The sequence below is a fragment of the Microtus pennsylvanicus genome, chromosome 1 (assembly GCF_037038515.1).
Source record: "Microtus pennsylvanicus isolate mMicPen1 chromosome 1, mMicPen1.hap1, whole genome shotgun sequence".
NCBI classification, from domain to species: domain Eukaryota; kingdom Metazoa; phylum Chordata; class Mammalia; order Rodentia; family Cricetidae; genus Microtus; species Microtus pennsylvanicus.
In genome coordinates this window covers 93945822-94074147 of record NC_134579.1, presented here as the reverse complement: position 1 = coordinate 94074147, position 128326 = coordinate 93945822, and the positions used below count along the sequence as shown (strand labels likewise).

General features: G+C 50.3%; 2 protein-coding genes across 3 annotated transcripts; both read left to right on the top strand.

The window, feature by feature from the left end:
• The first annotated feature begins 40578 nt into the window (after positions 1 to 40578).
• On the top strand, positions 40579 to 110978 carry Foxk1 (forkhead box K1). 2 transcript variants are annotated; one of them, XM_075974271.1, is made up of 9 exons: positions 40579 to 41151; positions 83001 to 83186; positions 96466 to 96622; positions 97866 to 98012; positions 99339 to 99532; positions 101533 to 101699; positions 101784 to 102068; positions 103507 to 103686; positions 104363 to 110978. In XM_075974271.1, exons 1-9 carry the CDS (start codon positions 40613 to 40615, stop codon positions 104641 to 104643), a joined length of 2136 nt encoding a protein of 711 aa, XP_075830386.1. In that variant the 5' UTR covers positions 40579 to 40612; the 3' UTR covers positions 104644 to 110978. The 2 variants fall into 2 exon arrangements, with proteins under 2 accessions (XP_075830386.1, XP_075830376.1); XM_075974261.1 differs by having other exon boundaries at positions 103462 to 103686.
• A 2165-nt stretch (positions 110979 to 113143) lies between these two features.
• Ap5z1 (adaptor related protein complex 5 subunit zeta 1) lies at positions 113144 to 127879 on the top strand. Its single transcript, XM_075974247.1, has 17 exons — positions 113144 to 113279; positions 115724 to 115858; positions 115984 to 116170; positions 116524 to 116668; positions 116899 to 117008; positions 118054 to 118222; positions 118981 to 119121; positions 119852 to 119889; positions 119957 to 120119; positions 120844 to 121025; positions 122920 to 123062; positions 123393 to 123533; positions 123913 to 124024; positions 124794 to 124891; positions 125850 to 125982; positions 126056 to 126270; positions 126376 to 127879. The coding sequence occupies exons 1-17, from the start codon at positions 113239 to 113241 to the stop codon at positions 126644 to 126646; spliced, it is 2424 nt and encodes an 807-aa protein (XP_075830362.1). The 5' UTR covers positions 113144 to 113238; the 3' UTR covers positions 126647 to 127879.
• The last annotated feature ends 447 nt before the right edge of the window (positions 127880 to 128326 follow it).

The window sequence follows — 128326 nt, the reverse complement described above, 5'->3', positions numbered from 1 at the left end:
CTGGGATTACTGGGATTACAGGCATGCACCACCATACCTGGTATATGTGTCCTTGGGGTGCAACACTAAGTAAGCACTCTACATTTTAATGGTTGGTTTCTAAGAACAGTCTTATGACACGAAATACTTTCACACTGTTCTCCACCGCCCACACCCAGAACTTTCGTAACTTCCCGAGAAGGTACTCTGCCGGTATTAAACACTTTCGTTTTCCCCTTCCTAATCCCCCTAAACCACCTTTCTGTTTCCTAGGACTGTTACTATTCCAGGGACTCTAAGTAGACTCATGCAGTCTATGGCTGGTCTCGAACTCGTCATCCTGCCTCAGCATCTCGCCCCCCCCCCGAAGCTGTGTGTCACTTTTTGCACAACGTCCTCAAGGTTCATCATGTAATATTAATTTCCTCCCACTTTTGAGATAAAACATGTAATATGCGCGTGCTCCTTGTGTTGTACTGATCGGATTCTTCGGTGTCTTCGGCTGCCAGGTTGACTGTGTCCACTGGGGACACTATGATCAAGGGGCACAGGCAGGATTTTGACTCATGCGAGGTCAGTATTTAACCTTCCGGGCCCCACTTCCCGGAAAAGACACCCAGCACTACGCAAGGATGTCCTGGGCGGAGACAGTCAACCGCGCTGGGCTTCAGTGCGCAGGCGTGGGTGAACCCGCGGGTGCGCATGTGCGGAGGCTCCGTTCCCCCGGGGTGGAATCCAGCGATCCGGGGTTTCGCTGCCACCGGGAGGTCTGTTTATAAACACACCGCGCGACCGGCTGCGAGGGGTAACCTTAAGGCAGTGAGGTCGGAGGTCAGAGGTCAGTGGACACGGGGGAGCAGACAGGGAGAACGGCTTCCGCCACCCACGCGGGCTGTGGGGTGGCCGACGGGGCGACCCTGCCACGGCCTCCGGACTGCCGGGCGCCACGTGGTGCGCACGTGGTCCCGCGCGGCGGCGCGCCCTTCCCCCCCACCGCGTCCGCAGTGCCCCCTGGCGGCGCCTGCTGCCCTACGCGCACGCGCAGAGCGCCTCTCCTCGCGCCTTCCGGTGTCCGGGCTGTGCATGCCTGCCGTTTCCTGACCCACGCGGGGAAAGGGACCGGTGGTCCGTGATCACGTGGGCGGCGACTGCTGCGGGGTGGGCGGCGCCTCGGAGAAAGATGAATGGATGGAGGAGCGGTCTGTCTGCGGCGATCCCTGCAGGGCGCCGCCTGTGCGGCCAACTGCCTGCAGGTTCCTGAAGGCCCAGTACACACTCAATAAATGAACGGTTCGAAGAGGAAGTTATTAAAATATTACAGGCGCTTTATTATAGCACTTAATCTTCGCGATTGTGTTTATGAGATCCTACTGAAGACTCGGCTGCTGTCGAAACACTCCCTGTGATGGTTAAACAGCTCATTGGTTCTTCGGTTGCTGCTTTTTTAAAGTTTTGCACTTTCCTAATACTTGAACCGTTTATTAGTTATTGTGGAGGTCAGAAGACAGCTTGCTGGACTCTGTTTCCTCCTACCATGTGAGTCCTGGAGACTCAACTCAGATCAGTCGGCACCTTTATCAACTGAGCCTTCTCACCGGCCCTTTGTACCCTGTTATAAAAAGATTTGACGTTTACAGAGTCGGTGAACAAGTATCCCAGGCTTGGTAACACACCCCTAATCCCAGCAGTTGGGAGGCTGAGCTAGGAGGATCTTAAATTCCAAACTGGATTGGACTGTATAGGGGGAACCCCGCTGAAATGAAGCGAAAAGGCCTGGTGGGTACACACCTCTAATCTCAGCACTGGGGAGGCTGAGGCATGGAGGATCAGAAGTACAAGATTATCTTCAGCTACCTGGCAAGAGAGGCCAAGCTGGGATATATGAGACCATGGCTCAAAATAAAATATACAGACACCCAGTTGCAACTTTGTACGACCTATCCTGAAGTGTGGCCATGTGACGACCTTGTAACCAGAGAAGGGCCTGGCAGCTTGACCTTGATTGAATGGCACCAGTGGAATGGGTGGGTGGTGGGAGGCCCACCCTCCCAGGAGGCCCACCCCACCCTCCCACACCTCTAGTTCTAAGTAATCATGAGACTGACCCTTGACTGGCTATCTTCAGGCCTTGGAGGATCCTGAACCACAGAATTTTGCTATGTAGTCCAGGCTGACCTCGAACTCAAAATCCTCCTGCCTCTCTCTCCTGGGTACTGGAATTGCAGGTTTGAGCTGCTGTGCCCAGCTTCCCTTCCTGTCTAACTCCATCTAGCTGTCTCCTCTGTCTCACTTGCTTCACCATTGGTGTGCCATGTTCTACAGCTGCTCCCTCCAGGAGGGAGGGAGAGGCTCCTGACACTCCAGAGGTGGAAGACAGTGGCAGGCCCTTCCCCAGCTCTATAGTAGCAGGAAACAGCCCGCGGGGGAGGGGACTGATCAGCCAAACTGCAAGATTTCTCAGTGGAGCTGCCTGCCAATCATCTTCGAGTAGGTGTGTGCTTTTGAGTCATCCCTGCTCCTGTAAGCGACCCCTCACCCATGCTGCTGTCAGTGACCCCGATAAAATACTCATTGGTCATTGGTTCACCAGGTTGAACTTTGGTATGGTTCTTACTTTGGTCTGTTGTGGGTTCTCTTTCTGGAATGTGGGGTGAGTAGACGCGTGTATGTGGGTGTGTGGGGGTGTATGTTGTATCTCTCCAGAAAAAGTCTGTCATATGTGTAACACTATAAAGACCCTCTGTGGAGCCATCCACCAGCAATCACATGATTCCACATTGGGTCCTCGGTGGACGAGGCACCATGGCTGGCATTTTGCCATGGCTGAAGCCCATGAGATCTCCCCTGCGCTGGCCCCAGTTGCTTTTCAAGTAGTCACTCCTCAGAACCACTTTCAGTGGGCACTGTGGTCCACAGGCACACTGTGACCAATACCACAGACCAGGAGACAGACACCACAGACATTTTCCTCTTCCCTGTTGAGACCGGAAGTCTAGAGTTGAGATTTGGCCCCACTGGAGCCAGTCACTCTAATGCCACCACCTTCCCTGGATCACTTCCGTAGAGACCGTTTCTAAGTGCTCTCATGCAGGAAACTGGGAGTTGGGGCTTCTGCATGCAAAATCTGAGCCTGGGCACACACCAGCTACTCTGGAGGCTGAAGCAGGAGGGCCACCTGAGTCCATGAGTTCTGAGCTGTCCTGATGGGGCACCAACACTAAATTCGGCATCAGTATGGTGACTACTCCCCAGGTGTAGGGGAACCACCCAGTTTTCTAAGGAGGGGGTGACAGAGCAGCTCAAAACTCCCGTACTGATCAGCATACAAAGTTCGGGCTGAGGTGATAGGTCAGTTGATAAAACGCTTACCTTACAAGCTTGAGGACCTCAGTTCAGTCCCCAGAGCCATCTTTAAAAAGCCTCCTGGTGTTGTGAATCATGCTTATAATCCCAGAGCTAGGCACACAGAAACAGGCAGGTCCCTTAGGGCTTCCTGGCTGTTCAACCTAGCATACTAGGTAATTTCCAGGACAATTAGAGACACTGTCCCAAAATGAACACTAGGTGGACAACACCTTAGGAAGGACACTTGAGACTTGGGGTTGTCCTTTCGTCTCTTTACACATGATGCTAGCTAGTTTTATGTCAACTTGGCATATCTAGAATCATCTGAGTGGAGGGGGCCTTCAATTAAGAAAATGCCTCAGGCTATAAGCAAGCCTGTAGGGCATTTTTTAATGATTGATGGGGAAGAGCCCCAGCCATTGTTGGTGATGCTACCCCTGGGTTGGTAGTTCTGGGTTCTATAAGAAAGCAAGCTGAGCAAGCCATGAGGAGCAAGCCAGTTGTTGCAGAATATTTGTTTAGCTGTGTAAAGATGTGATGCATTTGTTTATATTGTGGAATATTTGTTTAACCATGTAAAGATGTGTTGCTGTTTTACCTTGCCTGCCTAAGGCACCATATTAGTCTAATAAAGAACTGAATGGCCAGTAGCCAGGGAGGAGGTATAAGCGGGACTTCCAGGCAGGGAGAATAAGTAGGAAGAGGAATTTAGGCTCAGGGAAGAAAGAAAAAGAGGCACCAGGAAGACACCAGGGGCCAGTCAGACAGACGTAGAGGAAGCAGGAAAGTAGGGCATACAGAATGAAAGGTGAAAAGCCCCGAGGCAAACTGAAGATGAAGAGAAACAGGTTAAATTAAAAGAGCTAGTGGGACAAGCTAAGTTTAGCCAGGCATTCATAGCGATAAGTCTCTGTGTCTTCATTTGGGAGCAGAATGGCTACCCAAAGAAAATCCAACTACAGTCAGTAACTAGCTTCCACACCTTCTACATCAGCCCCTGCCTCCAGGTTCCTGCCCTGTTCTTGTCCTGACTTCCTTCAGTGATAAACAGTGCTGTGGAAATGTGAGTCAAGTAAACCCTTTCCTCCCCAGCTTGCTTTGTCATGGTGCTTTATCCCCACTACAGTATCCTTAACTAGGGCACACACACACACACTTGCAGGCTTGTGTGCACCCCCACGCATGGACACACGCATACAAAGAGGGGGCGGATGCTGATATGTCCAGGAGATGAGTAAAACACACTTCCATGAGGGTGTTCCCAGAGGACACGGGACAGCAGGTGAGGGAGGAGACCCACCCTGGCCACAGACAGGATTCTCTGAGGTTCTACAGGCCAACATAGAACCAAGTCAAAGAAGGAGCTGGGCCTGGTGGTGCAGGTTTAACATCTCGGCTACCCTGGAGGCTGGTGCAAGAGGACAGCAAATTCTAGGTGACAGAGGGAGTTCAAGGCCTGCCCAGGTAGCTTAGTGAGACCTTTTCTCAAAAGAAAAATAAAAAGAAGATAGGGCCGTTACTCAGCAGTAGAGCCCCTACCTAGACTCCCCCAGTGAAGGGGCTGGGGTGTGGCTCAGTGGTAGAGCACCTGCCTGGAATCCCCCAGTGAGGGGCTGGGCTGTGGCTCAGTGGTAGAGCACCTGCGGGGCTTGCTGGAAGCCCTGGGTTCAATCTTCAGCACTATAAAAATGATAATTTTAACATGTTCCATTTGATCCTTGCTTTCATGGGGCCATAATAACCTTCTGATGGCCCCCAAGGGACCCATCCCACCTGCTGATGAATGTCCCCTTCCTGTCTAATGCCATTCAATCTCATTGCTTCCCATGAGCTCCAACGCGCCAAGGTCCCTCTCGCGCCGTATCATTACACTGGCAGCTTCTGCCGTGGACCTCATACCCTGTCTAAGGTTAGCAGCGGTGGAGCCCGGTGTCTTGCGTCCCATTCACATATTCACAGGCCTTAGTCTTTTCTGGCACACTTCCATCACCAGACACCCAGGGAAGAAACCTCCTGTCGCTCTCACCTAAGACTTGCGCAGCGACCAGCTCCACCCTTATGCATGATCTTCCCACTGCAGGGTCTCACAAAAGAAATCAAGGATCTTGGTGCACTGGCTCCAGCCCCGACCTTCGCAAGCTGCTCAGGTCGTGAGACTGGCCTGGCACCGACAGAATGAGGACCTCGGATTGCTAGCAGGCAGCCATCAGGGCTTTATCACAGATTTCTGCGGAACAAAGGCCCTGCTGGCCCCGGGAGCTCGTGCTGGGCCCTATTGAAATCTCGAGGTAGCCCTTCTATTAATCACTCCCTGGTGCCTCAGAGGCCAAAAAATGGGGAGGGGGCAGACACACAAAACCTCTTTTCTAAGCAGGAAGAACTTTGCAGAGATCCAAGCAGAAAGATTTCAGCCCCACAAGTACTCTCTCTTGCCAACAGGGTAGATGCCTGGGCCTCCCAGACTCACACAAACAAACAAGAGAAGTCTGGCTGGAAGGAAGGGAGTGGGGGTGGGGGGTGTGGGACGTGACCAGCAGCCCTGGGAACTCCAGGAAAGCCGTGTGGATGAGTGAGGGCCCTCGCCTGCATACAACCCCTCCCTTGTCCTTTTAGAAATCAAAAAGACCTGGTTGAATGATTTTTTTTAAGGTCCACAATGCGAGCAAAGGCAAAAAAAAGAAAGAGAAAAAAAATTCCCACTTCCCAAAGAATTGGAGAAAAAAATTAGAGAAAGATAAAATTAATGGAAACAAAAATTCCATTCCTTACTTCAGATGTGACCTTAAGTCGCAGCTTGTCTTCGACTCCCTGCATGGTCAGTGTTAACTAATAACTAATATTATATTACTCAGTCATCAACCGATCTCATGTTTGGCTTCTGGAGCGTTATGGGGAAGTGAGGAGGTGACCTCTGTGTGCATGTGAAGACCGAAGGCCAACATCAGTATCCTCTGCTCTTCACCTCCAATTTGTTTTATTCTTAAAGCAAATTTATGCATCTGTGTGTGCGTGCATGTGAGCACAGTATCTGCACAGCCCAGAAGACGGTGTTGACTCCCTACATCTGGAAGGTGGGCTGGAAGCCGCCCAGTGTGGGCGTCGGGACTCAGGTCCTCTGCGAGAACTGCCGAGCCCCTCTCCACCCCATCATTTCCCTTTCAGCAATGGAGCCAAGCTGGGCCCACTCCTTTTGTCTTGCCAAGTAGTTGAGACTGGAAGAAGAGAGGAGAGCTAGGCTCTTACCCTGAACATGTATCAGCTCATGCCGATTCCTGGGCCGAATCCCTTCTTTCTGAGTATGTCTCTCATATACAAGTGGGATTGCTCCAAAGTCTCCAATACCTGGGAAATTCATTTCATGATAGTCTCATGAGCCATGAGGTGGCATTTGCTCAGCCTCCCACAGGCTGGCTGAGCCATGGCTTTCTTGGGAGCCTGCTGCCACTGTCCCCCACCGTGACGTCCTCTTGGACCCCTGGAACTGTAAGACAAATAAGCCCTTCCTTCTGTATGCTGCCTCAGTGATGGTGTTTTATCGCAATAGAAGAGTAGCTAATACACTCCGAGATGAATGCTGCGCTCAGCCCTCGCCAGGAAAGCCCTTCTGCAATGAGCAGCAGTTGATGCAGAGGCTCAGAACTGGTCCGAGCACTGAGAGTCAGCAACTGTTGCATCCTCAGCCCTAAATGGGACGTCCACATCAACCTCCTGAGGGTTTAGGGAGCATCACAGGGGAGGAGGGATAAAGGATGTGGGAGGCAGAGGATGAGGAGGAGAGTGTGAGATGCTGTTTTTCTGGACATGACATGCCTTTTGTGCTCATGAACTCACTTCAGCTATGGTCTCCTTCACAAGCCAGCCAGATCGGTCAGCATTCCAGCTGGCAGCAATAATTAGAGCCAGTGGGTGTCTTCGTCACTGTTCTGTTGCTGTGAAGAGACACCATGACAACAGCACTCGTGTAAAAGAAAGTATTTAATCAGGGCTCGCTTACAGTTCAGAGGTTTATTTTATTATCACTATGGCAGGGAGCATGGTGGGGTATAGGCAGACATGGTGCTGGAGAAGTAGCTAAGAGTTCTATATCTTGATCCACAGGCAGCAGGAAGAGAGAGCCACTGGGCCTGACTTAGGCTTTTGGGTCCTCAAAGCCCTCCCCTAGTGACAGACTTCCTCCAGTAAGACCACACCTCCTCCAACAAGGCCACACCTTCTAATCCTTCTCAAGTAGTCTCTGATGACTAAACATTCAAGTCTATGAGCCTATCAGGGCCATTCACATTCAAACCACAACAGTAAATTATATAAAAAAAAAAATAGGGAAAGGACATGAAGAATGGGAAAGAAGGTGGGAAGGGGTTTGTTGTAGACAAGTGGGGAGTAGTAGGGGAGCCAGAATGGAGAGGACATATTTGATAGATACATGATTCCAGGTGGAGGCCGCTTGTTCATTTCCCAGCTACCCAGATTCCCAAAATAATCACACAGAAACTATATTATTTAAATTCCTGCTTGGCCAATCACTTAAGCATATTGCTAACTAGCTCTTACATCTAGAATTAACCCATTACCATTATTTTATATTTTACCAAGAGGCTCGTGGCTTACTGGCAAGGTTCCAGCTGCTGGCTTGTGTCTTTCCCCTCTGGTGGCTCCATGGCGTCTCCCCAACTCTGCCTTCTTTCTCCCAGTTTAGTTTCCCTGCCTAGCTCTACTCTGCTCTTTCACAGGCCAAGGCAGATTCTTTATTCATTAACCAATAAAAGCAACACATATACAGAAGGACTTCCCACACCATTTTTTGTTTAAATAATAGGAAGTTTTTAACTTTTAAAGTTTTAACTTTAACATAGTAAAATTACATATAACAAAACAGTTATCAAGCAAGAATTATAGTTACAACATTTAGATTTACTTTTTTATCATAACTAAGGAAAACTATAATTATAACTATTTTTTCACTCCCTCAAAGACTCCAGAAGGATATAATATTACTTAAGTAAACAGCAAGTGTATTGTAAGCAACTTTTAAAACTCTGGAATTGATAAAGACATTTTGCTACCTGGACAGTCACCCAGTTTTTCTGTATCATTGCGGGCGTCCAATCTTTAGCCCACAGGCTCATAGTATCTGGCAGACTTTTTCATGAAGCAGGAAATTTGAAGATCTGTTGTGCCTTATAATAACAAAGTCCATCAGTTGTTTTCTTCTGTGTCCTGCAGAATGTCTGGCAGACTCTTTTATGAAGCAGGAAACCTGAAGGATGGTCTCACCCTTAGACAAGTTTAGCAGTCATCTCTCTGTGGGTCCTGCATGTTCAGTTCACACAGCATACCGTTAAACAGTCCAGGCAAGAGCAGTTTCTTGCCCAAATGGCTAACAAACTCTATAAGGAGCCTCTTTGATACCCATCATCCTCTTGAAATAGATTGGTGCTGCCAGGAGAAGATGTGTCTCGTTGTCATGAAAAGTACTAAATTTTGTAAACATTTAAATGCCATCTTCTAAAGGTCTCTGAAATATTTGAATAATACCTTACTAACTGAAATATATCTCTATATATCTAGAAAACCTAACTAACATGACTAGAAGCTTGACTATTATAGATGAGTATCTATTAACCTGTATTTTTTAACTATACATTACATTTTTAAATGATTTGGACAAACACAATATCTTAATCAAGAGCAGAAATATATATATAACAAAATTGATCTTAAATTTGTATCAATAAACCAAGATCCATACCAATGCAAATCTCTATAGCATATCCCCCTTTAAATGGAAACAAACATTTATAAACAATATTTGAGGATGTGGGTATAGTTCTCTCCAAACTGCTTCCTGCTTTTTTGTTGGGCAAAGTAGTTTTTAGGGGTGTTCACGGCAACCATTTGGGGGGTATTTGTCCATAAAACCACATTAGTCTGGAAGCAATCCAGAGGCTTTCATCCTCTGTGGAAACAAAAGAAGAATCTCTTTTCCAAAGCAACATATCCTTAGTCCCAAATTCTGAAGTCATGATACCTTTAAAATGTGTATGTTGTTTTAGCTTAGCAGTGTATAGAATCAAATGTACCGTTTCCATTATTTTATATTTTACCATGAGGCTTGAGGCTTACCAGCAAGGTTCCAACTGGTGATTCGTGTCCTTCCCCTCTGTGGCTCCATGGCATCTCCCCAACTCTGCCTTCTTTCTCCCAGCATTCAGTTTAGTCTTCTCCACCTAGTTGTACTCTACCTATCACAGGCCAAGGCAGATTCTTTATTCATTAACCAATAAAAGCAACACATGTACAGAATGATTTCACATGAAATCATTCACACACCACATGATTTTTTTTTGGCTTTTTTTTTCCGAGACAGGATTTCTCTGTAGCTTTGGTGCCTGTCCCGGAACTAGCTCTTGTAGACCAGACTGGCCTCGAACTCCCAGAGATCCGCCTGCCTCTGCCTCCCAAGTGCTGGGATTAAAGGTGTGCGCCACCACCGCCCGGCCACATGATATTTTTTGAAACAGGGTCTCACTATGTGTCTCTGTCTGGCAGGGCACTCACTATGTAGCCCAAGCTGGCCTTGAACTCACAGAGATCTACTGCCTCTGCCTCCCAAGGACTAGAATTAAAGGCATCAACCATCATCCCTGGAACATGTATACAATACTCAAAGAGCACATAAAAGGTAATCTAAAACATTAATCAGTTCTAGAAAAACACTCAGAAATAGGGTTTTACTAGTTCACAGGGCCGCGGAGTTGGCACACAAATTAAACAACCGAGGTGTGTGAATGGGCTATCCTAGCATGTGCCAGGTCAAACAGCAAGTGAACACCCTGCCACACCCATCCAAAAGTCCCCATGCTGCCACCATGGAGGCTGGAGATTCATTTCTCATTGTGTCTGCGCTCCTGATTCCCTCCAGTGAACTCATGCTGCTTCTCACTGAGAGACACAGTGTTTTAAAGTGAAATTACACAGAAGCCAGAATGGCTCTCAAACATCGTTCCTCCCCATTTAAGCTCTTCTTATCCCGCCCTTGACATCCCAGCTGTTGCTTGGTAACAACCATCTTTAATAAGGCCTTTTCCTCACTGATAGACTTCAGTAAGGCCTCAGAGCAAGCTGGCATCATGTGACTTCAGTCAAAACTCTCAGGCCTTCTGAAGGACTGCACAAGATGTGGGTGTGACTGCCCACTTCCCCAAACACCACATGTAATCAGTGTACCAGAAAGAATAGCAGCTCGAGACTTTGTGTCTCCTTCCCTTCTGCCTGCACAGCCATCTGAAGAAATTCGCCCTCCACTGTGGCCGCACAGCTACTGCTCCTAGCATTCTATACATTGCTCGTCACTCTGTTTGGCGCTCAGCACTCGCTACACAAGCTTGAGGATCTGGATCCCAAGCCCCACACTTAAAAACAACAAAAGGTGGGACCTGGTGGCCAACACTTGCTATCTTAGCACCGGGCAGATGGAAACAGCTGGATCTCTGGGGCTCTCTGGCCAGCCCGCCTAGCCTAAGCAAGTGCACGGCCCAGTGAGAGAGTCTGCCTCAAAAACAGTGGGGGCTGAAGAGATGGTTCAGTAGTTAAGAATATTGACTACTCTTCCAGAGGACCAGGTTCAATCCCCAGCACCCCAATGGCAGCTCACATCTGTCTGTAACTCCAAGATCTAACACCCAACACAGACATACATCCAGGCAAAACCACAGTGTGCATAAAATAAAAATAAATAAACAATTAAAAAAAAACAAGGTGGACAGCTCCTGAGGAAAAATATCTGGAGTGACTCCAGCCTCCATAGGCATGTATATGCACATGCACACACACGCACACATGTGCATATATACATGAACATGTGTAGAGTCATACACACAATAAAAGGAATGATTTTTTAAAAATCTTTCAACAAAAAAACTGAAAATCAAACTCATGGAAGAAGATGGCGGAAGGTCCATTTTAACAGCACGTCGTTACTAACAAGGAGCTGTCTTCAGGTCCTTCGAATCCTGCCACTAAGAAAGCAGCAGGGTACGTGCCTGGCAAGCCCGGGACCCCAGGTTCCATCCTCAGCTCTGCCAGGTGACAACCATAGTAACAGAAAAACAAATAAGCAAACAAACCTAGAAGACCCAGTGGAAAAAAATGGGCCAAATTCTGAAATAAACACTTTATAAAACAGACATCCAAATGCAAAACTATTCAAGAACAATGGACTTGTGTAAGTATTTGTGAGAACCAGAATGTGATGTATGTAGAACCCTCCCGGGGTGGGGGTAGGGGGTGATTCACAGACAACAGGGGGAACTTTGATGGACTACAGGCAGGTGCGGGACAGCACAATGACCTTGAGGATTAGTTTGTCTAAAAAATGAACCCCGCATATTGTATGGCACCGTGGGCCTGCTTCTAGGCGTGCAATTTCCAACAGTGGGCAGCTTGCACCCAAGCCTGACCACCTGAGTTTGATCCCTGGGACCTACATGATGGAAGGAAAAACCAACTCTTGCCACCGCATGCGCAGGCAAAGCGTAAAAGCCAAAATTAAACATCATTTGAGTTGCATGGTAAGAACACTAGGAACCACAAACATTGGCACGAGACTGGGAATCACTCCAGTTAGTAAGTTACAGCCTCGCCCAGCTCCAAACTTGCTGTTCTGTAGCGGCTTCTGCACTCCTGGAGCCGAGCCTATAGTCTTACTCCTTGTTCATCCAATTAATTCTTTGGTCCTTCCAGTGGGTGGTGCTAACGGTAGGAAGACTGGATAGGAAGGAAAGCCTTTCTGTTTCCTGTTTCGTCCCTTTGACTCTCTATTTCCTGTCCCTCAAAATTTGTCATCCTTACAAAACTTACCCTTGCTTCATCAGTTCCTTTATGGCAGCTAAATCTTGCCTGCCATTTTTCTGTACTTTGGGTACACAATCCCTGCCTGTGTGACCCCCACAATCACCCCTCCCCTCTAGGAAATCCAGGTTCCTTAATTCCAGTTTTCCCCACCTTCTTTACTATGCCCCCTCCTGCTATCTATACCCACTGCTTCATCCAATTGCTATGCCCAACATACGGCCAGAAATTTCCCTTTGCAGAACTGGGAATGTGGGTTGGTTTGTAGGACAGGTTCTCTGTGAGAGCAGGAAGTGTTCTTACCTGGTGAGCCATCTCTCCAGCCCTTGTAGTGGTCTTCTGAGCCCTTTTCAACTATGGGTGAAATCAGAGTTCTGCTAACTAGGGAGACAGGAAGGGTGAGTTCTGCCCTTGCCGGTCCAGTCACCACTAGCCACTCCACAACATACCTAAGGTCACTCAGCCATCATCCGAATTCTGACCGAGGGCAGGGTTTCTCAGACACTGGCCTTCCTTAGGACAAGCTTCCCCAAATTTGTCATTTGAACAATGATTCGTGTCTGGGAGGAGCAGCAGATAAACTTCACAGGTAAATGATCTGTGTGCCTGTGGGTCTATTTTCTGATGTTCAGGACTATAAATGGGACTACTGATTTGTCTTGTGTGACATTGGGTGGGGGGACACAATGACAGACCAAAGAAACTGTTTCACCAAAGTCTCATGGGGGAACTGATGAGTTCACAGGGTTCCTGGGGGAGTATGGGAGATTCGGAGGAAAGGCGGCTATATATCTAAAAAAAATCCACTCCCAGCATGGGTGGCTCAAAGGCTGAGCGTCCGGAGCTCCCAGTGCAGCTCGCAGGCAGTCCCACTGCAGAGACTTCTCTCCCTCACGATCTTTACCACTTCTCTAGACTCGGGGCGGAGTCGCATGAGTGATGCTAAGTTTCTTGAGCTTCCTGAGTCATACAAGTTTCCTCTGAGTTTTCCAAGCCTTCTCGCCTCTGCCCCTTCTCTCTACAAGAGAAGGTTTTGATTCAGAGGAAACAGCTACATAATGTTATTGGGGTAGGGGGGAGACTGGGTAGGGAGCTTTCGAGCCAGTGAATCTGTATAACTCTGTCTGGTTTTGCCAACTACAGCTGAGGGAGCAGTTGGTAATGGTTGCTGCGCATGCTCGGAACTCGGAGTTCAAGCCCCGCTACTGCCCCCTCACATCGACAGCTGTTTTAGTTTCATAGCATTAACATACGTTTAAAAAAGAGGTCAGGGGAGATTGGGAGGTGGCTTAGTGGCTAAGAGTGCTGAGAAGCAAAAGGGTGGGCATTTGAATCCCAAGCACCCACATAGAAAAGCCACATGTGCCTGTAACTCCTGTGCTATGGAGGGTGGAGCAGGAGGATCACTGGCCCTTGCTGGTTGTCAGCTGTCCGAGCTGGCTTTCTATTGCTGTGATAAAACTCAATGACCAACCATCATTTGGGGAGGGAAAGGTTTAGTTGACTTACAGCTTATGATCCATTATGGAGAGAACTCAGAGCAAGAACTCGAGGCAGGAACTGAGGCAGAGACCATAGCGGAACACTGCTTAATGGTTTATACCTCATGGCAGGACCACCTCCCTTATCAGTCATTAGTCAAGAAAATGCTAGCAAGGTGCGAGTGCATGCTTTTAATCCCAGCACTTAGGAGGCACAGCAGGTCTCTGAGTCTGTGGTCAGCCTGGTCTATAAGAGAGTTCCATGAAAGCCCAAGCTGGATAGGGTGACCTGGTCTCAAAAAGGAGAGAGGGGGAGAGGGAGAGAGAGAGAGAGAGAGAGAGAGAGAGAGAGAGAGAGAGAGAGAGAGAGAGAGAGAGAGACAGAGACCCACAGGCTTGTATATAGGCCAGTCTAGTGGAGGCATTTTCTCAATTGAGCTTCCCTCTTCCTATATGAAGATTCCGCTCATACCCGTGCACACACTTATGTTCATACCCTCAACCCCCCTCAAAAAAGGGATGCTAATGATGTCATCTAGAGTTAATTTTTAAAATTAAACCTTATAGGACTCTTAGCCAGCTTGTCCTCCCCTCCCTGAAGCATTACTAGGCTACAGAGCAGGGGAAAATATGACCCGTAGGTACAAGACACACTTGGCAAACCCCGCCTGCCTAGCGCGGCTTCCCCACACCACATGATTGTTACAGGCTACTTTTTTTTTTTTTGCAAGAACAGTCAAAGCAAGAGGCCGCACCTCATCTGTTTCTAATTATCCCAGCACTCTGTGTGTTTAGCACAGCTCTGCTCATTCTAAATGGCCAGGAGCCAAGCTGGAGGCTGGGCTGTCATAGATTCCGCTTCCTTCCCGGGGAGACATGCTTCTTCCCAGAAGTGGGCAACTCTGTGGGCTTTCAGCTCACTCCAAAACAGGGCTAAATGTGTGGTGTTTACATCCGTAATCCCAACATCCCCAGGTAGAGGAGGGAACTGAGGCTTCAGGTTCAAGGCCAGCCTGGGCTACGTGGTAGGAGCCTCTCTCAAAACTACAAAAGGAAATGGTAAGGAAAAAGATGTTGCTGCCCTCCGTGTGGAATCTACTCGCCTCTGACACCATCTTCCCACTGCCTGTAGAGCCTTCATTCCTGTTCCCGGTTCTGAAGGTTTGTCATCGAGCTCCTCTCCTTAGGTACTGTTCTTTTTTTAGGTTTAATTTATTTTACATTTTTATTGTATTTTGTTTATTTATTTTATGTGGTGATGGTAGGACACTGGCAGAAGTCTGAGGAATTGGTTCTCTCCTTCTCCCCTGTGAGTCCCAGGAATCAAACTCAAGATGTCAGGTTTGGCGACAAGCTTCTTTAACCACTCAGCCATGTGGCCGACCCTCCCATTTTTCTAAAATTAAGTTTTGGTTGTAATTTTATGTTAAGTCATTAAAACTGATATTGGATAACTACATTTGGCCACTGTTGTTGTTGTTGTTGTTATTGTTGTTGTTGTTTGGATAGAGGATCTTTCTGGATAACTCAGGCCGACCTCAGTTTCACTATTACTCAGTAATGGTCTTGAGCTCGCAATCCTCCTGCCTCAGCCTCCCAAGTGCTGGGATCTCAGGCACATGCATTCATTCCTGGAGAGTTGTTCATAGTTGAACAGTTGTTTCTGTTTTAAATAAACGATGTGTATATTGTGAACTTACAGACACTGGGAGTACTTCTGCTTCCTGGTCACATGGCATCCTTACATGAAACTGAGAATCTGGGAGACGCAGGAGGACCAAGTCACTTATAAATGGCCACGTAAGGACTAGAGAGATGCCTCAGAGGTTAACAGCATTGCCTGCTCTTCCAAAGGTACTGAGTTCAATTCCCAGCAACCACATGGTGGCTCACAACCAGCTGTAATGGGGTCTGGTGCCCTCTTCTGGCCTGCAGACATACACACCGACAGAATATTGTATACATAATGAATAAATATAAAAAAAAAGAAGTCTGCCTTTTTTAAAAAAAATAAAAATAAATGGCCATGTAGGAAGGGAAGCCTCTGAAACCCCAGGTGTCTGTTCCCAGTCTCTGACTTGTACCCCTACAAGCACACGAGCAGCCCACACTTACCTAGAGAGACCTCAGTGATTCTGTGTGTATCACAAAGCATCAAGCCAAAAATGCCATGACCAGAGACTTGTGATCCCAGAAATGCAGGATGCTGAGGCAGGAGGATCGGTCACAAGTTTAAGACCTGTCTAGGCCACAGATCAATTTCAAGATCAGGCTAGATAATTTAGTGAGACCCTCTATCAAAATAAAAAATAACAAAAGGGTTGAGGATGTAGTTCACTGGTAGAGCAGCTGCCTAGAATCCCCCAGTGAGGGGCTGGGGTGCGGCTCAGTGGCAAATGTTTGCGCTGTGGGTTCCATCTCCAGTACTGAAAACAGCTAGTTTTTGCAGGACTTGTTCACATATAAATGATTCTCTCTCTCTCTCTCTCTCTCTCTCTCTCTCTCTCTCTCTCTCTCTCTCTCTGTGTGTGTGTGTGTGTGTGTGTGTGTGTGTGTGTGTGCGCGCGCGCGCGCGCTTCTGGAAATAGCCTGAGCCCCTTTTTTCTGTTGTGTTGGGGGAGCCTAGGATGCAGTCCTGAAAGACCAAGTTTTAACTGAATCATTCAGATAAGGAAAGGTTCCCAGGGACAGTGATTTCCAGCCCCAGGGAAAAGGTCACAGACAGGGACTTATGTTCTGGGTTTTTTTTTAATATTTATTTTAGGAAACTGGAGAGATGGCTCCGTGGTTACGAGGACTGGTTGTTCTCACGGAGGATGCGAGTCGGATTCCTAACACCCACATGGTGGGTCACAGCTATCAGTAACTCCATCTCAGGGTGTCTGGTGCCCTCTTCTGCCCTCTGCAGACACCTCACACACATAGAGCATACACTTAAATGCAGGTAAAACATCCACTTAAAAGTTGGAAAACTGCATAGGGTATGTATATATTTATATGAGTGCAGTACCCATGGAGGCCAGAAGAGGGCATTGGATCCCCTGGAGCTGGAACTTAAGGCAGCTGGGATTCACCCCATGTGGTTGCTAGTAACTACACTTGGGTCTTCTGAAAAAGCAGTAAGAGCTCTTAAGCACTGAGCCATCCTGGATCCCGGCACTCATGTAAGAAGCCAGGCCTGTAACCCAGCACCAAAGGTAGGCAGAGACACCATCTACCTTTGAGTAGCACTGGGCTTTCTCGATTCCCAGCCCTGATGCAGACCATAAGCTCCAGGTTCCAGGAGAGACGTGCCTCAAAAGGTTAAGGTGGAGAACAATAGAAGAAAACAGTGATGTTCTCATCTTCATGTTCAGGAACAGGTGTGTGCGCTTACGCGCACACACACACACGTACGTGCATACTCCACACTCACAAATACACACAAAAGAGCCTCTCAAAACAGGGCAGGCAAGGCTGATGAGATGGGGAGTGAAGGCAATATTGCCAAGCCTGATGACCCACGGTCAATCCCTGATAACATGGTGGAAGGAGAGAAATGTCTCCAGCAAGCTGTGCTCTGACCTACCTCTACATTTGCACTGAGACACACGTACACGCGCACGCGCGCACACACACACGCACACACACACACACACACACACACACACACACACAACTATAAATAAGTGTACAAAAGGGGAAAGGAAGGAGGGAAGGATGGAGGGAAGGAAGGAAGAAAGGAAGAGGAAGTCCTACATTTCACGTAAATACTGAAATTCTTCTTCAAGCACCCATCCAACAGAGCTTTCTGAGTGTCCACTGTAAGGCCAAGGTCACAGTTCAGGGGCTCTGGAACTAGAGTGCTGTGTGATGCTTTATTTATTTATTTATCTATCTATCTATTTATTTATTTTTGGCTTTTTGAGAGGCCCGCCACCCAGCTCCCAAATATATCATACATACAGAGGCTTATTATTACTTATGAATGCCTGGCCTTAGCTTGGCTTATTTCTTGCCAACTTTTCTTAACTTATGTTAACCCGTCTACCTTTTTCCTCTGGGTTCTTATCTTTCTCTATTTCTGCATACCTTTCTTTCCTTCTGCCCTGTGGGTGGCCAGTCCCTGATATCCTCTTCTCCTTGCTCTCTTGCTCCTCCTCTTCTCCCAGAGTTCTCCTTCTATTTATACTCTCTGCCTGCCAGCCCCACCTATTCCTGCTCCTGCCTTGCTATTGACTGTTCGTCTCTTTATTAGGACCATCAGGTGTTTTAGACCGGCACAGTAACACAGCTTCACAGAGTTAAAAAAAATGCAGCGTAAACAAAAGTCACACACCTGAAAATAATATTCCCCAACACTATAGAGAGCCAGAATGGATCTGCCCTCCTGGGCCTCTTAGTCTAATGAACTCTGCAGCTCTTACAGATTATTATGTATATGTAGAATATCACAGTCATTCAGCTTCTGGTGGGAAATGTGGACTTTGAATCAGCAGTATATTTTAAGTGAGCAAGAACCTCTACTGTTTGAAGGTTTTTTTGTTTTTTTTTTTTAAACAGGTTCAGGCTAAAAAGGTAACTCAGTTATCTTTACTGCTCTTACAGTTTACCTAAGAGGGCAGCTCACAAAGCTCTAAAACTTTAGTAGAGCCATCGCCCTCTTCTGGCCTCTATGGGCACTGCACTCATGTGCATAGACACATACATACACACAAACAGAAAACCTTTGTTTTTCCTTTTTTTTTTTTTTTTTGAGACTGGATTCCTCTATGTAGCAGCTCTGACTGTCCTGGAACTTGCTCTGTAGACCAGGCTGGCCTCAAACTCACAGAGATCCCCCTGCCTCTACTTCCTTAGTGCAGGAATTACAGGTGTGTGCCACCTCTACCTGGCAAGAAAATAAATCTTAAATAAAGAGAAAGAAACAAGGTTTCCTTATGAAGCCAGGGCTGGCCTCAAATTTACTTTGTAGCCCAGGCTGGTCCAGAACTTACTCTGTATCTCAAACTGGCCTTGACCTTGGGTCCTCCTGCTGTGGCCTTCCAAGTGCTGGGAGTCCAGGTGTCCAGCACACCTGGGATGAGACAAATGTTTGCTCTTTTTAGATTGTCTTTATTTTATTCCATTTGTTTGTTTATGGAGGCTTTATGATGTATTTCACACTTGGAGGTCAGAGGACAACTTTTGGTTGTCTCCACGTCTGCAGCATAAGAGTTCAGGGGAGTCAAACTCAGTGCCCTTCCTCAGCACAGAAATAAAGACATGGTGGATATAAGAAAAGAAAGATGTTGACAGCCAGGCAGTGGTGGCGCACACCTTTAATACCAACTCTCAGGAGGTAGAAGCAGGTGGATCTCTGAGTTTGAGGCCAGCCTGGTCTACAGAGATAGCTCCAGGATAGCCAAGGCTACACACACACACACACACACACACACACACACACACCCTTGTCTCAAAAAGGAAAAACAGTTGAAATGGAAACCCAAGTATTAATAACCTGTGGGACAAATACTGGGCACAAAAGGTGTGGCTCCAGCTCATCCAGTGCTGCTTGGGTTTGTTTCTGCTGGGGAAAGACCTGGCTATGTAGTCCAGGCTATGTAGACCTGGCTATGTAGTCCAGGCTATGTAGACCTGGCTATGTAGTCCAGGCTATGTAGACCTGGCTATGTAGTCCAGGCTATGTAGACCTGGCTATGTAGTCCAGGCTATGTAGACCTGGCTATGTAGTCCAGGCTGGTCTGGAAGTCAGCATGTAGTAGAGGATGACTTTGAACCCCTGATCTTCCCGCATCTGTCTCCCCAGCAGTGAGAATTCCAGGCTCGCACTAATAGACAGAGCTCGTCTTGTTTTTATATTACAGACAATGCATATGATCATGGAGGCTCTCCCTTCTTTGTTTGGGCTCAGAACTGTAACAGCTAGATTTGTCCGGAGACATTGGGGGTTATGCTTTGTGCTGATTGTATCCATAGATTAATTCTAATGTTTCCGGTCATTATTTACAAGTTATCCAATTTCCTTCTACTAAATCTACTTTTATTTTGTTGTGTGTCTAGGTCTGAGTAAGTTACCAGAAACCTTCTGTGTGTGTGTGTGTGTGTGTGTGTGTGTGTGTGTGTGTAGCTTAGCTGAACTCAGACATAACATCAAAGTCAGACTGTGGGAACCTCTTAATGAACAAATGACCCAGTTTCTTAAATAAATTGAAACAGGGGGAATGGAAAATGGAAGATAAATAGACTCAAAGGGATTAAGAGAATGTTGGTCCTCCGTAGCTGGGAATGTCACAGCTTGCCGCCAGCGGGGAGAACAGTCCAGTTATTTCTTTAATGCTAAGCATATACTTTGCATGTAACCTAGCCATCCCACCCCTGAGGAGTCTGCTAGAGAGAAACAAAAACACATGTGGAAGGCTCCACAGCGTGACTCACGAAGCCAGTGTTGGAAAGCAATCCATGTGTCTGTCTATCAGCGGTGGGTGGATGGTTTAGAAATCTGTGGGAAGTCAGGGAGATGGTTCAAGGGCTAAGAGCACTTGTGTAAGCTGGCGGGGTCTACGCCTGATGCTTGGAACCTAGCTAACAAGCCCAGTGAGGCAGTGTGCAACCCCAGCACTCCTGAGCTGAGCCGAGGGGCAGAGACAGGAGAATCACAGGAAGCTCCTGGGCCGGATAACCTGGAGCATCCCTTGCAGCAGCAGGGGGAAGCTGTGGAAGCACCATCTTCTGGACATGCCTGCTGCGCTCGCAAACTCAAAACCAGCTGTGGTTTCTTGCACAAGATCTGAGCAAGGCGGGAGAAGGGCTCACGAGGTTCATTCTTCCCTCAGGGGCTATTGGCAGTTAGTGGTGGTTGGGGCTGGGTTGGGGTGCTGGTGGTGGTGGCCATGATAAGTTGTCCTTGCTGAAGCGACTACCCGCCCCCCCCCCCGCCCCTGCTTATGTCAGCGATCCTACTTAAATGCAATGAGCCAAGATGAAAATCATCAAGTAGAAACAGAAGAAGAGAGATCTGGGGAGATGGAAGTGTTTACTGGGGGTGGGGGCGGTCAATGAGAGGTGAGGTTAAAGTGCATTCTATATGTCAGAAACTGTGAAGAAGACCAATTTTTAAATGTGTGGACTATTAGCCCAGTAGTCTCAGGTAATGATGGATTAATTGCTAACACGTGCAACATGAAGGAGTCCCAAAACGTGTTCTTAGAAAGCAGCCAATAGGGAGTGGGGAAATGGCTCAGTGGGCAAAGTGCTGCCCCACAAACGTGAGGACCTGAGTTTGATCCCCAGCACCCATGTCAAAGCCAGGCAAGATGGCACACATCTGTAACCCAGTGTTGGGGTGGGGATGGAGGCAGGTGCTTCCCAGGGACTCTCTGGCCGGCAGGTCTAGATGATTAGTGAGCTCCAGGTTCAGCCAGAGAGAGAGACATTGTTTCAAATGAAATGGGACGGGGACTGGGGAGATGGCTGGGCCTCTAAGAACATGTACTGCTCTTGCAGAGGATACCTGTCTTTCTCCGTTATGTGGGTTGTGGGGAAGGAATTCAGGTCATGAGGCTTGCACAGCAAGTGCCTGTACCCACTGAGCCATCTTGGTGGCCCTCTTGCATACATGTGTGTTTCTGACAGGTGTGAAGACCACAGATTAGTATGGAGTATCTTCCTCGCCTCCTCACTCTGCCTCGCTGTTTGTTTGTTGATACACAGTTGTTCTCTGAGCCCCCATCTGACAAGGATGCTGGCCAGTGAACTCCAGGAATCCGCCAGCCCCTTCCTCTGAGTGCTGGGTACAGACACACATCACACATACCTGGCTTTCCTGTGAATGTCGGGAGTCTGAACTCTGGTCCTTAGGGGTGCATGGCAAGCTCTTATCCGACGGAGCCGTCCTAGTCCCTACTCCTTTGGTTTGTTATTTGTTCGAGACAAGGTCTCATGGAGCACAGGCTGGCCTCGGATTGGCTGTGTAGCTAAAGGAAACCTCTAATTCTGGATACCCCTGCCTTCCCATCTTCAGTGTTAACATTACAGGCTTGAGCCGCCTCACCCAGCTCTTTTGTGTCTTCTAAATGTTCCCACCACTAAAGGCTTTAAGAGATGAAGTTGAAAGTCTTAGAAACGAAGACAAAAGACACACTGACGGAGCTCCCCACAGGTCACCAAGGGAATCGAGTCAGAACAAGGCTGTAGCAGCCTTTACTTTTGCCTGCTCAGCAGCCCCTCCTCCTTCAGCTAACAGCAACCAGACTTTGCTTTGAGGTCCGGCCAGCCCTCTGCGTGTAGCCCGGAGGAGCTGCGTGCCAAGGCGCCCGTCCACTTTCTACCTTTGTAGGGGTCTGGGCCCGGAACCTCCACTGAGACAAGCGGCCTCTTTCCCCTAGAGACTGATGCAAGGGACGGAAACCTCGGAACTGATTAATCCCAGAAGGGCCTCGGCCGCCGCCAGCTCTGGGAATTGCTGCTCCAAATCTCACAGCAACCCTGGCTCCTGCCTCTTCCAGAGCCTGGATGTGGGCTCTTCTGTTCTGTGACTATCCAGTAACAGGCCAATGAATTCCCTTTTTGTTTAGGTTGGCTGCTTTTGATTTCCATGGCTCGAAACCAAAGTGTCCTTCAGCCGCCCGCAGTTCCCTGTTCCCTTCCCTGTCTAGGACTCCCTGAGCCGGTAGGAACTCAGACCCCCTGGGAGGCTGGGGGTGCGGCTTGGTTGGTAGAGCATCCCTGAGTTCAGTCCTCAGCACCTACCCATCAGGCATGCCGACAGAGGCAGAGGCTTGCAAGCCCAGCACTCGGGGAGGTGGAGACAGGAAGATCATCCTCAAACTCAAAGCCCGGGGCTACACAAAACCCTGCCAAAAAAAAAAAAAAGAAGGTGGCTGGAGAGAGGGCTCAGAGGAATAGAACACTAATAAGATCTGGTGTCCTCTTCTGTACTGCAGGATACATGAAGGAAGAAACCTATATACATAATAAATAAAAATCTTTAAAAAAAGAAAAAGAAAAGAAAAGAGTATAGTAGAATAGAATAGAAAGAAAAAAATCAAAACACAGAATAAAATGGTCACAGATCAATCTGATTCTCCCAAAAGTGGTGGGAACATATACCAGGGAGGAAGCAGTGGTCGCCTCTTAGGCCCCACTGTGATAAAACACAAACCAAGAGCAAACAAGACAGACACATGGATCAGCGCAGAGAACTCTCATTGACTTATACCAGGACTGTTCATTTCAGAGAAAGGTTGGACTGCAGAGATGGCTCAGTGGTTAAGAACACTGGCTGCTCTTCTGGAAGCCCTGAGTTCAATTCCCAGCACCCACAGGGTGGCTCACAACCATCTGTAACTACAGTTCCAGGGGGTCCAGTGCCCTCTTCTGGCCTCAGCAGGCACTGCACACACATAGTATAGACACACATGCAGGTAAAACATCCATAGATGCTTAAAGGGGGCAGGGGGGGCAGTTTAAAAGAAATAGGTCGACAGGCTGAGATGGTGAGATGGGTAAAGGACATTGTTGCCAAGCTTGATGGTCTGAGTTTGAGCCTTGGGATCCACGTGGCGGAAGTTGTCTTCTGCTCTCCACATGTGATGCCATGGCACATGGATGCTCATATAAAAATAAACAAATGAATAAATGTATATTTAAAAACAAACAGCAGAACTTTCTCACTTAAAACAGTAGGATTCTACTGCATGGTAGTGGCCCATGCCCTCTGCAAGCGGATCTCTGTGAGTTCGAGGCCAGCCTGATCTACAGAGTGAGTTCCAGGACAGGATCCACAGCTACACAGAGAAACCCTGTCCCAGACAAAAACAAGCAAACAAGAATATAGGGTCTCAAGAGATGGCTCGGTTCAGCAGTTAAGAGCACTGCCTGCTCTTCTAGAGGACCTGGGTTCAAGTCTCAGCACCCACATGGCAGTTCACACCTGTCTGTAACTCCAGTTCCAGAGAATCCGACCCCCTCACACAGACATACATTCAGGCAAAACATCAATGCACATAGAAATAAATAGATCTTAGGACAGCAATCACAGTGGGATGCCACTGACATTTTCATTTTGTTATTTCTTTACTTTTTTCTTAGTTTAATTTTTTGTTTGGTTATTTTTGGGGTTTGTGTGTGTGTGTGCGTGTGGTATGAGTTTATACACCCACATACATACTGGCATCCACAAAGGCCCATAAAGGCTTCAGATCTCCTGGAACTGCGGATGGGCTTCTAGTCCTTGCTCCCCAAATTTCCAGCCCTGGGAGCCACTGCACCACTGCACTTATGGGACTTGCACCAACCCATGCAACACAGTGTTCTTCACTTCTCCATCTAAGCTGAGTACGGGCTTACTCGGGTTGCTTTCACTGTTGCCACCAGTAGCATGAGTCTGGGTGCTGAGCAAATGCTTGGAACATGGACCCTGCATGGATTGACTTCCCTCCTGACATCCATGTCCTCCCGTAATGAGCTGGGCTAGCCTCCAGAACCACTATGGTACCAGAATGCATGGCAGAGTCCAATTTCCACATGTCCCTCCCTTCCCCGAGACAGGGTCTCTCTCTTTAGCCCAAGCTAGCCTGAAACTTACTATGTATCTCGTGGGCGACCTTCCGGCTTCAGCATCTCAAGTGCATTTTAAGATGACAAGCGCAAACCACTATGCTCAGTACAGAATCTGACTTCTGAGGCTATGTCATAAAAGACCTGTACCCCTTTCTTTCTCTGTCTCTCTCTCCACATGCACACACACATGTATGCATGTATGTATATATGAACATATGTGTGAGTGTGTATTATATGTATATAGGTATATGTTTCTATAAAAGGGTGGGCACACATGTGGCAAGGCATAGTTGTGGGGGTTAGGGGACAACCTAGGGTGCTGGCCCTCACCTGTCACCTTGTTTTTTTGTTTGTATGTTTTTGTTTGTTTTGGGGAGTTTGTTTTTGGTTTTAGTTTTTTGAGACAAGGTTTCTCTGTAGCTTTGGAGCCTGTCCTGGAACTCGCTCTTGTAGACCAGGCTGGTCTCGAACTCACAGAGATCCGCCTGCCTCTGCCTCCCGAGTGCTGGTATTAAAGGCGTGCGCCACCACCACCCAGCCCCTTTCACCTTGTCTGAGACAAAGTCTCTCTGTTGTTCACTGGTCGTCAAACATCTTGGGAGGCTCCTGTCTCACCTCCTATCTTGCTGTATCAGCACTGGGGTTACAGATGCACCCTACCAGATCCGGCATTTGAACTCAGGTCCTCACGCTTTTTTTTTAAAGATATATTTATTTATTATGTACACAGTGTTCAGCCTCCATGTATGCCTGCAGGCCAGAAGAGGGCACCAGACCTCTTTACAGATGGTTGTAAGCCACCATGTGGTTGCCGGGAACTGAACTCAGGACCTCCAGAAGAGCAGTCAGTGCTCCTAACATCTGAGCCACCTCTCCAGCCCAGGTCCTCACACTTGTGTGGCAAACACTTTACCCACTGAGCCATTTTCTGCAGTCTCCCCCTCCACTCTTGCTTGCATCTCTCACTCTGGAGTCAGCAGCTGGCTGCCACAGCGAAGCTCAATAGGGCATGTGGAGAGATCACATGCCCCCTGCAAAAAATAACACAGCCTGCAGACAGCGCCTCCAGGTTCAGGCAAACTTCAGAAGTGAAGTGCCCTGGCCAACATGTTAATTCAACTCATTTCCAGACCCACCTAACGAGGTCATTCCTGAATCCCTGACCCCAGGGACAGTGAAATAAGAAATGTTTACTGCTTAAGAATTTTGGAGCTAGCCGGGTGGTGGTGGTGGCACATGCCTTTAATCCCAGCACTAGGGAGGCAGAGGAAGGAAGATCTCTGTGAATTAAGGGCCAGCCTGGTCTACAGAGCAAGTTCCATGGCCAGAGCTGTAACACAGAAAAATCCTGCCTTGAAAACAAAACAACAACAAAAAATTGTGGGGTAGCTGAATGGGGTGGCTCATGCTTATAATCCTAGCACTTGGGAGGTGGAGGCAGGAAGAGTGGACTTAAGGACAGTCATGGCTCCATGAGACATGAAGAAAGGGAAGGAAAGGGAAGAGGAGGATGGGAAGGGAAGGAAAAAAGTATTATTGTTCATTTGTTTTTTCTTAGACCCACTGTGTAGCCTTGACTGGCCTGAGCTAACTATGTAGATCAAGTTGACGTCAAACGTACAGAGATCCACCTGCCTCTGCCTCCTGAGTGCTGGGATTAAAGACGTGTGTTACCATGCCTGGCAAGCTCGGTGTGGTGACCCGTACCTACTCCCCCACCACAACAAGCATAGGCAGGTGTCTTGAGAGTTTCAGGCTAGCCTAGGCTACAGATCAAGACCCAAACTCAAAAAGAAAAGAGGGCTGGGCTGGAGAAATGCCTTGCCTCAGTGGTTAAGAACAGGAACTGCTCTTGGCAGGGGACGCAAGTTCAAGTCCTAACACCCATATCAGATGGCTCACAACAACCTGTAACTACAGCTCCAGGATATCCAGTGCCAAGGACACATGCACACACACACACATACACACACACAGGCTGGGAGAGGGAAAAGGAGAGGAAGATTCTGAAGCCTTGCATGGTATGGAGGGGTTGAGGCAGGAAGATTGAGATTTTGAAACCAAAAAAGCAGAAGAAAGGGAAAAAATAATTTTGACGATAACTGTCACACAAAAACATTGGCACACCGTTCTCTCATCCTCTGAGTCCCAAAGTATTCCAGCAAGGGTGTTTTCCCCTCACGCCTCAGTTTGAACACACACCCCGAGCTGCTGGAGTTAGACATTGCTTCTCTTAAGTCAGTGTTCAGGAATTCACTTGCCTTCCGCATTCAGGGTAACTTTAAAGGAAAACAAGTGAGCCACAATGTGGAAGCAAGCCGAGTAGAAGGATTTCCAGGTTGTTTGCTTGGGTAAAGTGTGTTTTTGTGTGGGGTTATTCTGTGTCTCACACACACAGGGGAGTTGCCCATACACTCAGGGCACACATGCACACACACTTGGGGGGGACACATGTACCATACACACAGGGTCGCACATGCACACACACAGGGGACACATGCACACACACTCAGGGAGATACGTGCACACACACACACTTGGGGGCACACATGCACACACGGGACACATGCACACACACAGGGCACACATGCACACACACTCAGGGGGATATGTGCACACACATGGGGCACACATGTGCACACACACACACTTGGGGGCACACATGCACACACACAGGGCACACATGCACACACAGGGGCACACACAAGGGGGCACATACACGCACACAGGGGCACACAAGGGGGCACATGCACACACGCAGGGGCACACACAAGGGGGGGCACATGCACACACAGGGGCACACATGCACACACTTTGGCCTCTGCTTTTTGCAGTTAACTCACTATTCAGTCCTTTACAGAAATGATAACCTTCTGGTTTTTGCGTGATGTGACTTCCTAGGGTCTCCCTGAACAGTCAGGAAATAATACCGTGCATACCAGAAGGTTCTGAAAAGGGCCTAATAACAGCAGGACATGACATCTAGCAGACGGGAAAAGGAGGGGGTCAACAAGAAGGCTGAAGCATTGGCCTCAGCTCCCCATGCCTTCTAGGGTGAGAGTATTGAGTGGCAGATAAACATGGAGGATTCAAGCAGAGGGTGCAGCTCATTGGCAGGATGTTTTGTCCAGCATGCACAAGGCTCTGAGTCCCATCCCTAGCAACACACACATACATACACACACATGTAGACAGAGATTGCTCACTCATTTTCTGGCTGTTCAGATCAGAATAATCACACAGAAACTATGTTAATTACAACACTACTTGGCATATTAGCTCAGGCTTCTTGTTAACTAACTCTTACATCTTAAATTAACCCATTTCTATTGATCTGTATATCAGCACAAGGCTGTGGCTTACTGGTAAAGACCGGGCATCTGTCACCTTCAACAGCTATATGGCATCTCTCTGACTCTGCCTACTTTCTCTCTATATCTCTGCTCAGATTTCCCACCTGACTTTACTAAGCCATTGACCAAAACAACTTCTTTAATAACCAATGGTAATAAAACACATTCATAGAATACAGAGGGGAATCCCACATCCCATGCACACATGGAAAATTGATAAAGCTGGGTATGGTGGCACATGCATGTAATTCTAGCACTTAGAGGCCGAGGCAAGAGGATGGTAAACTCCAGGCCATGCAGGGCTACCTTCAAAGAGGCAACAATTGAGGCTGGGAAGATGGTTCTGTGGATAAAAGTCTGCCTCACAAGTGTGAGGACCAGAGTTCAGATCCTCAGAAGCCGTATCTGTAATCCCAGCACTCAGGAGGTATCGCATCACACTGAGTGTCTTTCCCCAGGAAGTCTTGAACAGATCACTAATCACACCAGACAGGGTACTGACAACAGATCAGAGAAACCCTTTCACCCAAGTCTACTTTAGTGAGACAATGAGTTCATTGGGGTTCCTCGCAGGAGTGTGGATGAGAGATGGGTCCTTCATGGGAACCTGGGTGAGGGGGTTCTCATAGAAACATGGGTCCTCAATAGTGTCTGGGTGGCTCAGGCAGCTGCATCACAGAAGGCCCACCCAAGCCCACCCCTGGGCTCCCAATGCCAGCTGCAGGTAGCTACACCACAGAAGTGTGTCCTCTTTCCCAGGGAATACTCATTGCTTATGTAACCTCTGTCAAGGAAGGGTGGTGCTGGGGAGTCCGGGACCACTCCTGTGAGTTTTGTGAGTCTCCCCACTGCCCTTCACAAGGAAATGCCTCATTCTGAAGAAAACAGCTTTGCAATCCAGAGACGGGAGGGCCCTGAGCTCCAGGCCAACCTACTGGAGATGCAGACAAAAAGTAAGGAAGAGAAGCAGTTGTGGTGGCACACACCTTTAAACCCAGCACTCAGAAGGCAGAAGCAGAGGCAAGCAGATCTCTGTGAGCTCAGAGCCAGCCGGATCTACATAGTGAGCTCCAGACCAGCCAGGGCTACACAGTAAGACCCTGTCTCAAAAGAAGGGGCGGGGGAGATGGCTGTGATTCAGTGTGTAGCATGCTTGCCATCACACACAAACTACTGATTTGATCCCCAGCACCATGTAAGTTGTATGGCGGGCATGCTTGCCAGCTCAGCACTTAGGAGGCAAGAGGATCAGAGCTTCAGGGCTATCCTTGACTACACAGCAAGCCGGAGCCTAGCTTGGGCTATACAAGATTTTACCTCAAAAATAAAATAAAGAGGCCGGGCGATGGTGACCCACGCCTTTAATCCCAGCACTTGGGAGGTGGAGGCAGGCGGATCTCTGTGAGTTCGAGACCAGCCTGGTTTACAGAGTGAGTTCCAGGACAGGCTCCCAAGCCACAGAGAAACCCTGTCTCGAAAAACCAAAAAAAAATAAAATAAAAAAAATAAAATAAAATAAAGAAAAGGAATAAAAGAGGAGTATAGAGAGTAAAGGAGGAAAAAGGGACACATGGAAGGAGGGAGGGTCGCACAGTCCTAGGGGACTCTCTGCAATGACAGACGCCTCTTGTGTCCTGACCACGAGGTCACTAGTCCCAGGTGTCTACTGGGCCTTTGAAGTGGGGCTCAGGCCGTGGAAAAATGGAATTGTAAATTGTATTCTGTTTTAATTACAATGGCGTTTTAAGCTGTGCTTTGTGGCTAGCGAAATCTGAACTTGATAGCATAGCTAAGCCTTGTCAATACAAATACTCCAGATCCTTAAAAAAATATGTTAAGTGAAGGTGAGATGTAAGTAAAGTTGTTTGTGTGTGTGAGAGAGAGAGGTTTTGTCTTTGTTTGCTGTTCCTCTTTCTTATTTTCTCCCAACCCCTCTCTCTTCTTTCTTCCAGACAGGATTTCATGTGGCTAAAACTGTCCTTCAGCTCCTGATCCTCCTGCCTCCACTTCCCCCGCTCACCACCACACCCGGTTTATGTTATTCTGGGGGAGGAACTCAGGATTTCACATGTCTGGCATGATCTCTCTACCCACTGAGTCACATCCTCAGCCCCAGGAAAATTCCTTGTTGTGCAAAGCTCTGTGGGGGAGGGAGGAGGAGAGGTAGTGCTGGGAATTGAACTCCGGACCTTGTGCATGCCTGGCAAATGCTCTACCACAAAGCTACATCTCCAACCCAGTTCTCTTCTTAATGACTATCCAAAGGCATATAATTGCCATCATGATGTCTCTCTACCCCACCTGCCAGCTCCTAAGTCACTTTGTGGTCAGCTTGTTCCCAGGCCTCCAGCTGCTCCCCATCACTCCTTTATGGCCCTATTGTTTTGCTTCTACCAGGAGGTTACAGAACCACATGGGGTGCCCGCGTAATTCATCCATGTAGTTCTGTGAGCCCATATTTGCCAAAGAATATTCCATTGCATAATATGGTGTTATACTTTGGTAATTCACTCCCCTGTTCAGATGCGGTTGGGTTCTTCCTGTTTGGGGTGATTATGAATTAATAGTAATTGTAATTATAAATTAATAGTAATTGCAATTTGCCTTCAGCTTGTTGTGTTAACTTTAGTTTTCTTCCTTTTTCTTTTCTTTTCTTTTCTTTTCATACTGTGACAGAACCCAGACAGAGCAAGTAATCCACCATGAAGCCACGCCCTCAGCCCCTCGCTAGGGGATTCTAGGCATGTGCTCTACCACCAACCCACATTTTTTACCTTTTTCGCTTATTTGCTTGAGGCAAGGTTTTCCTGTGTCACTCTGGCTGCCTGAAACTCACACTGTAGACCAGGCTGGCCTTGAACTAGGAGATCTTCCCGCCTCTGCCTCCCAAGGGCTGAGAGGCCACTACCATCGGGCTACCTCTTTTAATTTTGTAAGACAGATTTTGGCTACTTCCCTTAGCCAAGAGGATAACTATATGTTTTTCCTTGGGTTCCCCTTCTTACTTAGCTTCTTTAGATTCACCTATTGTAGACTCCGTGACCCTTATTTATGGCTAGAAACCAATTATGAGTGAGTACATCCCATATTCATCTTTTTGGGTCTGGGATACCTCACTCAGGATAGTGTTTTCTATTTCCATCCATTTGCCTGCAAAATTCGAGAAGTCATTGTTTTTTACCGCAGCGTAGTACTCTAATGTGCATATATTCCATACTTTCTTCATCCATTCTTCCATTGAAGGGCATCTAGGTTGTTTCCAGGTTCTGGCTATTACAAATAATACTGCTATGAACATAAGAAAATTGGGATCTTGGGGGTGGGGTGGGATGGGGGTAAGGGGAAATGGGGAGAGAAAAGTTAGAAGGGAAGGAGGTGGTGCCTTGGGGAAACAGGAGGATTGGGATAAAGAAAGGTTGGACAGGGGAGCATGGAACCACAATTCTTAGTTAAGGGAGCCACTTTAGGGTTGGCAAGAGACCTGACCCTAGAGGGGCTCCCAGGTGCCCAAGCCGAGGTCCCCAGTTAGTTCCTTGGGCAGCTGAGGATAGGGAACCTGAAATGACCCTATCCTAGAGCAATACTGACGAATATCTTGCATATCATCATAGAACCTTCATCTGGAGATGGATGGAGATAGAGACAGAGACCCACACTGGAGCACTGGACTGAGCTCCCAAGGTCCCAATGAGGAGCAGAAGGAGGGAGAACATGAGCAAAGAAGTCGGGACCACGAGGGGTGCACCCACCCCCTGAGACAGTGGAGCTGATCTATTGGGAGCTCACCAAGGCCAGCTGGACTGTGACTGAAAAAGCATGGGATAAAACTGGACTCTCTGAACATGGCGAACAATGAGGGCTGATGAGACGCAAAGGACAATGGCATGGGGTTTTGATCCTACGTAATGTGCTGGCTTTGTGGGAGCCTAGCCAGTTTGGATGTTCACCTTTCTAGATATGGACGGAGGGGGGAGGACCTAGGACTTACCACAGGGCAGAAAACCCTGACTGCTCTTTGGACTGGAGAGGGAGGGGGAAAGGAGTGGGGGGGAGGGGGAGAAGGGTGGGAGGAGGGGGAGAAGGGTGGGAGGAGGGGGAGGGAAATGGGAGGCTGGGAGGAGGTGGAAACTTGTTTTTTTTTTCCTTTTCTCAATAAAAAAATAAATAAATAAAATATTTAAAAAAATAAAAAAAAGAAATTAAAAAAAAAAAGACAGATTTTGGCTAAGTTATTGAGGGTGTCCTTGAGTTTGCTATCCTGCTTCAGCCTCCTACACGACTCCAGGCCTCCCTCACCAGACCTGGCTTCAGTACACATTTTGTTTGAATGCTGTTTGTGTGGGGGGGGGGTGGGGGGGTATATGGCCACATGTGTGAAAGAATGTGCGTCTGTAAACACAAAGAGGCCAGAGACGGATGCTGGGCATCCTGCTCTGTCCCTCTCCGCCTTATCCCCCGAGACAGGGTCTCTCAATGAACCTGGGGCTGCATTGGAGCATCCATCCCCTCACACCTTCCTACTACCTCTGCCCTGGCAGCACTGGGGTTATGGGTGTAAGCAGGGCCACACCCCAATTTTTTGCTGAGTACTTGGGATTTAAACTCAGGTCTTCGGGATTGCACAGAAAACATTCTTATTCATTATTTCCTCACTCTTCGGCTGTAGTTATAAGAAACTGCCAAGAAGCTCACAACTGTCTGTGTAACTCCAGTTCCGGGGGATCTGGCACCCTCACACAGAAACACAGGCAGGCGAGACACCAGTGCACATAAAACAAATATAAATCTTTAAAAAAAATAAAATAAAACCTGCCAAGCTGTTTTCAAAGCGGTACTGCCCCTGTGCATGGCATCAGCAACGTGGGAGAGTTCCAGTTACTCCACATTCTCATCATCTATGAGTGATGTCGGTTTTGTGGGCTTGAAAAGCAGTGTGGAGAGATGTGGAGTAATAGCCATTGTGGTTTTAATTAACCTCCTAATGACCTTTAATAATTTTGTATAGATTTTACTTATTTTTAAATTTTATGTATATGAGCCATTTGTCTCTTACGTATATCTGTGCACCATGTGCGTGCAATGTCTGTGGAGGCCAGAAGATGGCGTCAGATCCTCCGGGACTGGAGTTACACATGGTTGTAAGCCCCCTTGTGGATGCTGGAAATTGAATCCAGGTCTTTTGGAGAAACAGCCAGTGCCCTTAATCACTGAACCAGCCGTAGAACCTTTTCAGATGATTGAATTTTGTTATTATACTTATTTCTTTTGAAAATGTGTGTGTGTGTGTTTCCTGTGTGCATGCAGGTGCACATGCCATAGCACACATGTGGACCTCAGAGGACAATTTTTCAGGAGTCTGTTCTCACCTTCCAGCCTGGGAAGGAAATTTTTCTATTGTTTCTTCTGCTTCCTGGCTAGTCTGAGAGCTGCTAGCCAGCTTTCCTGTCTCTGCCTCCCATCTCACTAGGAATGCCTGGGTTAAAGGCACACACTCCCACACCAGGTTTTTTTAATGTGGCCCCTAGGGGTCACACCCAGGTGGCCAGCCTTGCACAGCAAGTGCTTTTACCTGCTCCCTCCTGGCCTGCTGGCTACCCAAATATCTTCCTCAAAGACAAGCCTGCTCATATTCTTTGCCTTTTTTTTTATTTTTTATTTTTTTGGATGATTTCTCTAGTTGTTTTTACTACCTCTGACCCAGTCTCAAACAACTCCCTGGGCTGGGGGAGCATGGGACAGTTGGTAGAGTCCTTGTTTAGCACCCACAAAATCCTGGATTCCAGTCCTTGCACCTCATGAACTGGGTGTGGCACTTGCGTGCTTGCAATCCAAGCACTGAGGAGGTGGATGTGAGGTGGGGGGGGGGGTGCTGGGGAATCAAGAGTTCAGGGTCCTTCTTGGCTACATACTGGGTTTGAAGCCAGCCTGGGCTACACGATATCCTATCTCAAAGAAGTGTAAGTAAACTAACTAATAATATCTGCCAATTCACTACAGATTTCTTGTGGCTGGCTCTGTGGCTGGAGTTAGGTCCACTTCTTCCAGCTCCTGCTGTGACCTCTGAAGGTAAGGTGCTGGGTATTGTGGGGGCTCTTTTGTTGGCAGCAGGCTTTTTCTCTTTTCTTTATAGAGTACACGCTTTGTCTGACAGCTTAAGCAGGTCCTCTAGACCCAAAGGGATCCAGAGAAGAATTCAGCTTCCCACATTTTCATTGTTCAAGGGCCCTTTTTAAAAATGGGCTCTTTTCTTGCCCTCTCTATGGTAGCTGTCAATATAGCCAGTGAATCACTGTTTAAGGAAAAAGGAATCACAGACACTTAAATAGATGTCTAGACTTGCCAAGGTCAGGGTGAGCTGGCTCTGCATGCTCTTGATATCATTGCTATACTGTTTCTTCCTTCCCCGCATAGGAGACAGAAGAAGAGAAAGGAAGAAAGAGAGAGAGAGATGGAGGGAGGGAGGGAGAAATTATCTTTTATTTTTTTCCTGCTTCAGCCCCTTCTGTGTTCAGACTCAGCTCCTGTGATTTGTCTTGTGTGCCAGACCATACTGACCTTGAATTTTTGGCTATCCTTTCGCCTCTGCCTCCTGAACGCTAGGATGGCTGGCTTACACCACTACATCCAGTTCCCAGATCCTTAAAGGACCCAACACACTCCTCCCGTCCTCTTTAGCCTTGCCTGCAGCTCTATTGATGTAAAATATACAGGCATACATCAAATTAGCCTCTTCTAAGTGTGTGGTTCAGTGGCGTTAAAATATTCACATTCGAACTAAGGAGATGGCTTGGTGGGTAAGAGCATTTGCTGTACAAACATGAGGACCTGAGTTCAAATCCCCTGCACCAAATCTAGGTATGTCTGGACACACACTTGCCACCCCAGTACTATGGGGGCTGGGCAGGAGATGGCTGGGGCTTGCTAGTCACCAATACAGTTCCAGGTCCAGTGTCTCAAGGAACAAAAGCAGACGGTAATAGAGCAGGACTCCTAGTGTCCCACGAACAGGTTGGGTGGGGGTGGGGTGGGGTGCATGCCTGCATACACGGGTGTACCTACATCACACACACACACACACTAAAATTTTTAAATTCACACTGTGGTACAACCATCAGGCACAGTGGCAAGTAATTCCAGCACTGGGGAGGCTGAGTCAAAAGGATTACCCTGAATTCAAGGCCAGCCTGAGCTACAAGAAGAATTCCAAATAGATTAGCCTGGGCTACCAATGTGAGACTCTGTCTTAAGGAAAGTCGGATAGCAAAGGACCACTGTGCTGTCCACCAACACTGTCTATCTCAACTCTCCAGCCTACACTGAAGTTCTGTCCCCACCGAAACACTAGCCCCCGTTCCACACCCTTGCCTCCCACCATTCTATTTTTAGCCTCTGTGAACGTGACCAGTCTTTGGGCCTCATATAAGTGGAACTGTAGGAGCTGGGGGTGGAGGGATGTGGCTCAGTTGGTAGAGTGCTTGCCTAGCATGCATGAAGCTCTGGGTTCGATCCCCAGCACTGCCCAAACTGGGTGTGGTGACACATGCCTGCAATCTTAGCACTCAGAGGTAGAGGCAGGGGGACCAGAAGTTTTTAGAGTCATCCTCAGCTATATAGTGAGTTCCAGGCCAGCCTAGGCTACATTAGACCCTGTGTTCTTTCAGGTCTGGCTTATTTCCCTTGATGTTGTATCATCAAGATTCATCCATGTTGCAGCTGGTATCACATTTTCCTTCCCTTTCAGGCTAATATTCCCTTAAATGTATGTACAGTGTGTGTGTGTGTGTGTGTGTGTGTGTGTGTGTGTGTATTCTTTTGTTTGTTTTTTCAAGACAGGGTTTCTCTGTGTAGTTCCACTGGTTCTGAAGCTCACTCTGTAGACCAGGCTGACCACTCCCAGAGATTTGCCTGCCTCTGCCTCCTGGATGCTGAGATTAAAGGTGTGCACCACCACCAGCTGGCTTGAATTCTTGACTTCATTTCACATTCTAGCTATTGTGAGTAGAGCTGTCATGAACACAGCTTTCCTGTATGTAAATATCTCCCTCACACCTTGCGTTCAGTTCTTGGGGATATGCCCAGAAATGGGATTCTGTGTCTGATGGTAAAAGTTGTCTGTGAGCGCAGTTGCACTATGTACACATGGGTGTTTGTGTGTGCTCATGTACACCGAGTCAGGAAGAGCTCAGGTGTCACCCTCCGAAATGACATCCGCCCCCTATAAGACAGGGTCTCCCCAGGCATCTCCCTATCTCCACCATCCTCGTGGTGGGATGACAAGCATGTGGCACCATGCGGGCTTTTCTCTCTCTCTCCTGGGTTCTAGGAATTAAACTCTGGCCTCCATGCTTTCACAGCAAGCAGTTTAGTAACTGAGCCACCGCCCCAGCCCTCTGTGGTTGTTCGTGGCAGACTCTCACTATGGAACTTGGGTTGACCTAGTACTCTTAGGAGATTCCCCTGCCTCTGGTTACTGATCAACGGGATTACAAGTGTGTGCCACCAACCAGTCTTATGCTGAACTTTAAAAACTGTGTGTGTGCCTATGAACACCTGATTTTTGATGAAGAAGCTAAAATTATAAAATGGAAAAAAGAAAGCATCTTCAACAAATGATGCTGGCATAACTGGATGTCAACATGTAGAAGAATGCAAATAGATCCATGTCTATTGCCATGCACAAAACTCAAGTCCAAACAAATCAAAGACCTCAACATAAAAACAACCATGCTAGGGCTGGAGAGATGGCTCAGCAGTTTGGAGCACTGGTTAAGACCTCTTCCAGAGGTCCTGAGTTCAATTCCCAGTACCCAAATTGTGGTTCACACCCATCTGTAATGAAATCTGGTGCCCTCTTCTGGCATGTAGGTATACATACAGCCAGAACACTGTATACATAATAAATAAATAAATCTTTTAAAAAAAAACAACACACTGAACCTCATAGAAGAGAAAGTGGGAAGTACGCTTGAACACATTGGCACAAGACCACTTCCTAAATATAACCCCAGTAGCACAGACACTGAGAGAAACAATTAATAAATGGGACCTCCTGAAACTGAGAAGCTTCTGTAAAGAAAAAGTAGTTTCTACTCAAGAAATTAGACATCAAAAGAACAAATAATCCAGTTTTTAAAAAAATGGAGTACAGACCTAAACAGAGAACTCTCAACAGAGGAATCTAAAATGGTTGAAAGACACTTAAGGAAATGCTCAACATCCTTAGCTATCAGAGAAATGCAATTCAAAACAACTCTGAGATTCCATCTTATACCTGTCAGAATGGCCAAGATCAAAAACACTGATGACAACTTATGCTGGAGAGGATGTGGAGTGAAAACTTGTACAGCCACTTTGAAAATCAGTATGAAGATTTCTCAGAAAATTAGGAATCAATCTACCTTAAGGCCCATCACTACCACTCTTGGGCATATACTCAAAGGATGCTCAATCATACCACAAGGACATGTGCTCAACTTTGTTCATACCCGCATTATTTACAAGAGCCAGAACCTGGAAACAGCCTAAATGCCCCTCAACTGAAGAATAGATAAGGACAATGTGGTACATTTACACAATGGAGTACTACTCAGCGGTAAAAAACAAAACAAAACAATGACATCTTGAAATTTGCAGGCAAATGGACAGACCTAGAAAAAGCCACACTGAATGAGGTAACCTGTACCTAGAAAGACAAATATCATATGCACTCACTCATAAGTGGTGGCTTTTAGACATAAAGTAAAGAATAACCAGCCTACAGTGCACAACTCGAGAGCCTAGATAACCAAGACGACCCTAAGAAAGACATACATTGGTCTACATAGGAAGGAGAAAAAGATAAGATCTGAGAAAACTGGGAGTATGGGGGGCATGGAGAGGGGTAGATGGGGAGTGGGGAGGAAGGAAGGGGAGTGGGAAAACATGTATAGCTCAATTAAAAACAGTAAATTATTGAAAAAAAGTATGAGTGTGTGTGTGTTCAATATTTCTGGGACTGATGGCTTTCCCCCATCTTTCTCCTTAAACCTGTCTTATTTAGGCTGGCAGTTTCTTAACCAGCATCCCACAGCCACTTTGACCACTGTTTTAGTCCAACTCCACGGCATCCAGGGTGACTCTTTTACAAGCACATGGGTGTGCTTCTCATGGCTCTTGGGGTCCTACACAGCCCTTCATTCATCTTGTTCAGATGAATTGGTTGCTCTTTCATGGCCACGGTGACCTTCTGTCCATCCCTCCTGAGTACAGACTTCCAGGGGTTAGCACGCGCACTCTTTGGCTGTAAGCTCTCCTCCCACACTTCGCCTCCAGCCCCAGCCAGTGTCAGCGCATCCTCTGGACTCCGGTTCAAGAATCCTCACTTGGGGAAGAGGCTCCTCAGCCTGCTCTCACTGTCCTCCCCTCAATCAGGTTCCTTTGCCACAGTTTCCCAGGTCTGGTGACTTGGGCATGTAATCCTGCCTAGCTGCTGTAAAGGCTGAGGCAGGAGCATCTCAGGTTCAAGATCTACCTGGGTCACAGCGTGAGAATAAAGTCAGTCTGGAGAACTAGGTGGAACCTGACTGAAAATGGAAAATACAAGAAGTTCACGGTGGGAGGCTGGCAAGATGGCTTGGCAGGTAAGGGGGCTTGCCACCAAGGCTGAGGACCCAAGTGTTATTCCCCAGGTCCCACGTGGTGGAAGGAGAGTTTCTCTCTGACCTGCACACACATAATAAATAAAATATTATGTTAAAGGTGTGGGGCATAGCTCAGTGCCAAAGCACTTGCTGCACGAGGCCCTGGATTTAACGCTCGTACTGAAAAACGTGAAAATGAGAACCCGAGAAGGGTGTGCTAATGCATGCCTGTCTAGCTTTTGAAGGTGGAGACAGGTGGACCAGGAATTCAACTTCAGCTACAGAGCCCAAGGCCAAACAAACAAACAAACAAACAAACCTAAACCAAAACCAAGAAACTTCTGTCCCCTGCCTCTCAAATACTCTTCTCTCTCATTGTAACCCCCCTGAGAGTGGTTCTCAATCTGTGGGTCGCGACAACCCCCATCCTCCCACCCCTTCCCCCCGATTTGCATTACAATTCATAACAGTAGCAAGGTTACAGCTATGAAGTCTGAGTATTAGGAAGGTTGAGAAGCTTTATAACAGGATAAGCTCCCCTGTTTGGGTTAAGAATGGGAGCTCAGTAGGCAGGAACGTTTCTCCTACTCTCCCTTCTACCTGCCCTTGACCCGCCCCCTCCCGCATCCTTCTGGCCCTGGCCCCAACACTCTGCAGTGCTCGCTGTCAACGTACACCCTGTGTGGACTGTGAGCATGACATTGATTTCTATGGATCCTTAATTCATATCAGTCTCTTCATTAGTCCTGAAGTTCACTGAGGGCAGGACCTACGTCTCTCTTCTCATGATCATTATTTTAAAAAATTCTTGTGTGCGTGTGCTTGCACTTGAATGCACAAGTGTGTACATCTCTCTCTGTCTCTCTCTCTCTGTGTCTCTGCTTCTCTCTGTGTCTCTCTCTCTCTCTCTCTCTCTCTCTCTCTCTCTCTCTCTCTCTCTCTCTCTCTCTCTCTCTCTCTCTCTCTCTGTTTCGGGTTTTCAAGACAGTATTGACTGTCCTGGATCTGGCTCTGTAGACCAGGCTGGCCTGGAACTCACAGAGATCCGCCTGCCTCTGCTTCTCAAGTGCTGGGATCAAAGTGGTCCACCACCACAGCCTGTCTCTATCTTTTTTTGTTGTTGTTTTCTCAGTTTTGTTTTTGTTTTTGTTTTGAGACAGTGGCTCCCATGAACGTGGAGCTCATTGATTGGCTAGGCAGGCTGGCCAATGAACTTTAGCGATCTGTCTGGCTCCACCCTAAAGAGCTGGAATTACAGAAGCTCTCAATGGGTTTTGAAGTTGGTACTAGGGAACGAACTCCAGTCCTGGAGTGTGAATGAATCGGGCACTTTACCAAGCAACTGTGTCAGCTCCTTCATAGTCATTAAGTGTGAGAAAACCCGCGCGTGCGTGCGTGCGTGTATGTGCGCCGGGGTGTGTGTGTGTGTGTTCCTGAACGAAGCATTGACTGAATTAGCATCCCAGTGCAGAACCTTTAAGTTCTCAAGGGATGCAGATGCTGCCAAATTCACCATTTACCACCGTCCATCTCCAGGGTGTCCATAGTCTCTAGGAAGCAGCAGAGCTGTTCGCCTTAAAGGAACAAGGGAAATCAGGCGTGGCAGTGTACACCTGTGACTCCAGCAAGACTCTGGGAGCCTAAGCCAGAAGGGTCACCAGTTGGAAGCCAGTCTGAGCTACATAGCAAGAGACCATGTATGAAATATTAGTTGATTAATTACTTAATTAAAAGGGCTAGGCTTGGTGGCACACACCTGTAATGCTTGAGCAGGAAAATCATGAATTTGCGGCCAGCTTGGTCTAGGTAGCCAAACCAGGCCAGCCTGGGTATGAGATAGCGTCTCAAACAACAAAAACAAGGACCAACAAGATATCTCAGTAGGTAAAAGTTCTTGTCACCAAGCTCGACCTAAATTCCATCCTCAGAACCCACAGGGTAAGAGAGAATAGACCTGAAAGGTGTCCCCCTAACCTGCACACACACACACACACACACACACACACACACACACACACACACAGGTATGGTGAGCTACAAGTAAATACATGAATGAATAAAATGTAATTTGCAACATTATAAAAGAAAAAAGCGAAACTACAAAGAACAGCCATGCAGAAGCGATCGGCGATTAGCTGAGACCATCGTCACAAGCATCCAAGGGCAACTTTGACCTGCAATCTCAGTAGGACACCCCTAAAAACGTGGTGAGTCAAACACTACCACGCGCACTTCGGAGCGGGAGGAGGGGGCTCTTTGACTCTCAGCCTCTCTGTACCCGCCCTCCCCGAGGTGGAAGCTGCGCGCGCAGCGTCAGGGGTCCTGCGGCACCCCAGCTCCGCTCCGCGCTGTGATCCAGTCCGGGTTTCCGCGTGCGCCGCCCCGCCCCGCCCCGCCCCGCGCCGCCTCGGCCGCCGCCGGAGCCGCTCGGAGCTGCGCGAACATGGCCGAAGTCGGCGAGGACAGCGGCGCCCGCGCCCTTCTGGCGCTGCGCTCCGCTCCCTGCAGCCCTGTGCTGTGCGCCGCGGCCGCGGCCGCCGCCTTCCCGGCCACCGCATCCCCGCCGCCGCCGGCGCAGCCTCCGCCCGGGCCGCCCGCGGCGCCCGCAGTGCCCGCGGTGCCCGGTCCCGGCCCCAGCCCCGGCCCGGTGCCCTCCACCGCCGCCACTGCCACCACCGCCGCTCCTGCCTTGGTGGCCGCCGCCGCCGCCTCAGTGCGCCAGAGCCCAGGGCCGGCCCTAGCGCGCCTGGAGGGCCGGGAGTTCGAGTTTCTGATGCGACAGCCCAGCGTCACCATCGGCCGCAACTCGTCGCAGGGATCGGTGGACCTGAGCATGGGCCTGTCGAGCTTCATCTCCCGGCGCCACCTGCAGCTCAGCTTCCAGGAACCTCACTTCTATCTGCGTTGCCTCGGCAAGAACGGTGTCTTCGTGGACGGGGCCTTCCAGAGGCGGGGAGCGCCAGCCCTTCAGCTGCCCCAACAGTGAGTGCGGCGCCACCCCCCGGGTCACCCCTCTACGGATCTGGCCTGGACCTCCTGGCCACCCGCTGATCTCGACCCCACCCGGCTTGGTCCCTTGTCACCCCCTGATCTTGACCCTATCCGTCCTGAACCCCTGGTCAACCCCCTCAACTCGCCTCCTCCTGGCCTGGCCACTGGGTCTCTCCTCCTCCCCATCCCATCTCGTTTTTTTTTGTTGGGTCCTAGCCCCTGGTCACTCCCTCCCCCATCTCGACCCTGCCAGGTACTGGCCTCTCCAATCTCGACTCCACCCGGCTCTGATTACCTAGACATCTCCCATTCTTGACCCCACCTAGCTCTGAACCTCTGCTTACACTGATTGATCTTGGTCCCACCTGGTCCGACCACCTGGCTACCACGTTTCTCCACCCAGCTAAGCCTGAACCCTAAGATCCCGGTGATCCCGACCTTCACCTGGCTCTGACCCTGTGATGTTAATCACCACCCAACTAAGCCTGACCCCCTGTTAGCTCACTGAGCCCTTATCCCTGGGTGGGCCCTGACTGACTGGTAGGACCAAACTCAGACCCCACTCATCCTGAAACCCCCTGTCACTCCAACCCTGGACAGGCCTAAACACTTGGGTTCATGCTAAGCCCCCTTTCTTCACTCCCCCTCTCTCTCTTACACACACACACACACACACACACACACACACACCTCTACTCCATCTGGCCTCCACCCCTCCCATGCTGGTCCCTTACTTTCTGAACCCAGGTTGCCCCTGATCCCACCTGCCCCCAATACCTGGGGTCACTCTTGACCCTTACCAGCCAGGAACAGTTACTCCTGACTCTACTTAACCTGGGAGCCCTAGGGCCACCCCTAACCCCTATAATCTCACCCTGCCTAAACCTCCAGACAGAAGTCATCTCTGACCCCTGTTGACTTGAGAATGTTAAATCACCCTGATCTCCATCTAACCTAGTCTGGACTCTCTGGGTCTTCTGGCCCCAAAACACTCCTCTCTTCTAGGGTCACTCCCTGACCCTTAGCTTTCCCCTGGCAGCATGAGACCCCACTCAGCCTGAACTCTGCCATAGATAGCCCCCCGCCCCATGGCCCTCAACTCTGATTCCATTTAGGCAGAGCGACCAAGGCCGCTTCTGACCCTCGTGGTCTGAGTAATCTAGGTACACTCCTTGTCCTTGACTCCCATAGGTCAAGCCCCCAGTGTTCACTTCCTTGACCTGGACCTGGAAGGACTGATGAGCTGCCCTACCCCTGCCAGGGAGGGTGTTCTCTGGGAGGTGTATGGTCCAGGGAGCTGCCTTCGTTGGGAGACAGTCCATGCCTTAAGAGCAAGTCTGGAGGCAGTGGCTTTACATCTAGTATCTGGGCAGGAAGTGCTGTGCCTCTATTTACCCCCAGAACATGGTGGGAAGTACAGATCCCTCGCTTGTCCCAGGTCCCAGGCTCACTGTTCCTGTGACATTCGACACCATGCCTACTTTACCTTCTTCCAAACTCCCATTAAGGTCCAGGACCTAAAGATCTTATGTACTAGGGGAAAACCATGTTAATTGCTTCCTTCCCAGCACTTTCTTTTTCTATTCAGTAATTGCTTCTAACTCTCACTGGTGTTCCTTTGATCAGGTTCACGGCCAGGTGTGAGTGTCTGTCTTGTTACTCACGTTTATGAGCTCCCTGAGTGTGGAGTTTTTGCCGGGGTCGTTCCCAGGTCTGGAGTACTTGCCGTTGTATGTCCACCTTCCCAGGGTCCAGATATGTTATATATTCTGACTGAATAACTCTGAACACTAACAGTGACTCATCTTACTAAGGTGTGAGAAGGAATGCCACCTTCTTTTTCCAAACCGGAAAGCTGTGTCCCTGTTGAATGTACAAGGGCTGGACTGTTGCTGGGTGGTAGACCGCTTGCTTCCCTAGCTCACGCGAGACCCTGGGTTCCATCCCCACCACCGAAAGAAAATAAAGCCAGATTGCCGGGAGGAACAATCGTTCACTCAATGGGTCATTAACTGCATTCCTGGGCCTGAGAACTTGACAGATGATCTTTCTCTCCATCTTCCTCGGGCTTCTTCCTGTAACTCAGGTTCTGGAAACACCTCAACCCATTGTCTTCTTAGGGTTCTTATCCCAACCACCCCTGCCAGAGTCTAGCTTACTGTATTGTGAGGGATGGGGCTGCACACACACAAGTCAAAGGAAGAGGCCACTGGGCGTCCTGCTCTGTCACTCTACCTTATTCCCCCGAGGAAGAGTCTCAGATGGAACCTGGAGCTAGGTTGGCAGCCAGCAAGCCCCAGTCATCCTCCTGTCTCCACCCCCACAGCACTGGGGTTGCAGCTTCACAGGAAACCACACCTGGCTTTTTATATGGGTGTTGGGGATCCAGACTCACGCCCTGCTGCTTGTGCAGCAAGCACACTCACTCCCCGACTTCTCCCCAGCCCCACTCCCTGCCTTTGGAATAGAAGACTTTCTTTCGCGTGGGATTGTCTCCCCATGGTGGGCAAAGTTTCAGACCACAGGGTCCTGCTCATCTACTGATCATCGCCAAGGCTGCTATTTTTGAAATGATGTTGGGTGCAGTGCCTGGAAATCTGTCTCTCAGGAGCTGGCATGTGCAGTGGGTACGTGTCTGAGCATGGTGGCTTAGCTGGCAGGGAAAGGATTTACCATTGAGCCCTGCAGCCCTTGCAGAGTGTGTGCGTGTGCACACAACCCATTCTCCTGACTGTATGTTCATGTGTGGAGACTAGAAGTCAACTTTGAACGTCTTCTTCGTTTAGCCTTTCCGTTATTTTGCGGGGCAGGTTGTTTCACCAAATCTGGATGTCAAGGTTGGCTAGCTAGCAAGTCCCAGGGCTATCTCTTTCTGCCTCCTGAGCACTGGGATTGTGATCCCTCCTCACCAGCATGTCTAGCTTCTTTATGTGACTTCTCAGAATTGAACTTGGGTCTTATGCCTGTGTGGCAAACCCCAGTGGAGCCGTCTCCCCAGGCCAGCTGCGTGTGTCTGACTTGGGGAGTGTTTCTGAGCACAGTCCATGCCCGCAGAGTCATAGCCAGTGTGTGGAAGGAAAACCAGCAATGGATGACGTATCTGTCCCACTTCAGAAAAGCATGCCAGCAGGCCAGCTGAGCAGTTCTGGAGGTCTCCCGTGGTTTTTGACCTAGGGAGCTCCAAAAGAAATGGTCTCATGGATAGGACGGGATGTTGTCAAGTTTGGGGTTAGAGTGCTGTTTCAGCATGTTGACATTGAAAATAATCCAGATACTCCAGTGAGTTCAGAGCAAGGCAGTTGTAGGTATACTGTGTGTATGAATGTGTGTGTGTGTGTGTGTGTGTGTGTGCGCGCGCGCGCGCGCGCGCGCGCGTGCGCGCCTGTGTACCCATCCTTTGCTTGGGTGCTGGGGATCTGAAGTCCTCATGCTGGCACTTCACCACCAGAGAGACCACTCTCCAACACCAAAGCTTGCTTTTTTATTTACCCCCCCCCCCAATTTTTATCTTGAAATGAAAAGTTCATTAATGATCTGGAAATATTGGCAATTTTTTTCTGTGCCTATCTCTTGTTTTGTTAGCCTGTTTTGCATTAGAATTTTGTTGACTTAACCATTGCCTGCCTTCAGCAAGCCCCAGTAGCTCCAGGCTTGGCAGTTTTGTCCCTTGTGGACGCCCACACTGATTCCCAAAGCAGCGCCATCCTTAGCTGCCTTCTACTCCACCCTCAGGATAGATGACAGTGACAGCCATATGGGTGACATTTGCACACACCACACATTCTCCTAGGCATCTCCCACACAGGAGAGAAACCAGAATCCAGCCCCAATGGTTGCTAGAAGTTTATCTTCAAACCTTCAGTACTTTCAGTTACTGTTGTCGGGGAAAGTGTCTCCTCACATAGCTGGTGTTTGATCCTTGGGTGGAGAACCACCCACAGCTGCCGGCTACAGGCAGAGGTGTACTGGGGAGCAAACCTAGGGCTTTGTACTTGCTAAGTAGGTACTCTACCACTGAGCCACACCCCAGCCCCTCACTGATGATTCTAGGCAGGTGCTCTACCACTGAGCCACACCCCAGCCCCTCACTAGGGGATTCTAGCAATTGCTCTACCACTGAATCACACCCTCCAGCTCTCTTTTCATTTTTTATTTTGAGACAAGTTCTTACTAAGTAGTCCAAGGTTCCCTTGAACTCTGTCTGCAGAATAGCTGGGATAACAGGCCTATATCACCAGGTCGTATTTGTGTCTCGAGTTTGATTCACCCTCTTCTTGAGTGGGCTTCCGTACTTTTGCTCTCAAGTGTATGTGTGTCTGTGTTGGTGATGGTGTCTATATGTTTCTTTTTTCTGTTTGCTTTGGAATTGGTTGTTGAACTTGAAAGATGCATTTACCCCTTCTTAGCTCTTTGTGCTCCAGTGCCACAGCAGAGTGCTTGCTTCAAGTTCCCTGGTTCCACTCGGCAAGGGATCAAGTTTGATTCCCACTGCTGAAGAAAAAATAAAAACACTGAGTACTGAACTTCCATGTGCCCAGCACCAGCATCCACAGTGACTATCTTACAGCTACTCCGCTACTCCCTATCTTCCTCCCCAGTTATGCTTAATCTAGAAGCAAATTGTAGGTGTCGCGTTGCCCTGAGAAAGATAAGGATCCTTTAAAAGGAGAGAAAGGTCACCATGGCGGCTCATCTCACCTACAAAAGAAATAGTAAGCTGTCCTGTGGGCAGTACTCACTCAGAACCCCACTGCTTCTCAATGTTCTGATTTCTCCCCCAGGATTTGCTAGAAGCAAAGTCCAAATAAGGTCCAGGCATGGGGCTGTCTGTCTGTCTTCTAGCTCTTTGTGCACGTGTGCCTGCGTAACTATGTATGGGGCACATGCGCACATGTGCTGAGAAGTACGGCGCTCAGAGACCAACTTTGGTGTCATTTCTCAGGAGCTTCCTTCCTTCCTCCCTCCCTCCCTCCCTCCCTCCCTCCCTCTCTCTCTTTCTTTCTTTCTTTCTTTCTTTATTGTTTGTTTTAAGATAGGATCTCTCACAGAACCCGGAGCTCGTCAATTAGGCTAGCTGGCTGCTGTCGGATCCCAGGGATCTTCCTCTCTGCTATCTCCTTAGCTCTGAGATCACAAGTCCACCTGATTTTTTTTTCTTCTGTGAGACAGGGTTTCTCTGTAGTTTTGGAGCCTCTCCTGGAATTCCCTCTGTAAACCAGACTGGTCTCAAACTCAGAGAGTTTATCCACCTATCTCTGCCTCCCGAGTGCTGGGATTAAAGGTGTGCGTCACCACCACCCGGTGCCCACCCTGATTTTTGCCAGTGTCTTGGATGGCGCGCTCAAGCCCTCGTGCTCCTCAGTGCACTTTCCCGTTCACCACCTCCCCAGCCCGGAAGGACGTGTGTCACTCTTGCTGAGGGGACCTGGAAGGACCAGGGTCATTTGTACCTCGCAGGTCCCACAGCTCCTCTTCAAATTGAATTTGAGAGATAGGAGCAGACCTTCTCTTTTTTGTACACAAATGGGTGTTGGATCAAACCCAGAGATTGGATCAAATTCCAGTTTGATCTTTATCTTTTCTTTTTTGTCAAAACTGCCACTTAGCTGGTTTTTGGTGCAGCAGTCAGGAGACAAACTGTCTTCTTGATTAGATTTTGTGTTGTGTGTGTGTGTCAGAGGACAGCCTCCTGCATTGTTTTTCAGGAGCTATCCACCTTGTGTTTAGAGGCAGGGTCTCTCACTGAACCTAGTTCTTAACAGGTAGGCTAGGCCAGCTGGCCATGGAGCCCTGGGGACTGTCCCTTCTCTGCCTCCCTACTGCTGCAATCATGAGTATGTACCATGAAGCCTGGCTTTTATACATGGGTTCTGGGGATCAGCCTCAGCTCGTCATGCTTGTTTGGTTCTACTGGCTGAGTTCTTCGCCCACACCCCTTTATGTTGGGCAGCTGTGAACTCACCATGTGACTCAGGCTGGCCTCCTGCCTCCCCAAGTGCTGGGGTGACAGGCTGTGGCACTGTGTTAGCAGCTTTTGCCAGTCGCTGCCCGAGCTCCCTGAGTCGTCACTAGGACTCTTCATGGTTTATTTGGATGTCAGCATCTGGTAGTCAGAGGGACTGAGGGGCTGTGCCTCAGGGTGCAGGACTGATGGTGTATGTTATAGATCACAGTCATCAGATTTGCATCCTGATAAAACTATAACCAATTGTAATGACCACCTTGCTACCCAAGGAATTGCTTCAGACCTAGCGAAAAGAAACATGACAGTTCTTTGCTGTTTACAGCTGGTCAGTTGGCAGTAGCCAATTAGTTTTAAGTCATTGAGCAGCTCGCTAGCAGCTAAACGATATGCTGAAGTCCATTTGAAGATGCCTGACTTAGTGAAGATGGACAGTTCCTCTGACTTCTTTCGTTGCTGAACTTCTCCAGGGCTGGTCCCAGCATTCCTCTTCTTCTGGAGTCCTCCACCCTGGTGCCCCCTCACCCCCCAGGGAGCAGCTGGATTGGGCAGGTTAGGCAGGAATGGGTGTTGGTGCTCAGCTTCTCTTGCCCATTAGTATGGGAGAGGGTATCAGGTCAGCCTGTCCAAGGGTCACAGCTGGAGAGCGTGGGACTGGGGTTTTACTTATCCAGTGTCTGCATGAAGGGACCCTGGCACAACACAGAAGGAAGGAGATTAGAGGTTCAGACTCTTATAGCTGAAAGGGCAGCAGATGCTACCTGGAAGAGGAGACAGCAACACTGGTCCTGGGACCTTGGAGTGGGGAAGATCCAAATGAAAGGCCTGAGAACAGGTGTTGGGTGGGGTGGGATGATTGTTGGGTTCTGGGGAGGAGGGCTGGAGTGGAGCATTCTGGAAGGTGGGGAGGGAGAGCTATTGCCTGAGCACTTACAAGGTCAGGACTGATGACCAGCCCTTCTACAGGAAGGCTTGCTTCTGTCTGTTGGGAACCACCTGCTGTTGCTTGTCAGGGTTGTCAGCCCACTGTACTGTGGTCTGGTTACAGAGTTGCTTCCAGGTCCACAGGGGCCTGGGGCTGCAACTCAGTGAGTGTGTTCTTGTCTGGTGTGTGCACACCCAGTGTTCTGTTCCAGGGCTGCACACCTGTAATTCCAGCATCTAGTGGATGGAAGCAGGAGGATCAGAAAGAAGTTCACAGCCAGCATTGGCTACATAGTAAGTTCAAGGCCAGCTAAAGCTACAGAAGACTAAAACAAGAAAGTATGTGGGGATGTAGTGAATTAGGTACTGGCACAACAATTCTGCATTAAAAATGTAATCTGTTCAGTTTGCACTGAGGGCTCAGGGTTTATTACTTAAGGAATGAGACTTTTGCAGATTCTCTTTTGTTGAGGATGGAGTCTTATGGAACCCAGGCTGGCCTTCAGTGTCCTCTGTAGTTAAGGATGACTGACTGCTGGGATCACAGATGTGCACCACCACAGCCAGTGTTTCATGTCTGTCTGTCTGTCTCATCCATCCATCTAACATATATAGTCATTATATAATATATAATTTTGAAGAGCAGTCTGTGGGAAAGATGTTGGTCACGTAGTGCATCCTCACTGAGTTTGTACCGAGCTTACGGAAGCCGTTTCAAGCTGACACAGACCATGTAGAGATGTCATGGGAGTTCTTTCTTGATGCTTTGGAAGAAGACCCAGCTCTGCTTTAAAAAGTGGAAATGAAAGCAAAGGAGCCGGGTTTGGAGACCGAGTGATTTGCTGTTTGCTGTTTTTGCATCTTGTGAATGTCGGGGGATAAACTTGCTAAATTAATGACAACTCAAATTGCATCCATGCCTCATTTCCATAATTACCCTACATTTAAGGCATTTCATATTAAAATGAGAGGATTATAGAAAAAAAATGCTTTAACTTTGATTTCTGGAAATGGGCCCTGTTATAACTGGTTTAGAGATTCTGTAATTGGTTTTCAAAGTGTCATTTCTCCCAAGTTTCTAGCTTTCCTGGTAAAATGTTGCTGGTTAATGAGAGAGAGAAAGAGAGAAAAAGAGAGAGAGAAAGCTCACGTGCGCAAGGGAGCAGGGAGTGGCCGGAGCCTGAGTCCCAGCACTGGAGAGGTGGAGTTGGGAGGAATAGAAGCTCTAGGACATCTAGGACATCCCTGGCTACATAGCAAGTTTGAGGCTGAAACAAGCTATACCGAGACCTTGTCTCAAAGAACAAAACAGACAAGCAAAAACCAAAAGGACGTTTTCTATGAAGAAGAAGAAGAAAAAACCCTGTATTTGGCCAGATGTGGTGGAACACGGCAGTTGCCTCATCATTTGAATAGTTGGAGGAGGTTTTGAGTTGTGGGCCAGTCTGGGCTTCATAGAAGAGCCTGTCTCAATGAAGCGTCCCATTTAGAACAAGGTGCATTGTATGGTTGTATTGTCACTTTTGAATCTTTTGGGTTTTTTTAAAATTTATTTTATTACTATTGTGTGTGTGTGTGTGTGTGTGTGTGTCTGTGTGAGTGCATGTGTTTGTACACATATGTAGGGCAGAGGACAGTTTTCAGGCATTGCTTCTCTCCTTCCCCGGGTCCTGGCAGTAGAACTCTGGTCAAGAGGCTTCTGAGTGAGCGTTTTACCTGCAGAGCCATCTCAGCAGCCAGTTATTTAGTTTATTGTAAGCCTCTTGAGCGGCTGACGGAACACGCCGGCTGAACTCCGAGCTGCTTCTGCTCTCCGTCTGCTGCGTTATGTTATTTTGGCTGGAGGACATGGGGAAGATTTGGCCACACAGCACCGTAGCCGGAAACCAGAGGAGCATTTGAGTGACTTGCCAGATACGTGTGCCTGCCTGGCTTTTATCTCTCCAGAAATTGTGAGAGTGGCTTCTTTAGGGTTCATTGCAGTGCAGAACCTGAGCCGCATCCATGACCTGGTGTTCAGTGCTCGCTCTAAGTTCAAACCCTCACTGTGTCTCATGCTGGGGCTCACTCCTTCACTGGCACTCGTGGGTTTATGACACCATACCTTGGCGGTGGGAGAAATCTTGGAGTGAGTCATGCAGTTTCTCTACACCTTACTGAATAAAGAAAGGCCATTTTAGCCTTAAGTTCCTTGTGTAAATTTGGTTGCAGACAGGTGTGAGCTGCCATGTGGGTGCTGGGCTAAACCTGGGTCCTCTGAAAGAGCAGTGCTCTTAACTACTGAGCCATCTCTCCAGTCCCAACGATTTTTTTTTAAATGTAGATCTTAATAGGAACAAGCTCTTTGATGCAGCAGAGTTTTGTTGTTCTTCTTTCTGAGACAGGGTCTCATGTTGCCTGACCTGGCTGAGGGTGTGCCTCAGTAGTGGAGCACCTACCTAGAATCCCACAGTGAGTGGCGGGGGGTGTGGCCCAGTGGTAGTGTATGTGCCTACCACATAGAAGATGCTGGATTTAGTCTTTAGCACTGAAATTATTTTTTAAGAAAATATCTAACATCCTTGTGTATAGTTGAAATTGTACAGCTGTGTAGGAGGCTGTATGTTCCTGCATGGTGATTGTGGTGGGCAGCAGATAAACCAGACGCACAGGCAATACAGGGTGCTGGGACCAGAAAGCCCTCTCACAAGTGCTGCTCTGCCTTGTGATTGGCAATGCGTGTGACACGTGAGGAGCCTCCTGTGTTACTAAGGGGCCTTGACTGTAAGGCACAGATTGAAAGTGACTTGTGAACTGGGACCACGTGGGACTGGCGTAGAAGGAGTCAGGCTGGTCGCCATCTGCCAGCCACCTTGGCCCTAGGTTGCAGAAAAGGGGACCCTGTGGAGATGAGGGGCTCCTTGTTCTGTCCTTGGGAAGCGCAGATCCAGTCTGCCTCCTAGGTCGGGCCCTGCTCTGGGAATGAAGCTGGAGGAAAACATCCTTCCCCCAGGAATACCCAGGAATATCCAGCTGCCTCTGGTTTCAGCCACATCAGCCAAGAAATGCTGGCTCCTTGGTTTAGTCCCAGCACATAGAACACTGCTCAATGCTCAGCTCCCTTTCCTGGGCGTTTTTTGTCTATAAATCACAGCGTGGGCACATTTCCCATTCCCTTACCCTAGATTGACTGGCAAGGGATGCCCTGGAGAATCTAGAACCTTCTCCAGCTGCATTGAGCACTGACACTGGTGTTTTTGTTTGCTTGCTTTTTATTTTTTCTGTTCAGCTTTTCATTTACACTTGAGCAGCCATAGGTACAGGCTGGCCCCCGGAGTCCTTGGTGCAGCTTCAGGGCCACAGGTCTCCCGGCTGCTGAGCACTGCGATGTACCAGTTTGTCCCTGTCACAGCGGAGGATTCTTCTGTTTAGATCTCCCACCTCCCTACAGGAGCTCTGGAATTAGAGATGCCTCCTGTCCATGCCTGGTCTTATGTGGGTTCTGGGGATTCGAACTCAGATCCTCACACTTGTATGGCAGTCCCTTTCCTACTGAGCTGTCTCTCGAGCCAGGAGATGTTTTTCGCGGTGGTGTCACTGTTCATCCTGGGCATCTTAACTCCATTGGAGTCCACCTCCTCAGCATCTCATCCCTGTCCTTGCAGATGGTAGGACTGACAGGTAGGTGGCTATAGTGTGTCTGCCTGTCTCTTTCAGCCTGCCGTGCCAGGTGCATTTACCTAACAAGCAGTTGTTGCTACTGTTGTGTGTGTTTCCTTTTTAGATAGGTTTTCTTGTTGTAGATCAGGCTGACCTTGAACTTAGGATTCTCCTTTATCAGTCTTCCAAGTGCTGGGTTATAGGTGTGTACCACCGTGCCCAGGTGCCTGACAAGCTCTCACATTGCCCTTGCCCTGCCACGGCAGGTGAGTAGGTGGTGGGATGAGTATTGGTTGTTGCTTAAGAGTCTCTTGAGATCAGAGCTTGCTGCATCTGGTGGTTGCACCAGCCCCAGCTTGCCCTGTGCAGTTCAGCGAAATCTGCATGGCTGGTGGCTGATAGAGGGAAGAGAGCAACCAATCTCACTTCCACTCATGACTGTGAGCAGGGCTCTGTTCCTGGCCTCTCCAGGAAAGGGCAGCATGCCCAGACAGAAGGAAACAGCAGCTCACTGACTGAGCAACTGGCCCGTCTATCTGAGAAGAGGGTGGCCAGCTGCAGCCTGGGACCAAAGCCTTGGCAGCTGCTTATGTTTGTGAGTAAAGTTTTAAAGGCAGGCAGGGTAGCACCTGCAGGATAGCACCTGCCTGTAACCCCCATACTCGGAAAGCCGAAGGAGGAGGATGTGAATTTGAGGCTAGCCTGAGCTACAAAGTGAGACCCTATTTAAAACAGAGAGACAATATTATCAGTGCACACTGCCTGTGGGTTTCTGAACTGGCTGAGGTTGCTTAGCTGAGGGCCCTGTGGCCTTGGAGACACAGCCCTTTAGGCTCTGCTTCTGGCTCCACCCCCAGCTGCTCCTGACTCCACCCCATCACCATTCATTCCCTTCAGGGCAGGACGTTAATTAAACTGGGACTCAAAAGCCTTAAGTACCAGCTTTCTTTATGCAGAGCTCCCAACTTTCTTGTCACACTTAAACCCAGGTATTTCATGTATTTGGTTTGGGGATACAAATGAATCTTTTTCCCCTTTTGTTTTCTTTTTGTTGTTGTTGTTTTATTAAAAATATACTTTTCTTATGATTACGTTTAGTTTAGTGTGTGTCAGCAGAGAAACAAGTCTGTGGAGGTCAGCTTTCGGGAACCAGTTGTCTCCTTCCGTCTTGAGGGTCCCAGGCTTGATGGCAGGCCCCAGGACCCTTTCTCTGAGCCAACTTGCTGACACATTGTTTTCAGCATTTATAGATGATTTATGTTCACGTATAGGGAAGGTAGGTATTTGGATGTTTGTGTGTTTCTTTGGTATGTTATATTACCAGTTTATTTTCAAAGTTCTGAGCTTGGAAATACTGGAGCTTACGCAGACAGTTGTAGGGTGAGTAGCGATCCCTTCCTGGAGTCATCTGCCAGGATTTCTCCATGCGGGGCTTCTGCCTTGAGTCCTCAAGCATTTCCTGTGTGTGCAGAGTGAGGCACTCTGCAGCCAGTGCCTCTTTTCTCCCCTTAATATTGCAACATACATTTTCTGTGAGTGAGAATTTTTTATAGAACTTCAAGAAGTTGATGTTGATAGGAAACTGACTCAGTAACTGTATAGCAATCTTTTCGACTGTTTTATCAACTGGACATTTTAATGGATGTTGTTATGACATCTTCATATATGCATATAACGAATTTTGGTCTTATTAACCCTCCATTTCCCTCTCTTTTCCTCTTCCATTTCTCTGGATCACTCTTCCTCTTCACAGCTGGTCTGCCTTCTGCTTTTGTGCCTTTTTTTCCCTTGTGGTGACCCAGTGAGTTTCCTTAGGGTTTTCTGTTTGAGCGTGGATGAGGGATTGTTTACAAGAGCTTGGGCCCCTTCCAGTGGCTGCACCACTGAAGGAGATGTGTCCTCCACAGGCAGCCAGTAAATGTGTAGATCTCAGGGAGAATTGGAGCCCCATAGACCAATTGTGTTCAGCTGACCCTGGCATTGGAATTAGTCTGTCTGTCTGTCTCTCTCTCAGTGTGTGTGTGAGAGTGTGTGTGAGAGAGAGAGAGAGGGAGGGAGGGAGGGAGGGGGAGAGAGAGAGAGAGAGAGAGAGAGAGAGAGAGAGAGAGAGAGAGAGAGAGAAATTCATTCATTTGTAGTACTAAGGATTGAGCCTCAGGACCTCCAGAACCCTAGCCAGGAAACATACTGCTGAATGTCCCTCTTGTGCTCCTGGTTTATTAGGCCTGCACCACCTTTGCCTGAGTGTTATGTTTATTGTCACGTACTTCAGTCCCTGTAACCCACAACAGATCTTCAGCCTTTTAATCTTTATTGGCCATGACATTTAAAAAAAATTTTTTTTATTGAGCTATACATTTTTTTCCCCACTCTTCCTTGCATGACATTTTTTCAAAAAAGAAAACAGGCTATGTATTTTATAGGATTGCCCTCAGTTTCAATTTTTTTCTGGTTGATAAAGATGATGATTTGAATCAGTACAAGCCTCTTTGGCTGTGAAGGAAGGGGTGCGTACACCTCCTCCGGATGTGACTGGTAACATGGGAGCACATTCCGAGCTGCTGGAGTGCTCACTCTCTATCATGTAGTTACTGTGTCTTCTTTTGTAGTTAGTAAGTGATGTTTGGCTATTAGCCCAGTGCAGGATATTTTGTATCTGTTTTATGTTGTATTGTAGTCACATTTACCTGCTTCTAGTAACAGTTTTACAACCCCCCCCCCAATGTGTTTCCTAGTCTTTATCTGCAAACAATGATATTTTGTCTCTTTCTTCCACTGTTTCTTTTGGTTGTTCTGGTTGAGTGGGCTGGACCCGTTTGGGTAAACAGCCTGGGAGAAGGGACTCCTTTCTTGTAGGCAGCTGGAAAAGGACTGCATGGAGGCATTCCACAGCGAATGCAGATTTCATGGTTTACAATCTGCATCCTGCGCTGGGGAGAAGGCTCAGCGGATAAAGGCACTTACTGCACCCTCCGGCACCCAAGGTTGTTCTTGGACCTCCACATCAGAAGGACCTGCACAACCAACACCCCCCAATACACACATACCCAATTAATTAATTGTTTAAAAATGATGTATTAAAATGGGCTTGGTGGCAAATGCACTTGGAATGTGAAAGCAGAATTTAAGGAATTTAAGGTTACCCTTAGCTACAGAGCGAGTTAAAGCCAGCTTGGGCTACATGAAACCATGCCTTAGAAAAAAAAGAAGAAGAAGAAGGAAAGGAAAAAAACCAACAAACCAAAAGCTTGCTTCCTGTTCAATCACAATGTAACATATCTGATGTCCCAGCTACTTACAAAGAAAAGGCAGGAGGATTTCTTGAGCCCAGGGGTCCAAGGCCAGCCTGGGCTATTATAGAGGAAGACCCAGTTTTGGTAAGAAGTAGCCACTTTCTCCTGGATGCCCTTGGTTAGGTCCTGTGGCACCCACCAAGCCTGATGATGCCTGCAGTTCCATGCATCTGATGCACACTTAAGCTTGGACACTGTTAAAGGACCCGGTGTTGTCCACTGTGGTAGCCTGAGTATAGGCTGGTATGCCTGGCACACAGCCAGTCAGCACTTTGCAAAACCTGGTCGGCAGGGAGAGCTGAATGTGGAGGCCGTCTGGGAAGTGGTTTGAGGTTAATTCACTTTCCTTCCAGACATGGTCTTGTAGCCTAGGCTGCCTTCAAACCTGATGTTGTAGCCCAGGCTATCCTTGATGTCCTGATCCTCCTGACTCCATCCCCCAAGTTCTGAGGTTACGAGCATTCATAACCACACCTGGCTTCCCTTGGCGCTTGCAAACCCAGCTGAGCATTTGGGAGAGCAAGGGATCAGGAGTTGGAGGCCCACTGTCTACCAGACCAGCCAGAGCCACGTGCACCAAGACCCTGTCTCGAAAAAACAAAAATGGTTCAGGCTAAAGCCAGGTGTGGTGGTGGTACATGCCCACAGTTACAACATTCCAGAGACAGAGGCAGAGCCTAGGCAGGTATGAAGACCTTGTCTCAAAAATAAAATAAAAACTGAAAAATTAAACCATCTGTAGCTCAATTGGTAGAGTGCCTGTCTAGTATGTGTTAGACTTGGGGGTCAGTCCCCAGCACTTCATTCTCCAGGCAGAGAGTCTGCTGCTGTAGAACCAGCACTCAGGCAGTGGAGACCAGAGGATCAGGCCATCTTCAGCTACTTAGTTGAAGGCCAACCTGGCCTGTGGGAGACCTTGTCATAAAAGAGAAGGAAGGATGGATGAAGATTTGGCTTCGTTGGGTGAACTGGGGTGCCCTTGGGCAAGTATCCTTACCTCAGAACCTCTGTTAGCCCCATCCGTGGAATGGGCACACTCCTGTGAAGGGGATGTTGGAAATACTCTCGTGGGCGTCTGGTTTGTAGAAAGTGCAACACTCCCCTGCCCACATCACTCTCAGCACCATGCACTAGTGCACCAGGAACTGTGACCTGGGTGTGCATGCTGAGGTCTGGTCTGGATGTCAGCCTACTCGGTGTGCTACCATGGGAGACAGCTGTCAGGGTGTCTGTCCTGGGTCAGATCGAATTCTTGGACTGCTTGGTAGAAAGCTGACCTTCTCCAAGCTCCTAGGGGGAAGCCTAGGCCTAAGGCCTTTCTACTTCCTGCTGGTTCTGGAGCAGCTTATCTGGAGGTGGGGACTGGAGGGCAGGGGATTTGAAAACTCAATCAATCCATCGCAGGCTTACCCCGAATTCCTTTGAAGAGCTTTTCAAAGGATCCAGGACTTTGGGGCCTGGGTGGAATGGAGATGAGACTGAAGGCAGCCTCTGTAGCGTCCAGTCAGCCAGGCCGGTCCAGAGGGTTCCTTCCGATGGGCGCTTTGTGAAGGGAACGTGGGTCAGAGGGAAGCGGACTTGGCTCCTGTGTGTTTGAAGGCATCTTAAACACATGCATGGTTGGCTTCTGATTACCACTGAGAGATCAAGCTGCTTTACGCGTGTGCACATTATCAAGCCCTTTGTTTTTGTTTTGTTTTGTGAGTCTGTCTGTCTGTCTGTCTGTGGGTGTGTGTATGAAGAGCAGAAGATGAAGTGCATTTTTCCTTCCACCTTTACATGAGTTCCAAGGGATTCTACTCAAGTCACACAGCAAAGGTCCTCACCTGATGAGCTCACGCCTGCCATCCTTGTGCATCCTGTGTCCTCTGGGGAGGACACTGTCTGCCTTCTTCCAGGTCAGACTCCAGGACTCTGTCCCCACCTTCCTAGTGTGGTGACTCCGAGACAGCTCTCTGTGGGAACTGTGTTCCTTCACCCTCCCCTGCCTGCCAAGGATGCACACATGGGCAGCTGAGTCCACCCCAGCACGTGCTTCTGGGACAGGAAATGCAGGCCCTGTCTGCTCTTCACGGGGATTTCAGGGCGGGTGGGGTAGGCATCTTTGAGGAAGTGGCAGTTCAACTGAGATTTTAATCACCAGCCACAAACCCCTTGGCACATCAGTATATGGTGCCAAGGTCAGGGACACAGCTCAGTTGATAGAGTGCTTGCCTAGCATGCACAGAGCCCTGGTTCCATCCCCAGCACTACATACACTGGATGTGGGGGTACACACCTCTAATCCCAGCACTCTGGTGGTGGAGGCAAGAGGATCAAAAATTCAAGATTATCCTGGGCTACATAATATGGCATTCAGGGACATTCTGGACTCCCTGAGACCCAATCTCATAAAACAAAGAAGTACCATAAGGAGAGTACTGTACCTGCTTAAAAGTGAGAATAGTCAGGCACGATCATGGAGGATTGTGAAGTGGTCAGGGAGATGCCTGGGCCACACAGGGACACCCTTTCTAAACAAGCCAGTTAATTGATAAGAGTTCTGTGCGGTTTCATGACCTAGGGTTTAACCAAGAAGGGAAAAGTGTCAGGGACAGGCACAGAGCAGTGAGCATGTGGGGAAAATACCTCCCGGGCTTTGATAGCTCACAAACGCTGCAGAAAGGTTGGGTGGGCACACATTTAGAAAACTCAGTGCTGACTTCATAGACTAGCCCAGGTCCAACTACTCAACCCCTGGTACACTACCTCCTTAGCAGAATTACAGAATTCACCCTTGCTGTGAATTGGTGCCCCTATTCCAGAGACTGGGAGGCTGGCTCAGGAGGCAGGGACCTGGCCATCTAGCCCTGGGAGAGGCAGGCCTGTGTCTTCCTCTTCTGCCCATTCTCCTCCGTCTGGATGTAAAGATGAAAGTCTAGGGTTTCTGAGACTGTTCACACTTGGGGTGTTGTGGGGTCAGGTGGCCAGAGTCCTGGGAGCACAGCTGTTTCCACCCTGTGTGCTCACTAACAAAGTCAAAGAATGTGCCTTGAAGCTGGGTGCAATGGTACGGGCCTATAAATCCCAGCACTTGGGAAACTGAGGCTGGAGGATGTCAAGTTCCAGGCTGGTCTGGGGTTCATAGGTGAGACCCTGTCTCAAAAGAAAGGACAAAGAGAGACTGAAAGACTAAGAGTAGCTATCCTCTACCCTACAGAGACAGCAAGTAGCCATTGTCCTCTAAAACTCAGGGAGCTCAGTCAAGCAGAAGTGTGTGCAAGGGCTAGCGGAGCTGCACAGGCTGGAACTGCGGCCCTTGGACTGTGCCAGGGGCTTCGCCAAGAAGGAAGGGCACTGCGCCAGCTGGCGAGCATGCTGCATGTATCCTTGTCTGCCAGGCATATGAGCTTTGGCCGAGTTATCCTGTCTCAGCCTCCCATCTCACAGTAGATGTGCTATATCGTGTGTGTGTGTGTGTATGTGTGTGTGTGTGTGTGTGCACGTGCCGCACACTATACCTGGGAGGCCAGAGGTTGTCATCGTGTATCTTCCTTAGTGCCTTTATGTTTTACTTTTTGAGTCAGGGTCTCTCACTGAACCTGGAACTCACCTGTTTGGCTAGAGTGGCTGGTCACTGAGCCACAGGGACTCTTGTCTACCTCCCTAGCACTGACATCCCAGGGGTGTGATGCCCAGCTTCTGCATGGGTTCTTGGGATTGAACTCAGATCCCATGCTTGCATGACCAGCACATTACTAACCAAGACTTCTCCCCAGCCCCTTTCTTTGATTTTAAATGTTGGTAAAATGTGTGATGGGTGTCTTTGGGAAGTGTGAGCCAGACTGTTCCTGGCCAGAAGCCAGCAATAGAGTGCTTGTCTAGCTTCTGCTAGTGATGGCCTGAGTGTGGTTCAGCAGTAAAAGATTTGTATAGAATCCCCCAGTGAGGAGCTAGGGTGGGGCTTGGTGGTAAAGAACCTACCTGGAACCCTTCAGTGAGGGGTTGTGGTGTTCCTCAGGGATAGAGTGCTTACCTGTATGCATGCAGCTTTGAGTTCAAATCACACTATCACCACACACACACACACACACACACACACGCACACCTGTTTTTGTGATCCCTTCTCACCAACTACAAACCCTAACTGGTTCAGCTAATGGTGCCCTCGGCAGAGAACAGAGTAGGTCTGAGTTGGCTGTACGGTGGTGCTAGCGGGTTACCTACCCACCATGTGGACAGAAGTTACTGGAGTGCTAGGCTAGGGGGTTATATCTGTTCCTGGGAATGTCCATTCAAGCATCCTTGACCCCCACAAAACTCCGGGCCATTCTGAGTGTGGCTGGGACCGGTTCCATTGCGCGTTTTCGTTTTTGTTATTGTTTTACATTTATTTGCTTACTTTTGTGGGGGGGGTGAGTGTGGGAGCGTCAGAGGACAATTTACTGGTATCTGTTCTCTCCTTCCACCATGTGAGTCCCAGGGTTCAAACTCAGGTTATCTGGCTTGCCCACTGAGTCATAACATTGTAGTGTGTGTATGTGTGTGTGTTGGTGGTGACTGAACCTAGTGCTAAACACACTCTACCACGGAGCTACATCTCTCTACACTGTTTTTTGTTTCAATGGGGTCTCCTTGTATAGCTCAGGCTGGCCTTGAACATCTCATGATCCTCCTACCTCAACCCCCACCCCCAGGCTGGGATTATAAGAAGTGCTACCATAACACGTGGCCCCCTGTCCTCCTGCTCCCCAAGGCTGTGCCTGGGCCTCTGGTGTCTGTCCTCTGTGCTTCAGGACTCATGGGGAAAAGCTATTGAGATCATAGCTCAGCTGCCTCAGAGGTCAGCAAACTAAACTGTTGCCCTTGCCACTTGATATTTAAAACACAAGCCCACGGGCTTTCTGCCTCAGTCCATGGAGATGCCATGTGGAGATGGGTCTCTAATAGATGTGATGCCAGAAAAACAGAGCAAGTTAGAGGACATGAAAAACTTTTAAAAAATCATGACTTCTGGGCTGTGATATCCAGGTACCCACATTGTACAGGAGGGTCCTTAGGTATGCTGAACATATGAGGGAGCGGAGGTGGGCACTGGTACCAGTCTCTAGCTAGGGTTTTCCCCACTAGTATTGTAGGTAGAATTCAGAGCCCTTCACTGGGGGATTCTAGGCAGGTGCTGTACCCCTGAGCTATACCCCAGCCCCTCCCTGGGGGATTCTAAGCAAAGGTTCTACCAATAACCTGTACTCCCAGGTCTTATTATTATTATAGCCTTATTGGAGATAAGATTTTATTAAGTTGCCCAGGCTGGCTTTGAACTTATCTTCAGCCTCAGCCCCTCTAAGTAGCTGGTATTACAGGCCTGCAGGCTTCTGGAGCTGTTTTTATTGCAGAGCAAACCATGCTGACTAATGGGCCATCAGGGATAAATCACAGGACCAAGGATGTGATTTACATAACGGTTAAACCAGTTTAGTGCATCCTGAGGAGCTCAGCCAGCTTCTCCCCAAGCGATTAGTCAGCGTTATTAATCTGCTTTATGGCCCAGTTTCCCCAAATGGGTAATTGTTCCTTCATAGCATTAAAATCTATTTAGAAACCTAGGTGTCTGCAGGAGAGGAAGATGGCTTGACAGCTGTTGAAAATAGATCCCCCCACACCCATACAGGGTCTCATTTAGTCCAGCCTAGCTTCAAACTCACTGCAATCCTCCTGCCTCAGTTTCCCAAATGCTGGGATTACAAGCATAGGGCATCATACCAGCTGTGCATCTGTTTATTCCTTGTGCCTCTACTTGCCAGTTTGTTTTTCCTGACTCTTCTCATCTTTCGAAATAAGAAATTTTGTATTGATTTCGTTTATTTATTTATTTTAAATTCTATTTCTTGTATGAGGAGGGGATAGGTACCATGGTTAGGATGTGGAGATCAGAGGACAATTTTAAGGAGTCATGTGGGTTGTGGGAATCTAACGCAAGTCTTTAGCTTGCAAGCTTCTACCCGTTGAGCCATCTCGTCCATAGCCTTGTGGGTCCGGGTGGCATCCTGTCTTGCTAAGGTTGCAGAACCATGGCTTGGTATTGATTCTCAGACTTGGGGCTCTTTGAAATTTGGGTTCAGGAAGACTAGCAGAGGGCTAATCAAGCGTATGTCCCCTGTGGAACTGCCTGTGATCCCCTGGCGTGCCGTAGGAGAGCAAAAGTTTAAACCAAATAAAGGCTCTTTCAAATTCCTAGGTGCTAACTGATAGAGGCTCCTTTGTTTTGTTTGGGTTTTTATCTAGGCTGGTGTAGAGGTCTCTAAGCTGGAGTCCCCCACTGCTTTGTAAACATTTCTGGCTGCCAGCTGCTGTCTCCTCCCTCTGGAGAACTGGAGGCTTCCTTTGCCTTTGATCAGATCTTATCAATGGCTGCTGGTGTGGGCGGAAGAAAGGCCCTCCCTCAGGGGTAGGCTAGGTTAAACTCACCCTGACTCTCAAATTTGGTTACTTTGAGGCAGGTCTGTAATCCCTGCGCTGGGAGGCTGACGAGTATCAGAAAGACGTGAGACCAGCCTGAGCTACATAGTAACTCTGAGGCCAGCCTGTAGTTCCATAGTAAACTGTCTCGTAATACAAAAAAGAGAAAGCAGCCAGTGTTTAGAAGTCTTTGTTTCCTAGTAGGAGGAGTTAAGAGGTTATAGTTCTGAAATGTGTCAAGGACTGCGCTTGACTGCTGACTTGGGACTGTAGCTTTGCCACCCTAAACTTGATCCTTCTGAGGAAGAGGCAGCTGCTGCTGCTCTGTGAGCCTAGAATCTGCAGGCTTGCCTGTCTGCCTGCCTGTAAAGACCCCGTATCAGGCTTCAGGGTCTCTTCCAGTGGGTTCTTGGGTTACGGATGGGTATTTAATTTTTTAAATTCCATTTGCTTATTGTATGTATTTTTGTGCACACATTGGCCATGTTCATATCAAGACATGGAGGACAACTCGTGAGGGTCCGTTCTCTCCTCCACCATGTGGGTCCTGGGGGTAGAAGAACTCAAATCATCAGCTTTGACTCACCAAACCATCTCGCTGCAGCTCCTTGGGTTTCAGGTACTGCCAGGGCCCTGCTGTGTGCCCTTCTTGGTGTGGCAGCTGTACCTGCATTGCTCCTGTACAAAGGAAATAGAGAAGCTGAGGGCAGAGCCACTTTTCAGCAGTGTGGGAGGCACAGGTTCTAGGTCACTGTGCACACATTGAAGCCACCTTTAACAGACACTGGACCCTGGAGGAGCCCCAGTGTTCATACTTGAGGTCACAGCAGGTCTACAGCTTAGGTTTCCTTTCTCTCTGTCACTGGTATATTTGTAGGATTGCTGCTCATGATATTTTCTTACTCCATGTAGCTCCTGGTTGGCTGGCTGTTTTTATCACTCATACATGCATTCTGTGTTGGGAGGGGTTGTGAAAGTGTGCCATGGCACCTGTGCACACGTCAGAGAAACTTTCAGGATTCAGTTCTCTCCTTCCGTGTGGACTAGGGCACTGAACTCAGGTTGTCAGGCTTGATAGCATCTTTCCCCCACGGAGTCATCTCACCAGCCCCTCACCTCCGTCCTGTTTTGGGATCTGGCCTCAAAAAACTCAGTGTAGCCAAGGACAACCTTGAACTGATTGTCCTGCCTCCATCTCCCAAATGCTGGCATTACCAGTGTGAGCTCCCATTCCTGATTTGTACAGTGCAGGGGATGGAGCCTGGGGCTTGGAGCATGCCAGGCCAGCACACTGCACCAGCTGATCTACATCCACACTCTGGGCTTTGAACTTGTATCCTCCTGCTTCGGGCTCTTGAATAGTTGAGTAGAGAGAATTACCAGCCCAACTTAGAATGACAGTAAGACTGCTTTCAGAGATCCTGTGTTTATTGCTGTAGGCTTAAGAATGTTCTGGTCTCTGTTTGATTGACTTGTGTCGTCCATCTGCCTTTCCAGCCTCCAGGCCTGCTACCCTTTCACTTTGCTGAGCTGTCAGGCTGGAGACTTGGCACTGTTTATAGTTCCAAGCACCTTTGTGTCCATTGATGATTAAACCCAGGATAAACAGCTGCGGTAGCATTACCGACAGCTGCATGGGCAAGGCTGCTGCAGGTTTGGAGTGTGGCATGTGGCTCCTTCCTGTCTGTTCTATTTATTTCAAGTGGATGAGAAATGTTACTTAGAGACAGGCATGCAGGCACATGCCTTTCTTTCACCCCATTGCTCAGAAGGCTGAGTCAGGGTGGCTGCAGGTACAATGCTAGCCTGTCTACAGAGTGAGACCCTGCCTCAGAAAATAAAACACAGCATTTTTTTTTTTTTTTTTTTGGTTTTTCGAGACAGGGTTTCTCTGTGGCTTTGGAGCCTGTCCTGGAACTAGCTTTGTAGACCAGGCTGGTCTCGAACTCACAGAGATCCGCCTGCCTTTGCCTCTGCCTCCTGAGTGCAAAAAACAAAAACACAGCATTTTGGGACAGACACGATTTTGTGGAGTGCTTGCATAGTATGCCAAACCCTGGTCCCATCCCGCATGGCGTTCACACTAGCACTAGTTGTCACCAGGTCCATCCCGCATGGCGTTCACACTAGCACTAGTCATCGTCACCTGGTCCCATCCCGCATGGTGTTCACACTAGCACTAGTCGTCACCTGGTCCCATCCCGCATGGCGTTCACACTAGCACTAGTCATCGTCACCTGGTCCCATCCCGCATGGTGTTCACACTAGCACTAGTCATCGTCACCTGGTCCCATCCTGCATGGTGTTCACACTAGCACTAGTCATCGTCACCTGGTCCCATCCCGCATGGTGTTCACACTAGCACTAGTCATTGTCACCTGGTCCCATCCCGCATGGCGTTCACACTAGCACTAGTCATCGTCACCTGGTCCCATCCCGCATGGCGTTCACACTAGCACTAGTCATCGTCACCTGGTCCCATCCCGCATGGTGTTCACACTAGCACTAGTCATCGTCACCTGGTCCCATCCCGCATGGCGTTCACACTAGCACTAGTCGTCACCTGGTCCCATCCCGCATGGCGTTCACACTAGCACTAGTTGTCACCTGGTCCCATCCCGCATGGCGTTCACACTAGCACTAGTCATCGTCACCTGGTCCATCCCGCATGGCGTTCACACTAGCACTAGTCGTCACCTGGTCCCATCCCGCATGGCGTTCACACTAGCACTAGTCATCGTCACCTGGTCCCATCCCGCATGGTGTTCCCACTAGCACTAGTCATCGTCACCTGGTCCTATCCCGCATGGCGTTCACACTAGCACTAGTCGTTGTCACCAGGTCCATCCCGCATGGCGTTCACACTAGCACTAGTCATCGTCACCTGGTCCCATCCCGCATGGCGTTCACACTAGCACTAGTCGTCGTCACCTGGTCCCATCCTGCATGGCGTTCACACTAGCACTAGTCATCGTCACCTGGTCCCATCCCGCATGGCGTTCACACTAGCACTAGTCATCGTCACCTGGTCCCATCCCGCATGGCGTTCACACTAGCACTAGTCGTCGTCACCAGGTCCCATCCCACATGGCGTTCACACTAGCACTAGTCATCATCACCTGGTCCCATCCCGCATGGCGTTCACACTAGCACTAGTCGTCACCTGGTCCCATCCCGCATGGTGTTCACACTAGCACTAGTCATCGTCACCTGGTCCCATCCCGCATGGCGTTCACACTAGCACTAGTCATCGTCACCTGGTCCCATCCCGCATGGCGTTCACACTAGCACTAGTTGTCGTCACCAGGTCCGTCCCACGTGGCGTTCACACTAGCACTAGTCGTCACCAGGCCCATCCCGCATGGCGTTCACACTAGCACTAGTTGTCACCAGGCCCATCCCGCATGGCGTTCACACTAGCACTAGTCATCGTCACCTGGTCCATCCCGCATGGCGTTCACACTAGCACTAGTCATCGTCACCTGGTCCCATCCCACATGGCGTTCACACTAGCACTAGTTGTCGTCACCATCTTTTCTTTTTTTCTGCCACAGAGTCTCTCACTAAACCTGGAACTTGCTGGGTAGGCTTGACTAGCGAGCTGGCCATTGAGTCCCAAGGATCCTCCTGTCTCTGCCTCCAGCCCTGGGATTACAGGCGCATCCTGCTGTGCCTGGCTTTTGACTTAGTTGCCAAGAGGACCTGAACTCAGGTCCTAATGCTTGTGTCCCTATATCCCCCAGCCATCCCACCCCAGGGACAGAGGAAAGTATCCATTACACAGTACATTATGTAATTCAAAGTAATGAAAATGGTTTCTTTCTGGTTTGTATTTCATCTTAATTACATCTCTGTAGTGTGTGTGGACATGTACATGTGAGTATGTTCGGGTGAGTATACATGTGTGAGTATGCATGTCTATGCGTTCAGAGAGGCCACAGAAGGACCTTGGGTGCCTGCTCTATCATATTTACATCATATATATGTCTTCAGTCATATTCCTTGGGGCAGGGTCCCTCACTAGGCTGGTAGTCAGGAAGTCCAGGTATCCTCCTGTCTCTGCCGCCCACAGTGCAGTGCTATATGTCTGCATGAATCCAAACTCATGTGCTCCTGTTACCCAGCGCAGCAAGTCCTTTGGAGAACAAAACATGGCTTTGTCCTTCCACCCTGTGGGACCCGGGAGTCAAGCTCAGGCCATCAGGTCTGGCAGCAAGTGCCTTTACCTGCGGAGCCATCTCCTGGCTCTCCAGCCACCTTTTCTGTGTTGTAGACAATGTTTCATTCTGTAGCCCAGGCTGGCCTCAGGTTCACTGCCACCTTCCTGTCTCGGCCTCCCAATTCTGGGATTCCAAGCTTGTGTCACCCCCCCCCCCCATGAGAAATGTCCCTCATGTGTAGTGTGAGTGCGCTGGCCCTCGGTACTAAGACAGAAAAGAACTGGAATTCAGGGCCGGGCACTGTGACACATGCCTGTCCCCTTAGTATTTGACCAAGGAAACTGAGGCAGGATATTGTGGGTTTGAAGCCAGCCCAGGCTAGTCCAACCTCCCATCCCTCCCCAGACACACACACAAACAGGTTTTAGGGACACAGCCAGGGTCAGTCAGCTACCTAGAGAGGCAGAGTGTCATGGCCATTGTCCTTCCTTTTGAAACTTGCCCCACCCCCTTTTAAATGTGTTTTATGTGTGTGGTTGTCTTGCCAGCATGTATGTCTATGCACTGTGTTTGTGCCTAGTGCCCGTGGAGGCCAGAAGAGGCTGTGAGCGCCCGCGTAGCTTAATTATAGGTGGTTATGAGCGTCTCGACCTGGGTGCTAGGGTCCTCGGGTCCTCTCGAGAGCACCGAGCACCTCTAACTGTTGAGGCACCAGTCCTCTGCCCCGCCCCCCCTTTTTTGTCCAGGGACTTTCCAGTCTGACTCTCCTGGTGTTAGAATAACAGGCATGAGCCAACTTCCTCCAGGTTTTTGTTTTGACTTTTACAGGAGTTCTTTTGGTCTTAGGTCCTCATGCTCGCGTGACTGACAGAATCATCTCCTAGCAGTGTGCTTTGGTTTTGAGAGGTTTTTAAGTTGTTATTATTATTATTATTTATTGTGGGGGGATCAGAGAACAACTCTGGGGAGTCAGTTCTCTCCTTGCCCGTTGAGTTCCAGGATGGAACTCAGGTCATCAGGCTTGTCTAGCAAGTGTTTCTACCCTGAAAGCCATCTTGAGGGCCCCATTTTGTTTGGAGAGGGGGCCACACCCTGGAGCCCTTGCTGGCCATGTTGTTTGCACAAGGTAGACCTTATAGGCAGCACAGTGACTGGAACACTTTCTGACGACACCAGCCATTCCCATGGCTTTAAAGTCGCGGGTACAAGGCAGGTGTTCTCGCTTCAGCTGGCTGGCCTTCCTCAGAGAATCAGATCGCTGCTTCCCGTCTTCCCCTGGAGAGCCAGTTGTGACCAGCTTCACACCTGCAGGAGGTGTGAGTAGGTGTGGAGATGGCCTTGGGGTGGGTGATGGTTAATCTTGGGGTCAATTTAGTGGATTTTAGAGCCCCTGGTGGGCTTACTTGGTAGAAGGCAGTCTGGCATGCACAGAGTCCACACGTGTAAACCCTGTGTCGTGGATGTGTGTCTGTCTTCGAAGTGCCTGGGAGGTGGAAGCAGAAGGATGGGGATTTCAAGGTCATCCTTGGCAAAAAGAGAGTTTTTTTAGGCTGCCTGAGACCCTGTCTGAAAAGGAAAAACCAAAAGTAGTAGAATCACAGTGGAAACAGACCTGTCTTGTCTCCAAGGGAGCTCCTGCCGTGGGTTAACTGCGACCCACCCTGTGGGTGACAGCACTCCACAGGCTCCGTGCTGAATGGACACTGAGCTGAGCATTCGGTTCTCTGATGTCAGCCTCAGAGCACCTCCTACGCCGCAGGTCCTGGGGGTGTTTGGGTTTATCCACTCATGATCTTCTCTGTTGTTGGCACTAGTCGTCATCAGCTGGTCCATCCCGCGTGGCGTTCACACTATTTCCTGGACTACTTTTCACACACACACTGCTCCCCAGTTTTCTGTTCTGCTAAGGTAAATCTGTGAAGTTATGTCCTTGTGACCCATGGCTATAGCACTTTCAGTTTCTTTATTCTGTTGTCGAACTAGCGTCAAACTCATGACTTCCTTTTACTTCCTTCCTTAGGTTTATGTGTTTCTCGGGCATGTGCACACCACAGTGCATACGTGGAGTCAGGACAGCTTGAGGGCATGGCTCTCTCCTTCCAGTCTGTGATTTAGGGATTGAATTTAGGCCATGAGGCCTGACTGAAGTGCCCCTTTGTGCTCAGGCACCTCACCAGCCATTTTTGTTCCTTTTTTTGGTGTTGTAGGAACCCAGGGCCTTTTCCTTGATAGACAAGCACTCTTATCACTGAGCCACACTCCCAGCTCTCTGGGCTGCTCATTCTTGAGGTTTCAAGTTATAATTTTTGATTATAAGATTTCCCTTCAGGTTCTTTTAGCTTCTGTTTGTTCACTGAGATATTAAAAAATGTTTTGCTTTGTTTTGTTTTTAAAATTCTGTGTATGTGAGTATTGTGCCTACATATCTCTACACCTGGTACCCTTGAGATCTCCTGGAACTTGGGTTACAAACAGTTGTGAGCTGCCATGGCGGTGCTGGAAGTTAACCTGGGTCCTCTAAGAACATCCATCTCTTAGATTTCTATCTTCAAGTGGCTTTTTGCAGAGTTCACAGTGGCTACCTTGAGGTCCTGACCTCTTTCCCACCATCAGCGCCCCCTCTTGTTGTCTGAGCTTTCGCTTCCTCTCAGGAGGATGCAGGTTAATGCTCCAGCAGCCGCCCTTGGTCACCTGCTTCATCCTGCCACATGCTCACGTGGGACTTCACTGCTGCGCTGCTGGTCGCTGCTCCCACCCTGTGCTGATCCACGGCACAGTTCCACCCGCGCCATCCCCTGGGATTCCTGCCAGTGCAGGACCCTTGCTTCCTGACTCCTGTTTCTTTCTGTGTTGTTCCTTCCCCAAAGCCATACAGACACTGAATATACCTTTTTGTGTGTTTTTTTTCCCAAGGCAGAATTTCTTTGTGTAGCCCTAGTTGTTCTATATAGAATAACTAGTTCTATAGACCAGGCTGGCCTTGAGTTTACAGAGATCTAACTTGCCCTGCCTGAGTACTGGGACTAAAGGTGTGCTCAACCACCACCAGGCAACACTGAATATTCTAAAGCTTCATAAATGGCCACACCTTTCCCAACCTGCTGGTGTTCTGGGAGGGACTTGTTTATAGTCCTAAGAATTGAACTCAGGGCCCCCTACAGGCTAGGCAAGCTATTCTGCTGTTGTGAGCTATACCCCTCATGTTCTCTTCACTTTTCATTTTGAGACAGGGCCTTGAAGCTGCCCTGTGGCCGAGGCAGGCCCGTCTCAGTCACTGGGATGATAGGCACGTGCCCCAGGCTCAGTGGATAGGGTCAGACCGGACTGTGTTGGGCTAGGAGAGGTGGACAGCCCGTCATATCTGCAGCAGCGGTTATATCGCTGGTTGTAATTTCTCCCCTCTGTGCATGCTGGTGCTGCTGCCACTGCTGTACGGTGTGTCTGTGTCTGCTATGTACGAGTTGTTGTTGCGTGAGTCGTCTTGAATGTCACTGCTGCCATAGCGAGTCCCCATGCTAGACGGGCCTGGGCTCCCAGCCATGCTGGCCTGTGCACTGATGCATGCTGTGGTTGGATTATGTGGCGTTAGTCCTAGTCTCAAACTTTCACCTCTCATTAACCCTTAAGAGACACAATGAACTTTTTTTTTAATTTGTTTAACTTTATTTTATGTTTATTGGTGCGAAGGTGTCAGATCCCCTGGAACTAGAGTTACAGACAGTTGTGAGCTGCCATATGGGTGCTAGGAATTGAACCCAGGGCTTGAAGAGCAACCAGTGCTCTTAACCACTAAACCATCTCTCCAGCCCCTGAACTTTTCTTAAATATTCATCCACTGTTGGTGGTGGTGAAATTAGTACAACCACTGTGGAAATTAATTTGGAGACTTCTTTAAAAATTAATGCCCAGCTATTTTAACTCCTGGGCACATTCCCAGAGAAATGTATACTCTATTTTAGAGATATTTGTGACCCCATGTTTAATGCTGCTCTGTTCACTGTAGCAAAGAACTGGAATCAGCCTACTTGTTCATCAAAAGATGAATGGATAATGAAATTTGGTATACACACACACACACACACCGGAATACAATTCTGCTCTAAAGAAAAATGGAGTTAAGCTAGGTGGTGATGGCGTATGCCTTTTATCCCAGCACTCAGGAGGCAGAGGCAGGTGGATCTCTGAGTCTGAGGCCATCCTGGTCTACAGAGCAATTTCCAAGACAGCCAGGGCTACACAGAGGAAACCCTGTCTCAAAACACATCAAAAAAAAAGAGGAAGAAAGAAAAGAAGGGGGACGAGAGGAAGGGAAGGAAGGAAATGAAGGAAGAAAGGAAGGAAAGGAGGGAAGGAAGGAAAGAAGGGAGAAAGGAAGGAAGGGGAGGAAGAGTTTAAAATGTTTGCAGGGCAATGGATGGACTTAATGTGTACTATTCAGTGAGGTCACAGATTTCAGAAAGAAAAGTGCTGCATGCTCCTGTGTTCTCCCTTATCTCATCAACATGTTCATATATGTGAACTAATGTACGTGTGGGTGCCGTGTAACACGAAGAAAAGAGAACAGGAGAGGCTGAGCATAAACGATGAGGAAGGACCGGATGGCAGTGGAATGACTTATGAAGGAGAACGTGCCGCTCTTTCTCTGACTCTGACACGCATTGTTTGGTTTGGGTGGTGCGTAAGTGCATGAAACACACTTGAAACTGGAAGTGTAAAATAACGTGAAGTGCCACAGCGCTCGTTCTGAACTCTTTCTAACCGCACAGAAGTTGGTTCAGTTGCATAGACTTTGGGTCTGGTTAATTTTGGTGTGTGATGTTTTTATTTATTTGTAAGGTTTTTAAAATAAAATTACAAAACATCGATTCTCAAAAGTTTAATTTGAATATTTGTTAGTGCAGTGGGGTGCCCTGGGTTGAAGGTCAGAGGACAGTTGTGTGGAGTTGGTTCTCTCCTTCCACCTTTGTGGGGCTCTGAAGAGCCAGCTCCATTCACTAGGCTTGCCGAGCAAGCGCCTTTACCTGCTGAGCCGTCTCTCTTAGATATTAAGTATGTGAGTAGTTCCAGTCTTGTGTCCATAAGGGCTCCTAGATGACAGTGGAAGAGACCACTGGTGAGTGTGTGTCCCTGGACCTGGGGAGGGGCAGGAGTGATGGGAGCAGGAACAGGCCCTTGGGCTAATAGAGGACCAAGTCCAGGGAGCAAGATGGAGGCACAAGGATACACTGTCCAGGGAAGGCAATGTCAGCCTCAGGAATGGGCAAGTACCAAGAGAGATGGATCAGGGGACCTGCTCAGGACATGGTCAGAGGGTGTGACACCAGCAGATGTGGGAAAACACAGAGGAGAACTGGAGAGGGCAGAACTGCAGTTGTCCTGGTGGGTAGTCGTACACACAGGACTTGCGAGTTTATACTTTTGTTTTTCAGATAGGGTGTCATGTAGCCCAAGCTGGCCTTGAACTTGCCAAAGGATGGCTTTGAACATCTGTCCTCCTCCTTCACCTCCCAAGTGCTGTGGTCACAGGCATATGGACAGCTTTTATGTGAACATTTGCTCTTTGTGACTCAGTTTCCCTCTGTTGAAAGTTGGAATGGGATGGAAGCTGGTTGCTGCTTCCCCACAAGCCAAAGGAGCACCCAAAGCCCCCACTCAGTCTTCCCTTTCCACTGAAGCGGGAATGAGCAGGATCTGAGGGACTGGAGGTGACTCAGTGACAAGGAGTGCTTGTGGTGCAAGCCTGAGGACCTGAGTTCAAATCCCCTGCATTCACCCTGTGTAGAAAAGCTGGGCTTGGCTGCAGGTACCCCAGCCATGTGGGAAGTGGTTCAGTGAGAGACTCTGTCTCCAGGGCATAAGATGGTGAGTGATGGAGCATATCACCCATCATCCCCTTCTCATCTCCTCTTGGACACACATGTGCACACACCACGGATATATACTTATACACATACACACATGGACTGTGGCTGCCTCAGCTCCCCAAGAACTACTGCATCTCTGCTGGGGTGCAGTGAAGGGATGAGATTTGTTTCCACGAAATGAAACTCATTTCCTTATTGTCTGTGGACCTCTGCCAACAGGGTGATGCTGTATCCCAGGAACACTTGCTTTCTTTGCTTCCTGACCACAACTTCTTCCATACTGGTGGACTTAGCCAACTTCCCCTTCCGATGCCAGATAGTACTGGGTGGGGCTGTAGGTAGAGACTGAGAGCTGCCTACAACAGCCAGCCCTGTCCCACCCACCTGGGTTCCAGCTCCTGGGCTGGGCTGGGCTGGGCCAAGTCTGGGCTCTGGGCAGTTTATTGGGCCTGGCTGTCCTTTCCTTATTAGGAAGACAAGCCTGGCTGGCCCAGGGCTACAGAGAGAAAGCTCCCTGGGTATATTGAGTTGGGCTCTGCCTTGTTTGGACCAATGGAGCTGCTGTTTTTTAAATAGCAAAGGCTTCTTGATCTTTAGATGGGACACGGGAAGAGAAGGAGTCTCCAGCAAAAAGTTGTGTCTGGCCTGTGATGCTGAGCTAAGAGGTGAAGCCATCACGTGGCTCGCCTGGAACATTATTGTTCCAGGAAACGCTGCTCTCATTCCAGACTGACAGGCTCTGCCACCGGCCGCCCTCTGGGCTGGCTGTGCGGAGATGCCTGGCCCTTTCCGGGAGGCTCTTCCTGGCTCTGCATTCAGCTCCCGAAAGGGTTTCCTAAGCCAAGTTGGACAGATTGGTCCTGGGCCTTTGGAAGTTGCCAGAATGGAGAGTAGCTTGTCTCTGCCCTAGCTCCTCCATCTGAGGCTCCAGTGATGCTTCCTCCTGGTCCCTTCTTTGGTGGCCTGGCTTTACAAGAGTGGTGGCTTTTCCTGCAATGTTCTGAAATGCATGTTTACTTAGAAAATGCAGCCAAGGGATCCAGAGAGTTAGAATGTTTAGGGTGTTAACAAGTTTACAGTGCTCAGTGCACGCATGTCTGTTGTATGTGTGTGTTTGCAGCAGATATTACAGGCAAATAATAGCAAATACTAGTTTTTATAGTACTAGAGATTGAACTCGAGGCTTCACACATGCTAGACAAGCTTTCTTTCACAGAATCTCTATTTTTACACACACTCACTCACTCACACACCCTTGCCCTCTAGCTTTTGTTTAAGATAGCATTTCACTAGTTATACAGACTGCCCTTAAACTCAAAGGCTATCAGCCCAGGCAGCTCTTAAATTAATCACCCCCTTTTCAGCATCCTAAGTACTTGGTTTGACAGGTTTGCACCGTAAGGCCCAACAGCTAAATGCTAGTTTTTAACTATTATTATTACATGAAATTCAAGATTTGGGCAGAAGATCCTTGATGTTGCTAATTGTTCTAAAATAAGATGACTTGACTTCGTGGGGAGCTGAGCGCCAAGGCAAAGGTTAGTCTCCACCAGAGCGGCTCATCATCCTCACGGGAGGAGCAGGGGACGCGGCTGTGCCTTGGTGGAGGGCCCTGGAGCCATATGTGGTTCTTTGCGCCCTCCTGTGTCCTCAGTGTGAGTCTCAGGTTTGCATGCCTACAGTGTACCTGGGGAGCTGGGTTCTTCCTGTCTGCCAAATGTTCCTGATTTATCAACTAAGTGAGTCTATTAAACATACACATATTTATTCTAGGTTAACCTGGGTTTGTGTGTGTCAGGGGTTGCTTCAGTTTTTAGTATTATGTGTATGAAGCCAGGTGTGGTTGCATGTGCCTTTGATTTCAGCACTAGGGAGTCAGAGGAAGGCGAATCTCTGGGAGTTTGAAGCCAACCTGCTCCAGTGAGTTCCAGGACAGCCAAGGCTACTTACATTGGAAGATGTCTTTAATTATATGATTTGCGTATGAGTGTTTTGCCTGTATGTTTGTTTTTTTTGTTTTGTTTTTTTTCTTTTTTTTTTTTAAACCATGGGTGTTGGGTCCCTTGGAATTGGAATTACAGACAGTTGTGAGCTGCCATATAGGTGAGGTGCTGGGGCTTGAACCCAGGTCCTCTGGAAGTGCAGTCAGTGCTCTTAACCCCTGAGCCATCTCTCCAGCCCCCTCCTGTATGTGTGTATTACATGGGTGCCTGGTACCCTTGGAAGTCAGAATAGGGCAGATCCCCACTGCACTGGGGATACAGAGTTGTGAGCCCCAATGCTAGTGCTCGTAATCAATCCAGGTCTTGAGATAGCAACAAATGCTCTTGATGCAGCCCCACTCTCTCCGCTGTCAGGTGCAGTCAGCTCCCCTTCTCCATGTTGTGACTGTCCCTTAGCTGGGGCTCTACCGTGCTGGGTTCAGAGCCCAGGGCTGCCTACGTGCTAATGCACTCTTCCAACTGAGCGGCGCACTCAGCCCGAGCTTTGAATCTTCACAGTTGTTTTGAACTACAGTCTCAAACCTGAGCTGGCCTCAAACTCATGACATTCCTCCTGCCTCGACTTTCTGAGTGCCAGGATTGCTGTTAGACATAGACCACCACACCAGGCTTTCACCTTCTGGGTACCACCAACTCTGGCAGTTTTGTAAATGTTCCTGAAAACATGCTTTCTGGAGGAGATTCTCTTTTGGGGGAAAGGGCAGGCTAAAAATGCAGATTCCCCAGAAGCTACTGGTGTGACCACAAATTCCCCAGGAAGGCAGCACAAGACACCTCACACCAGCACTAAGCCTAGCCACAGTGACCTGCCAGTGTGTGTACTTTGGAAATGCTGGGTTAATCTGTGCCCCGCCTCCCCCCCCCCCCGTGTGTGTGTGTGTGTGTGTGTGTGTGTGTGTGTGTGTGTGTGTGCGCACGCGCATGCCTGGGTGTGTATGCCACAGTACAAGTGTGGAGATCAGAGCCCAGTTCTTCCCTTCCACCTGTGCATGTGTGTGTGCGTGTGCATGCTTGGGTTCACATGCCACAGCACAGATGTGGGCATTAGAGCCCAGTTCTTTCCTTCCATGGGTGTGTGTGTGGGTGTGTGTGCGTGTGCGCATGCGTGCTTGGGTTCACATGCCACAGCACAGATGTGGGCATTAGAGCCCAGTTCTTTCCTTCCACGGGTGTGTGTGTGTGCGCGCGCGCTCATGCCACAGCACAGGTTAGAGCCCAGTTCTTTCCTTCCACCTATATGTGGTGGGTTTTAGGAACTGAACTCAGGTTGTCAGGTTTGCTTAGCAAACACCATTACCCTCAGGTGTGCTTTTTGCCTGCTTTTGGCCCCAGCCTGGTATAGTTTTCGGTGGGGGGGGGGCATCTGGTTCTGTTACTGTCTCACCCTTGCAGAGCCAGCTGCAACCAATGGAGACCAGTGGCTGGGAGCTCTTGCTTCTGCTGATCCGAGGCAATTTTGTCATCCGCCTGGATGCATAGGCCCCCCTGGTTTTAGTCTTCTTCTTGCACCTTCCCTTTCGCGTTGTGACTCAGCACCATGATAGGTACCTACAGTGCCTTTTATATGCATGTTTGTCTGCACAATGGGAAGGCTGTGCATGCGTGTGTGCATGGGTAGAGACTATAGGCGGACACCAGGTATCCTCCTTCATATTATACTTTCTGCCCTGAGTGTTTGAGACCGGGTCTCTTACTGGGACCTGGGCTGGCCCGTTTGGCCTCTCATCTCTGCCTATCCAGTGCTGGGATTCCAGAGTGCGCTGCAGTGCCTGGCTTTTCAGTGTGAGTTTGGGAGGATCTGAACTTGGGTCCTCAAGCTTGCATAACAAGCACAGCGTGCTAACCCACCTCCCCGGCGTCAGCTGAAAGAAGGTCTTTTACATGAAATATGGTAGGGATTGTGAGAATTCTCTGCTTTTGGAGCTTGGTAGGTGAGCACTGCTGTTCACCATAGGCTGGGAACTTGACTCAGTTTGTAGAATGCTGCTTAGAATGCCCGCAGCCCTGGGCTCCACCCTAGTGTTCATGAGCTGTATGTGGAGTGTACACTTGAGATCCAGCACTCAGGACGGTGGAGGCAGGAAGATCAGGTGTCCATGGCATCCCCAGCTACTTAGAGTTGAAAGCTAACCCAGGTTTATGAGGTCCTGTCTCAAATAAGCCACTTCCTGGCCCAACTGTGGTTATCCTTGGCATAGACAGAAGGTGAGGCCTCTAGCCTCTGACACCCTGGGGAGCTCACCGAAGCTGTGCAGAGCATGAAATAAAGGGAATGGGGGGAACTTCCTGTGTCGTCATGGTCTCTGTGCCCAGCCCCCTGCAGAGTTTCTGGCCCTCTCTCCCTCCCTTAAGCTGTTCCCACACAGAACTGAGCCAGGCCAGTACTTCACTGGGTCAAAGACACGTGGCCCCACGTAGCCTCTGAGAGCTCTTATTACCACGCTTTCCCCCTTACAGAGTCATTTGTTCCTTACAGGAAATGGCCTTTAGGGGACAGACTGCAGCAGTGGAGGCTGCTGGGAAGCCCACGTTGCAAGCTGTTGCCATGTTCCTCCTGGACTGTCATTTCGTGAGAATGATTGAAATACGTTCACTGGTGGGACTTAGGCTCATATCTGTAGCTCCACAAAGGTCCAGTGACCTGGGAGGGGCCTCAGGTTTCTCAATGTATTGAACCGATTCTCCTGCTTTAACCTCAGTGCTGGGATTCCCAGCATGCACCACACACCCCATTTGTGCAGTGTGGTGAGGGGGCCAAGGGCTCCAGCTTTTTTTCAAACAAGGTTTGCCTGACATCAGATCTGGCTGTCAGCTGCGGCCTGGTCATTGATCCTCTCATTTGATTTCATTAGCCTGTGGCAAATAGTCCTCGTATCCCTGGTGGGTCGAGACCTGAACACACTGTGTTAGTCTTCTGTGTTGCAAGTACTTTGTAGGAAGCTCGCTGTGGTTAACCGAGCTGCTGGAAGGTGTCCGGCGTCCTTTCATGGCGTGGTGACATCACTCTAGAAAGTGGTTTTTTTAGCCCTTCCCTCCCATAGGGATGCCTCTAAACATACGGAGTTCTTTGGGCCACTTTGCACTGTATTGATTTTTTTTAATAATATTTTTAAGTGTGTGTGTCTGTGCCTGTGTCACAGAGGGCACAAAAGGGTCAGAGAATAATCTTGGGAATGGGTTCTCTCCTTTCACTACGTGTGTTCCAGGCATCAAACTCAGGTCATCAGCCTTGGCAGCAAGGGCCTTTACCTACTGAGCCATTTCAGTGGCCCCTTTTCTGGCTTTTGTTTTGTTTGTTTGTTTAAGATTTGTTTATTTTATGTATACCAGCGCTCTATCTACATGCATGCCTTTAAACCAGAAGCAGGCATCAGATCTCACTACAGATGGTTGTGAGCCACCTCAGTGCTCTTAACCTCTGAGCCATCGCTCCAGCCCCTTTGTTTGTTTTTTGTTTTTGTCTTTTGAGACAGGATCTCATGTAGCTAAGGCTGCTTTTGAACTTTTGATCCCCCTGCCTCCACCTTCCAAGTGTTGGGATTACAGTTGTGTGCCACTAGTCCTGGTCCAGTTTGTATTTGAAGGAAAATCTGGTGTTCTGAAAATTCCCCAAACAAGGTGGATCTTGGTTTTGTTTCAGAGGCCTCATCTGTCCCTCGCTGATCCATTGTTACTGGACAAGTTTATGCTGTAAGGCCTTTTCAAGTGATTGCTTTAGAAAATTCATGTGTCAGTTACCACATTTTTCCTTATTAAAAATAAATTTAAGGCCAGGCATGGTGGTGCACATGTTTGATCCCAGCACTTGAGAGGCAGAGAAGCCTTGTCTTAAAAACCACAGCGGGGAAAATGTAGAGGTAGGACAGAAGAACAGACTGCTTAGTGAACAGTCTTGGCTGCTCGTCCAGAGTCTCAGCATCAATGTGGTAGCCCACAACCAGCTATAATTCCGGTTCCAGGGGATCTGATGCCCTCCTCTAGCCTCCAGAGGCACCAGACATATGTGCAGGTAAAATACCATACACATAAGATTTTTAAAAAGCATAAAATAAAATAAAATTTTGTTTTGTTTTTTGAGGCAGAGTCTTATTCTGAAGCCCAGCCTAGCCTTGAATTCTCTCTGCGGTCCAAGTTAGCCCAAAACTCCCTGTGTAGCCCTGATCCTCCTGCCTTGGCTTCCTGAGTTCTGGGACACTGACAGGAATGCACTGCTCCCTCCTGCTGCACAGTCTGCCCTCCCTGGGGTGTTCACACCGCAGAGTGGGGTGCCTGAGCCCCTGCTCCCATGGGTGGGCAGCCAACATCACTCCCCCGTGTCTGAGACACCCCTCACATGTGGGAAGTCATGGCAAGCATCTCAGGCCAGGAGTCTGTTTTCAGAGTGGAACATCCTCCCCAGTGCTTGTGTGGTGTCCCCTGCAAGCCCCACCTCCCCCAGCTCACTGTCCCTCCCAGAAAGTGAAGTCCTTGTTCTCCTGGGATGGAGGAACGGAAATGGGGAGTGACTGTGTAGCCGAGAGATGTGTTAATTTTTTAAACTTTGCCAGAAGCTTTTTAGTGTACTTCCTTGTCTCTGTGACCAAGAGGAAGTTAACTGTCTCAAGTCAGTAAGAGCTCGGTATTCCGTCTTTACTTTCCCACAGCTTGGCAGCTCCCGGGTTACCTGATTCCTCCTTCAAAGACAGGGTCACCAGGCTCTGAACTGCAGCAAGGAGACCCAGTACAGCTCAGGTTCTGCCAGGGCTGCAGAGAAGTGCATGGTGCCCTAGTGCATGTTCACATGTGTGTGTTCCTATGAGTGCCGACACGTGTACCATGCCACACGTGTGGTGTGTGTGTTCACATGTGTGTGTGTGTTCCTGTGAGTGCAGGCATATGCATACCATGCCATATGCGTGGTGTGTGTTCACATGTATGTGTTCTGTGAGTGCAGGCACATATGTACCATGTCACATGCGTGGTGTGCGCGTGTTCACATGTGTGTGTGTGTTCCTGTGAGTGCAGGCATACGTGTACCACGCCACATGCATGGAGATCAGAGGACAACCTCAGGTGTTAGTCCTCTCCTCCCACTGTGTCTGGTCATTCATGTGTGCCAGCTGGCCAGCAGGCTCTCTCCTACCACTGTTCCCCTGGGGAACACTGGAATTAGAGACAGCAAACTCAGGTTCTTGTGCTTGCTGTACAAGCGCCTTTCCTTCTGAGCCACCTCGCCAGCTCTAACCAAAGCTGTAATGATCAAGCCAACTGTGTACTGAGATCTGATGTTAGATATAGTGTTCTCACCACACCATCAGCCCAGCTCCTTGCTTCCAGACAGGGCAGGACTCCGTGTTCAGCCTCTGAACCCGCAGGCAAGAACTTTGGTATGATTTACCTGCCACAGATGCTGGAGAGATGGCTCAGTGGTTAAGAGCACTTGCCTGCTCTTCCAGAGGACCTGAGTTCAATTCCCAGCACCCACATGGTGGCTCATAGCCATCACCAGTGGGATAAGATTTTTTTCTTGTATGCATGAAGACAGAGCACTCATGTACATACAATGCATGAACAAGTAAATCTTTTTTTTAAAAAAATTGACCTGCCACATAGCTAGTCATTTAAATCTCCCCACTGAGTGACTAGTGCTAAAATAGAGTTCTTGTTCACATCCTCAGTGACCATGCCACCTCCCAACCCAGCCAGCCCCAGGCAGCTTTCTGTCGCCTTTACATTTGGACGACAGTTTACTGTCGGTTTTCCTTCATCGTGGGCTTTTTTTTTTTTTTTTTTTTTTTTTTTTTTTTGCTACAAGAGAGACCCCCTTCTTAAAAAAAAAAAAACAGGAAAATCCCCCCTGGGTGGGTGCTGACTTGAGAGCCTGTCTCCATGGTAGACGCCATGATGGACAGGGAGGATGCTATCTGGTAGGCCCCTTGACCTCAGCAGGCTAGGACAGGCATTGGGAATGGCAGGTCAGGACAATGTGTGACACCTTCTTGAAGATACTTAAATTGCAAACGGCTCCCCAGATTCCAAACTAGGAGCCAGGTATGTTTACTCCCATCTGTAAATCACAGCTACTTGGAGGGCTGCAGCAGGGGGATTGCCAAGAGGTCAGGCTGGTTCTTCATAGAAGACCTTGTCTCAAAAGAACAAAAAAGTGTGTGTGTGGCCGGGGAGATGAGCTGAGTATGGTGGCACATGCCTGTAATCCTAGCACTTGGGAGCCTGAAGCAGGAGGATGAGGAAAAGTTCAAAGGTCAGCATGAGCTACAGATAAACATCAGAAGAAGAAACTAAGACTAGCCGGGACCCCTGAATCTAAGTGGGGTGTTATAGGAAGGGTGTGACAGAAGACACTGAGTGCCCTGGGAAGGCAGCTCCGCCAAGCCGAAGGGGCTGGCCAGCACTTTGCTCTCGCCAGTTCCTGGTGACAGGGTGGCTGCCTTGGGTTGGATTTTGGACGAGTTGAGTTGAGAGCTGTTCCAGAAAGCAACCTGAAGATGCTTGTTTCTTTGGGTTGTCTTCACAGTAGGGTGTGGTGCCCCTAAGGACCTTAGTTAGGGCTGGGTAAGTTTTTAGTAAACAGGCCTTTTCTCCCTTCCCTTCCTCCCTTGATGCTGCAGATCAAATCAGATGTTTCTAACATGGAGACACATGATCCTCTGCACCGAGAATGGAAGGGAGGGAAGGAAGGCTGCTTTACGAAAGTCTCCGTCGACACACACACATTCACCTTGGGCTCTGTTAGTGCTCGAGATAGAATGTGGGGCCTGCAGGGTACACAGCTGTTCCCTCTGAAGCCCTACACTAGTTGTTCAGTGGGGGACTCAAGGCAAGGGGCTCTACCACTCGGTTGTGTCTCCAGCTCTTAGATTCTTGGCTGTTGGGGCTCAGGGGTGAAAGAACACATACTGCTCTTTAAGAGGACCCCAGTTCAATTCCCACACCCACATCAGGCAACGCACAATCTCCTATAACTCTAGCTCTACCGGATCCGAGCCTCTTCTGGCATCCATGGTCTGTCTCTCTCTCTGGCTTTCTGTCTCTATCTCTATCTATAGCTCTGTGTCTCTCTCTTTCTCTCATATACATACATACGCTATTTTTTAAAGGGATAGTGGTTTCAACTGGCAGCTCCTTTGGAGATGGCTCTTGTTCAATCCCTTCTGTTGGTGCCAAGGGAGGAAGGACAAAGAAGCTGTAAGGGCTGCTGCCTGTGTTCTCGGGTGGTCCCCATCCACGTAGCAAACCCCACTCTGAGTATTTGTCTTTCGGCTATACCCAATGGTTGGGGTCTGAGTGGAGGGAAGGAGGGCCTTGGGAGCCCTTCAGGCTCTCCAGAATTAGCTGAAGTTCTTCAGCCTGAGCTCAGCCAAAGGGCCACAGGTCACACCCAAACCGTGCTATGACCACAGGCATGGGCCACAGCCACAGACTCTGGTTGCCATGATGATGCTAAGGTGACGGACTCCTGTTTTGATTTTGGGCTCCTTGGACCCTCCCAGCAGATAGAGATGTACCATTATCTTCCTGTTCCCTGGGTAGAGAGGGAGGAAGAAACACATGACAAATGAACCAGAGAGAGGAATTTGTTGCCATGACAACCTTCCTGTGTAACATGGGTTGACCAGGTATGTCAGATGCATGCACACATGTACCATGTTTGTTCAGTGCAGGCATTTTCTTTTGTTTTCTTTTCTTTCTTTTGTTTAAATGGCTTTTCAAGATAGGGTTTCTCTGTGTGACCTTGGCTGTCCTGCTCTGTAGACCTGGCTGGCCTCAAACTCAGAGATCCGCTTGTCTCTGCCTCCCGAGTGCTGGGATTAAAGGTGTGCACCACCACTGCCCAGCAAGTTCAAGTTACTCTTAGCCAGTCCAGGTTACACACCAGTAGCCACCAGCTAGGCTCCATCCCTAGGTGCCTAGTTTGGATACTCTGACATCATCAGACATGCACTAGATGATTTGCAAAGGCTTATAGGCATGCAGAACTGACGCTGCTCAGACCTGAGGAGACTTCTTAGAAAAATGACTGATGAACTTTCCAAAATCCAAATGCTGATGGAGAACTTGGGTTTTACAGCTTGGTGGGTAAGATGCTCACCACAGAAGCAGGAGGACCTGAGTTTGATCCTTAGGACTCACATAAAATGATGATGATGATGATGATGATGATGATGATGATGATGATGGTATGGTGGCATAGTCTATAATCCCAGTGCTAGGGAGCTACAGTTGGAGAGATTCCTCAGGCTCCCTGGCAACCAGCTTAGGCAAATAAACCAGCCTGAGGTCCCCTAAACAAGGTGGGCAGTGCCTGAGGAATGGCATCCGAGGTGATGTCTGCCCACCCAGTGCACGTGTCCACAAGTGCCCCCACATGAATTTACACAAACCAAATTTCTGATGACAGCTGTTCCTGGGTTGTGAGATGCTAAACAGAGTAGAAATCATATCGGGGTGTTTTTGAGAACAGGTTTTGTTGTTCAGGCTCTCCTGAACTGTGTGGCTTGTGTTGGCCTCAAATTATGTTTTCTTCCCCCCCACACCCCAAGTTGTATCTATTTATTTCATACCGATGCAAGCACAGAGACAGGCAGATCCTGAGCTGTCTAGCTGAAATGGAGCGTTCCAGGTTCAGAGAGAGACCCTTGAAAATGCAGGTGGAGAGCGGCTGAGAAGGACACTTAGTGTGAGCCTCTGCCTCCACACGTACACTCAAAGCTGGAGACTAGATGTGCTCAGCAAATAATGCCCATGTCCTAGCCATGGGGGGCCTCGCTCACCTGTCTGAGCATGTGCTAGGGCCTCCCTGGCTGTTCCAGCGTCAGAATAGTTTGTCTGTCACTCAGACATGCCTGGCTCTGGGCTTGTAAAGTGAGAAGCCAAATAGAGCTCGCTCACTCTCTCTCTCTCTCTTTCTCTCTCCCTCCCTCCCTCCCTCCCTCTCTCCCCTCCCTCCCTCCCTCCCCCTCCCCCAGCCGATGTCTCTGGGGCACCCCTCTGCCTTTGTGTGGTGGCATTTGATTATACCTTGAAGGAGTCTCTCTTTTGAATCCCCGCATAAGCTGGGCATGGTGGTGCATGCCTGTCATCCCAGCACTCAGGAGACAGGGACAGGAGGATCTCAAGTTCCAGGTCAGGCTGGACTACATAGTGAGACCCTGTCTTCTAATGAATTAGTGAGTGGAGTCTGTTTTCAGCTGGAACAGGGTCTTTTAACTGTTTACTGATTTCCTGGAGGAGTAAATACATGTGTGGATGAATGAATGAGTGGACGAGCTCTGTGCACAGGCTCCATTTAGCTATTTGCCCCCGAGGGTCAGGAACCACATTCATTGTCACCATTACTGCCCTGGTACATGGAGGCTCCATGGTTCTTCCTCATGGCACCTGTTGGGGTATTTATATCCTTTGTTCACAGTGAGTACAGTTGATGCAGAGTAAGCCCAAATTTGTGTCCCAGGGTGTGGAGCTTAAGGCTCTTGCTGCTCCTGCCGTGTGGGTGGGGGGACCTCAGCTCCTGTGCTCAGTGACCTTGTGCTTCACCAGCCACTGTCCACCCTTTGCAGATGCACCTTCCGGTTCCCCAGCACGGCCATCAAGATCCAGTTCACGTCCCTGTACCATAAGGAGGAGGCCCCAGCATCCCCCCTGCGGCCACTCTACCCTCAGATCTCTCCACTGAAGATCCACATTCCGGAGCCGGACCTCCGGAGCCTCGTCAGCCCCATCCCTTCCCCGACCGGCACCATCAGGTGAGCAACCTCTTGTGCTCAGATTCTGAATGCATCAGGGACTTCGAGATGGAGTAGACTCTGGGAGGCCCTGCAGGGAGAGCCACCCTCAAGTCTCCATCTGTCCAGGTTGTAGATTTGTGAGTTGGGGCCTCCTAAAGCAAGCTGGCAAATGGGTGTGTGGCCCAGTGCTCCAAAGACTGAAGCAGGAGGATCTCCAGTGCACAGCCAGCTGTCGCTACATGGACGTTCAGGGACATCCTGGCCACTTCGTGAGAGAGACTTTGTCTCAAGAGCAAACAGACTGGGATGTAGCTCTGTGGGAAGAGTGTGCAGGTTCAGGGTTCAGACCCCAGTACGTCCTAAACTGGGTGTTGTGGTGTGTTCTTAGGATTCTGGATACAGGAGTATGTCTACTAATAGTGAGTCAAGGCCGGCCTGGTTTACGCAAGACCCTATCTCAGAATAGAGAAGGGAGATCAGATTCTGGCAGGAGGTTTTCAGTGAAGCAGATTTCCCTCTCACTGCCTCTCATGTTTCTTATGCTTCTAAAAGTGCTGTGCCCCCATCAGGTGCTGGGGCCGTGGTTCCCTGAGCCCTGTGGCTTCCACCTCAACTCATGGCACAGGCCAGCCCTGTGGAGATGGCAGATAGTGCCCAGGACTCTTGAGACTGTGGCATAGGTGTGACACATTCCTTGGGGGACCTCTGAGAACTATTCTCCAGCAGAACCAGGGTTGTGCTGTCTCTGAGCCATGGCCATGGGTCACTGCTATTGGCAACCTCATTAGGTCTCCAAAGTTATACCTCCTTTTTCACCGGAGTTACACTTAATGCTGTCTCTTTATTTAACCCTACCCCCATTCCAGTACTAGGAATCAAAGCCAGATTTAGCACACTTAGGCGACTTACTTTTCTCTTGCTGTGAAGAGACACCAAGACCAAGGCAACTTATAAAAGAAAGCATTTAATTGGGGGCTTGCTTACAGTCTCAGAGGGTGAATCCTTGGCTGTCATGGTGGGAGGCATGGCGGCAGGCAGGCAGATACTGGGGCAGTAGCAGAGGTGGACGGAGAGAGACAGACACAGAGAGAGACTGGACCTAATATGGACTTTGAAACCTAGAGGCCCGCCCCCGGTGACATACCTCCTAATCTTCCCTAAACATTCCAGCAGCTGGAACCAAGCATTCAAATTCTTGAACCTCCAGGAGCTGGGAGTCATTCTTACTCAAACCAACACCCTGGGTAAAGGAATTTTAGGCAGCTGCCACTGAGCCACTTGGTTAATAGACGTGGAAGCTTCCTGGTTCTCAGGCTGGCCGGGAACTTTTGATCCTCCTACCTCGGTCACCAGCTAAGATCATAGGTGTGCGATGTCACACCTGGCTGGAGTTTACCCCCTTTTTAAGTTTATACATAAGAGATTTTTGATTCTTGGTTCTTGAGGCTCATAGTCAGGGGCCTACATCTGAGGATGTTCTTCTTACTGGTGGAAACCCAACATGGTTAAGAGTGTTACTGTAAGCATGAGCACACACACACTGTGTATGTGGGGGGGGGGGGGAGTTTAACCCTTGGTTTGCCTTTGTGAACTTACCTGTTTCCTCCATGAAGTGTATGTACACGGGTCCCTTGTCTGGAGTAGGCGTCCTCTTTTTTGACACCAGCGAGAGGTGCAAGGTGCAGCTTGGGAACTCGCAGAACTCAGGCGTAGAACCCCAGTGTGGTCCTGGCCATGTGGGTGATGGGTTGTGTCTTTGGTAGGGCTCATCATAGCAGCTTCCCGGGCCACACGTGTCTCCCGTCCCTGTGAAGCCTGCAGAAAGGGCTCAGTGCTCAGGAAGGTGGTGGTGAGAGGGAACAGCTTTGCGCTCAGCACCTGCCACTTGTCCTTCAGCCTTGTCATCGCATAGCGCTGTCCTAACACCCAGACTCCATGTGTGGGACCCAGTGCATGGGGTCCCAACACAAGTCCTCCTTAGAGCTCACAGCTAGTCGGGGCAGCAGGGGTGTGTGTGTGTGTGTGTGTGTGTGTGTGTGTGTGTGTGTGTGTGAGAGAGAGAGAGAGAGAGAGAGAGAGAGAGAGAGATTGGTTTTGATTTCATTTGTTTGTTTTTAATTATATTGACTTATTTATATATTCGTTTATTGGGGGAGAGCATGTGAAGGTCAGAGGACAGCTTTTGGGAGTTATTTCTCTCCCATCATGTGGATCCTAGGGCTCAGTCAAACTCAGGTGGTAAGGCTTAATGGCAAGCCCCTTTACTCTCTGAGCAGCTATCTGAACCCCGGATTTGGTTTTTGAGACAGGGTCTCACACTGTAGTTAGGCTGGTCCAGAACTCAATATGTAATCAAGACTGACCTAAAATTTGCAGTAGTCCTCTGCCTCAGCCTCCCAAGTGCTGGGATCGCAGGAGTGAATGTTTGGTTGGTAAACTATTTGGTCCCTGTGAGAGACCATGTTTCCTCCAGAGTCCCTCTGCCCCGTGCTTCCTGCTCACTTGTCCTCAGTGCTCATGGTGCACAGATAGTTAAGAAAGCTGTAACCTGTTAGTTAGACAGCAAATCTACTAAAAGTCACAAAATGCCTACGTGCGGAACAGGTGGGGCAACTTTGAAAGTGTGATGCAGAGAAAGCTTGTGTTCGAGGCCAGCCTGAGCTAAAGGAAGGAAGGAAGGAAGGAAGGAAGGAAGGAAGGAAGGAAGGAAGGAAGGAAGGAAGGAAGGCTGGCTGTGGGTTCAGTATCCAGTACTCAGTCCAAGATTCTGGGATTGAATAGGATTATGTTTAGTGTCATTTGCTTTTGAGACAGGATCTCCCTGTGTAGCCCAGGCTGACCTGGCACTTACTAAGTAGACCAGGCTGGCCTCATACTCAGAGATCATCCTGCATTTGTCCAGATAAAAACAGTGGGGATTGGGGGTGTTGTTGCCGGGTTGGTAGAGTTCTTTCCAAGCACACAGGAAGTCCTGGGTGTATCCCCAGCACCCCGCATAACACTAGGCACAGTGGTGCATGCCAATCCCAGCTCTGGGGAAGTGGAGGCAGGAGGAAGCTGTGTCATCTTCAGCTCAAACACCAAGCAGCAGCCAGCTGGTTACAACGTTGGGGGAAGGTTGGTCAGGTGGGGCAGTCCGGTGCTTTGGTGGCCCCTCAAGTCCGGTCTTCACGTCGACCGCATTCTTGATACTGCTGGGAGGGAGTAGGCTCTTATCTCCTCAGCGTTCTCAGCAGGGTCCCCTTGGGGAGGGGACTAGATTCTTGGTCACCTGTTGAGAAGGTGACCCGGACTCCCTGGGCCTTTAAATGTCCCGAAGAAAGATCTCTGTTGACTCCGTTTATCTTCCCACTGTGGAATCCCATTGAGCTTTTGTAAAGGAGGCCTGAGGTTCCGGCCTGCCAAGACTTCTTCAGTTTGAGTTTCTGTGTGGAGGTGGAGCCTTCATGTTTACAAACACGCCCTGCCCTTCCTCTCCCAGGCCACAGGATCCAGGGCGGGGCGGGCTGGGGAAAGGGCCTGACTTCCCAGCCAGCAGCCGTGGGTCCCGCCCTGCTCACTCAGCTTTCCTAATTTGGTGAGTTTTGCTAGCGGGTCCTTATTGGACAGTACGGGCACTGAGACCTGGGGACCTCCCATCTGGGGCTCCTCCCTCCCTGGAGCGGATCCCAAGGTTTGGTACCTGCCCCAAACATCCCCTTGCCTCTACTCCACCCCCACTCGAGCCTGGCTCCGCTTCGCTGGCCAGCCTGGGCGGCTCCGTGTTTCCCAGGGCGGGTTGTTCCGCTGTGGTTTTGAGTGGTGTGTACAGCGGGTGTTTTTGGCGGGGGGAGGGGTAGGGGTTGTGGGGGTGGGGCCCCTTCCCCTGTCTGCAGGACTCCGCCCAGCAAATGAATGAGCTCTTTGAAAAACACTGCGGCTTCGACAGTGTTTTGACCTATCTGTGAAAAGCAAGTGATCTTAGGAAATCAAGGAGGTAGTCGTTTGCTGAGGCTGCTGAAGCCGAACCAGATGCCTTGTGGGGTGGCGCACAAGTAAGCAAACTGTTACAGCAGCCATGAAAATACCTGTGGATCCATTTGCCAGTAGTCCCTTCACTCTAGAGGCCGGGGCAGGAAGATTGCAAATTTGAGGCCAGCCTGCACTATGTAATGAGATCTCGTCTCAAACAAACAAATAGGGCAGGGGAGATCGCTCCACGAGTAAAGTGTTTGTTTGTGTTTGTGCCCAAGTAGAAACTGAGCCAGCGTCACATCTGTAACCTCAGTGCTGTGGGGCCCACTGGCCAGTCAGTCTAGCTAAATCTGGACTCTCTGGGTTCCGTGAGAGACCCTGTCTCGCAAATAAAGATGGAAAGGCTGGCGAGATGGCTCTGTGTGTAAAGGTACTTGCTGCCAAGCCTGGAGAGCGGCGTTGCCAGAATCCACACAGCTGAATCCCGAAAGTTCTCTCATGCCGAGCAGCGCCAGCCCTCCCCTTACACATAAACAAACAGCAAAGGTTAGCAGCGGCGAGGTGGAAGACGGAAGTGTACGCCTTGACTGCAGGGATCTTTAGCACAGTTCCATTTGATTGTCGGCTAACTTGGGTCTCTTTCGCTCTTGGAGATCTTCTGCGTTTAGAGGGCATCCAGCCTGGATTAGAAGTCTAGTGCCCCGCCCTGCCCCGCCCCCAGCCTTGGTTTCACTTGCTTGTGGTTTCAGTTACTCACAGTCCAAAAATATCAAGTGGAAAGTTGCAGAAAATGAACAACTTACAAGTTTTCAATTGAGTGCTGTTCCAAGTAGCTCCGCCTTCAGGTGTGACTCCGCCCAGTGTATCCAGTGGGTGGCTGGACTATCAGATCTGAGCTTGGGGCTGGGGATAGAGTTCTGGGGTAGAGCACCTGGCCTGCACAAGTCCATCAGTACTGGGGGGGGGGGGGGAGAAATCAAATAATCTTGTTTCACTAGGCTAAGGATTCAGATGCACCAAAGACTAGATGCAAGCTCCACTGTTACTTGAAGAGAGGGTGCTTTATCATGGAGGTGTGAATGTAGGGCACAGTGGGTATGGGGTTCTGTGCTGTCTGTCTGCGGCTGCAGGAACTCATGGAGGGCTCTGCACACAAGCCCCAGAAAAGGAGCCTCCTGAATGCTAGTCTTCTTGGCAGACTTTGGTTCCTTCTACAGCTTGTTTAACCTTTCCAGTGATTTCAGGAGAGCTTCAAGACGGCTTTGAGTGTTTGGGTCTGGATATTCATAGACACTGAGGTCTGCTGCTTCCTGTTCCTGTCTGTACCTATAAGCCTCACCTTGTTTCCTTTCCCATCTGAAAAGTTGGGGGAAATTGGTTCCTCCTCACTAGAAGATTTGGGGCTTTCCGTGTTCCTTTAACTTCTCTCTGCTGCTTGCATCTCCTCTGGGACCATCTGGGGTGCTGCAACATTGAGTCTCAGCCAGAGCTTGGTGGGGATCACCCCAGTTCTCTGGGATCACAGAGGGTGCATCTCGGCATTCCTGGGTGGTGTCACCTGCGCTGTGTCTGGAAAGCCTGCTGTGTGCTTTTGTGTGGCCACTTGTGTCTACAGTGTGTGCACTGGGCAGCCCTCCCTTGCTAGATCTCCCAGTGGTGGGAAGCCTTAGCAAAGCACAGACCCTGCAAAACTGTGGGGTGGTTGCTCCCCTCCTGTGTTAGGTCTGCCTAAAGGGAGCTGATACTGAGCTGTGCAGATGGGTCAGTGGTGAGGGCCTGAGTGTGGATCTCTAGAATCCATGTAGAGATGGATACCGTAGGGGCCAGCTAGCCTGTTTATAATGTATGTAACAAGGACCACTATGAGGTCATCCTTTGACTTCCACGTATGCATGCATGTGCACACACACGCACACACATATCCTGTATACATGATTTTTTTTTCAAGGAGTACCTAATGTGTGGGTCTTTTCCACCTTGGGTTCTGCACAATTTTAGAAGCAAAGTTAATCTTTTCAAGTAGCTCCCGGGACTTAAGTAGCGTGGCATTTATCTTAGGAGAAGATATTCTTTCTTAAACATGAATGTATTTGTGTGTGCACGTCCATGAGCACACCATGGTGCACATGTGGAGGGCAGGACCGACTGCTTTCAGTAGGTCGGTCTCTCCTTCTACCATGTGGGTTCTAGGAATTGAACTTGGGTTGTCAGGCTTGCTTGCAAGCCCCTTTACCCACTGAGCCATCTCACCTGCACAGAACACAAACACAAATGTTTGCCTCTGGAAATGTCCCTTCCCTGTCCTTTTGTTTTGTTCAGACTTAGCCGTAGACTGAGGGTATTATGTCACTCCCATGGTGGAGGGACTCCCCCAGACCCCTCTTCCTTTGTCGGCATCCTCCTGCGTCACAGGTGTGGGTGACAGTCTCTTCTTTGGTTTTTAGAGCTCATATTTGGACTTCCTACAGGGCCATGCAGGATTTTGCTTTTCCTCCCTCTGCCTAGTAACATTACATCATCCTCTGCCTAGTAACATTACGTCATCCTTGGACCCTCACGTGTCAGCATCTTCATAGTGCAGCTGCGTCATAATTATGGGGCCCAGCCACTTCCTTCCTGCTACGTTGGTTCTATTTTCCCCTTCTTAGAGTTTGTAATTCCTCTTTTCTGTTTGGTTTAATGTGCTCTGTGTCCTGCACCCTTCTTGGTAGGCTGCTACCTCCTCCAGCCAGGACCTAGCTCTAAGCCCTTCTAACCTAAGCCTTATCATCCAGGAACTTCTTGGAAGGAACGGGAATCTTTCCTGACTAAATGGCTTCTCTTTCCTGCCTTACTTCTTTGTTTTATTAAGGAATAGTCTTCATTTCATTCTAAAGAAAGGTCCGGGAGAGACATTTTTTAAAGGACAATCTGGCCAGCATGGTGACTTGGTCCCTTTTTTTTTTAATTTTGAGGTACTGGAAATTGAACTCAGGACTTAGCACATGTTAGGCACGCACTTTATCCTCGAATATAGCCCTTTGTTTTATATGTTTTAAATTTGTATATGTAGACTGGTTTTGAGCTCATGTGTAGTCTAATAGGCCTCACCTGAGCTTCCTGGATAGCTGGGATGATAAGCCTGTGCCCAGACTCATGAGGCGGGGGTAGGGTGCATGTTCTTGTACACGTGTGTGGAGGTCAGAGTTCAACCTCAAGTACCATTCCTCTGGTGCCCACAGGGTTTCTCATTGGCCTAGAAATTCACTATGAGACTGGCCAGTGGGTCCCAGGGCTCCTCCTGTCTCTGCCTCCCCAGAGCTGGGATTACAAGTGCCAGCCACCATGGTCAGCTTTTTAACATGGGTTCTGGATGTCAAGTTCAGATCCTCATACTTATGTGGCCAGTACTTTAGCAACCGTACCAATCATGCCACCTTCACAGCCCTGGCCCTGGCAGCTCTTACAGACTGTGAAATCTCCCCACTTTTATTTTGACAGTGCCATCCCCTAAATAGCAGTTCTAGAGTCTCCACTGTGGCCATGGAACTGGCACTGGAAGAAAGTGGTCAGAGGGTCCCTGTCTCCGGCACTGCCAGGTGTTGGCTTGAGGTGTCTGCAGGGGCAGCAGTGTGATTAAGAGACAGCTTATCTGGAGCCCGGGCCAGGCTGGGATGCACAGCTTTCTCTCTCAGCTTGAAGTCTGCTCACAGTAACAGGCAGGGGAGATTAGAAATTCAAGGTCTCCTCCAACTGCATAGCAAGTTTAAGGCCAGCTAGAGAAACAAGCGAAGCACATTTGCTAAAATTGGAATAATGCGGAGAAAATTAACATTCTCCCTCACCCCCCAGATAAGCAAGGAAGAAAAGAAAGAGAAAGAGAATAAGGAAAAGCAACAGCCTCTGCAGGCTGCCCACACCTGCTGGGAGCCCCGGGCGCCTGCACCAGGCAGTGTAGTTTCTTGGCGTGTCTGGGTAGTCAAGAGAAGCAACTTCTGAGCCCAGCTCCAGGGTGTGGCCCAGGTTGTCACAGGGCCAGCATGAGATTATCAAGGTTGCTGCTGAAAGAGGCCAGGGCCAGGCCAGGCCCCAGGAGCTGATTGACGCTCAGGGCCTTTCAGCTTTCTCACCGGCTCCAAAGTGTGCACACACCCCAGACCACTGTGTGCCTCCTATGTGGAGATAGAATGACTTGGGGTCACTCCTCTGGGACGGTCCTTGATTTTCTGTTTGTGGTTTGTTTGAGACGGGGCTCTCACTGGCCGACAACTTATTAGGTAGAAACAGTCCCCAAATTCAGACATCATCCACCAAGTGATGGGTCTACTCCTCCAAGGTAGAGCCAGTCAGTCTGTCTTGGAATAAGTCCCAGGGTCCCCAAAGGGAGGGTTGGCCCTGTCTAGGAACAGAAAGCACCATCTAAACATTAAGTATGTGTTTATCCTGCTGTCTTGGAATTCCCCCGAGTTGTCTCATCACAGGAGCAGGATAGCCTTGCAGATTCATTCATGGCTTTACTTTGTTTCTGTGAGGACAGATTTTAGGGGCAGGTTTGTTTTGGTTTTGTTTGTTTGTGTTGGTTTTAGAGGCAGAGTCTTGCTGGCATAGGCAGGTGGTCTGCAGCTCTCTACCCTCTTGCTTTGGCCGCCCAAACACTGGCAGAAAACTGGTGTACATTTCTCTTTCCTAGGTGACTTTCCCAAGTCCCTCTGTGCCAGTGGTTCTCAGCCTGTGGAGATCAAGCAACCATACCACAGGAGTCTGTCAGATATCCTGCATATCAGATATGTACATTATGATTCATAACAGTAGCAAAATTAGTTATGGTGTGACAACGAAATAGCGTTAAGGTTGGGGTCGCCACAGCACAAGGAACTGTACTAAAGGGTCACAGCTCTAGGAAAGTTGAGAACCCTCACACTTTGTGTTCTCAGAGACTAGGAAGCCCTGCTCAGGGTCTGGGATTCACCTGACTCCCAATGGTCATTTTACAGCTCTGAGACGTGAGTGCCAGCAGCTGGGTGGCCCTGTCTCTGGTGCAGCTCTCTCCTTGAAGCCGGCTTGCAAGGATGGTTCAGTGTTGTGTATTGAGAAACAGGCTGCTCTGAGGTCGGGAATAGATGACTGATCAGAAGCACGTGTGCCCTGGAGGTGCTGCTGGGAAACTGACATCACAGGCTGCAAGACTGAAGCATTCGCTGCACACCCAGCTGTGGCCACACGGGTCACTGGCATGAGCCTGGCTAAAGAAGCAGAGGTTGCTTCCCTGGGGAGGGGTGTGTAATGAACCTGTAGTCCAAAATCTCACATTAGCTAGACAAGCACTCTACCACTGAGCTACACCCCAGCCCCTCACTGGGGGGATTCTAGGTGGGTGCTCTACCACTGAGCCACACCCCAGTCCCTCACTGGGGGATTCTAGGTAAGGGCTCTACCACTGAGCCACACCCCAGCCCTCACTGGGGGATTCTAGGCAGGGGCTCTACCACTGAGCCACACCCCAGCCCCTCACTGGGGGATTCTAGGCAGGGGCTCTACCACTGAGCCACACCCCAGTCCCTCACTGGGGGATTCTAGGCAGGGGCTCTACCACTGAGCCACACCCCAGCCCCTCACTGAACTATATTCTAACCATGTTTTGATTTTTTATTTTGGTACTGGGTCTCACCAAGTTTCCCAGGCTGAACTTGACCTCATTCTGTTCCCCAGACCAACATTGAGCTGAGGTCCTCCTGCCTCAGCCCCCCAGTAGCTGGGATGACATGTCTGCCACCATCAAGTCTGGCCCTTGACTCATGTTTCTAAGATGGCTTTGACAAACCTTGTGTTCACCTAAGCCATCCTGTGGGCCATGAAGATCTTGACTCCAGGTTTTGCACTTGGGAGCAAAGGTGTGCATTTCCTCAGGAACAGGCAGCATGGCATTGCTCTTCATGCTCACCATAACCCTGTGCCCTCAGAACTGTAGGGAGATGCTACACAGGATAGATGCTTCTCAACCTCCACGACCTCACACAAGGTTTTCAGTGTCCTGAGATGAGCTCTCCTCGCTCACCTCCACCTAAGCTGGTGTCCGCGGCCTGTCACTAGATGTGCTGTGCCGTGGTGACCTCCACCTAAGCTGGTGTCCGCGGCCTGTCACTAGATGTGCTGTGCCGTGGTGACCTCCACCTAAGCTGGTGTCCGCGGCCTGTCACTAGATGTGCTGTGCCGTGGTGACCTCCACCTAAGCTGGTGTCCGCGGCCTGTCACTAGATGTGCTGTGCCGTGGTGACCTCACCTAAGCTGGTGTCCGCGGCCTGTCACTAGATGTGCTGTGCCGTGGTGACCTCACCTAAGCTGGTGTCCGCGGCCTGTCACTAGATGTGCTGTGCCGTGGTGACCTCACCTAAGCTGGTGTCCGCGGCCTGTCACTAGATGTGCTGTGCCGTGGTGACCTCACCTAAGCTGGTGTCCGCGGCCTGTCACTAGGAGATGTGCTGTGCCGTGGTGACTTCCCAGCTCCATGGTCGCCAGAGAGAGCTGATGTCTCTGTCATTCTGGTAAACTCTGAGGGTATTAATGGGCCTGGGCTTGGGGCAGGGTACCAAATTCACTGCAGCAGCATCTACTACTTGATGAGTCCCTGGTGACAGCTCTCACCCAAGCCACATTCCCTGTGGCCATGCCTTTGCTCCAAGTCTGGTATGAAACCTGGTCTTTAAAACTTTATTTATTTATTTGGTGGTTTTGTTTTTTGTTTGTTTGTTTGTTTGTTTTTGTTTTTGAGATGGGGTCTCACTAGGTAGCTCTGCTAGCCTTGAACTCACTCCGTAGTCCAGGCTGGCCTTGAACTCACAGAAATCTGCCTGCCTCTGCCTCCGGGGAACTGGGATAAAAGCCACACTAAGCTATACACAGTGAAAGCTGACTTTTGAGTGTATGGATGTTGAAGTAAACTCGTCTCTCAGCTTCCCCACCCTGTACTTGGGTTTGTATTTTAGCTTAGTTTGTATGAAATCCAGGCTAGAATGGTATGCATGCTTGGGAATCCTCACACTTGGCCTCATAGGAATTTCTGGGCCATAATGAGACCCCATCTCAAGGGAAAAAAGAGAATTAAATCCAAGCCAGATGTATTGACCCATGCCTATATATCTAGCACTCAGAAAAATGAGGCAGGAGGATGGTTTGAGACCAACCTGAACTACATTATGAGGGTCCCCCCCAACCCTTTTCTTTCTTTCTTTTAATATTTATTTATTAATTTATTATGTATACAATATTCTTTCTGCGTGTATGCCTGCATGACAGAAGAAGGCACCAGACCTCATTACAGATGGTTGTGAGCCACCATGTGGTTGCTGGGAATTGAACTCAGGACATTTGGAAGAGCAGGCAATGCTCTTAACCACTGAGCCCTCTCTCCAGCCCCCTCCAACCCTTTTCTTAAAGGAAGCTTAGGGAAAGTTTTTTTTCGCTTTCCTGCTTTTGGGGTCTCACTGACTTGTTTGCTGACTGAACTTTATGCACCAAGGCCTCAGCTGGGCCATAAGGACATGGGGAAGGGAGGAGGCAGCGTGCCTCCCAGAAGAATGCAAGCACAGAAGTTACCAAAATTAAAGGTAGGCAAAAGGAGAAGAGACTCCCTGAACTAAAGGTCTCAGGATTATGTATGGCGTGCGCCCCTTTTTCCTACAGAGGGCCTGAGACCCCAGAAGGAATTCCTTCTCCTCCTATATCTGGGCAAGCTTTTGCTGGTCCCTTGCTTAGTCCTGAGTAGCTCCCAGAAAAAGGGAGATGGGTCACATCCCAGGCCTGAGAAAACACTGTCTGTGCAGGTGGAGGCAGTAGCCCAGGTGTATCCCAGGTGAGCTTGGGAAGCAGGAGACATCCCTGTGGAGGAAGTGGAAAGATGGGAGAGGGGACAGGCATGCTGGAGAGCAGTGTCCTTTCTGGGTGTTTCCCACAGCCAGAGGAGCAGCAGGCAGTGGAAGAGAGTGGCGTCCTGCCATTTGTCCTCCTGAAGCCACAGGTTTTCTGCGGTGACGGCAGGGGCAGCGTGCAGGACTCTGGCTCAGTGTTTGATTACTTTTCCTTGTTCAAAGGTTTTATTTTTTTAACTTTTACATTTCATTGTAGTTATTCTGTGTGTGTGTGTGTGTGTGTGTGTGTGTGTTTTGAGCATTTGCATCCCATGGTGCAGATGTGGAGTGAGGCCAGCTTGTGGGAGTGAGTTCTCTTCGACCGTGTGAATTCTAGGGATCAAACTAAGACCACCCAGCTCAGGAGGCAGGAGCCTTTACCCACTGAGCCCTCTCGCTGCTCTCTGTTTTAAAGTGAAGAATGTTTACTGCCAGGACTTTGGCTAGAGAATCAAAGTTTGTCTTATTATTATTACTTTTTAAAGGATTTATTTTAAAGATCTTGTGGGGTGGGACTCGTGCATGTGAGTGCAGGTGTCCACTTAAGCTGGAAGTGGGTGTCAGACCCCCTGGAGGAAGAGGGGCTGTGAACCATGTGACAAGGGTGTAGGATTCAAACTGCAGTCCTCTGCAAGTGCAGTGTGTGCTCTTAACTGTCGGTCCGTCTCTCCAGTACTTTATTCATTCGTGTGCGTGTGCGTGTGTGTGTGAGAGAGTGTGTGACATGTGAACGTCAGAGGGCAACCTGTGGGAGTCAGTTAGATTCTCCCACCATGTGGGCCCTGGGTTGAACTCAGTGGTCTGCTTTGGCAGCATCTGCACATGCCGAGCCATCTCGGTGGCCTTCTAGAGCTTGCCTTAATTCATTAGCTCACTATCAGCCAGCCAACCTCTGTCCTGGGGTCCAGGCGGAGTGGGCCAGGTCCTGTCTTGCAGAGCCACAGTAGTGCTGGCTTCGTCAGTGGCAGGTCACAGTGAGACTGATGACTTGGGGCTGAGAACTCTGTGTGCCCCTCCCGTGTCTGCCAGCAGGCCCCTGCCTCCTCCTCCGTGGCTAAGTGTCCTTGTGTGGAGTTACTCACCATCCACACCTGTTCTTAGGGCGCCATCTTGTGGTCACGGCCACACTAGCCACGTCTTTACAGCCTGGAGTGGAGGAGCAGCTTGCTTTTGCTGAAGCCATCAGAGCTTCAGCTTTCTTGCTTAGGAACTCATGGCCTAGGGACTTGACTTCCTGCAGCTTTGGTCTTGACCTTGGAGGAGAGAGTGATGCGTGTTTGTCATTTCTTGAATTCTTGGTTGTATTTCTTGATTTTTCTGAAGCTGGTCCCACCCAGCGATATTACCAGAAGGCAGAAGTAGTACTCTCCCTCCATCATCCATGGTGGTCCAGAAAGAGTGTCCCTACCCAGAGTCTTCCTCCCCAGGGTCTTAAACGGTGTGTTTTTTCTTCTCTTCAGCGTCCCCAACTCCTGTCCAGCCAGTCCTCGAGGAGCTGGGTCATCCGGTTACCGCTTCGTCCAGAACGTGACATCAGACCTTCAGCTGGCCGCGGAGTTTGCAGCAAAGGCCGCCTCTGAGCAGCAAGCAGACACGTCTGGTGGGGACAGCCCGAAGGTCTGAGCCTCAGACATGTTGTCATGGTGACCAAGACCTTGCAGTAGGGGTCCTGAGGGTGGCTCAGACGGGATACTCCAGGGTGCAGCACATGGCTGTGTTGAAGGATCTACCCGTGCTCTTTCCCAAATGGTGCGCGTGACCATTTGTGGTGAGCTGGAGTCCTGTCACCCACCCAGTTCCTACTTGTTGCAGCCAGTGCTGCTGAGACAGTGTCAGAGTTTAAGAATAGTCTTTAAGACAGCGACACCTTTTTCTTTCTTTTCTACCCACCCTCCTTTGAAAGTACTGGGAATTGAACTCAGGGGCAATTTGCTACCCTCTTTTTACTTTTTATTTTGGGACAAAGTCTCACTAAGTAACCTAGGCTGGTTTTGAACCCGTGACCTTCCTGCTTCAGCATTCTGAGTAGGTGCAATGACAGGTCTGCTCCCAGGCCCAGCCACATTTTTTTGCTGTTGTAAGCATGTGTCGTTGTTCCTGTCCGTTGGGTAGCAGACAGTGTGCTAGGGAATGAGAGCTTCAGAGTTTTGATTCAAAACCTGTTTTTCCTCCTGTGAGGTGGGGCTTGACATTTCTTTTCTGTTCCATTTCTCCCAAGTCTGTCTGCACACACATAGGCGTGAAGCTGTGCTGGCCCACCTGTGTCTTTCTCGGCCCTTCTCCACATTGTTTTCACTGAGTATGGTGCTCGCCCTTTATGCTGGGCAGTCAGGGAGTCACTGGGATCACACGTTGACACCGTGTCTGGCATTTGCATAGGTGCTGGGCATCTGAACTTGGATCTTCATGGTTGCATGGGGAGCACTTTGTGCACTCAGCCAGTTCTCTAGGCCCTCTTTGTTTTGCTTTTTGCTTTCTGTTTTTTGAAAGACTCATGTAGCTGAGGCTGGCCTAAAACTCAGAAGTCCTAGGACCACAGGTATGCATCACACTTGGCCAAAGGGCACTGTTCTGAATTCTTGTTGTCATTGTTTAGGGTTTTTGAGACAAGATCTCAGCCATAATTCAGGCTAACCTTAGAATTGAGGCAATCCTCCTGCCTCAGCCTTCCAATTGCTGGGAATGGGTGCAGCCCACCATGTTCCGAGTTTAATGTGAGCACGCTGATGGAGAAGGCGGGCTCCCGGGTGTGACTCCATGCAGACAGCATCATCTGCATCAGGAGTGGGTGGTCTGGCTGGGAGAGATTCTATCCCATTTCCCTCTGTAACCCTGTCTCCTTGGTGAACCCTTCCTCCAGGATGAGTCGAAGCCTCCGTACTCCTATGCGCAGCTGATCGTGCAAGCCATCTCCTCGGCACAGGACAGGCAGCTAACACTAAGTGGCATCTACGCCCACATCACCAAACATTACCCCTATTACAGGACTGCTGACAAAGGCTGGCAGGTGAGGCCCCAGGGGCCTGGGCTGTGTGTGGAGACTCAGATACAAACTCAGTGCTTCACATGAACAAACAACGAAGAGACGCCTGGTGCTTTCCCATGTGACACTCAGTACCATGGTGCCTCTGTGCTGTGTCAGAGTCATTAAGAGCTGCTGCTCTTTTGTTTCTGTGAAAAGGTCTCGTGTAGCCCAGGTTGCCTCAAACTTCCTATGCAGCCAAGGATGACCTCCTGTTCCTGAAGTTTGGGAATTGTGGTCATGTACCACCATGCCGCATTTGTTCAGTGCTAGGAATAAAACCCAGGGCTTCATGCGTGCTAAGCATACACACCACTGAGCCATGTCCCAGTCCTAAAATGATCTGGTTTTGCTACTTTTCCTTCAAGACTGGTTACAACTTTTTTTTTTAATTGTTTTGAGACAGTGTCTCATGTTGTAGTCCAGGCTAGGCTTGAAAACATGGCAGTCATCCTGCCTCAGCCTCTTGAGTGCTGGGATCAGCCTTGAGCCAGTCCCACACCTGTGTACTGATGGCGTCTGTACTTGCTGAGCGTTTTAACACCGTGTGACTTTAGCAGTCCACCGCCCCAATCACTAATGCAGCCGTCCACATGCACGAGTCTGGTGTATTTTATCTTTCTGGGAGGCTGTGAGATCTCTTCATTAATGCAATGGGCACAGATTACGCCACGTTAGTCTCTTGTCTGTGGTTAGCATTTTCCATTAGCTAGCTTATCCAGAAGAATCTTTTGTTCTTGCTGTTGCTTCTTTTCTTTTGAGGCAAGGTCTCAGGTAGCCCAGGCTGGCTCTGAACTTTCTTTATAGTCAGCAGTGACCTTGAACTTCTGCTCCTTCTGCCTCCACCACTTTGGTTTACGCGGTACTGTGAGGACAGAGTCCAGGGCTTCCTGCCGGGGGCAAACTGTACCAACTGAGCCACAATCCCCGCCCCACAAGGAGCTTCTCTGAGTCAAGAGCTCACGTGTTGCCCAGGCTGACCTTGAACTCACGATCCTCCTGTCTCAGCAAGTACTGAGAAGACAGATGTAAGCTGGCACACCCAGAGATCTGGATGTGCTTTGAGCCCGGTGAGCCTCATCTGTTCTCCGTGCCCAACGAGATCCTGCACACTTGTGTATTTCTTCTGAAAGAACAGGTGCATTTTCCTGTGCGGGTTGCATAGAAGGAGCTGCCTTGTGCCCCACCTGTGTTCCCCAGGAGGGGTGATCACCTGCAGCCACATGCCTGTCATCAGTTCCTGCTGCATCTGTTGTAAGGGCTGTCCTCTGATAGCTGTGACCCACAGGTGTCTCTCTCTGTCTCCTACAGAACTCTATCCGACACAACCTCTCTCTTAACCGTTACTTTATCAAAGTCCCTCGATCCCAGGAGGAGCCTGGGAAGGGCTCCTTTTGGCGAATAGACCCTGCCTCTGAAGCCAAACTCGTAGAACAAGCATTCCGAAAGCGGAGACAGAGAGGCGTCTCCTGCTTCCGCACCCCCTTCGGACCTCTGTCCTCACGGTAAGCTAGATTTCCTGCATCACAGCAGTGGGAGGGACCTAGCACTTGAGAACTTGGTCTGTTTTCTGGGTTCTTAGCCTATTAAGCTTCTATCTTTCTGATTTTCAGTTTCAAGACAAGGTTTCTCACTTTGTGGGCAGATTGGCCTTGAACTCATGATAGCCCTGCTGGGCTTTAGGCATGCACTCTGTATGCCCAGTTCTCAAACCTCTGTGCTGGTTGGAACAGTTAGTGAGGCGGTTACTGCCTACTTGTGCAGTGTGTGCAGGAGGTTGAGCCACCATAACCAGTTCAAAGGTTGGGGGTCCTACTGATTTGGGGACCTTGAGATCCCTCTGTCTGCCATGAATGGAGCTATGCTGGAGTACAGCTTGTCTGCTGGCAGGTAGGACGGATGGATGGACTCACCACCACCAACAGCTCCATTGGGTCTTGCATTTGCCTGATGGGTAAATGCCATTTGGACAGTTCTGGCCATGTGGGGTTCATAGGGACCTGTACTTGTATGGATAGCTGTGGAGTCTGCCTGTGGTCACTCTCAGCATAGGTCAGGTGACCAGCAAGTGGCAGGAGTCCCTGCCTCTGTAGGAAAGCAGAGCCTAGCACTTCTGTCTCAGTGTCACAGTGAGCCAGGAAGGGTTTCTCGGGGATAGGACTGCCTGTATCAGCACTGGTCTCTCAAAGTGCACAGAGCCGGGGGGGGGGGGTGCGCAAAGATGCGGGTATCTATGCCCAAAATGAACGCGGTGCAGCCCCAACTGGCCAGAGCCTCAAAGGGCTCTTGGGTGCCAAGTGTTAGTGATGGCATATTTGATCGGTACGCGAAAATAACCAGACCAGCTCAAAACAACAGATATAATTTAATAATTGAAAAACGGGGAAACTCACACTACTGGAGTAGAAGGTCTGAAGTCCAAACGGATCTCCCCCCCCCCAATCTACCTGGGCTACAGGCAGCCACACCCTAGTCAGATGTGATTGGCTGAGCTTCCCCATCAAGATACCACAGTCCTGTGCTCATCCAATAACAGTTTGGGCTTTTTGTAGTACTGGGAATTCAGCCAAGGCCCTAATCCTGCTAGCGGGACTTTACCACTGAGCCACACTCCAGCCCCTCACTGGGGGAGTCTAGGCAGGTGCTCTACCACTGAGCCACACCCTAGCCCATCACTGGGGGATTCTAGGCAGGTGCTCCACCACTGAGTCACACCCCAGCCCCTCACTGGGGGATTCTAGGCAGGGGCTCTACCACTGAGCCACACCCCAGCCCCTCACTGGGGGATTCTAGGCAGGGGCTCTACCACTGAGCCACACCCCAGCCCCTCACTGGGGGATTCTAGGCAGGGGCTCTACCACTGAGCCACACCTGTTTGTTTCACTTTTCATTTTGAGTCAGGATCTTGCTAAGTTGTCAGGGCAGGCCTTGAGCTTAAGATTTTCCTGCCTCTGCCTTCCAAGTAGCAAGGATGACAGGCCTGCATTGTCATACCTGTATACAAGCTTTTTCTTTTGACATAGGCTGAGCTGCTCCTGGAGGGTGGCAGGACCTTTTAGGCAGTGTGTGCTACAGGATGTACAGTTGCTAGGAGGCAGTCCATTCTCCACCCTTCAGCCCTGTTTAATGGAGCACCTGCCCACCCAGTTCCCCATTGAATGGAAATGACAATGCTAGGTCTTTGTCAACAGGGAACATTAGATCTGGGAAAAACCTTAGGGACATAAGAGAGAAGCCCCTGGATGTGGGGCAGAGACGTGAGGTTGGGTGGATTCCAGAAAGTAGGGCGAGGATATGTGAGGAATTGTGGGGTGGGGTGGGGGTGGGGTAGGGTTGGGTAGGGTGGGGTGGGGTGGGGTGTTGGGGTGGGCTGTATGCCAGGAATCGCTGAGTTAGGTGTAGCGCTGGACATGGGATGTGGTGTGGGAGTGGGGGGGTATTCGTTTTTGTTTGTTTTGCTTTTATGCTGACGCACCACCTTGGTGTACCCTTCTCTTCATTCCAGGAGTGCTCCAGCTTCGCCCACCCACCCTGGACTGATGTCCCCTCGTTCCAGTGGCCTGCAGACCCCAGAGTGCCTGTCTCGGGAGGGCTCCCCCATTCCACATGATCCTGACTTGGGGTCAAAGTTAGCCTCTGTGCCAGAGTATCGCTATTCCCAGAGTGCCCCGGGTAAGACATAGGTTCATCCTCTTCCTGGATGTGACAGACTGGACGGCACCCACGCAAATCACTGTCCCCTGTGTCATCCCACAGGTTCCCCTGTCAGTGCCCAGCCGGTGATTATGGCTGTCCCTCCCCGACCTTCCAACTTAGTGGCTAAGCCTGTCGCCTACATGCCAGCTTCCATAGTGACCTCACAACAGCCCTCAGGCCACGCCATCCATGTGGTGCAGCAGGCCCCCACCGTCACCATGGTGAGGGTGGTAACCACCTCTGCCAACTCAGCCAACGGGTACATCCTCGCTAGCCAGGGCTCAGCCGGAGGCTCCCACGACACAGCAGGCACAGCCGTGTTGGACCTGGGCAATGAGACGAGAGGTAATGTGGCCGTACACTGTTGGGCAGTGTGAGCCTGGCTGCAGGCTGAGAGCCCACTAAGCGGGGCAGTGAGTAAAGGGAAGCGGGTCTTTCTAAGGCAGTGTGGATTGTCTCTGCACACTTCTTCCTTAGTTGGCATAATGCTTTTTGCTTGACTTTTATTTCCATTCAAGGTGACATTCAGTTTACAGCCCTTATTTATTTGTGTTTGTTTGTCTGTTTAAAAGCTCTGCTTTCAGTATTATCTTGTGTGGATGGGTGTTTGTCTTCAGTGTCTATACCAATGTGTGCAGTGCCTGAGGAGGCCAGAAGAGGGCGTCAGATACCCTCAAACTGGAGTTGATGGTTGTGAGCCACTTTGTGGGTACGCTTAACTACTGGGCCATCTCAGCCCCTATTTATTGGTTATTTTGCCAATGTTGTAGTCTGTATCCTTGCTGGGCTGTCCTCAGACTCACTGTCACCTTGCCCAGCAGTGCTGAGATTACAGGCATGCACCCCTGCCTGCTTCAAAAAGAAATATGGTCCTAGGGGGCTTATGGGGTATATTTTGACAGTATACCCGGTCTGTGAAAGGCAGCCCCAGAACTTTCTAAAAAGCATTATTTCTTAGTCGTTATTCGCACTGGGGAATTAGATTCAATGTTAACTTTGTATTTTATGGTCGTCGTTATGGAAACAGGCTCAACCTGGTGTCAGAGACCTGTCTTCCCAGCTACTGGGGAGGTGGAGGCCTGCTTGTGTGGCATAGCAAGCCCTAGGCCAGCCTGGGTAACCTAACTAGACTTTGTCTTTAAGAAAGAAAGAAGGGAGGAAGGAAGGAAGGAAGGAAGGAAGGAAGGAAGGAAGGAAGGAAGGAAGGAAGGAAGGGTGGCAGTGGGACTGGGGATGTAGCTCGTTGGCAGAGACCCAGCATGCCCATGGCCTCACTAGCAACAACAAAGTAATAACAATTAGAGTCTTAGAGATGACATTCTGGTGAAAGAGGAGGTCACATCCCTAAAAGCAATCTGTTTCAATCCAAATACTACATTTTGTCTCACAGATTAAATTTGTATTGGTTACAGTTGAAGGTGTGTGTCACACACACACACACACACATATATAGTTTTATTTATTTTTATTTTGTTTTTGGTGTTTGAGACAGTCTTGTGAAGCCCAATACTGACCTCTATGTAACCAAGGATAATTTGAATTCTTGCTCCTCCTACCTCCACACCCAGCATGTTTTAAAGCCCTGGTAATTTAAACATATCTCCAAGGAGAGGCTTGGGAAGCCCTTTCTCCCAGTGGCACCCCATTCCCCAGCCCCTCAGCCAATGTCATGCTGAGGCCTTGATGGAACTTGGTGGCTGGGACCATGTGTGGTTCTCACTGGCTGCCTGCCCCACAGGTTTGGAAGAGAAACCCACCATAGCATTTGCCACAATCCCTGCAGCCAGCCGAGTTATCCAGACGGTCGCCAGCCAGATGGCCCCAGGAGTCCCTGGACACACGGTCACCATCCTGCAGCCAGCTACGCCAGTGACTATCGGGCAGCACCATCTTCCAGTGCGGGCTGTCACTCAGAACGGAAAGCATACTGTGCCCACGAATAGCTTAGCTGGCAACGCTTACGGTGAGGCCCCAGCCTGCCCTCAGCCCGAACCCAAGGCGCCAGGGACCTGCCACGGGCAGTGCAGCTCAGGCGGGCACTTGCTTTTCCCTTCCAAGAGCACATAGCAAGGAAACCAGACGTCACCTAGGGTGACAGGGGATGTCAGAGGAGAAGGTCGGGCAGCCCCCACGGGCTGGGCCTCTGTGTGCCAGAATCTGGTGTTTAGGTTTTTGTGCTATTGAGAAACACCTTCAGGACAGCAGGGTTTCCTTTGGCTCCCTTTGAATGTTCAGCCCATCCTGGCTGGGAAGGCATGGCACAGTCGGGCAGCCAAGGGAAAGGAAGTCGGTCCTTGACTCGCTTTCTACTTTATTTAGTCTGGGAGCCCAGATAGGATGGAGTCACAACCCAGAAACTCCCTCACAGACATGCCCAGAGATTTGAGTCTGTGGCACTTCTGAATTCCACTGAGGTGATAATCAAAATTAGGCATCATAGAGGGGAAGAGGGGGAGGGAGGGATGTCCTCAGGGTGACAGAAGCAGCAAGTGAGAAGGGCCCTGACTTGGGTGTGGGGTGTCTGATTCAGACTTGCCATGGGTAGGGAAAAGATACCTGTGTGAGGAATGACAAAGACAGCACTGTGACTGTAACCAGTTAGTGGTAACCCTTAAGTAACCTCTTCTTCCTGCTACCAGCCCTCACCAGCCCCCTGCAGCTCCTGGCAGCCCAGGCGAGTTCATCCACGCCAGTGGTCATCACCCGGGTATGTGAGGTAGGGTCTGAGGAGCCATCAGCAGCCGTCTCGGTGGCCACTAATGCCACATCAACCCCAGCAGCCTCCACTACCACGTCTGCCTCTTCCAGCGGGGAGCCCGAGATCAAGAGGTCCCGGGTAGAGGAGCCCAGTGGGACAGCCACCACACAGCCCACAGCAATGGCAGCCACTGGCCCCCAGGGCTCAGGTACCGGCGAGTGAAGTCACCTGCAGGAAGGTGGAGTGGGACTCAGGCCACAGGTGCCCAGGTGGCCAGCTGCTGCACTCAAGGACGGAGTAGAGAAGCTCACAGCTGCCTGCAGCGCATATGCCATGAGGGTGGCCGCCACACCTGGACAGTTTCCTTTTTATCTCCTGTCCTCCCATGGTTTGAAACAAAACACATAAACACGTTCAGACAACTTGATTGTATGAATCTGGGGGTTCTGTGTGTTTATTTACCCCTCCCTCATGCCATCGCCACTCCCCAGTTCTTGTGGGAGAAGGTCTAGCCCAGCTCCTCAGGAACCGATCCCAGCCAGCACCCTCAAGAAGAATGAGCCCCAGGACTGGACAGAAGTACAGTGCAACCCAGGCTGCTCTCCTTGGGACCCACAGATTTCCTGTTTGTAACTGAGCAGGAGTAGACCAGAGAACAGAGAACAGTGGTGAGAACGTCCCAGCCACACACTGGGGTGCAGTCCTCGCCCCAAAAGTGACATAGGTTGCGGCATTAATTGGGGTCAAGAGGTCTGCTTTGGTTTTGGACCCTAAAATAATTCTTATAGTTAAACATGGAATTTGGGCTCATCTCAAACCTGAGACACACAGAAGGGTTCACGTGTCTTTGGGGTTCCCTTTGGTAGCCAGTTGAGTAGCTGCAGGCACTCACCCACACCAGCCCTTGGTGAACATGCCGCTCTCCCCGATAACTCCAAGAAGGATCAGCGGCTCCCACATTGATGTTGGGAAATCAGCCCAGGGCCAGTGCCCATGGCATCCATTCCCACAGTACTGGCTTAGCCCAGAGCTGCAAGCTACAACGGATATCCAGGGAAACCTGGGTAGCTTCAGGGGACATCAGTCAGCCCCTTGCTCAGCAGGGAGGATACTGGTCTGTACCAGTGGAAGACAGCGGGGATGCATCCTGTTTCTGGCAGCTGGAGGTGCTGTGCAACGGTCTGCTCACACTGCCTTCCCCTCACACATTCCAGTTTCCTGAGCACCCCAAGACGTGTCCAGTTTGCAAATGGAAACCCTCTCTTCTACCTGAAGCCGGGTGTCCCTGGCTGTTCCTGGCTGTTATCCACTGGGAAGGAAACTACCTCTCTGGACAGCAGTTGGTGCCAAGTTTGATTACAGTGTGGCAAGAACCAAAGTATGGGGTCAGCCGAGGACTCGGATCCCCAGAGAAGGTCTCTTTGCATGCCTACACAAGCTACCAGCAGCACTTTGAACACAGCGAGTCATAGGAGTAGGAGACATTGACTGTTCCACATAGTCTGGGGATGAGAGATGGTTCTGCGGAAGCAGTAGCAGCAGCTGCCTGGCAGGACTTCAAGGCAGCCAGGAGCACAGTGCTGGTCCTCCTGGATGGTGGGCCATAAGCGACAATGACAACTTGGACAGAGAACCCCAGAAAAGTCGGGTTACCCTTGGCCTCTTCCTCTGCCCGGGCCCAGTCAGAAGAGAAGAGAGAGCGCCGTGAGCAAAGAGCAGGCAACCCCAAGAAAGGAGGGGCCACAGCCGTACAAGCTGCCTTTGCTGGAAGAGTTGCCAGTCAGTGACCTGGAGGCTACGGAGAGCAGGTGATCGGGTTGGATGAATTCGGGCTCCACCCTGTGGCTGCCACTATTGAAGCCACCAGTCCCCACACATGCCAAGGACCAGTGCAGAGCGCCTGTCTAGCCCTCTTGAGCTATCTCCCAAGCTCCCCAGTCATCTCTGCAGTACTAAACGTCAAGCTGGAAAAGAGCTCTGTTTTGTAGGCCTGTCTGTCGCCTGGGAGGTTTCCGAGAGGTGGGGCTGGGGTGTTAGTGGCTGGGGGTGGGTTTTCCAGGTGGAGCTGCCCCTTGGAGTATCAAATGGCTCTATCCTACATCTCCCTGTGCCTGGCATGAACTTGTTCTCTGTGTGCCTGGTGTGAGCATGTGGCTAGGGAAGCGGGAATGAACTGAGACCACAAGAGACATTAGTGCCACCTGTCGATCTTCCCCTCTGTTACCGTTTACTCCAAGGCTGTGTGCGCATGGTCACGCTGCAAGGCAGATTATTTGTGGATTGTCATGGTAGGCACTGTGTGCAGCCCCTGCATGGAACTGTGGGGTCACCATCCGTCACATCTGTCATCAGGTCTCAGAATGGCCCTGACTAGTTTGCTCTCCTGGCTGCTGAGACATCATGGTCTCCATCCTCTGTAGCGGATCCTCTCACCATTAACACGGGTGTGGAAGGACATGGAGGGAGAGAGTGGAGCACACACTGTCCCGATGTCCTACATGACCTTAAGGCAGAGGGTCCTGTGCCCCTGCTTGGGCAGCCTGAGCTAGAAAGGAGGAGGCTAGCCTGGTGTCATTGCTCTAGAAGTGGATTTGGTTATCTACCAGGTAGCACCCGGCTTGTGCCAGCTTTTGCCCACAGCCATTAACCCAGAATAGCCAGTGCTCAGAGCAGGAATCCACAGTCAGCTGGAACTTGCTCCCGTGAGCTCTGGGAAGCTATATGTGGAAGCCAGAGCCTGGGTTAGGGGCCATGACCATCCACTGTCTAGACCATGGCTGGCAACCCTGGAGGACCCCAGCAAGCCCTGGGGTTGGAGAACAGTTGAGGTGCAGATGTGATGCCTGGTGACCTGTTCCTCAGGGCCACAGCGGCTCCTGTCTCTGGCACAGCTTTATCTGAGCTTGCCTTGTTTTGGTGAGTGTTCCCTGGCAGATCCGGTGCCTGGCTGTCCGCATGTCCACTCTGTCGTCTGCCTCATATCTGGGACTCGCCAGACTCACAAAATGCTGCAAGCATAGGATGTCACCATGGTGACTGGAAGCGAAGAGACCCAGCCTGAGAGCTTGCCTGCCTGAGAGCTCTCTCTGTTCCTCTCCCCTGCCGGTCTCTCCTCCTTCCTCCTCTTTCTCTTTCCCTTCCTCCCGCCCCTTATCTTTCCCCTTCTATTCCTATCTATCCCTCCTACCTTTTTGCCTTTTCTGTCTCCTCCCCTACCTCAGCTTGGCATCCAGGGCATGATAAACATGTCTGTCAACAGCTCCTGGAGCCTTGCCTTTGTGCAAGGCGGGGTATCCGACTCAGACTCACTGTCCATGAGGAAGCCCATGAACCCTTCCCCTGCTTTCTACATCCTTATAATCTAGAGATCTCCCGCCTCCGCCTCCTGTCCCACACCAGGCTTGCCAAGATCTGAAATAATAGTTGTCACCCATCTTTCCCCTTAAAGGGGAAAGTTCTTTCACAATAATCTGGGATAGCTGGAAATGGGCACAGCCAGGTGATGGGGTCAGTGTCTTCCCCTTTGGGCCATAGTCGAAGACTTAGTTAAATGCAAGGAAGAAACCTTTCCCATGGAGAAGTGGTAGTGGGATGGAATTTCCCTCTTTTCCTCAAAACCCTCTGATTCCACGTGATGTTGCCCACTCTGGGGTGTGCCCCCCCACTTTGCTGACCAAGCCTTTTCCTGTCCATCTGAATAGCTCAGTGCTCACTCTAGAGTAAGTCAGAAAGTGAGTGAGTCTCTGTTCTGGGGAAAGATCCCTGTGTGGGAACATCACGTCCCGATCACTAGTGGTAAAGTCACCACAATGATGAGAAGGTAGCCTCTTGTTCTGGCTCAGGGTGACAGGGGTGACCGGGCAGTCGTCACTAGCACCTCACCTCCAGTCTCTCAGAATACCTCTGCTTAGAAGCAATATTACAAAGGATAAGTCAAGTTGTTCCAAAGATGGCCGCTGCTGACCCCAGCTTCCTTCCAGAGCAGGGCCTCCAACACGCACTTTGACTTGGAGAAGGCAGGTGAGAACTGGGAACAGACAAGGCCAAGGCCTCCTAATTTCCACCTGCCACTTCAGTCCTGCTCCCGACTGAATGTCCCCTTTCATCTTGTGAGTCCCTTGCTCCAGGCCTTGAATTCAGGCTGGCTCTTGCATCGCCTGCTTGTTAAGTTCTGGGTTTTTGTTTTGTTTCGGTGCTGGAGAGTAAGCTCAGGGCCTTGCACATGCTAGGCAAGGGCTGTTCTACCACTGAGCCAGCTCACGGCCCTTTTGATTTTTTTAAACTTGAGACAGGGTCTCATGAAGCTGCCCAGGCTGGCCTTGACCTTGTGGTCCTCGTCTCAGCTTCCTGAAGTGCTTTATGAAGTGCCACCATGGCCTAGTGCTCCTTGTTTTTGTTTTTTCTCTACCAAAGGCTGCTGCATTGGTGACACAGCAGGTATGGTCTAGATGCCCACAGACTAGCACTAACACCCTCTTCCCACGGCCTGTGGTTTGAACAATTGGGACTGTCCAAGGGACTGTCATCCTCGGGTTACTACTTCCCTCTCCCTGCTCTCTCCATCGCTACCCCTGAAGTCACAGCTGCTTGGCAAGTGGAGTTCTATGACCCAACCTCAGGCATTTCCATCCAAATAAGACACAGACCCATTTCACATTTCACTGACTTTAGGGAAAACAGTTTTCTACTTTTTTATGTGTGTGTTTTCTTTGAGACAGGGTTTCTCTGTGGCTTTGGAGCCTGTCCTAGAACTAGCTCTTGTAGACCAGGTTGGCCTCGAACTCACAGAGATCCGCCTGCCTCTGCCTCCCAAGTGCTGGAATTAAAGGCGTGCGCCACCACTGCCCTCTCTACTTGGGAGTAGTCCTGGCTGCTGCTCCCATCTGTCTCTCCGCTCCTCTTTTCTGCTGCTCTGAGCTTCCTTCTGGCAGGCTTTAGCTCTGCTGCTGCAGGGAACGGTCTAGAACTACATACACCCTGGCAGGGCTGTCCCACAGGTGAAGCCAACCACATGCCTTATCCAGGGGCACCACCCAGGCGTGAGGCAGGACAGAGGGTCCTCTGAACTTCTTGGAGAGAAGTGTCCACCCAGAGGGCAGCATGGCAGGAGCTAGGCGGAGGTGAGCCGGCAGGACTGGAAGCTGAAGGCTGTCTCACCTCCGTCTTAACCCTCACAGCTAGTGCAGGCCATGGTAAAGAGAGCATGGACATCTCTCTCTCCAGGAGGAAACTTCACTCAGAGGGCTTGGCTCACCACGAAAAGTGGTGTGTGTGTTTCTGTTCTTGGGCTCAACCACCAAACACAGGCTTCCTAGGACCCCCAGCCCCCTCCACCAACTTTCACTTGTCCCAACCCCCACCTCATGAGAGTTGAAGGATCGAAAGAGCTTGCTGCTTTACCTCTGAATCCTTGCTCCTTTGACTACTCACAAGGTGAAGGGGCGGTGTGGAGGAACCTGGGTCACAGAAGCTGAGGAGAGGCTGGAGGTGGCCAATGGCCAGGCTTGGTCCATGCCCCTGCATTTGGAGCACTTGCCGCCGGCAGGAACCTCAGCACTGTCCCTAGGGCTGTGCTGACCCTGCTAGAGCGAGCCCCATGATCCACTAAGTATTCATGTTCTCTGTCCTGTATGTATCCAAATGACACCCTGGCTTCTTGAGTCTGAATTGGCTGGTCTAGAACTTTTATTTTTAATTGGTAAAGTTGGGAATTAAAAAAAAAAATCTAACATTTTCATTTTGGCCCCTCTCTCCCATCTTCCCTTCATAACATCCTTCCTGGAGGCATCTGGGATCCCTGATACCTTAGCTTGATTCCTGGGCTGGGCAAAGGTGGTGGGGGCAGGAAGGAGAGACCCAAACTGTCTTCCATGTCTCCCCTTGAATTCTGCTGTGTCCTGGGGAGGGGGACAGCAGCTGTGCACGTGTGAGGGAGGGGCTAAAGCCAATAGTGAGGTCGTTCTTTTTCTTAACTGAATGATAATTCTGTAAAAGTAATTGGGGGGAGGGTGTTCAGGGAGTGTGTGTGTGTGTGTGTGTGTGTGTGTGTGTGTGTATGCGTGCGCACATGTGTGGTTTTGTTTTGTTTGTTTTATAGTGGCTGTCTAAAGTGTTTCCATGATATGTTTAACACGTAGTGCTTTAAAAGCAGTGGTATCCTATGCGCTGGGAGTCCTGGTTCCAGAGATGGGACGTGCCCCACCTCAGTGGGTGAAGGTCTCACTCAGGAGGCAGAGGTAATGGTTGGGATCAGAAAGACCTGCGAACCCACATCCCAAGCAGCACCACCTGGGCGTTCATTTCAAATGGGATACAGTATTTTTTATAACAGAACCATCCTTTTTTTAAAAAAAAAAGTTTGACACCTGAATGTGATTTCTAACTATTATTAGACATTAATGTTTTAAAGCTATACAGTGGAAAATTTCTACTTCCTTTTTCATCCATTTGGACTGTTCTTTTATCTATTCGATTGTTTTATGTGGGTGGGGAAGCTCTGTATTCTCCTCTTAGCATTTGTTTCTATAACCAGAAATAAAAATTATATATTAAAGATATGTACCCAGAGGTGAGTGGTCTGTGAGTGACTGTGACTGTGGAGGGCAGACAGCCCAACAGATGGCCTGGATACACACCCCTGCTCCTGGAGTGACAGACTTGACCCCCAGCTGCTTCAGAGGTGAACGGGAAATGGCCGGGGACTCTGCTTCCTCTGGGGGTTCCTGGGTGTCCAGTCCAGGTAGAGCCCTGCAGGTGTCTGTCATCTGAGCTCCAAGGATATGGAGATGGTTCACAGATGGCAAGGGAGGAGCTAGCCCGTGTCTCCCCGTCTCATGACACAGGCCCACAGCTGGGCCAGGATGTGTCTGCAGGTGCTCTGTGTGTCTTGTTACTCGGTCTTTTGCTGTGAGGAGACACCATGACAAAGGAAACGTATGAAAAACAAAAAGGCATTTACTTTGCGGCTCCCAGTTCAGGGATGAGAGCCTGACCACGCAGGGAGCACGGCAGCTGAGAGAGCTCACGCCTTGAAACAGCGACAAGACAAAGAGAGCAAACTGGGAAATGCTGTGGGCTCTTGAAACCGCAAAGCCTGACCCCAGTGACACACCTCCTCCAACAAGGCCACACCTCCTAATCCTTCCCACACCATTCTACCATCCCGGACAAAGCATTCAAGTATGTGAGCCAATGGGAGCCATTCTCATTCAAACCTGAATCGTGGCTAGAGAACAACCTTCAGGTGCCCGCCCTCACCTTTCCACCTTGTTTGAAACAATTTCTTTGCTATTGCATAAGCCAGGCTAGCAGGCCCGCTAGTTCCAGGAGCTTCTCCTGCCTCCTCCTCCTATCTGCTATAGGTGTGCTGGGATCACAAGTGCTTACACTATTTACATAGCATTAAAGTTATTCTGTAGCTTTTATGTGGGCTGTGGCATCTCTCATTTGTGTGGCAGTCACTTTCACGCACTGAGTCATCTTCCCTGCCCCACCTTGTCTTTTGAGACAGGGTCTCTCACTGGCCTGGGACTTGCCAAGGAAGCTAGCTGGCCGGCCAGCAAAACCCAGAGCTCCTCCTGCCTCCACTTCCCCAGTGCTGGGATCACAAGTGTGTGCTTACTTTCCCACAGCCACCTAGGGATGGAGCTCAGGTTCTCACTGTCCTCGCAAGGACGGAGCCGCCTGCGCTCCTGCCCATTTCTCTCTGACATCTTCCTTATTCTAGGTCATAGGCACTAGGCACTGGCAAGAGCCAGACAGACATGGGTCCAGGTTCTCACCATGACAGCTCCTCCGTCTACCATCAGCTTCCTTTGTCTGCACATGAAACAGGCACCTACCCCCCAACACAAATGAGTGCGAGATGCCACAGCCTCCTGACCCCAGAACCCCAGGCTAGCAAGACATTGGGTGTTTTGTAGAAGAGTGCCTCTGACAGAGGTCATAAAAAATGTGTCTGTCACACGAGTGACTTAAAGTGCATGCATGCATGTGTATGTTAAGTACCTAGATATTTTTATGTGATGTTGGGAACTCAAGCGTAGTCCTCATGTTTACATGGCAAGCAATATACTGACTGAGCCATTTCTCTAGCCCATATATATGGTATATGTATGTGTATTATTTTTTACTTTAACTACTTTCCACTAATGAAATTTTCAAATAACCTGCTACAGATTTTAAGAAGCAGGTCAAATATTATTCATGGTAATGTTTACTTGGAGTGCATGCATGTGTAGAGAAAGGGAAAATGACGAACCCCTGGCACCCAGGTTTGTCTTGCTGAGAGGATGGAGCCCAGGGCCCCACACAGGCCCGAAAGTACTCTAGCACCAAGTCACGCCCGAGCCCCTCACTGGGGGATTCTAGGCAGACACTACGTTCCTAGTCTTCTCTCCAGGTCCTAAATCTACCACTAGCAGTTCCGGGATGAAAAGGAGCTCTTCCGGGGCCAAGTGCTCCGGGCTCCAAGAACCACGGTGGTAGGATTCCATGGCTGACGGTGACGTGGACAGATGCCCCAGAGCTGGCCCGGAACCGGCTTCTGCGCTGCAACTCATTGGCTCGTGGCCTCCGCCCCGCCCACCTGACGCATAACGGAAGTCTTCCGCTAGCCGGGTCCTCCCACGTGATGTGGCACCGGAAGTCGGCCGCTCGCGCTCCAGGTTCTCCCATGTGACGCGGCCAGGGCGAGGGAGGGGTGAAAGAAGCAGAGGCACGCACGCACGCAGTTTGGTCACATGACCCGTCATGTGATGCTACCCGGAAGTCCTCGACAACGCTTTGGTCGCGGTTGGCCTCCGAGCTGCGACCAGGATGTTCTCGGCGGGCGCGGAGAGTCTGCTGCACCAGGCCAGGTCTGCGGATCTGGGGCCGGGGACACGGGGCGTGAGACGAAACCAGGGAGGAGCGGGGAGGCGGTGGTTTCGCTGCGCGGCTCGGGTCCCCGTGTGGCGCCCGGGACGGCCTGCGTGAGTGTGAGGTGCACGACCCAGCTAAGAAGTCCTCCATCGTGTCTGGTGCCAGGCTACGCTGGTCCTGCATTGAGCGCCTAGGTTGCGCCATCCTTCCCAACTAGCCGGTCCAAGACTTGATGGCACTCGGTCAAAGAGGAGGAAATGAGTATCAGAAACCCAGACCTGATGCATTTGGTAAACTTAAAAAGCAAAGGGACAAATCTGGACTCTGAGCTGGGCCACTTGTGGGAAAGGATTAGGATGGAGAAGGTCTCTGGAATCCCAGAGAACAAGAGCTGCGAACAGGACAGAATTCAGAGGACTCAGTGGGTTAACTCCCTTGCAGCCAGGCCTGACGGCCTCAGCCAGACCCCGGGAATCCACGTGGAGAAGGAGAAAATCAGTTCCTTCAAGTTGTCTTCTGATCTCCACTCGAGCATCCCCAGCTGCACATAAATAAATAAATAAATAAATAAATAAATGTAACAAATTTAAAAAAAAGCAAAACCAAAAAAACTCCAAGATAATTCTCTAAGATCCATTAGGACTAAGCGGTGACCGAGCCACACGATCCGCCCACAGGCCCACTGCCCTCCTCAGTAGGCAGGATAGTCTCCGTTTTAAGCAGAGTGTTTGTTACATGGGGACTTAAGTGTTGGCCAGCTTGTGACCGCCTCATGCCAGCACAAAAATAACGTTTCCCACTCAGATTCTGCTCCAGGTCCTGGGACAGGTGATGAAAAGCGACTCATTGAAATTCTTTTTTGTCCTGGGAGGGGTCCCCAGGAGCAGTGGGGAGCTGTGGGAGAATTGGGTCAGTGTTTTAAAGCTGTGCTGAAGCAGGGTATCTTCCGGTCATTTCGTCCTCTGTCGTTAGGCCAGTTCGTGGCTCCCCTTCCTCACCCAGCCTCTTCTGTAGGAACCTAGTGTGACTGAGTGGATCCTGGAAAACCCAAGTAGGCTAGGGTGGTGGGAAGGTTACTGGAGGTCATCCTACAGCCGGCAAAGACATGCAGTGACTGCCGAGAGGAGGCTGTTTTCTTTTTTTTCCCAGGAACTAAATTCAAGCCCTAGACAGGCAGGTCCAAAATTGGGCAGCATGCAAACTGTCAACCCCATCTGGAGACCACAGTAGGGCTGTCAGCCATGGTTTAGGATGTTGGGGGCCCTCCTTAGCACCCATAGGCCCCTCAGGCAGGTTTTTGTTGGGGGGGCGGGGGGAATAGTTGAGACAGAGCCTCACTCTGTGGCCCAGGAGCTTGCTTTGTAGACCAAACTGACCTCAAATGCAACAGAGATCCACTTGACTGTGCCTTCCAAGTGCTGGGATTAAAGGTGTGTGCCACCGCACCAGGCAGTTCTCTCATCGTGGGCCTTTATTTTGTGGTGTTGGGGATGGAATCCAGGGCTGCATGTATCTAAGCAAGCGCCCTTCTGCCGGGCTGCGGTCCCAGCCCTCTTTTCCTTGCTGTTAAGCTTGGAATAGAAGCTGGGAAACTGAGTTCTGCTCTGATGTTTAGTTTGGTCTCGGCATGTTCAATTGAAGCCAGTGACATATCAGGCTCACCTTACACTCTGCTGTAATCTTTGAGCTTCAATGTAGAAGCTTTTACATCCCCTCTCAAAAGTGGGAAGTTCACTAAACCACGTTTGAAGGGCAACTTGGGAGTGCTGGCAATGGTGCTCAGAGGTAGAGTGGCTGCTTCCTTATTAAGTGTAGGGCCCTGGCTTCAAACTCCATCACTGCCAATAAAGGCAGGGGCTGGGGAAAGCAAGGCGTGGTTGTGCACACCTGTAGGTCTTGGAAGGATGAGGAAGGAGGATGAAGAGGTTGAGTCTGGGCTATGTAGTAAGTTCAACTGTGGCTGTATAGCAAGGCTCTCTGGGGGGGAGGAAGAGGCAACTTGGACTAAAGATTCCTGACTTTTGAAAGACTCATAAAACCTTTTACTGAGTATGTTGGCTCACTCTTGAAATGTCAGCACTTGGAAGCAGAGGCAGGAGGATTGCTGCGGACTCCAGGCTAGCCTGAGCTACAAAGTGAGGCCCTGTCTCAAAACAGAGGGGAAAAAAACTTAACAATAGCGTGGGTTTTTTGTTTGTTTGTTTGCCATTGGAACAGCAAAACAAGGTTGGCTGCATGGCCTTTGGTAAAGGGTGTCACTAGGAAACTGGGGGTGCTACATCTCAGTTCCAGGGGAGGAACCTGTCTGCACTCTACCCCTCCCAGGCACTGTGAGCCTGGATGGCTGCTGCTTGCTTTCTCTGTGCTGGTTAGGGATAGTCCCCCAGTGGGGGACGTGCCTGTGGTTCAGGGCAGCACCGTGGTCCCCTTCCTTCCTTAGGGAGATACAGGATGAGGAGCTGCAGCGATTCTGCACCCGGGTCACTAAGCTGCTGCAGGAACCTCCAGGGCCAGCCGCCGTGGATGCCCTACAGAGGCTCTTCCTCATCGTCTCAGCCACCAAGTATCCCCGACGGTGAGTGGACAGCACTGCTGGGAAAACCCTACACATCCAGCAGACAGGTTCAAGCCATCTTCCCTGGGGTGTCAGCGTACGTGCCTCAGGCCTGACATGTCATCTGCCGGGGTCTCGCCCTCCAGGCTGGAGAAGGTGTGTATGGACATGTTGCAGAATACCCTCTGTTCGCCCACAAATCCTGAGCAGCTTCAGGTCCTCTGTGCCGCTATCTTGAGAGAGATGTCACCTTTTGATGACCTGGCCCTGTCCTGTGATCACACCCAAAACACCCGGCAGCTCAGTCTTGTGGCCTCTGTACTCTTAGCCCAGGTAACACAATTGCCACCATTGGGGACAGGGGGGAGAGGTGGCATCTGTTTCTTGTGGTTCTGGGATCACAGGAATACAGCAGACTGGTTTGTCCCTCAGTGTGTCCAGTGCTGCGGAGACCAACTCTGTCCGGAGTCCATCCCCTTGGATGGTCTAATGACTGTCTCATGTGCATAGCCCCCCATGCACACACTCCGGGTCTCTCTTGATAGCTCAGTCGGGCTCCAGGGCCGGGGCTGCCAGTGTGATGTTCTGAGCTTAAAGAGCAGCTGCAGTATGCTTCCCAGGGATCGAACCCAGGTCCTTATGCTGCTGAGACACTCGTGTCCTCAGCTTCCTGTCCTACTTTGAAGGGAGACAGAAAAGGAGAGATCAGCTGTCTGAGCCAGCGCATCTTCAAGATCCTTGAGAACCGGCAGCCCGAGGGGCCCAGCGTCAGGCACCTCCTCCCCGTCCTGACCAAGATCATTGGCCTGGCCCCAGGCACCCTCGTGGAAGGTACTAGACAGTTCTTCCCTAAAGGCCTTCGTGGCTCCTTTCCCACAGTGACTGTAGTCTAGGGTGTGATGGAAGGAGGTTAGAGCTGTCGGAGAATCATGCATAGCTTCCCAGGGTGTACCCATGGTATGGGGTTCTGTTGAGCCCCATTTTCTCTAGAGCAGATTTGGCATCACCTGGGAATCTGGAGACCTAACTTTCCCTCACTGCACCTCCTCCCATCCCCACAGACCAGACCAACCTGCTCAGCAGAAGGCTAGTGGACTGGCTGCGCTACGCCAGCATCCAGCAAGGCCTTCCATACTCAGGCGGCTTCTTCTCTACACCCAGGACCCGGCAGGTGAGTCCCGGCTGCTTTGGAGTCCCAGGGAGCTGAAATCACAAAAGCTCTGTCACAGGCTGGGGGATGAGAGGATGAGGCCCAGGTGGTAGGGCATTTGCCTAGCATGTGTTTAGCCTTAGGTTCAAGCCCTGGAACCACGTAAACGCGTGTGGTGCACACCTGCAGCCCCAGAACCACGTAAACGTGTGGTGCACACCTGCAGTCCCAGAACCATGTAAACGCGTGTGGTGCGCACCTGCAGTCCCAGAACCACGTAAACGCGTGTGGTGCACACCTGCAGTCCCAGAACCACGTAAACGCATGTGGTGAACACCTGCAGCCCCAGAACCACGTAAACGCGTGTGGTGAACACCTGTAGCCCAGAACCACATACACACGTGTGGTGCACACCTGCAGCCCCAGAACCACGTAAATGCGTGTGGTGCACACCTGCAGCCCCAGAACCACATAAACACGTGTGGTGCACACCGCAACCCCAGAACCAAGGAGGCGGGAACAAGAATAAGGATTTGTGTCATCCTCAGCTACGTAGCAAGTTTGAGAACGCACTGGTGTACATGAGATGCTGTCGAAAAAGCAAAGCAATGCTACTGTCTCTGATAGTGCTCATTCCCTCTCTCCCATGCACTGACACCACACACAGCGAGTCAGTCTCACCAGCAGGTTCCTATAGACGTTGCTTATCCTTCCCCTTGGTTCCAGTAAGGTTTCTCATTGCTCTCTACCGTGGAGTGGGGAAAGTCCAGGATGGGGGAACACACTTTGAACCTGACAGCTACTCAGCCTGCGTGGCTCCTGCTCAGTGCCTACAGAGGACGCAAGACACACATCTGAGCTGGAGCTGTCCCATGTGTTTAGGTCTTGGGGCAGGCATGCCTGGATCTAGGAGTATGGGTGCTTTCTACAAGGCTGTAGCCGGACAGGGCAGGAAATGCAGGTCCCTGGCCATGGTGGAGCTCACAGCCTCCTGTACATGACTTCTGTGCTCCTGTGTGCTTTGAGTCCACCAGGCTTGCCCCCAGCCCTGTCCTTCCTCCCACAGCCAGGTCCCATCACAGAGGTGGATGGAGCAGTGGCTTCTGACTTCTTCACGGTCCTCTCCACGGGCCAGCACTTCACAGAGGACCAGTGGCTGAACATGCAGGCCTTCTCCATGCTTCGGAAATGGCTGCTCCACAGTGGCCCTGAGGATCCAGGCAGTCCAGATGCAGGTGTGCCCATGGTAGAACAGAGAGCACTGAGGGGTAGAGAGTGCAGACACGCTGTGGTTGGGTGAGGGTAAGGTGTGGGCAAGACGAAAACCACAGGTGTCTGTGGGCCAAGCAAGGAGTGTGCTGAGTTTGGAGGCCAGCAACAGAGGGCCATTGACCCCAGGAGGAGCCGAGAACACAGCCCAGTGCCTTTGTAAGCATACTGATGTCTCCATGAGGTGTCCCAGAGAGCCAAACGGATCATCCACGGCAGCTATTCACAGGCCTATCTGATTTTGTCCCAGCTGCAGACTTGGTTTGTAGTCAGATTGAGCTGCTCATGGTGGTGTGTGACCACGAGCCCAGCTCTTGGGAGGTAGAGGCAGAAAGATTGGGGAATTCAAGGCCACCCTCAGCTACATAGTTTGAAGCCAGCCTGAGCTACAACCCAGGCTGTCTTGAGACTTTGTCTCAAAAACACAAAATTAAACCAAGTGTAGGGATCCATATCTATCATGCCAGCACCTGGGACTCTGAGGCAGGGGGATTATAAGTTTGAGACCAGCCTCAGTTACATAGCAAGACCCTGTTTTCATACAGTAAAAACAAGAAGAAAACCAACCAGTAGCCCAGATAAATTTGTGCATCTAGCCCTGGTGACAACAGCTTCATACTTGATGACTTGGGCGACCTTGAGCACTCTGGAAAGCTGCTGGAGCGTGTAGTCTGCCCAGCCTGCCTGTCCACACAAGGGTACCAGGGATTATTTTCTCCTACAGATGACAGGTCAGAGCTGGAGGGCTCCACCCTGTCTGTGCTCTCTGCTGCCTCCACTGCCAGCCGACTGCTGCCCCCTCGGGAGAGGCTGAGAGAGGTGGCCTTTGAGTACTGCCAGCGCCTATTGGAGCAGAGTAACCGGAGTGAGTCCCCAGGCTACCAGCACATTTCCCTGCAGGGTGGGGTCAAGGCAGCCAACCTAGCTGAGTGTCTGTAAGCTATAACTGTTTAATGAAACTTGAAAATGATGGTCTCGAAGCTTATGTAATTAGTATACAGGCATTTGTGATGAAATGTTATTTGAAAAAAAGATGTATAATTGCACTAATAATGTGGACATCAGTATTTGAAATATGCAAATAAAGACTAGATGAAAATGTTAAAAAAAAAACTAACCCCGAAACAAAGGCTGAGAGGTGGCTCAGCAGTTAAGAGCACTTGGCTGCTCTTGCAGAGGACCTGGTTTTGGTTCCAAGTATCCACATGGTTTCCCACAGTAACTACAGTTACAGAGGATCTGATGCCCTCTTCTGGCCTCCTCAGATACCAAGCAAGCATATGGTGCACATATATAACATGTAGAAAAAACACCTATTCACATGAAATGAAATTGAAAATAAAATCTTGAAGAGCCATGGGTCTCAGATCACTGTGGGATTCGGAGCCTCCTTGTGTCTGAGGACAGGCCCTACCTGTGTGCCTAGCACCTCGCTTCTGGCATCCAAAGTCCACCCATCTTGTCCACACCTTATGGGCACCAGTCCCTGCCCCCTGTCTTGTCACATGCCTGCTATTGTCCTGATCTCAAACTTGTAGGGCACAGGCTGCCTTGTTATGGGGCTGTTTAGAGACAAGTCAACTTTCTTTTTCCAGGAGCCTTGAGGAAGGGGGACTCCGACCTACAGAAAGCTGTGAGTAGCCTGCAGGGTGCTGGGGCAGTGCTGCCTGACCCTTTGACACAACTTGGTGTCCCTGCAGTGCCTGGTGGAAGCTGTGTTGGTGCTGGACGTGCTGTGCCGGCAGGACCCCTCCTTCCTTTACCGCACCCTCTCCTGCCTGAAGGCCCTGCATAGGAGGCTAGGTGAAGACCCTGGCAGTGAGCGGGCACTGGTGCCCCTTGCCCAGTTCTTCCTGAACCATGGTGAGTCTGGGTGCATGGGAAGTTTCTTCCGGGCATCAGAGGCTGTCACACTTACAGTTTTGTTTGTTTATTGGCAATCTGGGCATGGAGCCCAGGTCCTTCACATGCTAGACAAGGTGCTCTGTCACTGAGTCACACCCAGCCCCTCACCGGAGGACTCTAGGCAGGGGCTCTACCACCGAGTTTAATCCCCAGTCCTCTTTTTATTTTAATTGCTTAATTTTGTTTTTACTTGGTTGATGTGGTTTTACTTTCTTGTTTTAAAACAGGTCCTTCTGTGTAGCTCCAGCTGACCTGGAGCTCATGGAGGTTCACTTGCCTCTGTCTCCCAAGTGCTGGATTTAAAAGGGTGTGCACCACACCTAGCCTCTATTTTGGAATAGGGTCTCACAGAGTTGCCCAGGCTGGTCTTAAGCTTGGGATTCTGCTTCAGCCTCCTGAGTGGCTGAGATTACAATTCTGGGCCAAGCAGGACTCTGCTCTACCGTGGGCCCACAAAGTCAGGAGTCGAGGCCTGCTGCCTTCCTGACAGTGTCCTCATGGGCTGTGCTCTGTGGTCTCAGGGAGGCAGGGCCATCTACAGCAGGCTCTTGGTGTTCTGGAGACACGTGCAGCCCTGTGGCTCTGCCACACTGAGCTCTGGCTAAAGCAGAACTCACCTCAAGTCATAGCAGACTCTGCTGCTGCAGAGCCTGATGCCCTGGCGGCCTCTGGTGTCTTTCAGGGGAGGCGGCCACCGTGGATGCGGAAGCCATCTACCAGCACCTGCTCAGCAGGCTCCCGTCCGAGCGCTTCTACAGCCCAATCCTGGCCTTCGAGGTCACACACTTCTGCACGTGCAACCTGGCCCAGTTCGACCCCCACTTCCTCAGCCTCCTCAGGTTGAGCTTCCCTAGTCTGTTCAAGGCAAGTGTAGACTTTTTGGGGGGTGGGTCCAGGCCTTCTCCCCCTTTCAGTTGATCTCCGTTTGGGACACAGGGTGAGGTGTTAGGACTAGGGGTCTCCATATAACATAACATACAGACAGCACCATCTCAGACAGCCACATGAGATACAGACATGGTACTTCATACATGTAATCCCAGCACAAGGGAGGCTGAGGCAAGGGGATCAGAAGTAAGAGTTCAAGGCCTGCTTCAGTTACAGCCTGGGCTATGTGACACCCTGTCTCAAAAAGCACACAAAGCCGGATGTGTCGGCCCCTATTCTAGCCCTCAGGAGTCAGAGGCATGAGGATCCCTAAGAGTTGAAGGCCAGCCTGGTCTTCATAAGCAAGTTCCAGGACGACCAGGGCCTCATTGTGACACCTTGTCTCAAAAACAAACAGCACAAAGAAAAACTTAGGGCCTGGAGAGATGGCTTAGTGGTTAGCAGCACTGGCTGCTCTTGCGGAGGACCCAGTTTCGGTTCCCAGCACATGGTGCCTCACAACCATCTGTATGTAACTAATTCCGCGGGACCCAGTGTCCTTGCTGTGTCTTCAGGCACTTCATGCACACAGTGCCTACATATATACAGGCAGTCCACGCATACACCTAAAACAATATCTAAAGTCGTGCATAGACGAGAGATGGATGGCTGACTTGGAGCTGGCCAGCTTCAGTTTTGAGATCCCTCTGCTCCCGGAAGCCGAGCTTCCTACATGCCGAATTGCAGGTGTGTGCAGCCGTGCCTGCTTGATCCACGACAGTACTGTAGCGGGTGCATGTGCATTCAGTTCATCAGTGTGAGCCTGGGATGCATCTGTGGGAGCAGGGGATATGTATGTGCTTGTGGAGGTCAGAGGTCAACCTTAGGTGGTGTTCCTCAAACAATGGGGCCTCTCCAAGTAGGCTACCCTGTCTCTACTTCCCCAGTGCAGGGCATACGCCACCATGCCTGGAAATTTTCAGGTTCTGAGGGATAAAACCAAGGTTCCTGTGTGTGCACAGCAAGTGCTTTCCTGACTGCGCCATCTCCCCAGCCCATCGTGTGTCTTTAACTTGTACTTCTCAGTCTACCTGTTAGAACCATTTATAGACCCAGTCCTGCGTGTGTGTGTGTGTGTGTGTGTGTGTGTGTGTGTGTGTGTGTGTGTGCCGCGTGCGCGCTTGAATGTTCATGTATTCCAGGTATATGAGTCTAGATACACGTGTGTGGAGATCAAAACACAAACCCGGGTGTTGTGGTCCTTACGTCCTTGCCCTCCACCTGGTTGTTTGAGGTTGGGTGTGAGCAGGCTAAATGCCCAGCCGGCCCCAGGAACTGTGCTGACTGCCTCCCCAAGGATTGTGGGTGCACACTGCTATCCCCTGCATTGTGCAGGTCCTCGGGTTTGTGCAACAAGCACTTCCTGACTGAGCCGTCTCCCTGCCCCCAAACTCGGTCCTTTTTCTAAAGAAAACAGGAGTAATTCAGAAATGGCTGCTGTCATTGCTGCCACAAAATTGGCTGCAAAAGACAAAATAGAATAGCAAGTATGGCCAGAAACAGCTGCAGCTGGTAAAGACACTTGCTGCTCACAGTCGGGGTTCCCTCCCTGGGACCCATGTGATAAAATGAGAGACCCTGCTCCTGCGCGATGTCCTTTGTCTTCCACCCGTGTGTACGTGTGCACATGCTCACTTTCACTTTGAAACCCTCAAAACATAGCCAAAGATATGCAGTGGGGGGGGGGGGGTACAGGGAGGGCTGAGTCCAGCTGCCCCTGTCTGAACGGAGTGTCTTTGTGTGAGTGGGCAGTAGGAGGCCATTGGACAAGGCCGTGGCCAGCTAGCGTGATCCTGCCCTGTCTGAGCCACTGTGTCTCTTCCTCCCACAGTTCCTGGCTTGGAATAGCCCTCCCCTCACAGCCGAGTTCGTGGTCCTCCTCCCGGCTCTGGTGGATGCTGGCACCGCCGTGGAGATGTTGCACACACTGCTTGACCTGCCCTGCCTAACAGCTGCTCTGGACCTACAGCTCAGGTGGGCCCACTCTGCCCCGGTCAGCCCTGTCCCCTCCGTGCAGCCAGGCACCAGATCTGCCCTCCTCGCTCTGCTCCCATCCCCCCGCACCAGGGCCCCTGCAAGGCTCCAGACCACAGACAGTGTATCTCTGCTCGCTTTGCCACCCACCCCAGCAGCCCCTGAGCCCCAGCGCTCCTCAGTGCACTCATGCTCAGCAAGGGAGTCTCCCATGTTCTCCGGCCCAGAGAGCCTGCGATGCTCCAGCAGGTGCCCCTGGCATCTGGCCAGATAGGACCGTGGTTGACTCGTGCTGAGAGTAGTGTCCCAGCTGAGCCTCTGTCCTCTCAGGTCCTCACAGACCCCATCGGAAAGGCCGCTTTGGGATGTCTCCCTCAGGATTCCCAACTGCCTGGAGGCCTTCCGGGACCCACAGTTCCAGGGACTCTTCCGTCACCTGCTTCGTACCAAGGCCAGCGGCTCCACAGAGAGGTGGGAAACCTGGGCCAATCACCGAACATGATGTAGGACTCTGCCAGAGAAAACGCTGTGTTCTTACTCGGCCTGGGCTCCACCCATTGACCCAGCCCTCAGCTGATGCTGTGGACAGTCCACTTTACAAAGGGGAAACTAAGGCCTAGCATATTCTGGGGACTGAGAGGACCAGGAATGGCCTTCAGGCCCTTGCTGCTGTGTCCCTGGCTCTGCTGTCCTGGGGCCCTTGGCATGTCCTGGCCTGCTTGAGCCCTGTGGAACACGTGAGCAGTGACTACCAGTGGCTGGGCATAGCGTCCCTGCTTCTGACTACTGTGGGGTCACTCAGGAAGGAAAGTGGGCAGGCCCTCAGTAGCCCCACTGTGTCTGTCCCCAGATTGACACCGCTTCACCAGCTGCTGAAGCCCATGGCCAGCTGTGGCCGGGTAACCCAGTGTTCGGAGGCGGTGCCCATCCTGCTTCAGGCCTTCTTCTCAGCTGTGACCCAGGTGAGCCCACTGTCCAGGTCCCTTCCCCTATAGACCTCATAGTCAGGAGGACCCAGGCCAGAGGTGGTGCACTGGCCTTGACCCCACAGGCGGTTTGTCTTGCAGCACCCTCCATGGTCTCGGTAAGAGAGACAGGAAAGGGCTACTCACCCTTCAGCCCTCAGGATGGGGCGGGCTGGCAGCGCAAGCTAGAGCCAAAACAGCCTGTGCCCAGTCCCCTGAGCTCCCATAGCCCAGGGCTTTCCTCCTGACTGCATGTTCCCAGGCTGGACGAGGGGAAGCCCTCAGAACCCCTTGAGGGCGGCTAGGAACAGAGTGGGGCCATTTGAGGTCACTCAGACAACATAGAATCTTAGCCGGGGAACAGGCTTAGATTTTTTTGTTTGGGGAAAAGGCTTAGATTTTTCTCTTTTGTTTTTGTTTCTGTTTTCATATTTGAGACACTGCCTCTCTGTATAAACTGCTGGCCTGGAGCTCACCATGTGAACTAGAGCGGCCACAGACTCTCAGATCCTCCTGCCTCTGTCTCCCAAGTGCTGGGCCTAAAGGTGTCACCACCGCGCCCTGCAGCAGAGCAGGTCCTGAGGGAAAGATGCAGTGCAGTAGCAGAGCCGGGAGGCCGGGGTTTCTGGGTCCTCCTCTGGTTCTCAGGCGCTGGGGAAGGCAGGCAGTGAATGCGGAGATTCACCCCTAAGTCATGTTTCCCTGAGGGTAGAAGATAATAGCGCCACTGCCCAGGACTGAACCTGTCTCTTGTTCTTGATCCCAGTTTGCTGATGGGGCCCTGATCAACCAGCTGGCACTGCTGCTCCTAGACAGAAGTGACTCCCTCTACCAGGTCCCTCAGTATGAGGCCAGTGTGCACAGGTAGGCAGGGTCACCAGTGCTGCGGTACACACACCTCTGCGCCCCCTGTCCTGTGCACAGCTAGGAGTCTGAGCACTCTCCTGTCCCGCCAGTTCCTCCCCAGGTGCAGCTCGCCTCCCATTCATAACATTCTGGTGCTGTCCTCCTCTGAGACTCTGTGTCCTTTGAATGGTGGGCTTACGTCTCTATGGCAGAGATTTCTGTCCACCAAGGTCCCTTTCCTTTAGGGCAGTGGTTCTCAACCTTCCTAATACTGTGACATTTCCTCATATTGTGGTGACCTCCCAACCATAAAATTATTTTCATTGCTACTATATAACTGTAATTTTGCTATTCTTATGAATCCTAATTGTAAATATCTGATATGCAGGATTTCTAATATGCCAGCTCAAAAGGTCATGACCCTCGGGTTGAGAGACACTGCTTTAGGTCGTTTATTCTCATGTAGATGTGCACCCATCCTGGGAATTAAACCTAAGGCCACCTTAACCCTAGATAAGTGCTCTACCACTGAGCCACACCCCAGCCCCTCACTGGGGATTCTAGGCAGGGGCTCTACCACTGAGCCACACCCCAGCCCCTCACTGGGGGATTCTAGGCAGGTGCTCTACCACTGAGCCACACCCCAGCCCCTCACTGGGGGATCCTAGGCAGGGGCTCTACCACTGAGCCACACCCCAGCCCCTCACTGGGGATTCTAGGCAGGGGCTCTCCTCCTCAGTTTTATGACAGGACTCACTCCAGTGCAGCTGTCCTAGAACTCACAGCATTCCTTCTACCTCACTCTCTCCAGTAGCCTGGATTTGAGACAGTCATGTCCCCAGTAGAGTGACTCAACAGGTGACAGTTCTTATCTCCCTGACTTCCACCAGGTGCTTCTGGCTCTTTCCCATCAGATTGGCCGGGCTCAGATCTGCCCTGAGCACGCAGCCTCACAGGGTTTTCTCTCTCCTGGCAGGGTGCTGAGCTCCCAGCTTGTGGTGCTATGCAAGCTGAAGCCATCATTGGTGGTGGAGCTGTCACGAGAGCTTCTGGAATTTGTGGGGAGCGTGAGCAGCATCTGCAGCCGAGCCAGCATGTTCACCTGTGTGGTAAGCACATGCCCACCCTCCCACCATTGGACAGGAAGCCCTGTTGTGTGCTAAGCCTCTGTTCTGGGCTTAGGTATGGGCCATTGGTGAGTACCTGTCGGTGACCTGCGACAAGAGATGCACAGTGGAGCAGATCAACAAGTTCTTTGAAGCACTGGAGGCCCTGCTGTTTGAAGTCACCCAGTCCCGCCCCTCGGCTGACCTGCCCTGCTGTCCCCCACAGGTGGTCACTGTACTCATGACCACGCTGACCAAGCTGGCCTCCCGGAGCCAAGACCTGATCCCAAGGTATCCAGCTGGGGAGTGCAGAGTAGGAGCCCATGAGGGCAGCCATCTGGGTGTGTTAGGGGGCTGTCCTTGGCAGTTAAATAGCTGAGCCCCTCTCTTCCCCAGGGTGTCATTGTTCCTGTCAAAAATTCGGACCCTGGCCCAGAACCCAGCCACCAGCTCCGTGCACAGTGAGGAGGATGCAGAAGCCATCCGTACCCGGGCCACAGAGCTACTGACTCTACTGAAGATGCCCAGTGTGGCCCAGTTTGTGTTCACACCCACTGCAGGCGTGTGCCAGCCTCGCTACCACCGAGACACCAACACAGCCCTGCCTCTAGCCCTGCGCACCGTCAGCCAGCTGGTGGAGAAGGAGGCTGGCCTTTTGCCAGGTTGAAGAAGGGACAGTCACCACTTGAACATTGACTACAGTTTAAGAGCCCGGGCAGCCAGCCTGATACTTGAGTTGAGCTGCAAGCTGGGGCGACTGGAGGAGAGTGGGGAGGAAGGTGGACATGGCCCTGAAGATGGGGTCACTAGTTCCTGGGGATGCGTCATCCAGCCTTGTCCCGGTGGCTGGTCACACTCAGCGTTGAACATGTGATAGATGGCTGAGCGCTTTTCCCTAGGCTGAGCAGAAGCGGCCTGGCTTCTCACTGCTGTTAACTTGTTCCTAGAGTTGGGGCGGGAGCAGTCCAGGACCAATAATAAGGTGCTTATGCTGGGCAGGGGTGGCGCATGCCTTCTATCCCAGCACTCTGGAGCTGAGGCCAGCCAGGGCTACACAGAAACCAAAGCACTCACACCACACACACACACACACACACACACACACAAAGAATTTTAGTGCTTATGTGTAGGTGCTATGCACACACCACAACACACATGTGGATATCAGGAGACAGCTTTGGTGACTCAGTCTCTCCTTCGTGTGGGTCCTGGCTGGTTGTGAGGCTCGGTGACAAGCACTTTGCCTACTGAACCATCTTGCCTTTCCCCAAATAAACCTTTAAGTGCTGTGTACAGCCAAGATCTCTCTGCCGTCCTCAGACTGGGAGATAACCAGAGCCTGAGCATGGCCTGGAGCCTGGGCCCTTCCCACCCTGTCCTGTGTGGCCGGTTCTCGTGCAGGAAATCCCTGGTCCTCATGTTTAGCTCTGGTGTCTTGGATGTGACAATACCAGGAGATGAGGCTGTAGCTCAGCAAGTGGAGTGTGTCCTCCGTGCACAAAGTCCAGCATGACCCAAGCATTGTAGGGCACACCTGCAGTCCCAGCACTTGGGAGGTGGAGGCAGCGGAGTCAGAAGTTCAAGCTCACCCCTGGGTATGCAGTAACTCAGAGGGCTGCCTGGACTACAGAAGAAATTGGGCCTGGAAGACGACTCAGCACATTAAAGGCTTTGTCATAGAAGCCTGATACCCACGTTTGACCCCTGGATCCCAGGTGGAGAGCCAGGTGCCTGGTGTGTGCACACCCGCAGAAACTGCATCAGTCCAAAGCTCACAGGCCTGCTAGCCTGGGGTACGCAGAGCAGCAGGAGAACAAGAACCAACTCCCAGAAGATGTGTTTGTTATGTCTTGCACACACGAGACATTTTAAAAGCCAAATAAATTCGGGTACTCATGAGGATGCCGTGTCTCCAGGGTACACCTGCAGTCGGTGTTGCCTGTTTATGCTGCTTCGTAGTTGAAGGATGTGGGGAGGTACGGAGGGCTCCTACGTGCTCCCGCAGCCCTGTGCAGAAGTGCCCAGGTTTCATGCTGGTGCTCAGGGCTGCAGGGTTCTGCCTGAGTCTTTTTGCAGTTTCTTCGAGCCCTGGGTTGGGCTGCTCTAGAGAACATCATAGCTGGAACTGCTCAAGTACTGTCAGTACATGGCCACTAGGAGGCGCCGTTGCTTTTAGTCTATCACTGGGCAAGCCTTTGACCCTACCCACAGCCCCACCCTTCGCTTTCTGCATCAGGGCTTTGCATTATGTTATCCCTGTGTGAGGTCAGAGCTCTCTAAGAAAAGTAAGGCTTTGGTGGCGCAAGCCTTTAATCCCAGCACTCGGGAGGCAGAGGCAGGCGGATCT

Bases quoted from the DNA above. Each gene is read 5' to 3' on its own strand.
- Foxk1 (XM_075974261.1), top strand. From the start codon at position 40,613: ATGGCCGAAGTCGGCGAGGACAGCGGCGCCCGCGCCCTTCTGGCGCTG. The intron at 96,623-97,865 runs GTCTGAGCCTCA...CCCTTCCTCCAG, and splicing joins CTGGTGGGGACAGCCCGAAG to GATGAGTCGAAGCCTCCGTA. The intron at 102,069-103,461 runs GTAATGTGGCCG...CCTGCCCCACAG, and splicing joins CCTGGGCAATGAGACGAGAG to GTTTGGAAGAGAAACCCACC.
- Ap5z1 (XM_075974247.1), top strand. From the start codon at position 113,239: ATGTTCTCGGCGGGCGCGGAGAGTCTGCTGCACCAGGCCAG. The intron at 123,063-123,392 runs GTGGGCCCACTC...CTGTCCTCTCAG, and splicing joins GCTCTGGACCTACAGCTCAG to GTCCTCACAGACCCCATCGG. The intron at 125,983-126,055 runs GTAAGCACATGC...TTCTGGGCTTAG, and splicing joins CCAGCATGTTCACCTGTGTG to GTATGGGCCATTGGTGAGTA.